The 144,179-nt window shown below is 44.7% G+C and overlaps 3 protein-coding genes across 3 annotated transcripts; 1 reads left to right on the forward strand and 2 right to left on the reverse strand.

Moving 5' to 3' along the window:
- Window positions 1-11,151: 11,151 nt before the first annotated feature.
- Window positions 11,152-36,694, reverse strand: LOC130474873 (tyrosine 3-monooxygenase-like). Its single transcript, XM_056846567.1, has 13 exons — window positions 36,613-36,694; window positions 36,188-36,381; window positions 34,886-35,063; window positions 32,153-32,241; window positions 30,854-30,921; window positions 30,430-30,480; window positions 24,981-25,126; window positions 22,903-23,038; window positions 21,656-21,725; window positions 19,356-19,412; window positions 16,179-16,274; window positions 12,111-12,244; window positions 11,152-11,311 (listed from the first exon to the last, which is right to left on the reverse strand). Exons 1-13 carry the CDS (start codon window positions 36,692-36,694, stop codon window positions 11,152-11,154), a joined length of 1,461 nt encoding a protein of 486 aa, XP_056702545.1.
- Window positions 36,695-45,630: 8,936 nt separating this feature from the next.
- PAH (phenylalanine hydroxylase) lies at window positions 45,631-100,219 on the reverse strand. Its single transcript, XM_056846568.1, has 13 exons — window positions 99,761-100,219; window positions 84,115-84,222; window positions 75,236-75,419; window positions 66,773-66,861; window positions 64,006-64,073; window positions 57,620-57,816; window positions 57,324-57,459; window positions 56,767-56,836; window positions 53,690-53,746; window positions 52,623-52,718; window positions 50,001-50,134; window positions 48,470-48,585; window positions 45,631-45,751 (listed from the first exon to the last, which is right to left on the reverse strand). Exons 1-13 carry the CDS (start codon window positions 100,217-100,219, stop codon window positions 45,711-45,713), a joined length of 1,755 nt encoding a protein of 584 aa, XP_056702546.1. The 3' UTR covers window positions 45,631-45,710.
- Window positions 100,220-111,255: 11,036 nt separating this feature from the next.
- On the forward strand, window positions 111,256-111,957 carry ASCL1 (achaete-scute family bHLH transcription factor 1). The gene has a single exon (XM_056847428.1). The coding sequence runs from the start codon at window positions 111,256-111,258 to the stop codon at window positions 111,955-111,957; it is 702 nt and encodes a 233-aa protein (XP_056703406.1).
- Window positions 111,958-144,179: the final 32,222 nt, after the last annotated feature.

The raw sequence follows: 144,179 nt of genomic DNA on the forward strand, positions 1-144,179 counted from the left end.
CTGATGCATTTAATTTTAAAGGCTGATGATTAATTAGATTTATCCCTCCTATGATTGTAAAAAGCATTTTATTAACCAGATATTCAGACTTTCCAATTTAATCATGTTTCTTTTAAACAAAGGTGTATTTCACAATAGGTTTGGTTTAATGTAAAAGATAACATTGTTTTAAGGATTTTTTAATATTAAAGGGGCACAATTGTACAGGCTGGAAATTCCTATATAGCTTAATAATATCCAAAACCTTTATATTTTCTTCTAACTGAAAAAGCCTCCATGGCTAACACATATTTATTGTTAGTTAATTGAGCAGTTTTACCTTGTTGTAATCGTGACCTCCACTCTTAATACATTAAAACTATATTAATTTCCCCCATTAATGTTAACTGTTATCTAAGTAACCCCAGAACCGTATCATGAAATCCTCAGATTTTTAAATTAAAAAAACACAGAATGAAGGGAGAGGGAAGGAAGGAACCGTGGAAAAATCAGGCTATTTACTGTAGTAGAATCCATAATGTATGAAGTGGCAAAGATAAGTGGGAAAGATATACACGGATACACACACACACACACACACACACACACACACACACACCTATAGGGATGTCTAGAATGTAGGAGGGAAATTAAAACACGATGAAAAAGTTCAACATTATTTGTGTCTCTTGTCCAACCACTCCCCCATAGCCTAAATCAAGCTGATTCATTTTGGTCTCAGATTCTTTCAGCCCACAGAACTCTTCTCAGTATGTAAATAATTTGAGGGAGAGGGTTTTTAAATAGACTTGCCAACCTCCAGATGGAGCCTATAGATGTCCTGGAATTACAAGTGATCTCCAGAGTACAGGGATCAATTCTCCTGGGAAAAATTGATGTTTTCGAGGATGAACTGTAAGGCATCACATACGCCATGAGCTTCCTCCCCTTCCCAAATCATGCCCTCCCCAGGCTCCACCCCCAAATCTCCAGGTAGGGTTGGCAGGTCCCTCTTCGCCACCGGCGGGAGGTTTTTGGGGCAGAGCCTGAGGAGGGAAGGGTTTGGGGAGGGGAAGGACTTCAATGCCATAGAGTCCAATGGCCAAAGTGGCCAGGTGAACTGATCTCTATCGGCTGGAGATCAGTTGTAATAGTGGGAGATCTCCAGCCAGTACCTGGAGGCTGGCAACCCTATCTCCAGGAATTTCCCAAGCCAGAGCTGGCAACCCTAATTGTAAAACAGCCATTCTGACATACAACAATTAGTAGGACTTGGCTCTCCCTTTCATTTCTAGAAAGGCATTGGAAAGAAAAATAAACAAATGTTCCTTCCCCACACCCTTCCATTTCCTTCAGTGATCCACTTTCTACTCATACAGGGGGGGAAACAACACAGAAGAAGGAGAGTAGGACCCTTCTGTTCTGTTCCTGGAGGGAGAGATGAGAAGCTAAATGTTAATGATACACTGCCATCTTGTGGATAGAGTGTGAACACAGTTGTGGAAGACGCCACCCTCATGCTTTTGGACTGCAGCATTCAGACCACCTGCGTAAAGATCTATTTTTTGAGAGCTTAATTAATCAGTGTCAGGTATAGTTGGATTAATTCATGCCATCGTATTCCCTATTACTATGTATGGGTGTGAAAGCTGGACAGTGAAGAAAGCTGATAGGAAGAAAATAGATTCCTTTGAAATGTGGTGTTGGAGGAGAGGGTTACGGATTCCGTGGACTGCCAAAAAGACAAATCAGTGGGTTATTGATCAAATCAAGCCTGAACTGACCCTAGAAGCTAAAATGACTAAATCGTATTTTGGTCACGTCATGAGAAGACAAGAGTCACTGGAAAAGACAGTCACGCTAGGAAAAGTGGAGGGCAGCAGGAAAGGAGGAAGACCCAACAAGAGATGGACTGACTCAATAAAGGAAGCCACAGCCTTCAATTTGCAAGATCGTAGCAAGGCTGTCAAGGATAGGACATTTTGGAGGACTTTCATTCATAGGGTCACCATGAGTCGGAAGTGACTTGACGGCACTTAACACACACACACATAGTTGGATGACAATTAGCTTACTGATGAAATCCAGTTCCAAAGAGCCCGATGCTCTTATTCAGCTGCTTCGTATAGACGTTAATGAACACTCATGAGAAGACAGAGCCCCGAGGGGCACCGTATCATCTCAGGTCCCATACTGGCGACTCAGCTTCTCTGATGGAAACTTTCTATGTCTGATTGGACAGAAAAGGCTGAAACCATTGGTGGTCGGTTCAGGGACTCTCCATAACGTTTTGTGTAAGCTCCTTTCATATTTGGTGATGGACCGCACCACCATCCAAAAAGAGAAATCCAAAAGAATTAACAAAAAGGCGCTACCTCTTTTGTGTATGTGCGGGTGCTGTTGAGTCACAGCTGACTTCTGGTGACCCCGGCGGGGTTTCAAGGCACAAGACATCATGGCCTGCCTCATGGCCCTTGTGTTCCTTGGAGGTCTCCCATCCAAATACTTGCCAGGGTCAACCCTGCTTAGCTTCTGAGATCTGGGCTATCCAGGTCAGGGTGCACTGCCTCTAACCACCTGTCAACAGAGATCATCCACTACAGCAACCAAGGCTTTCTGAGGCCTGAGTCCAAGGCTTGAGCTCTGAGTAGGGTTGCCAACCTCCAGGTACTAGCTGGAGATCACCTGCTATTACAACTGAACTCCAGCCGATAGAGATCAGTTCTCCTGGAGAAAATGGCCGCTTTGGCAATTGGACTCTATGGCATTGAAGTCCCTCCCCTCCCTAAACTCCACCCTCCTCAGGCTCCACCCCAAAAATCTCCACGTATTTCCAACCCGGAGCTGGCAATCCTAGCTCTGAATGAAATGAATCAAAGGCAGTTGGGTCACCCAGGTATACCTGATGGTGTAGCTGGTTTGAAACATTTTGCCACCCCAAGCAGATCTATCTGGCCAAGGGGAGCCATTGCCTCCCTGGCCTGTGTGTAGTTGAGAGGAAAGTGAGCCTCAGAGCCAGCACTGCTGGAGCTTGGCCTTCTTCAGGGGTGGGGATGAACACATGGAACTGCCCTTTTCTCAGGTTACACCAAATGCACGTTTAATCTGTGTACAGTTGATTCACCTATTATATTAGGGATGCTGTGGCACACAAGCAGGATGCTGCTGCAATCGTCTTCCCAGAGGCACCTGGTTGGCCACTGTGCGAACAGACTGCTGAACTGGTTGGGCCTTGGTCTGATCTAGAATAGCTTTTCTTATGTTCTTTATATGTGTGTTGAGTAATTATCATGTTACTTTCAATGCACGTAGAGCTAAGTATGTGGTTTAAATGCCACCTTTATCCAGGTACTGGTTGTTGGTTTCATTTGTACACTGAACACACATTGGCTCTTTCTTACAAACAGATGTATGTACATATGTTCAGAATGTATGTATTTTTACAGTAACATGTAAAAAGGGCTACTGAGCCAGACCCTCATTACGTCCAAGTCAGCATTGTCTTCTCTGGCTGGCAGTGGTTTTTCAAGGTTCTCTGGCTGAGGCCTTTCACATTAGCTTTTACCTGGCCATTATTTAACTGGAGATGCCAGGGACTGAACCTGGGACTTCATGCATATAAACTAGATGCTCTGCTATTGAGCCACATTTCAGAGGTTATAGGCTTTTGCCTCCTGGTTCTGCACTGTCAGAGGAAAGATGAGCCTCCTCCTAAGCAATGTAGGTCAAGGAATTTTTTATTATTCATTTTTTATTTAATTCATTTATACCCCACCTCACTCCCCAATGGGGACCCAAAGCAGCTTACATCATTCTTCTCTTCTCCACTTTATCCTCACAAGTTTATTGGGCTGAGTAGGTTGGGCTGAGAGAGTGTGACTGGCCCAAAGTCACCCAGCACGTTTCCATCATGGCACAAGTGGGAATTTGAACCTGGGTCTCCCAGATCCTACTGTGACACTCTTAACCACTGCACCGCATTGGCACCACAGGTGCCTGTCATCTCCCCAGCTGGTGCTACCTGCAGCTGGGAGTTGACCATCCCAGGATGCAGATGTTAGAGAGGTGATGGGCTGTCACCCTCCCCTCCCCGCCATGGTCCATGGGTACAGGAGGAAGGCAAGCCTGGCACTGCTGGAGCTCAGCTTCTTCCCAGGAGGTGGGTACCGGCAGTAAAGGAGCCAGAGTGGTGTAGTGGTTAGGAGCGGTGGACTCTAGAACTGGGTTTGATTCCCCACTCCTCCACATGACTGGTGGACTCTGATCTGGTGAACCAGGTTGGTTTCCCCACTCCTCCACATGAAGCCAGCAGGGTGACCTTGGGCTAGTTATCTCAGAACTCTCTCAGCCCACCTATCTCACAAGGTGTCTGTTGTGAGGAGAGGAAGGGGACATTGTAAACCAGTTTGATTCTCCTTAAAAAGTAGAGGAAATCGGCATATAAAAACCTCCTCCTCCTCCTCTTTCTTCTTCTTCTTCTCCACCTGTGCTGCTGTGCCCCCCCCCCCCAAATTCTGGCTTCCTATGCAGCTGCTTGGCTTCCTGGTGCAGTGAGTTGACTCAGCCTGGATTTCTCTGCTACCACCTGCTAAAGGAAGATTTGACGCAAACCTATAATTGGCAGTATCTTCCTTTGCCAAAGTTTGCAGAAGGAGGGGAGAATCTGTGGAATTAGTCTTCCAGAAACGCCTGTGCCCTTGGTCATCCGGATGTGTGCTAGGATACAGGCCAACATTTTTACTGTCAGTTCAGATGCCACAAATCATTATATTTGTCGAGCATGCCAGGCAAACAAGCCTTCTACAATGTGATTTGCAGAATTTCAAAACTCTCTATTTATTATATTTGGGTCTTGCCTTTCAGCTAAGGAAGTCAAGGTTGTGAGAGCACTCTAGGCTGGCAAAGTTGTTACAATCAGTACTACAGCAACACATGAAGCTGCCTTATACTGATTCAGACCACTGGGTCTGTCAAGGTTAGGGTTGCCAAATTCCAGGTACTAGCTGGAAATCTCCTGCTATTACAACTGATCTCCAGCCAATAGACATCAGTTCATCTGGAGAAAATGACTGCTTTGGCAATTGGACTCTATGGCATTGAAGTCCTTCCCCTCCCCAAATCTCACTCTCCTCAGGCTCCACCCCAAAAACCTCCCGCCAGTGGCGAAGAGGGACCTGGCAACCCTAGTCAAGGTCACTATTGTCTACTGGTAGAGGCTCTCCAGGGTTTCAGGTTATAAGAACATAAGAACATAAGAAAGGCCCTGCTGGATCAGACCAAGGCCCATCAAGTCCAGCAGTCTGTTCACACAGTGGCCAACCAGGTACCTCTAGGAAGCCACAAACAAGACGACTGCAGCAGCACCATCCTGCCTGTGTTCCACCGCACCCAAAATAATAGGCATGCTCCTCTGATACTAGAGAGAACAGGTATGCAGCATGACTAGTATCCATTCTAACTAATAGCCATGAATACCCCTCTCCTCCATGAATATGTCCACTCCCCTCTTAAAGCCCTCCAAGCTGGCAGCCATCACCACATCCTGGAGCAGGGAGTTCCACAATTTAACTATGCGTTGTGTGAAAAAATACTTCCTTTTATCTGTTTTGAATCTCTCACCCTCCAGCTTTAGCAGATAACCCCATGTTCTAGTATTATGGGAGAGGGAGAAAAACCTCTCCCTGTCTACTCTCTCCAAACCATGCATAATTTTATATATCTCTATCACGTCTCCTTTCAGTCGCCTTCTTTCCAAGATAAACAGCCCTAAGCGTCTTAACCGCTCCCCATAGGACAGTTGCTCTAGTCCCCTAATCATTTTGGTTGCTCTTTTCTGCACCTTCTTAAGCTCTGTAATATCCTTTTTTAGGTGTGGTGACCAGAACTGTACACAGTATTCCACATCACCTCTTAACTGGAGATGCCACAGATTGAATGTGGGACCTTCTGCATGCCAAGCAGATGCTCTGCCACTAAGATTCTGCAGCTCAGGCCATTTATGCATGGCTGTTTCCTCATGGTCACCCCGCCGACTACTTCGGGGCTTTCCCTTGATGATGCATGCATTTGCCAACCGTGAAAGGTCACCTCACTCTCCCCTCGCATTCCCGAGCATTTTACCTGGTTCTTCTGGATTCTGGCTAAACTTGAATCCAGAAAACGCAGGCAAAAATGTGCAGAAACATGAGAGGAGAACAGGATGTCCTCTGATGGCCAGAAAATGCATGCATAATCAAGACAAAGCCCTGAAGTAGTCAGCAGGGTTACCACTACCACAAGGAAACAGCCATGCATAAATGGCCTCAGTTTGCATTTGAAGGGAACCTACCAAGTGCACATTATCTTATTTATTTATCTATTAAAACATTTCTACCAGCATTTTTCCACACAAATCCTGCAAAAGCACCTTGCAGTCACATAAAACATGCTGACACAGGAAATGAAGGACAAACCTGTGGAGAGGGGCCATGGCTTAGTGGTAGAGCATCTGCTTGGCATGCAGAAGGTCTCAGGTTCAATCCCCGGCATCTCTAGTTAAAGGGACTAGGCAAGGAGGTGATGTGAAAGACCTCTGCCTGAGACCCTGGAGAGCTGCTGTCTTTCTGAGTAGACAATACTGACTTTGATGGACCAAGGGTCTGATTCAGTATAAGGCAGCTTCATGTGTGTTCAATATTTAAAACAATGTAAGTACTAGTTCATTTAAAACAAAACAGCATTGTGATTCCTGGCTCACCATGATGGCCCCATTAATCCCAATGGAAGAACCAGAAATGCACAAGCATGTTTTTGAACATGTACATTGGCTCCTTCCAGTGAATTTAATTGGGGAGGGGAAAAACATGTCCAAGTGTTCCAAGCACATGTAGGATTCTGTCTAGGGCAGAGCAAATGTGTACTCCAGGGCAACGTACACAAATGCGAAGGACGATTCCATAGTCACTTCTTCTGTGCAGGAAGTGAGTTCTTTCTCTTTCTCACTGCAGCGCTAATGAGAAAAGGCAATGGTGTGGGGGGCTGCCTGGAAGCCCTCCAGGGAATGCAAGAGAACTTGGCCAAAAAAATGTATCAGATCTTTTCATTTCTTCCAAATACAGGACTAATCTGAGCATTTGCCAAACTCGTTTTCCTCCCGGGTGACATGCACGGCAGTGACCCTGAGCCCTAAACATCCTTCTAGAGAAAACATGTTAACAGTTCTTCCTCTCTGGCACTGTCTTTCTTCCTGATAACAGTTCAACGTGACACAATTGAAAGTGTAAAACAAATCAAACATTCGTTTGCACCTTGAATGGTTAGATAATAGGCCGTTGTTAGCCTTCTGATGGGAAGGAAGTAGACCCAAATTACTACAAGATGGGATGATGCATAACAGTTCAGGGTGAGACAAAACAAAGGAAAGCCAAGCCAAACGAATGTGCTGAAGAGCTGTTTCATTGGCTTATGTTATCTCCTTCCTCTCTGCCTCTTTTCGCAATTGAAGGTTGTGTTGGAACACAATAATTTGCCTGATGAAGAATTTTTAAAGATAACTTAAAAAAAAACCCTGAAACTGGGAAACTCCCACTTTTGTGCTAGGACGGAGATCGTCACATACTAAATTTGCTTTGGCAGGAACTGGGCCATTTTGAAAGACGCCCCTTCCCATATTCTGAATATGTGAACATCTTTGATCCCCAAACTATGCTCTAATGGCGGGGAGGGAGCCCCAGGATGTGTGCTGTCAGTGGCACATTACACAGTTTTACTTGGCACCCTTCCGTTGACGCAACTATGGTGCTGGCAGAACTGCTGAGACCAGCAGTATCGGAGAAGGCAACAGGTATGTTTTATTCCCACCATCCCCGGCATCTGCGTGGCATGCAGAAGGTCCCAGGTTCAATCCCCGGCATCTCCAGTTAAAGGGACTAGCCAAGTAGGTGATGTGAAAGACCCCTGCCTGAGACCCTGGAGAGCAGCTGCCAGTTTGAGTAGACAATACTGACTTTGATGGACCAAGGGTCTGATTCAGTATAAGGCAGCTTCATGTGTTCATGCCGGACCTACAGAAGACAAATCCCTGACATTTTGGCAGTGCCGCTGGGGCTTGGCTTCCTCCAAGCATGCCTCCAAGTACAGCTCTTTATTCCCACCCCATTTTGTTGGTCTGTACACTAACGTCTTCACAAGTATAGGTTTCACCTTTCTCTGCACTGCAGCCAAAAGGTTGCCTGCCTCTGATCTAACTCCTGCCAATCCATAAGCCGGTTCACTTTAAAACTACAACGACTTTTCATAACACTAACAAAAGACAACACCCAAGGCTTAAAAAGGTAAAGGTCCCCTGTGCAAGCACCGGGTCATTCCTGACCCATGGGGTGACGTCACATCCCGACATTTACTAGGCAGACTTAGTTTACGGGGTGGTTTGCCAGTGCCTTCCCCAGTCATCTTCCCTTTACCCCCAGCAAGCTGGGTACTCATTTCACCGATCTCGGAAGGATGGAAGGCTGAGTCAACCTTGAGCCGGCTACCTGAAACCAACTTCCTTTGGGATCAAACTCAGGTCGTGAGCAGAGCTTAGACTGCAGTACTGCAGCTTACCACTCAGTGCCACAGGGCTCCCAAGGCTTAGCATTTCATTTTTCAAATTCCAAGTTGTATTTGGGGGGGGGGAGTATATTTTGGAAATGAAACTTGAAAGGATACGTTTTAACATGTCTTGTTGACAAAGAAAGTATTGTCAACCCAGTCTTGTCTCTAAAACCTCTAAGTCAGGATCATGCCCCAAGTGCCCGGGACATTGTGAGACTGCCTGCACCCCTATGGACCACTATGACCTGTAAGGTAGATCAGGCAATACATTTTAATATCTATCCACCAAGTCAGCACTACAGTAGCTTACTGTCCCTGTAATGGGGGTGATTAGGTGTGCCAGTGTGTCTGCATGAAACAAACCTGTTGCTTGGATTCGTTTCTACTATGAAGGCCAAGCATAGTGCAGATAAGGAGAAGGGTTAAGGCAAGTAATCACCGAAGAAGAATGTGCCTTTGAATCATATCTGACCCATGGTGACCCCCCTCCACGGGGCATTTCAGGTAAGAGAGTAGCAAAGAGGGGTTGTCATTGCTTTCCTCTTCATAGCAATCCCCTATCTTCCTTGGAGGTCTCCCATCTTCGTACTGGCCGTGGCCAACCCAGCTTAGCTTCCAAGCTCTGATGAGCTCAGGCTGAGCCAGGGTTTTCTGGCTGCTGGGAGGTCGCCAATTGAAAGGCAGAACTAAATGAGGCCAGATGTTAGCTATATGTGATTTAAAAAATAATCAGCATCCCCTCTATGTAAGAGAGAGAGAGCAGAGATGAGGCTCACAGTTTTTTACATCTGTCTAAGGGTGTGCAAAAAACAACAATAGTAAAATTCGGATTCGGATCTAATGGACCTGAACTTTTTCAGGAATCCTGGATATCTCCAAACCCCCATATCCGGCATATCCAGGATTCCCCAAAACATTTGGGTCTATTAGACCCAAATCTGAATTTTACCTCTTATCTCTGCCCCCCTCCCCCCCTCACTTACCTGAAATCCAGCAGCCAGGGTGGCCGCCTCCGTGGGCGTCCAGGTTTCACGTGGGACCCCCTTTTTTTTTTTTTTGCAGATTTCATCCCAGTGTCTATATGGTGGACAAAATTACACCTGAAAATAGGTGTCCCATTGAGAACAATGGAAATGATTGTCAAACTGATTAATTAATACCACTTGCTTTAATCCCAAAGTTAAAGAAATCATTTTTTTTAAAGGAGAGAAGAGCTGACAGAAAATCTGGTTGTCTTTTTTTCACACCATCTCCAGGAATACAGAGATGAAAATGTGGTATTTTTTTAAATCAGGCACAAAAGAGGGAAATGATTATCTTAACCACTGCGTAAAGTTAACAATTCTGACATACCTTTGAACCTTGGAATTCACCATATGTACAAAGTCAATTGTGGCTCGGTTTTCAGATGAAATGTATACACTGGCAGACATTCATTTGCAAGAATAGTTGAAGAACCACATTAAATCATTTTGACTATGTTGAGAAGACAAGGAATCTACCCAGCTGTTAGGTGGGTAAATGGGTATGTGCGGCAAGAAGAGAAAGACAGACCTGTCGTTAGCACCCCGGAGACTCGCCCTCTATCAAAAAATCTGTATATTTTGTAGTGTTTAAAATCATCTAGATCTTACTTTTGCTCAGTCCTGTACAGCACAATTGAGTGGGTGAACACAGCCTTGGTGTAGCAGTTGGGGAAAGGAGAGGGAGACAGCAGGAGGGGTAGCAGCCTGAAGCATGGCATACTCTGTACTGTTGACTGGAGTGTGCCATTCTTTCTTACTCAAAGGGCACTTCAGGGAAGCTCGGCAATGTTCCTGCAGCCTTTCCCATGTGCCAACTTCCTCTACCATGCAGGTGTTTCATACTGTTGCCAAAGTCTCCCCCAAAAACAACGGTATCTGATTATGATAACAGCAGAACACAGACCAAATACACAGAGAGACGAAATTTATTATCAAAATCTCTCTATCTGTATCTAACAATCCTTATGCTTGACATAACCGCAAAGGGGCCTAAACTTAATCTAAAATTTCTCTATAAATCTACAATCTAGTTAATCTATTTTATTTGTAATGTACACTAAGAGGTAGAAAGGGAGTCAAATGTCAAAAGGGACACAGAAAAGCCTATTTCAGCATGCAGAGCAAATGGTCAGAGGATTGGAGGAGAATTATATACGCAGCTATGCTCATCTTTCGGTTTAAAAAGACCGATCAGAAAGTACTTTCTGGTCTCTGTGCCTGCTTCAGGATTTTCATAAGTGCAGACAGACATTACTCACAGTCTTTGCTGCCCCTCCCCAATTCCCCCTCCCTTGGCAACACTGGTCAGGGGACACTCAGCTCTTTGTCCCATCACCCTTGGTGCCAGGCTGCCTAGGGAATGTTTCAGTTTCTTAAGAAAGCAGGCCAAGCTTTCTAAGGAATTAGGTTTTGCTTCCCTCCTCTTCACAAGTAGCTTAGCCTGCTTTGACTTTGAATATTAGGAATTATTCTGAATATCTGGAACTAAAACTAAATTTCCTTTGGATTTAATAGTATGTTATACATTATGGACTTGAACTTCACACTTAGCGGTGCTTTATATGTATCTAATTCACGAAAGCTTGTCAAAAGCCTGACAGAGATTTTTCAGTTCATCTTTCAAGTAAGAGAGGATTTCCTTTACTTTTTGTGGCAAATCAAGAACGTCTATGCTGGCAGTGAAGGGATCATAACGAAGAGAGAAAGGTTTCTGGATCTGAAGAGCATATTTTCTATTGAGGGGAAAAAAAAGATATGGTGCAATTTTTTTCAGAGTGTAAGCAATCATTAGGCCTTGAAGAGAAACCACCCCCACCCCCCGCAATGTTATGATAATATTTTAAAACTGCTTTTCCAGAAGCACACTGTTGCATGATAGAGCTGTCCTTACAATTTACCCAGTAACAGCTGACCAAGGGGATTATCCTTCTCAGAGTGGGAGCATCTTAAGGCTCAGAGTCCTTTCTTCCCTCACCATTGGTGCACATATATAGATGCACATCTAGGGCACAACAGAGAGCCAATGTGGTACAGTGGTTATAGTGCCGGACTAGGATCTGGGAATTGCAGGTTCGAATCCCCACTCTGCCATGGAAACTTGCTGGGTGCCTGTGGGCCAGTCACACACTCTCAGCCTGGACCCTGGCAAATACTTAGATGGGAGACCTCCAGGGAATAGCAAGGGTGTGATACAGTGGCAGGCAAACTACCTCAGAACATCTCTTGCGTTGAAAACTCTACAGGGTCGCCATAAGTCAGGTGTGATTTGATGGCAAAAAAACCAGGGCAGAACATCAGGCCATTGTGGGGAATACTGGGTGGGGGGGGTGTCTGTGTCTACCATCCTTATCCCCATCTGGCCATATACAACCTAATCCAACAGTGAAGTTCTACAGGCCATACCACCATTGTTTGATGATACAATTGTCAGTGCAATTCTAAGCAATCAACTTCAATTGACTGAGAAGGCTACAATACTGCTTAGGATCGCACTGTAAATCTCTCTGAATAGGTTTTCACTGTTACACTCACTGTAGCTGAGACTTTGCATCTTCAAAATGTTCTGCTACAAAGTAGACAGGCTGGAACGTCTGGTCCTGGTAAGGCTGGACCGCCATCACTTCTGGATCGAAAGGTTTGTATTCTGGCTTCTTCGATAAAGCATACTAGTAAAGAACAAGAACAGCGACGGTTATGGGCAGAGGGGTCAACGACACCCAGCCATCAACTTGCGTTGAGATTTGTACTACGGTAGCACCCGTGGAGGGAAAGCAGTGAGGGAGCTCCATCCATGCAATCACCAATGACGATTCAGGGGGATCACACAGTAGAAGGAGGAGGAGGAGAAGGAAGAGGAGGAAGAAGGTTGGTTTTTATATGCCGACTTTCTCTACCACTTAAGGAAGAATCAAACTGCTTACAATCACCTTCCCTTCATCTCCCCACAACAGACACCCTGTGAGGTAGGTGGGGCTGAGAGTGTGTGACTAGCCTAAGGTCACCCAGCTGGCTTCATGTGAGGGAGGGGGAAAACAAATCCAGTTCACCAGATTAGCCTCCTCCGCTTATGTGGAGGAAAAGGGAAACAAACCCGGTTCTCCAGATCAGAGTCCACCACTCCAAGTCACTGCTCTTAACCACTACACCACACTGGCTGGGATGTGATGTTGACGGGAGGCTTGGCCCCCTACCAAAGATGGACATTTTCCCCACCTTCAGATGCATGACCTGATAACCAGCATTATTTCAGCTGTTTCCGAGGTCAGGTTCTTTTGGCTTGGCCATATTTTCTCCCCAATGCTGCATATTTCTAACCATGTCATTCCTCCCAAAGATGTTATAACAACTACTGGGGGTGGGTGGGGAGGCTGTCTTGACTCTTTCTGCTTCAGTGGGTGAAAAAGAAAAGAAAAATAAGCGATATAAAATGTAAGTAAATAGAACTCTGGCTTCTTGGTTAGCAGTGTATAGAATGCAAGCTATCCCTTTGAGAATACTTTTGAAATCCAAACCAGATGTATTAGAAATATGTAGCAATATTATGTTTCAAGCCAGTTGAAAGGTTGGAGGATCTCAGGCACAGTTTTCAAGCAGAAGCCTTCACTCTTTGCTGTGGCTAATGTTGCTCAGAAACGGTCAGATGACCTGATTTAGCCCAGCACAGCTCGGAGGAGCCTTGTTTTTCTGCAAACGAAGCTTGCAACCCAGTGGCGTCTGCCAACAGTAAAGTATGGGCCATTACATTTTACTGTACATAGGCTAGACTCCAGCCTGGGTGTTAACATAAAATTCATTTTACATAATGTAGAACAGCTGACATTACAGTAAAATTTACAATGCAACGCTAAGTGCCTTGGGTAAATCCCCATAGCTCAGAAAACACGGGGTTGGCCAACAGGCAAAGTGTCATTACAGATTCAGGCTTGGTCGTGTAGATCTTGTCTCCTATTTTGAAAGACAGTTTCTAGGCCTGATGGTTGTTGAGAAAAAGGACTGAGGTTTGCCCTCAAGAGGCAAATACAAAAACAAATACTGAACAAAATGCTGCACACTCAATATTGATGGCTTAACATATAATTTTAAAGCAGAACTTGCAATTGTAGGTGGCTCAACCCTATAGGGTTGCCAGGTTCCTCTTTGCCACCGGGGGGGGGGGGAGATTTGGGGGGGGGCTGAGGAGGGCGGGGTTTGGGAGGGGAGGGACTTCAATGCCATAGAGTCCAATTGCCAAAGCGGCCATTTTCTCCAGGTGAATTGATCTCTATTGGCTGGAGATCAGTTGTAATAGCAGGAGATCTCCTGCTAGTACCTGGAGGTTAAGCAATCAAAAATCAACACCTCTGCCCAAGCTACAACTTGTATCCCATTTGGGAAAGTGGAAACTGTAAATTTGTCTGTGCAACCTTGTTTCAATGGATATCCTGATGTTGGAATAGATAAGCTAAAAATACACATGGTTGCAATTTTGTCCCTAAAAGGGTGATGCTTAAAAGTCTATGAGAATTTTGAAGCTACAGAAGCTTGTATTGAAATGAATACATTTTGAAATCAATATATAAACAGGACTGAGGAAGAATTGAAACGATCGTATCCCTTTCTACCCTTCTTCACTTGAAGACATCGACCTCTGATTGATTGTTACTGTACCAGGTCTGAGAAATACTTTGTTGTACATATACAATTGGCTTGTTAGCACATTATTATATACCCAGAACTGGGAAATACTTTGTTGTATATATGCAATTGGCTTGGTAGCACATTGTTACATTCAGTATACTTTTGTCATTACATATTGTTATCAGCCTGTTTCAGTACCTGGAGTTTGGCAACCCTACAATCCTGCTCTGAAGGGAGGGAAGGCAGCACGGTACAGCCCAATCTTGTCAGATCTCAGAAGCTAAGCAGGGTCAGTACTTGGTTGGGAGACCAGACCACCCAGGGCAGGCTCGGCAGAGGAAGGCAATGGCAAACCGCCTCAGCTTCTCACTTGCCTTGACAGCCCCTTGCTGGGGTCGCCATAAATCAGTTGCAACTGAGTGGCACTTAGATAAATAAGTCTATGAAATGTGCGGCTAGATATCGTTCAGTATCTACAAACACAATAGTAAATTGGTTCTTGTAGGTTATCCGGGCTGTGTGACCGTGGTCTTGGTATTTTCTTTCCTGACATTTCACCAGCAGCTGTGGCCGGCATCTTCAGAGGAGTAACACTGAAGGACAGTGTCTCTCGAAACGTCAGGAAAGAAAATGCCAAGACCACGGTTACACAGCCAGGATAACCTACAAGAACCGATGAACTCTGACCGTGAAAGCCTTCGACAATACAATAGTAAATATCTGGAATAATCATAAGAACTATAACAGCAACAGAGGAGAAACAAAACAACAGCAATTTCCTTAAAAGCCAGTTAATGGTAGCTTGTAAAAGCCACTTGAAACTGACAGTAGCATAAGACTATTAAAAAATAAATAATTAGCAGCACGATACATTAAAAAAAATCATGATCTAATCACATTTAAAGGGCCAGTGTATTAAGGAAGAGGAAAGTGCAATATTTAAAAAATAAAACATGTTCTTCAAGTAAAAGCCTGGGCAAAGAGGTTTTTAAAAATATTTTGTGTGACACTAGAAGGAGAAGAGGAAGAGTTGATTTTTATATGCTGACTTTCTCTACCTTTTAAGGGAGAATCAAACCAGCTTACAATCACCTTCCCCTCCCCACAACAGACACCCTGTGAGGTAGGTGGGGCTGAGAGAGCTCTAAGAGAGCTGTGGCAAGCCCAAGGTCACCCAGCAGGCTTCATGTGGAGGAGTGGGGAATCAAACCCAGTTCTCCAGATCAGAGTCCGCCACTCCAAACCTCGCTCTTAACCACAACTACATAGGGCACAAGGTGAATGGGTGTGAGTAGGAAATCCCAGAGGGACGGCACCCTGCCCAAGTTGTAGCCAGCCGGCTCACTTTGGAAGGGAGAGGCATTCTGAGCAGGGGGGTTAAAGACCATCTCAGTGAGCAGCCTCATAGGGGAGGGACATGTGAGGGGCACAGGCCAAAAAGGAAACTATAGACTATAAGGTTGGGGTGACACAGCATCCCACAATGGATAGCAGCAGTATAAACCTCAGGATTCAAAGCAAGGCAAGGGATTTCCTTCTCTGTACAAACTGGCTGGGATTAGGAACTGGGGAGATATCATTTCTGATCCAAACAAACATTCAGAGCACGGTGACTGTGACCAGGGTGAACAAATTCAGAATAAGCAATAATCAGTAGTGTTTTCAATATCCTTAACTATTATTTTATTACAGCTTGTGGATGACTTGGTGCCTTCACTCTCAAGCAGAAATTTAGTGGGGAGTTTCATTTGAAACTGCGTGCCTAGGAGGCTCTGTGCTGCCCTCTAGTGAGCACAGTGAGTAAATTTGTCTAATACAAAATGCTTAGGATACCCACGTACCTCTAGGCGATAAAGGCAAAGGTAGTCCCCTGTGCAAGCCCCGGGTCATCACTGACCCATGGGGTGACATCACATCACGACGTTTACCATAACTGTTTCTAAAAAGCCAGACGCCGGAGACTGATGAACGCTCTTCACTTACCACCAGCTCCCCATAAGAGGAAAGGAGACCTGCTCCATAGGCTCTGATGGATCCATTTTGTTTGCAGAGGCCAAATTCAACAGTAAACCAGTAGAGCTGAGAAACATATAAGAACACAAGATGAACCCTGCAGTGTCAGAGCTCATTCAGCATCCTGTTTGTTGTCATGACCAACCAGATGCCACAAAGAAGTTTACAAGTGGGGCAATTAAAACAGCCTTTCTTCCCTACCCTTTCCCCCAGTAGCTGGCATTCGGGGGGGGGGGGGGCTGCTTCTGAACATGGAAGTTTTATTCAGCCATGCCAGTAATTGGCCTATCTTCCCTGAATTTGGCTAAACCTCTAGAAGCCATTTAAAAGCTGGTTCACACATTACAATGGCTTTCTATAGACGTATTCCGGGAGTTCTTAGCTGGGAATTAAATTCCCAGGCCCCCATGAGGCCAATCTGGGTTGGGACTATGGTAAATGAGAAGAAGAGGCATCAGTCCCCCCCCCCACATACACACACACAATTTCCTGACCTGAAACGCCCTCAGGGAGCCATTATTTTCCTGTCTGGGAAATTTACATGTACTGATGACTACATGTAAGTTTTCCCAGTGGGTAGGGTTGCCAACTTCCAGGTACTAGCCGGAGATCTCCTGCTATTATAGGCTTACCAGGTCCCTCTTCTTCTTCGGTGGGAGGTTTTTAGAGTGGAGGTGGGGGGGGGGGGTCACGTGCGCCCGGAAGTGCTTCATCACTTCCGGCTCACATCCGAAAGTGCTGCATTGCAAAGGGCTGGTTTCCACTCAAACTCCCAGTTTGAGTGTAAAACGGCCCCTTGTAATGCATTTGACACCCGGAAGTGCTGCATTGCAACAGGCCTTTGCCACTCAAACTGGGAGTTTGAGTGGAACCCGCCCTTTGCAATGCTGCACTTCTGGATGTGAACCGGAAGTGACGTGTTGCCGGTTGCATGGATTGCCCACCAATCCTCAGCTGGTCGGCCGGCAGAGGAGCACTTTACCAGGGGTTTGCCCGCCACCAGCGGGCACCTGGCAACCCTATGCTATTACAACTGATTTCCAGCCGATAGAGATGGGTTCACCTGGAGAAAATGCCAGTGGGGCAAATTGAGGCTTCCAGGGCCCATCTCAGGTCCAGAAAATGGCATGGTGGCGGTGGGGAGGCCAAAGCCCTTTCTTCTTGAACACCACAGTCCTGATTCAAATTAGGCCCCGCTGTGCCTGAGAACTGTGTTACTAGCAGAGAACTCCAGAAGCACTTCTGACCCAAAGTCCTTGTGACAGTCATATGAAATAATAAATAAATAAAATAAGTATAACATTGGCAGTGCAGAGTTTATGTTTTGACTATAGCTTATGCCTTAATTCAGAACTGAAAAATGGATTGTGATTTTTCTATTAAAAAGTATAAATTCTATGGATATTGAGATGGGACTGGATATAAGTAAAAAAAATATGGGTCAGATTCTACAACCCTTCTAACCAGGAAGTCTTTCTATGGAGGAAAAGAATAGCAAGTGACAGCCATTTGGTTTATCTAAAACCGAAGTAAAGCTCACTTCCCACAAGCCAATGAGACAGCAATGTGATTGGTTTAAGCCAGGGGTGGGGAACCTTTTTCCTGCCAAGGGCCATTTGCATATTTATAACATCATTCGGGGGCCATAGCAGGTTTAGATCTCTCGGCGGGGGGGGGGGGAGATGCTAGGGTTGGCAACCCTAGTAGAGGAAGGGAGGGGGGAGGGATGGCGAAAGGAAGGAAGGAAGGAACTGGGAAAGGAAAGAGAACGAAGGAACTGGGGAAGGAAGGAAGGAAGGAAGGAAGGAAGGAAGGAAGGAAGGAAGGAAGGAAGGAAGGAAGGAAGGAAGGAAGGAAGGAAGGAAGGAAGGGGGAGGGACAGAGAGAAAGATAGAGGAAGGAAGGAAATGGGAAAGGAAAGAGAAGGAAGGAACTGGGGAAGAAAGGATGAAAGGGAGGAAGGATGGAAGGAAGGAAGGAAGAGTGGGGGAGGGAAGAGGAAGAAGCTCGCCGCGTGTGTGCGAGGCGGGAAGCTTCAGCCCTGCTGACGCGCGCACGCTCGGAGGTGGGGGGGAGAAAGCGTTGTGTTGGCGCTCTTCCCTGCTGCCCCCCTCGAAGGCCTCCACCAGTGGCAGAGGCACTGAGGCCAACCCGGGGCATGACAGCGGGGGTGGTGAAACCAGCGGCAATGAGGACGGGCCTCCAGGCTCCAGCAGCAGCTCCTCCTTGCCGCCTTCCTCCTCCTCGTTCCCCTCAGGCAGCTCCCAAAAGTCTAGCTCCAGGCCGCAGCTGGGCTCGGTGCTGCTGCCGCTGGCGGAGGCCTTCGAGGGGGACAGCAGGGAAGAGAGCCAACACAGCACCTTTGTGCCTCACACAGGCCACGCCCGTGGCTGGCTTCTTCCTCTTCCCCCCTCCCTCGCCGCCCAACAGCTGACAGGCGGCGAGAGGAGGTTTAAAGGGTGCTGCAGCGTTCTTGCACGCTGCGGCTTCCGGAACAGTTTCGGGGAGAGCCATGCTGGTCTGCGTTTCAATGGAAGGGCCCTGGAGCTCCCGGGGGCCACTGGAAATGTCCTCGTGGGCTGTTTATGGCCCGGGGGCCTGAGGTTCCCCATCCCTGGTTTAAGCAATCCTTTGGGAAACCTGACTTATCGGCAGAATTGTCTTCTGTGGCAACATCTTCAGGCAATTATTCTGATTGGTAAATATACCTGTTAGTTATAAGATTGCTGAGTTACTCTCTCCCCTTCCCTCTGATCTTCTTCAACATGCCAGGCAACCAAGTGCCTGAATAATGGCCAGAGTTAGGAATATTAATGCTGTTATTCAATTTGCATTAGTGGTGTCCGCTGCAGTAACAAATGGTTCATGTTTTATTTGGGTTTTGATTACCCGAATGCACATCCATTTAAAGTACAAATTCCAAAAACATCGTGGGCCATCCTTGTCGCTTTGGAAAACATTGAGCACTTTGTGGAGGAACACCTCAGATTGCTTTGAAAAACTTGCCTTTGGAGCACTGTCAATGCAATCCTAAGCAGAGTTACCCCCTGCTAAATCCCCTGAAGTCAATGAGCACAGAAGGGGGTAACTCTGCTTAGGTCTGCACTTCTGGTGTAGCTTCCCTGAATTATTGTAAAGTATACTTACTGTTGACAGTTTTTCTATATCTGCATCAGTTGCTCCAAGAGAAGCCAGTCCAATCTCCTAAAGTAGGCAACCAGGTGATACAAGGAGGTTGAGCAGGTATAAGAGGGTCAGATGACCAAAAGAAGAGCCCTACTGGTTCCCGGCTAAGGAACCATCTAATCCAGCATCCTGTTTCCAACACTGACTAGCCAGATGTCTTCAGGATCCCTACAGCTGTACCCTGTTGCTTGATATTCAGAAGTATACCAATCTGAACATGGTGGGTCTATTTAGTTATTGTGGATATTCACCCCCTGAGTATCTTCAGCACATTTGTCTGCATGAACATATAGCCCTGTCACATAAATGAATTCTATGGGTGAGGTCCAGAGTAAACATCTACATGGACTTGTTTACCTTTAATCTTCCCCCCACCCCAGTTTCATTTATTATCTCATGTAAGTTAACAATGTAAAATACAAAACCCTACTTCTTATCTGGATTACTGTTTAGCAAAGGAAAGGAATGTATGGAAGTTAAATATATTCTTTCTAAAAGGAAATACTGTAGGCTTTGCTGGTCCCCACCCATGTGATTGGAACAATTGGCAACATCAGGGCAGATGGGGACCAGATTGGTCCACTCTTAAAGCAGTTCTCATCCTAACACAGAATAATATTTGCCCTGTTTTGGACCTATGTCCCAGCCTACCTGTGGCAGCATCTGAGAATGGAGGGAAGAGGAAGCAACTGTGCATTTATCAGCTGCCACATCTTCATCCATACCACTGGTTCTCAGTGGTGCAACCCACCAGAGTACCAATAGGAATGAACTTAAGTTTCAGAGAAAAGGTTGTTGCAAAAAGGCACCATCATTACAACTAACTCTTCATTGGGTGGCCCTGAGATCTAGTATTATGGGAGAAAAAGCTCTCTATATACCCTTTCTACACCCCAAGCATAATTTTATAAATTTCTATCATGCCTCCCCTCATTCATCTTTTTCTAAACAGAAAAGTCTCAGACATTTTAGCCTTGTCTTATGAGAAAGGTGCCCCAACTTGATCATCTTGGTTGCCCTCTACTATACTTTCCCCAGCTCTTCAATGTTTTTTTTTAGATACCGTAAGCAGAACTGCCCTGACCTGGATAGCCCCAGGCTTGCCAGATTTCAGAAGCTAAGCAGGGTCAGTATTTGGATGGGCAACCTCCAAGGAATACCAGGGTTGTGATGCAGGGGCAGGCAATGGCAAACCACCTTTGGGTGTCTCTTGCCTTGAAAACCCTTTGGGGTCTCCAGAGGTCAGCTGTGACTTGACGATAAGAAATAAAATAAAAATCAGAACGGCACATAATGTTCCAAATGGGTCTGCACCACAGTTCAATATAAGGGTATTACAACATTGACTTTTATTTTCAACCCCTTTCCTAACAATCCCCAGCATGGAGATTGCCTTTATCATGGCTACTGCACACTGAGTTGATATTTTCATTGAGGTTTCCACTAGAACCCCAAGATCTGTTCTAGTCTTGGTCTCAGACAGTTCAGACATGATCAGTATATATTTAAAGTTAGCATTTTTTTTGTTCCCGTATGCATCACCATACATTTACCTGCACTGAACTTCAGTTGCCAAGTTGTTGCCCACTCACTTAGACAGATCCTCCTTATAGGTCTTCACAATCTGCCTCATTTTTTACCATTATGAATCATTTGGTAATATCCACCAACTTGGTCACTACAGTTCATTTCCAATTCCAAATCGTTTACGAACAAATTAAACGGCACTGGTTTTAAATAGTACCAGTAAGGGCATGTTTGTTTGGAAATCCCAGGAATCTGGGAGTATCTTTTGGGTCCCCCAGGGCAGAGGCACATACACATAACACATGAACACATAAAGCTGCCTTCTATTGAATCAGACCCTTGGTCCATCAAAGTCAGTATTGTCTGCTCAGACCGGCAGCGGCTCTCCAGGGTCTCAGGAGGAGGTCTTTCACATCACCTACTTGCCTGGTCCCTTTAACTGAAGATGCCAGGGGATTGAACCTGGGACCTTCTGCATGCCAAGCAGATACTTTAAAGGGAGGGAAGGTGGCATGGAGTAGCCCAATCTTGTCAAATCTCAGAAGCTAAGCAGGGTCAGTACTTGGAAGGGAGACCACCAAGGAAGACTCTGCAAAGGAAGGCAATGGCAAACCACCTCTGCTTCTCACTTGCCTTGAAAGCCCCTTGCTGGGGTTGCCATAAGTCTGCTCAACTTGACAGCACTTTGCACACACACAAATAGTGAAGAGTTAATGCAAGGATAGGGACATTACCTGTGAGAACTGCGCAAATTCCTTGTCAGCTAACATGGGAACATGGCCCAGGAGTTCATGACAGCAATCACTGTGAAAACAAATAATGTTTTAAAACATCATGAAGCGTTTTTTTTTTAATGGCAAATTGTGATTGCCCTATTGTGTTCTGGAGAATGTGGACACATGTTTAAATCCACCAGAGCAACAGAAGACAAAGCAACCATGAGGTCTCACTCCTGGCCCTCTCCAGATCTTGTTGTCATCTCTCCTTTGCCATTTGCTACACCCTGCACATTATAGCTGGTACTAATTACATGCTCATTGTGGCAAGTGGTGGTGGATGACAGGGCCAGAAAAGGAATCAGTTGAGGAAACCCTCCAGTTGCCTTGTTTCCTGCAACTTGACAACCACACCAAACAACAGGAGCTTGTTCATTCGTTCGTTCATTTATTCATTCATTCATCATCCTTTCAAATGTTGGCTAGAGGATTGCAATGAAGAGATGCAGCCCTAACTCAAAAGAAGTGTAGAGCCTACAGGTCAGTTCTCAACATGTTCAAAGTCAGCACTACCTACCTGAGGTAGGAGAGAAATAAAAGCATATCATATACTTGACTCACTCAATGGTCATCCTTGTCTAGGGGTCATAAATCCCCCTAATGCTACCAAACTATTGCTTTCCATCACAATGAAATGTCAACAAAGGCCACTCAAATCAAGTGACTATTTTGTTCAATTAGGAAATTTGGCATTCAAGTGCTATGTTTGGGATTTTTATGTAAGGCTAGCAGGATGTAATAGACTGGAAAACAACAGGTCATAGACATTCTTGTGTGGCCAGAGAAAGGTGTTGTGTGAACCTGTCAAAAATGATTGATAGTGACAGCTAAAACTAAGCAAATGATAAATTTTAGAATACTCTTGAAGACTTCCTAGAGCCTTTTTCTGCTGGCATATAGACCCCACTGGCCACTTGCTGAAAAGCAAAGTCTAGTTGATAGCCCACCTCCTCCCACCTTCCAGTTACCATCAGCAAGGCCTGAGACAGAGAAGGTCGCAGCCAGACACCTTTCAACCATTCCTTGACTCAGACCCTATTGTGACCACCCCCCAAAACCATTTCATTGTATTTCATTTTTTATTACTGTATGTAGTAATTGTGCATTTGTACTGCTGTATGCTTTTCAAGGAGTCAATTTTTGCCTGGAAAAGCAGGCTAAAATACAAGATGTAAATGTTACATTATCACCCCACTACTACTCACGGTTCTGGAGAATGCATTGGGGAAGATGAATGTCTAATGTACTGTGTGCTCTGAAAGACACGAAATGCCAGGCCAGCAAGGAAATCGCGAGCAGAGAGAAGCCCTGCAGCTGGTCTCAACTGAAAGCCTGTTCTTTCTGGAAGAGAAATAAACAGAACTGTACAATCTGGGAACAGAATGGATATGACCCTTGAATGATCTGTAATACTCATCCTGACATTGTTATTCTCTGTGCATGAATGTAAGAAGTATACCCACAGTCAAAAGAGTAATCAATAAGTTGTTTGAGATACATGTTGTGCATAACAGACAATCTGCTGGCTGCCAGAAACTTGGCAATGGCATGCATTCTGCCTTTGGCTGAAGGAAGTTCTCCAGCCTAGGAAGCCTTCATCCAGCTTAGGTGGCTCTTTCATGGAAGGAAGAAGTTGGAGGAAGGCTCCTTTGGCCTGAGGAAGGCTTCAAACTTTGTTCAGTGGAATGGTAGGATACATGCCAATTGGGGATGCGTGAACTCCTTCAACTTCAGTACACAGCCAGATCACCATGCAGGACCTTGCCACTGATTTATTGACGACCATATCGAGATCTTGCCAAAGAGCTCATCAGTGATCCCTGAGTGGTGGCATGCTAGCACGATTGGGTTTCACGCATGCATGCTGTCCCTTACCACTGATGGTGCTGCTGCATAGGCATATTTCTTTGCTCTGCTACCAAATGTAACTGTATCATCAGTGTCTTGGAAAATGAATCGATTTTAAAGTAGACCCTACCTTTCACTGTTGTCATTAATAATTGCTGATTGATTATAGCTTCCAATATTTGTGGTTTGGCAGGGATTTTGCACATTCATAGTATTGCAAAGGACAATTGGAGTGATAGTTTCCTACCATGTTAGTTATTTGGATTCTTATCTCCCCCCACCCCAAACACACATCACATCACTTTTTAAAGCTATCAGTCTGTTCCAATCACCACCAGGTTAAATAGCAAGGAACAAAATTGTATAATACTTATGGTTAAAAAAAACCCAACAACAGCAGCCCTCTAATTCTTAAGTCTGGACATTCCAAGAGTTTTGTGGGGGGGGGGGAGTTGCGGAGGCATTTGTAAAGGAGTAACTTGTAAAAATTGTACTTGTGATTTATAGCTCTCCAATAAAAACAGAACTGCAATAAAGAATTGGAGGTGAGACAGGGCTTGTTGGACAGACTGCTCCACCACTTCTGGAAGCCCAGAGAGAGTTGAAAGAGAAGTCATCACTAATTGCCCTAAAGGAACCTATAGGAACAAATGTCCACAGGCCACTCTTGGCCTCCAAACAGAGCTACAATACAATTGTTTATACTCTGGCTATGATTATTCTCGCTTTCAACTAGAACTCACTTAGGTATACAAACACACCCCTCCTCTCTTTTTCCCCATTTAATTTTTTGGGAAAGCACATTATATTTTTGCACATTTGGGGGAACTTTTCATGTCAAAACCAGTCAATGTATTTCAACAACAACAACAACAGAAAAAGCTGAAGAGTACTTTGTTCCCATTCCTTGCTTCAGTCTTTGGCTACCCAAAGTAATGCTTAGAGACAGCTAGCTACACAATGTTTGCAAGTCCTTTACACACTGGACCATTTCCATTCATTGATGTGATAGGGCTCTTTAGACTTTAGATTCCGGGTGCTTAAAGGAGAATTGTTCCTGCATAAGACCGCCACCTTTCTTTATGGATAGAGACTCTGTCCATTACAGACAAAAGATGAACAAATTCCCAGCATGGAGATGCCATAATGGGAAACACTTCACTTGGCTTTATTTTCCTCCCCATTTGGTAGCTGTAAAAAGCATAAATCCATCTCCACCTTGAGTTTCCTACTTCACCTTTCCTCTACTGGGCCAGAGTCCAGGGCCCCCTAACTAAGGTCTGACTCATTCCAGAGCATATGGAGAATAATTTGTCTGGGAAATAGAATGGAAAGAGCTCAAGCTGGTAGTTCATATGAAAACACCATTGAGTGGCATCTACCAGCCACATGGGACTATGCAGAACGAAAATGCCAAGTTGCCATGCAAGCTTGCCTTTTAAAAATGCAGAGACAGCTTGCAGCTGAGGAATGGAACCTGCTCTGTATCCACAGTATTTTTCAAGCTGATGAAAGCCATCCAGGTATTGCTTACAAGCGTGGGTAGGGTAAAGACTTCTCAGCTTCTCATAGATCTCTCTCCTGAAAGCAAGAACAGTTGTTAGCTGGCAATTGTCCTCCATAGGAACAGCATCTTTTAATTGACCTCTCTGGGAAGAGCATCATTTAAATGACATATCACCCGTATGAGAGCCAGCATGGTGTAGTGGTTATGAGTGATGGACTCTAATCTGGAGAACCAGGTTTAACTCCCACTCCTCCACATGAAGCCTGCTGGGGCTAGTCAGTTCTCTCCAAACTCTCTTAGCCCCACCTACTTCACAAGGTGCCTGTTGTGGGGAGGGGAAGGGAAAACAATTGTAAGCTGCTTTGAAACTTCATAAAGGAAGAGAAAAGTGGGTATAAAAACTAACTGTTCTTCTTCCCTTAATAAGTATTAATTTTTCAATTGGGGGGAGAAGATTTAGTAGGATTTTTTTTTTTTTTTAAGTGCTACAAATCTACCCCCATTGAGTGCAACCATTTTATATGTGGTAAAAGTTTGTGGAGTATGAAAATCTGGAAAAAGGGAAGGGGGGGTTGAATGATTTCTTTGAAATTAAGGAACACGGTGTAATATGAGTTTATGTCCTGACCTGGATGGCCCAGGCTAGCTCAATCTCATCAGATCTCAGAAGCTAAGCAGGGTTGGCCCTGGTGAGTATTTGGATGAGAGACCACCAAGGAATACCACGGTCATGATGTGGAGACCGGCAACGGCAAACCACCTCTGAATGTCTCTCGCCTTGAAAACTGCATTTTGCAATCAAATGGGGATTTGATGGCAAAGAAACCCAAAAAACAAAATGAAATTAATGAAGCTGGAAAGCGGAGTCCATTCTTCAGACCAAGTTACCATGTAGCCATATTTCTTTATGAATATCCTAATAATGAGGATGGGACAATGGCAGGTTTAGGGCCATTTCTCACATTTTGTGGCAACAAATCCATCTTTGGCAAGGGACTAGGGCCAATCCATACTCTCATTGATTAGTGTACTTGTACGGTACACGTATTTATCTCCGCCACAAATGACAATTGGCAACCAAATTGACAACCAATTTGCACCAAAAACAAAATTTGGGGGTTAATTTGGAAGTTCTTTCTGAAGTGCAATAAAGAAGGATTTCTGAAGGAAGCTTACAGCATTCCAGTGAGACTAGGTGAATTCCTTTCTAGAATGTCTTGCGTCCCTGGCCAGGATTGAATTAATTGTCCAAACAACTTTTACTAGAAGGTCAAATAATATTTTATAAGGTACCAATTTTACACTAAAAAATCTTGTAGAACAGCTATAGAACATTAGCTAAGACCACACACGTTATTAAAAGTACACATTAGAAACCATATATAAAAAATAATGAAGATTTTCATCTTGGTGACATCTTTCCCACAATGAAAAAAACAGGGTTGCTTCATATGTTAGGCAGCAATATGTTCCCCCCCCCTTTGTATACTACATAAATAGGGTTGCCAACCTCCAGGTGGTGGCTGGAGATCTCCTGGGATTACAACTAATCTCCAGCGACAGAGATCAGTTCACCTGGAGAAAATGGCCACTTTGGAAGGTGGACTCTATGGCAGTCCCTCCCTTCATCAAGCCCTGCCCTCCTCAGGCTTCACTCCCAAAATCTCCAGGTATTTCGCAACCCAGAGCTGGCAACCCAGTGCATAAAATATGAAAGGGAAATGTTTGTATTTCCATGTACAGTGGAAAGTCGTGACTGACATTTTGTGATTCACCGTGGCAAACATCAGTAAACAACCCATTTTATAAAGCACAGGTCAGCCAAAACCATCCTTCATCCAAGAGCATCTTGAACTGAACTCCAGTTCGAAGAGTGTGAAGCAAGCCAGAATGCTCAGATCCAAGAATAAACCTCCCTAAGATGCAAAGCTCTGGCCATGTACTCTGGAACACTGTGTGGATTCATATGGCTGGGGAATGAATCACACAAACAAAAGGCTGAAGAAAAAAGACATCTGAATCATAAGCAAAAGATTTTCAATCACTAAACAAGCCAAGAAATAGACAGCTTCTTTGCAGAGTGCCCACCTCATACATAACTTCTATGCCACAGAACCAAAAGACTCCAGTGAGTACTTTGGTTGGGTTAACGAATGGGCTTAACAATTACAATTCCACTTGACATGCTTGTAAGTCCTTCGTACGTCTGTTACTAAAGTGAAAAATCTATGGGATGCCATCGTGTACTCAACTCACAATGTAAGTATGCTCAACAATCTAAGTTTCATTCACTGGAAGAGCTTAATCAATAGGGCTGCCAGGTCCCTCCTCTCCACCACCGGGAGGTTTTTGGGTAGAGCCTGAGGAGGGAGGGGTTTGGGGAAGGAAGGACTTCAATGCCATAGAGTCCAATTGCCAAAGCAGCCATTTTCTCCAGGTGAATTGATCTATATCACCTGGAGATCAGTTGTAATAGCAGGAGATCTCCAGCTAGTACCTGGAAATTGGCAACCCTATCTAGAGATCAGTTGTAATAGCAGGAGCTCTCCAGCCACCACCCGGAGGTTGGTAACCCTATTAGTCAAGAGGTGTCAACCATAAGGCCCAGGGGTTGGAGCTGGCCCCTTGAGAGCTCTTCTCAGCCCGTGAGTACGGTTGCCAGGTACTAGCTGGAGATCTCCTGCTATTACAACTGATTTCCAGCTGACAGAGATCAGTTCACCTGGAGAAAATGGCCACTTTGGCAATTGGACTCTGTGTAGGGTTGCCAAGTGCCCAGTGGTGGCAGGCAAACCACCAGCAAATGCCCCTTTGCCCCCCAACCAGCTGACGGTCGGCGGGCAAACATGACGCACATGCCGCTACAGGTCACTTCCTATTTACAACCGGAAATCCCGCCTTGCGAGGGGCCTTATGGCACTCAAACTAAGAGTTTGAGTGGCATAAGGCCTCTTGTGAGGTGGGACTTCCGGTTGTAAACAGGAAGTGACGCGCATACACGTCGGCACGTCCACGCGTTGCCGTGCAATCCCGAGATGTGCCTTAAAAGTCTCCCGCCGGAGGAGAGGTAGGACCTGGCAACCCTAACTCTATGGCATTGAAGTCCCTCCCCTCCCCAAACCCCACCCTCCTCAGGCTCCATCCCAAAAATCTCCCGCCAGGGGCCTGCCAACCCTACCCGTGAGCCGAGGCAGCCACCGCCCCCCAGTCCTGATCTGGGCTGGTGAGCTCACTGTGGGCTTGCCAGCCGAGGCAGCCACCCCCACCCTATCCCCATTCTGGGCTGGCGAGGCATGGCCCAGCATGACCAACTGAGATTTATGTCGTATCTGGCCCTCGTAACAAATACGTTCGACACCCCTAGCTTAGTCCTTTCACAAAATCATTTTTAAAAGTCAGATCCAGACTTCAGAACAGATCCTAAATATCGCAAATCATGAATAGTGTGCCTATACACATTTCAGGAATTATTTGACCTCCGTTTTGCATTTTATAACTATTGTGTTAGAAAGAGTTTTTCGTTCTCTCTCTTTTTAAAAAGGACCCACCTATTTTGCTCTTGGAAAGAAAACAAGTAATCATGCAATGGCAGAGAGCCTTATGGAAAGTAGTTTTGTTTTGGGTTGGTTTTTTTAAAAAACTTCAGCTCTGGGGTTCTAACACATTTGTAAACACTGTTTTATGAAAACTGAGCTCATTCTTGGAAATGCTGACCAAGACAAATGATCTTTTCCTGTTTGAGTATTGTGTTTCTTATTTCTTTTGCTGCCGAAGTGTTGCTAGGAAGGGTGATAGCCAGCATCCCACAATGGCTGTTTTAGATAAATATCGAGGTTTAGCAAGCATGGATGTAGTTTTCAAAGCTGTGGGCTGAGAAACAAAGATGCAGGCTTCCAACAGTGGCTATTGTTGGTGATGTCTAAATCGCATGGGCCTTGGACCTCTTCCACCAAGCAGTCAGGAAAAGGTCAGGAGAACAAGACAGGAGACCCTTGCATGACCAGGGAAGGAGCATCCCCTGCAGTGGCGTTAGGGTTGCCAACCTCCAGGTACTAGCTTGACGGCACTTTACACACACACACACACACACACACACACAAGGACCACCTACTTACACATGAACCTACTCAACCTCCAGTCATCTTCAGGAGCCTTTCTTTGAGTGCCTTCACCATCTGAGGATAGATGAGTGGAAACAGCCCTCTTGGCCTTGGCACCAAAATTATGGAATTCCCTCCCCAGGGCCCTTTGTCTGTCCCACTCAATCATTGTCTTCCATCATTAGATGAAGACTTATCTGTTTCGTTTGGCATTCCCTCCCTGACCCTCTTTGCTATGTGTTTAATTGTTTATGCGTTTAATTGTTGTTTTTAAACGTTTTTATAATATACCTTTTTAATGCTATTAAAGGCTTTTGTATTCGTTCGTTCGTAATATACATTTTTCAAAGCTCGGTGTAAAGGTTTTGGGCTCTGTTGGGTGGAAACGGGGCACAGGATTGTTTTAATAAATAAATAAAGAGGTCCTCCCTTAGAAGCAACAATTTACTCTTCTAGCTAGGAAAGCAGAAATAAAGAAGAAATGCTGTTTGACTGATGATTGAGGATGGGGGGGGGGCTGACCTCCAAGGACGATGGCATGAAGGGAAGCGCTGAAGTGAAGGTATTCAGTTCTGGTCTACGCTTACAACAGAATGAGCCAAAACTACAGGGGATTTGAGTGCTAAAGCGACCATGGTGATGCGGCACTTCCAGGGGTAAACCCAGAAGTGATGTGATCGCGTTGTGCATGTGACCGCCCCCCAAACTCCCTTTGATGGAGAGGGGGGACCTAGCAACCCTACTTTCAAGCCAAAGGTTGGGTGCCTTTAACGTGCTGCTGTCTTGGCCAGAGATATAGGTACTCACAGATACTTGAGTACCTATATAGGTATTCACAGGTATATAGGTACTCACAGGTATAGGTACTCACAGGTATAGGTACTATATAGGTACTCACCTATAAAGGTACACTCAGATACAGATAGGTACTTGGCCAAAGATATAGGTACTCACAGATGAAGAAATGCCCATGCCGGCCCTGTATGATGCCTCTGGAATGGGGGAAGCCCAGTTTTTGCAACCCACACATTTCTCAGGTATAATGACAACAGTCTACAATCCCTGGTTAATGTGTTTTACAAAATGCATGGGTTGGTTTTACACTGATTGGGTTCATTGCACAACCAACCCAGGTGATGCACAGCTATGACGTGCCATTTTCAAAATAGATGTGCCCTTTTTAAAGCATAAGTGCTAGATGAGTACAGGAACATAGCTTTCCTGCTGCTTTCAGGGCTGACGGGCTGACGGGCCATAATGCAAAATCGTACTCTCACCATGTAGCGGTTTCTTGGGCAGTGTACTCAACTCTTGGTAAAGGATCACCCCTGTAAAAGAACAGAGAGCATATTGGATTGAAATATATTTACACGCCGCAGACAACATGCTAAGGAGGGATCTAGGAAGTGTCCTTTGGGCTACTGGTGGCCCGGAGAAAAAACTAGGCAAGCAGAAGGACTGGGTGTGTGAGCTAGCAAGAAACTAAGCTATTCCATTTTTATCCAAACTGAGGTACCAGGCAGGAGCCAGAAGTTTTATAGGGTCAGATAACACCCTAACATGCCATTGTACCATCTAACCCACCAACACATCTAAGCTAATAGTACTGAAGTGCAGAAAAGAACAGGTGAGCAACTCCGTCCTTTGGTAAACTGCCACAGTGATGCCGTTTTAACGCCCTAGTCCACCTGCTGCTCTTACTGTCGAAAGTTAAAGGCCAAGTCAGCAATGAAGGCTCTCCGCTTCCTGTATTCTGGATCAGCAAATCCCTGAAATCAGAAAAAAATATTCAACCCAATATCTGGCCACAAAACTCAATCCAAAGTCTTAGTAAGGCTGTGAAAATGAGATTTGAGTTTTCAAATTCAGCATGTGTATTTTTAAAAATTTAGTTTACATTCTGGGTGTTTTTAGAGTTTGAGGTTGGATTTCATGATGCCTGTCAGAATCTCTGGCACGTGAGTGGGACGAAGGCACAGTGGCTTCTCTCAGAACGTGGCGGAAGTATTCACAAAACTGACTAGTTGAAAGTGATGAAAGCCAGCAGGCATGTGGATTTGTTTCAGTTCCCTATCTGTTGCTGTTACATTATTATTGTAATCAGTTCTTTAATTGATATATACAGGGCCATCAAAGTATGTGAGGGTTTTACAGAATAACATAAGCTAAGAGAACAAGGAAGGGAGGGTCTGCTTTGAGGAGTGTACAATTTACATTTTGTTAGTGGAGGGGGCTGTATCTGGTAGTGTGGTGAGCTGCCATTACTGCCCAGGATGAGGCCCAACTTGGGTTGCCAACCTCCAGGTACTAGCTGGAGTTCTCCTGCTATTACAACTGATCTCCAGATGATAGAGATCAGTCCACCTGGAGAAAATGGCCACTTTGTAAGGCTCTTGACATGAGTTAGGCCAGGTTCTGGCTACGCGTCAAGTCCTTGGTTCTCATGCCTCTGAACGTCTGTGTAGTTTCTCTCATCCTGTTTTCTGCAGCTCCAGTAATGTTTAGTCTGTCTTCCTGGGAACCGCTTATCTCAGGGTTGCCTAGCAATGTTTACCTTTTCTGTCCATAGTGTCTTAAGCATGTAACTTGCCTGTGTTCAGACATTACCAGCCTTACCTACCTGAGGTAGTCAGTTCTTTAATCTGTCTTTTGGCTCCTAATAAAGTCTTACTGCTTCAGATCTACCTGTCTGGATGAGTTTGCTTATGGGATGCTAGGGACAGACGCCTGATCCTGACACCCACTTCAGCCACTCTCCCCAAACTACAATGGCTGAAGGGGTCCAAACAACCCCCATTAAAAGGCACAAGGCCCTCCTACCATACTTAACAGGGGAAACAACAAATAGAGGCTTCATGGGAAAAGTACAGTGAAACAACTGGCCTCAATAGGATCACAACATTAAAAAGGCTTAATTATAGATGATTATTTGCATGGTACTTGATATGAGCTGAATTGCGTTCAGACCGAAACAGTTTGGAAAGTGCCTTCATAACTCACCGGATGCTCATGATCCAAATCCGGGTCATATCTGGCGATCAGATGATGGCAGTTGTCAAGGTCTCGTATCTTTTTCGGAAACCACAAGGCTGTTGGAGAACAGACTGTGAGTACATGGCACATGTTTGTTGAGTGAGGACTGCACAGGAGAAGGAGCTGCTGCTCATTTCGGGTGGCCTGAAATGTCAGACCATACATGCAAAGGCCTTATATGTCAAATACTTTACACTGCTGTTCCTTCAAGCCTAGTCAGTAACTTCTCAGTATATAGGGGATCATCAGCATTCATTCATTCATTCATTCATTCATTCATTCATTCCATGTTCAAGTTATTCACAAAACTGAATCCAGGAGTTATGTTATCAGCACACAATATAACTTAAAGCAATGAGTGAACCACTGACTGTAGAGGCAAACACAAACAGCCAATGCTTACAACCCACAGTTCCATGTGCCCCGCACAGAGATAATTATATTTATGAGTTAGGAGGAAGAAACACATAGAGACAGGGTCCCCAGCACAGCCCTCCTGAAGAGATAAAACATATTGTAAACCAGTAATCCATAAGGCCATCTATAAAAACATGCAGTTCATCTGGGTTTAGCTGGCAATTTATATGCTTGATTATCAGTGTTATTTTCTGGATTGTAGCCACAGGTCTTGCTACAGAGAGTCGTAAGAAGAGCAGAGGCTGCCTGTTCTCTGCTTTGGCTGCTGAGATGTGTGTGAATGATATAGAATCATTGAATAGAATCATAGAGTTGGAAGGGACCACCAGTGTCATCTAGTCCAACCCCCCTGCACAATGCAGGAAATTCACAACTACCTCCCCCCACTCCAGTGACCCCTACTCCATGTCCAGAAGATGTCCAAGATGCCCTCCCTCTCATCATCTGCCTAAGGCCATAGAATCAGCATTGCTGACAGATGGCCATCGATCCTCTGCTTAAAAACCTCCAGGGAAGGAGAGCTCACCACCTCCAGAGGAAGCCTGTTCCACTGAGGAACCACTGCAACTGTTAGAAAATTCTTCCTAATGTCTAGACAGAAACTCTTTGGTATGTGGGTTGTCTGTAGTTACTCAAGAATCACATCGAATGTCAGATGTGTCTTTTTGTGTGTACCTCCCCACATATAGCGAGACAGTTCAGAAGGCATGAGTTCAGAAGCCTCTTTCTGCATGCCAATTGCACTCACTGGATCTGATTGGTTTTAGCACAGTGGTGTCCAGTCTAGAGCACGTGTGCCACAAATGACACAGGCATTGGGAGTTTGCGGCACAAATGGAGGGCCTGCATTGGCCTTCGGAATAGGGCCTTCTCAGCAATGGCACTAAAGCTATAGAACTCACTGTCCAGCCAAGGTCACTCTTCCCCAACTTTGTTGCCCTTCAGATGCCCAGCAAAGGCTCTTTGATTCTACAGAGTATTTGGCATCAGAAGAGTCCTTCAGGCAGCAGCAGGAGGTCCAGTTCTTTAGCCAAGGCAGGTATGTGACTGCATAGGGTGGCACTAGGATGTATCTGAGGGGCTCACTAGGTCGTGGCATTTGGAGGCACAGGAAGGAATGGGTCCAGGTTCAAGTCTAGCTCCTGTGGCAATGCTACAGGGGCTCAGCTTGGATCCAGTCAGCAGCACAGGAGAAAGCAATGAGTGCATCTTGCTTGGGACTGCAAATATCTTGAACTGGCCCCAGGGCAGCTGTTTGCTGCTAACTGGGTTGTGACAGTTGATACCTAAAGCTACAGGTCTTCATCTTCTTTGTACCTTGTTTCTTGGTGAGATCTTAATTTTTTTTTTAAATTTGATTGTGAGATACTTTGGACTTTTTTTGTCTGAAAGCCAGGATTCCAACATTTCATTAAATAATTAATCAGCCCTGCATACCTACCTGCCTCTCTAAGGCTTCGTTGATACCTGTTCCCCAGGTTGGTAGACTAAAAGCAAGCAGGAGGCTGATAAATTGCTGTAGAAGATCCCCTGGCAAAGCAAATTGCACAGGGATCTAGAAGAGCTAAATAAACGCTCACCCTTGCACCTTGTTCTCCTTTGTCTTTTCCAGACTAAAGCTGCAATCCTAAAAGCACTTCCCTGCTGGGAGTAAGCCCCATTGAATAACATGGGGCTTACTTCTGAGTAGACCTGCTTAGGCTTGCACCCTAAAAGCAAGGCCATAGTTAGGCACAGTGTTCACTGGAGCAACTCTCTCATTCTTTGAACTACATTTTTTTTGCATTCTAAAAGGCTACCATTTGTTTGATTTCTCTGAATATTTATTTCCAAGTGCATTTTCTAATTTGCAGTTGATTTTCTCTTTTAGTGTGTAATATGGGATAAAAGTAAAGGTAAAGGTCCCCTGTGCAAGCATTGGGTCATTCCTGACCCATGGGGTGATGTCACATTCCGACATTTCCTAGGCAGACTTTTGTTTATGGGGTGGTTTGCTAGTGCCTTCCCCAGTCATCTTCCCTTTACCCGCAGCAAGCTGGCTGGGTACCGACCTCGACCTCGGAAAGATGGAAGGCTGAGTCAACCTTGAGCCAGCTACCTGAAACCAACTTCCATCAGGATCGAACTCAGGTAGTGAGCAGAGCTTGGACTGCAGTACTGCAGCTTACTACTCTGCGCCACGGGGCTCCTAATATGGGATAATGGGGGTGTAAATCTTCAAGGGTTTTTTAAACAGCAAACTTTCATCCACTGAGGAAAGCAGAACTTCCATGTATTGCACACCTTTTTCTTCTCTGTTGGTTTTCACATTCTCTGCCACTCTTTTTAAGGAATTCACAAGGCTGCTGACTTTAGAGCTCAGAACTTCACATTTCACAAAAAATTCAAGGTCCTCATCAGCCATATTCTCCGATGTTTTGGCTGCTCTGCTCTCAAGGTGATGGATTTCAGCTTCAAACATCTGTAAAATACAAACATATGTATATCTATCTGTCTAGTATTGCTCATACAGCTTTAGCCTGGCTTGAGCAAAAAATAAAGGAATAATAATGTGTATTTAAATCTATATTTAAAACAAAACATTCACACACACACTTTTCCAGCTGTTTTATTCACAGCACTGCACAGTGACAAAAACCAAAGTTAAAAACAATAAAATATCAACGAGACACTCTCACTCAATAATCTGGAATAAGCAGCCTACAAAATTCATAATTCACAACATTGTCAAATCAGAGATTCAACATTCAAACTCCAAAGCCATACGATACTTTTTATTAGGGCCTGCCAACATAACACAAAAGAGTGTACTGTGCTAATAAAAAGTATTGCATGGCTTTTGCTTTTGGGTTTGGCTTTGAGACAACAACCCACAACGTATACCAATATTATAATGCACATTCATAAAAATAAAAAGTGGATGCCAAATATGTTGAACAGATGTTGCACACTGTTAAAAATTAAGCTGATGATACTTCAAGAGAACGTGCTGAAAAGCAGAACCAAATAAAAGACACTTTTGCAAATATGAAGACTATCCCCAAATAAACAAAGTATCATGTTTACTAAGGGGGGGGGGTTATAAGGATCAAAGAAGAAAAAGAGTTAGTTTTTATATGCCGACTTTCTGTACCTTTTAAGGAGAATCAAACCGACTTACAATCTCCTTCCCTTCCTCCCCCCATAACAGACATCTTGTGAGGTGGCTGAGGCTGAGAGAGTTCAGAGAGAATTGTGACTAGCCCAAGGTCACCCAGCTGGCTTTGTGTAAAGGAGCAGGGAATGAAACCTAGAGTCTGCTGCTCTTAACCACTACATCGCACTGGCTGATATCCAGGCGAAGATGATATCCAGGCACCATGGCATCCCACATAGGGAAGAGGGCTCTTCTCATCAAAGTGTTCCCCTTGGCTTGGCCCCGATGTGATCTTTTGAGTTCTGAACTGCAGCAATCGTGTCCCAATAAGGGACCGGGGCCCTCCAGAAGAGCTCCCGGACGCTGAGGGTACCGGGGATGGCAAACCCAGGCTTGCTACCCCGAGATATATGAAAGGCGCTGCCCCTCAGGCGGGCAGCAGGCCGTACCTCGAGCACTTGGGCCGCCCTGGAGGGGCCGCGCTGCCTCCCACCGCGGAGAGCGAAGGTCAGGATCAGCGTGACCCGCCCGCCCTCGCCTTCCCCCGACGGCTTCTGCGGCTGGTCGGACGGCTCCATCCCCGGAGGCTCCCGGTCTTCCAGGGCCCGATCTTCACCCCCGCTGCGGAGGCAGAGGCTTCGCCCTGGGGGAGCGCAAGCGACCGGCGCGGAACCCCAGCTGCGCCCTCCCGGCAAAGCGGATCGCTCTTAGGCTGCAGATTGGGAGACGAACCCGGGGGGGGGGTGTTTCGGCTTTGGGGGCTGCCAACGCTTGGAAGTGGGATGGGGAGCCCCGCGCCCCTCGGTGCGCGGCGGAGAGCGCGGAAAGCCGCACCTGTCCCCTTGTCACTTCCATCCAGCGCGCAAAGCCACACCTGGCCTCTTGTCGGTTTCATCCAGCGCCGCCCCGACGCGCAAAGCCAAGACACGTGGCTCGACTCTGCAGCAGACACCCATCCATTGGTAACCAGACCCTTCTGGAAGTCCCCGTTTTAAAAATCCAGTGGCCCCTTTATGCACGGGAGGTTTTGCCTTGGATTTGCAGCTCTTTCGGTGCGCATTTTCCCCGTCCGAATTCTCAAAAGTCTGCACGGGGGCTTATAGGGCGAAAACGCATGGTCGCTTTATCCTCCTTTAATCCCTGTTTTAGCCAGGATCGAATGCACATTAGGTGAAACGCATGCATTCGATCCTGGCTGAATCCTGGCTGAAACAGGGATTAAAGGAGGATAAAGCGACCATGCGTTTTCGCCCATTGTTGACTTTGGGGGATTTGGGTGGGGAAAATGCGCTTCGAAAGAGTGGCAAATCCAAGGCAAAACCTCCCGTGCGTGAAGGGCCACTTCCGAGGCCGAGGCCCGATTCCGATCAGGACCGGAGGCTCAGGGGTAGAACATTTGCTCGGCATGCAGAAGGTCCCAGGTTCAATCCCCCGCCATCTCTAGTTAAAGGGACCGAGATTTTGTTGAACGTGCATAAATTTATTATAAGCTTTTTACACTTCGTGTATTTTTATACATTCTAGGCAGCTATGTGTCGTGTGTATGTGCTTATGACTTCGTTGTTAATGAGCAATAAACGACTAAGAAGTCCCTAGTTTCTAAAGTTAAAGGGACGAGGCAAGTAGGTGACGTGAAAGACCTCTGCCTGAGACCCTGCAGAGCCGCTGCCGGTCTGAGTAGACAATACTGACTTTGATGGACCGAGGGTCTGGTTCATTAGAAGGCAGCTTCATATGTTCAACATGGGAGGAGGGCTTTAAGCCCCGCTAAAGAGGATCCCGGGGAGTTGCTATATGCCCCGTTGAAAAAAAAACTGGCGGACCTCCGGTCGTTGCGATAAAATATTTTCCAACGTCTGTTGCGCTGGACGCTGGCAGCAGGTGGAAGGTCGGGTCCCATTGTACAGACCCGAAGAAGCGCTCCTCGCAAGGTTGTAGGCTTCCAGGCCAACTCTCCCGTCCCGTCTATCTGTTGGCTTATCCGGTTTAAGGTAACTTAAAGTAATACTTAAGGTAATAACTTCAAAGCGGTTGCGTTAAACCTTCCTTCCACTTCCCGTCGAACGTATGATGGGAGAGACTGGAGGAGAAACCCTAAACAGGTCTACCCCAGAGGTACGTCCCATGTTATTCAATGGGGATTACTCCCAGGAAAGCGCCTTTAGGATTGCAGCCTGGATGTCTCCAAGTGGACAGGACACTTTCTGAAAAGTGGCACAGTGGCTTAAAAATAAAATGTGTTCGGTTTAACTCGATTGGGCTAGATTGGCAATCTTCCCCCCCCCCCACAAAAATGGCTTGGCAACGCTGACTTTCAGTTGAATCAGCAGCTTTCTATTGTTTTGCATTATTTACGGCGTGTCAGGTCTTATACTGCTTTTTGATCGCGTGGTTTTCTAATTATGTAACCTAAGTCCTATTGCAATGTGTACTGGATGTCTTATGCATTGTTTTACATTTTGTAATCCGCCTTGAGTCTCCGCGAGAAAGACAGGCTATAAATAAACGAATAAATAGATATAACCAATGTCTTCTTTACCCTCTCGGCCATTTCTGCCTTGCATCCTGATATTAAACCTGTCCTGGCCAGCGGTGGGTGGGTGGGGGGGTATGAGAGTGGCGTAGTGGGTTCGGTTCCCCGGGCGAAAACGCACTGGAGGTTTTGCCTTGGATTTGCCGCTCTCTAGATGCTCAGTTTCCCCATTTGAATTCTCAAAACTCTGCATGGGGGGCTTATTTTTTGAGTTTTGAGAATTTGGCTGGGGAAAATGTGCCTTTAGAGAGCGGCAAAGCCAAGGCAAAACCTCCCATGCGTTTTCCTACTGAACTCGGGCCAGCCGCGCTCCGGCCTCAGCTCCCTTCTCCTGGTCCCAAATATGCAAATAATAACGGTGACTTTGCAGGGGTGTTGTAAGAACTCTAGCACTTTGACCACTCGGAGTGCTTATTATTGGGGGAAGTAGGCATATCCGCCTAAAATGTTTATCCCTCGACTGTGTCTGGTAATTATTGTTATTTTTTTAACTAAAGCAATTCAACACAAAAAAAAGTCCCTTTGCACGAACTTTGGTGTAAAGATCTTGTTTACGGCTTAAAAAAAATCTAAGCCGTGCATTTGGACGACAAAGTATGGTTTTTGCAAGAAATCCGCTGGACCATTGCCCCAATTAACCCCCCCCCCAAAAAAAAGTATATTTAGCAGTTCTAAACAGCCCGGTCGCAAGATCCCCCTATCTTTCCGTTCGGTTCCATTCCCTTTGGTTATGTACATTAGGGATATTCCTCTGGAAAACACCGACGATGCAATCCTAAGAACACTTTCGTGGAGGTAAGCCCCATTGAATAAAATATGGGTTACTTCTGAATAGACCTCCATAGGATTGATGCCCAGGTGATTTCATTTTCATTTGGGCGCCGGGTCACCTGGGAAAGGGAAGCAGGAGCGCTGCAGTATTTGTCCGCTGGAATCATCGCTGCTTCTTGGGGTTTGCTTTTGTGCTATGTAGAGTCTCCTGATGGGGTGGGGGTGGGGACAAAAAATAAGAGCACAAATGGAGTCCCACTTGTAAAGAAAGGAAGTTTCAAGACTGCCAGGCACAAGAACAAAGTTTAGGTCAAAAATGACTAAAAAGTAGGGAGCAAACGGATTCTAACGTTTCCCCTTCGTTTTCCCTAACGCCGACCGTGATTACAGGCAAGTTGGCAAGTATCTTTCGATTTGTCTCTTGTGATTTGCAACAGGTTGCTGACATTTGCCCATCTGTTCATGTTAGTTTCATAAGTTACATTTAGCAGTAGTCTGCTAAAATACCATATATATATATGGTATATATAAATATAATATATATATTGAACAGTCGTAAATATAAGGAATTTTGACCCAATTTGTTTCTTTACGATAGCACTGTTGGGGACATATTAAGTCTAACAGTACTATCATAAAGATGGACCAACAAAATTCTTATTATTGTATAACCTGGAAATTAATACTAAAACTGGCAGGAGGGATTTAATGTTTACCATGCACTTTTTTTAAGGGCTGGAGAAGTGGGAGGTGATAGATTACATTGTTATTCCTATCATTCACTGGGGGGGGGGGCGCTGTCCACAATAAGTTTCTGCCAATAAAGAACCAAAATCATCCTCTGTCTGGAGAGTCCGACAAGGATTTCGCTCGAGGACGTAAGACTTCGTCCCGTTTCCCTCTCTATCCCGATAGGCGGCTGCTATCCGAAGTGCTGAAATTTCTGCTTCTCCTTGTCACCATTCCAGGCTCCGTACCCGGGTCAAATTGATGTAATCCCGGGTGATGTTTGGACCGGCCCATTACGATTGTTATGGAACTTGTTCAAGCAATGCACCTCAGAAGGAGGGCTACCTCCTAGAGCTTTCCTTGAGGGATGTGTTTCAGAGAGGTAGAAAGTTTGTTTATGAAGCTGTCTCTTAACTGTCAAGTCACAGCTGATTTATGCCGACCCTGTAGGGTTTTCAAGGCTAGAGACGTTCAGAGGTGGCTTGCCATTGCCTGCCTCCGCATCAAGCCCCGGTTGTTCCTTGGAGGTCTCCCATCCAAATATTTGCCAGGGTCGAGGGTGAGAGTGTGTGACTGGCCCAAGGTCACCCAGCAAGCTTCCAGGGAAGGGTGGGGATTCAAACCTGGGTTTCCCAGATCCTAGTCAGACACCTGGCTCAACCACTACACCACGCTGGCTCTCACCAAGCAAGATTAAGGGAGGAGATTTCTACATTTTTTTCTATTTAAAAACACATTCTTTTAGTTTACCTTCCTATGTTTTTGTAAGTGCTGGCACTTTCCATAAGTCACAGGGATGGTGAAACATAAATTAGGATGACATTATTTGGATGTTATGTCACTCAACATGCAACTCAATAGAATTAAGTGGTCGGTAGACAACCAACAGTTTTCTGCAAGCCCCTTTGAGTTTGAATAAAAGAGAAACCAAGGTTTGGGTTTTTAAAAATTCATTGACTGAACACAACATTTGCTCCTCATCACAGGAACCATGAACATTTTGTAGTTTTTATGCATAACTTGGGTTTATCTAGAAAATTAGACAGAGACAGCGAGTGTGAGAGCATACTGTTATTTCCAATAGTCTCTTTCTAAATTATCAGTGCTTTCTTGGTATCCATTACAAAAAAGTGCAATAGAATGGATGAATGTGCAGAAATTCGAAATAGTAGTTATGGAACACAAGTGTCATTTGATGGTTAGGAAATGCCTACAATTCTGTATCGGGTTTTAAAGCTGTGATCAAGTAGGCGGCAATTTCAGAGGAGAAAAGTGTTCCAGCTCCAATTACAGAACACTTAGTGAAACTGACAAGAAGAAATTTACATGCATCTAGCAGGTGGAAAGAACTGAGAAGGATGATAATAAACACAAAGTCTTTTAAGTTCCATATGCATAAAAAGCAACTTTTTTAAAAAGCGCTTGAGCCATACTTCTGGAAACTGAGCTGCCTGCCACATATTGTGAATTGCCCGCAGGTGGTTAATTCCAGGAAAGAGAAGTACAGTAAAAGCAGCCCATCTGCTCCATCCTTCCAACAAGAGTTACTCTGTCGCACAGTGCTCTTTCTATATCACAATCTCAGCTCATACACCCTGCATATATCTCCAAACCAAAACAGAAGGCTATATTATCTGGGCTCTTTGGATGCCCCCACTTTTGTATGTAAACAAAAGCTCAAATTAAGAATGCCTTCCTCCCTTAATTTGTCTCTGGCTCTATTATACTGCCCACCGCAGGCACGAACTAAAACAAGTTAAACACCGTTATGTTCCCATTGATTTAAGTACATGCTCACATCTCTTCCATGGAAATTAATTGGGGGGGATACTTAACTTGGGATGGATTATGCCCTTCCAGAACACCCCAAAATGGAAGCTTGGAAATAATGAAAATCTCACAGAAACATAGAATAGTTGAAATGGATCACTAATCGCCTGCATCTAGAAAATGACTGAATTTAAATCTTGCAGTCTGAGTTGACTAGGAAATGCCCCATCAAATTTAATGGCTCATTTCTGAATGGGTAGGTTTTGGAAGGATCGTCTTAATACACTTCTCTGCAAATCACTAATATTAGGGTCGACTAGCCTGTAATAAATGGTCTACACATGCCCTAGGGCTACAGCATTAGACATCTGCAAATGAATTTTGAGCACAGGTCCTTTTAGTCTCCGTGTGACTCACCTCTATAGTAATAATTATTCCTTTCAAATTCAGTAGGAAAATAGAAAACACATTTTCAAAACAACAAACTATCCTTTCCACTTCAAAAGGCCACCGAACATCTAGGGCTCTGTTTTTAAATCCCAAGAGACCATACAGCAACCTCCATACAGCAAAGTCTTTGTCACACTTTTTCCCCCCTTGGGAGGGGGGACTTTAAAAGCAGATTTCAAAATGTCATGGATTTTAGATGTTGGCACTCAGAGGTTGTGTGGGTCTTACTGCATGGGTGTTTTGTTTTTTCAAATAAACAGGTTCTACTCAGTTGTTAAATCAATGCATTTTATTTACATAACATATTACAGCTTTTACATTTTGTTTTAAAGGAAACACAATTCTGTAAATTAACCTGTATTGTTATGAAACATTTAAGTATAGCTGCATTTAATATTGTTCAAAACCTTTCTGTTTATGTGGGCAAGAGTCTCCATGATTTTAATGGTGCTTGCTTCTAAGTATGCGCGTTTTGAAGCACGGAAGCTAAGGAGATACCCCGCCCAAAAGGCAATAAAGTTTTAAACCCCTATATTAATACAGCATATTATATAACATATCAAATAATCATGCAAAGGGTGCATATGGTTAAGAAACCATAAAATACTGTGGCACCTTAAGGGCATTTATGCATGACTGTTTCCTCATGGTAATCCCACCGACTACTTTGGGGCTTTCCCTTGATTATGCATGCTGTTTCTGACTCTCCTTGCACATTTCTGTGTGTTTTGCCCAGGTTTTTGGGATGCTGGCTAAACACAAATCCAGCAAATGCGGGCAAAGTTTGCAGAAATACATGGGGAGAGTGAGGCGATCTCTGAAAGTTGGAAAATGCATGCATAATCAAGGCAAAGCCAGGGCTACCACGAGGAAACAGCCATGCATAAAAGACCTTAAAGACTAACACAGTTTTACTCCACTATAAGCTTTCATGGACTGTATCCCATTTGGTCAGATGCTATGAGTGAATTCACATGCAGTAATGCAATGACTTCATAGGGAGGAACCCCTCATTTCCATCTAAAGAGGTGAGCTCTACTCTATAAAAAGTTATGCCAGAATATAATGGCGTTAGTCTTTAAGGTGGCACAAACTCTTGTTGACATTTGTTGAAATAGACTAACATGGTCTCTCTGATTAAAAAAAAACCATACAGAAGACCTCTGAACCATGCCACATGTTACAGCATGGCAGTCAGGACTGGGCATCAGTAAGGAATAGTATTGGCATAGGACTATATTATGAAGCTGAAATTTGGACACATGAGCCTTTCATGTTGCATGACCCCCAGAACCATTTCAGTTCCACCCCAAGATTGTTTGGCCTTCAGATGCTTCTGGAAACACATCTGCTTGATATTAGAATAGGCAGGAATTCCCTATGTTCTTTCAAGAGGGAGTAGCCAATTGCCTGAATAATCCAAGAGAACAGGAATCAGCTCCTTTTTAGGAACACCTTTTTGCCATAAGCAAGTTTGTAGGACAGTAACCAAAACACTGGACATTTACCTCACACTGCATCTCCCAGAGGATTCAGTAATAAACCTAGGAAGGGTCATCAACCCATCTCCTGGCTATTGTCCACAGATCTAAGCCAAGATTGCTCACCTCCCTTTGCTAGTTCAATCACGCACAATCACAACTGTCTCCGTAATCCTTTCCAGCACATTTCCTGTGCACTTTCAGATATCCTCTTCTAACACAGGAGAACCAAACTTATCCTATCACAGTCTGGATCCTGGGTTCTGACTGATGGGGTCTTGGATACCAAGGCTTCACCAATCAGAATGCAACCAAAAGTCCACCAAATGGGCATCCACGGTCCTGTTTGGGACCGACCCCACTGTGGGTCCCAGTTGTACCAAACTAGGCCAATAGCAGGGATCCCCCATTATCACCCTGGTAAATTCACATGCATAAGAAAGCCATCCCAAACATGACATCTTTGTAGTTGGTTCCCCTCCAGAACCTTCAACCATTGCCGCAAGCATGAAATCACCAAACATTTCCTCTTCAAACATGCAAAACGTGATTTATTTTCTCCTATTCAGTTTTTCCTTCTGGAATTTAACCCTGCACATCTTTCTATCCATTCCTCTTTTCTTAGTTCCTCACAATTCCCATTCTTGGCCCACTTGCCCTGCTGCCAGCCGGTCACTTCCTATTGCATTACTTCCCTGGCTAGGGATTCCTTCCCTTTTCATCCTGAATTCCTCCCTCGTTTATCGCGCCACACATTTTGGTCCTATTTTAACAACCCCTCACCTATCACTTCTCTCTGGATTGGTTTGGTATGAACTAGAAAAGACACAATTTAGACTAAATATAAATTTAATTGGGTATTTAACTTTAATTAATACAACCATATGCTAGAACTGTGCAAATATAAATTGCCATGGTATTATTGCAATTGCTCTCTTTCTTGAACTCCCAGCTTTCTTTTTTGTATCTTGGATAGGGCAATAAAGTTATTCTATGCTTAAGTATCTGCCTTCCTTCCACTTCTCTGTCCCTGGGAGATTTATTGTGTCCAGATGGGACCCATACAACAACAGACTAAAAGATTGTATTTTAGCAGAAATAAAATTGTTTTTTGTATATATTCCAATATTAAATGAATGTTTACAATCTTTGCGCTGTTTTTTTGTGGGGGTTTTGTCCATAAAAGCTGGAGAGAGTTAAAGTGGCTCAGAGTTAAAATGGATGACATTTCTCCCAGGCCAAAGAAGTTGCCCACCCCTTTCTTTAATTGTGTCTGCAATTGTGTTTCAAGATGTAAATATCACAGCTCGCAGTCATAGGTTTTACTATTTCTTATGATTTTTAAATTTCCATATGACCTCTCCTTTAAAAAAAAGCCTGTGAAAAAGAACAGCAATGATAAATCTACAACATCAGGAAGATACCCCCTTGGTACTCTTTGCATGAATGAAAACATAACCATGAATATTCTTACCCTATAGATTTACTGATCTTTTTTGCTAAAATACAGAGATAAAGTGACTTGGCTGCCTCTCAATAGGATGCTTGATCAAAATAGGGTAGGGGCTGTTGCTCAGAGGTATAGCATCTGCTTGGCAGGCAGAAGGTCCCAGGTTCAATTCCCTGCATCTGCAGTTAAAGGGACTAGGCAAGTAGGTGATGTGAAAGACCTCTTCCTGAGATCCTGGAGAGCCGCTGACAATCTGAGTAGACAATACTGACTTTGATGGACCAAGGGTCTGATTCAGTATAAGGCAGCTTCATGTGTTCATGTGTGTTCATTAATTTTTCCAAGGAACTTGGTAACCCTTGACATCTTAGGTCTCTACTACCAAACCTTCTGGAAATAATTCCTTTAGAAGACTGAGATCCTTGTGTATTACCTGTGGCATATCCTAAGACGCAGAAAATATGCGACTTTGATAACAGGAGTAATGAATTGTCTTATTCATGGCAATGAGTTTCTTAACGCTTGTGTTATAGGTATTCATGTATCAGACTACAAAGCTTTTAAACATTATAAAGGACCTATAGACCTTTACCTTGTCATATATCTTTTTACAATGGATTGCAAAAAGTAATTGCCGTAAAAAGAGAATATGTAATATTGATTACATAATTGTTAATTATTTGTGTCCTGATTTTTCTCCTAAATGTCTGGTATTTGTTTCAATGCATCCCTTTGCCACAAAGTGCTCAGAGCCACCAGAAGTGTTGTTAGAGGTGACAGCATCTTCATTATATCTTCTGGAGAGCATTGCAAAGAAGTCCCATTTCATCTGCAAAGAAATCAAGAAAGTCAGCCTGCTTATGCCCTCCTGCCCTTCCTCTGGGGTGCATCAAGCAACGTGTACAAAGCATCGTTCCAATTTTATCTTCACAAGGCTACATAGGCTGGGGTCAGAGATACCTATTTCTAGAAACAGATAATATGACGGTATTCAAACCCAGGTCTTCCTTGTGGAACTCCAGGACTCCATCCATTACACCACACTGGGCTTCAATTTCATTTTAAAGCCTGTCTCTGATAAACTGAAGGAGGCAAAGAGCACAGTGGCCCTGCCATGTATGTCATCCAAGAAGCCTTAAACTATGAATATTATCCATGGTAGCTCCATATCATGCAAGGAAGAAACCCAATGAGATCAGCTTCTATGACAGCAGCCTCCTTGTCTAGATAAGTTCAGAGGGGAAGAATCAGAAACAGGCAATCTCATTGCAGAGGACAAATCTTCAAGAGGACTGGTCCACACCATAGAGGGCTGTGTTCACAATGGAGCCCTTTGTATCCCTATCTTGCTACAATGAGCAGCTGTGGGCACGCCACTCTAAATGTTGCATTTCTCAGAGGCTGTTAAGGAGGACATGACCAGGACTGCTGTATCCTCTACATGTAAAATGAAAAATAAAACATTCTGTACCCTTTGAAAGATTAAAAAGATTATATTAATAACAGCTGGATTCTGTGGTACACAGAGACTAATGTTGTTATGGGGAGGGCGATTTCTTTTTCCAAAATTCACTTTATTCAATATAGCCAGCCATTGATTCCTCTTATTATTCTATTTTTTTCTTTTTGAAGGTAGGGTTTCTTTTTAATTTCTATTTGTGGAGAAATCAATGCACCCTTTTGTGACTTCAGCCCTTGCATTTGTTTTGTGCTACACATCACAGGAGAACAGAAATGTGTGGGAAGAGATTGCCTGCCTCTGAGCATCTACGCACTGAAATTTGGATTTTTTTCACTTCCTGCCCCTCCTCTCTATCATCAGCATCTATATACTAATAGCAAAGTTTGCCAAATCTAAGGATACATCAATCTGGTGACTGGAGCTGTGACCTGGGGAGGCAGATCATTCAATAAACCTGAAAAACAACCCAGGTTTGCAGAAAAATTTGAAATAAACAAATGCATTGGGGTTTAACCCCCCCAATTTGATAAACAGAGTGCCTGTAGCTTTAAGCAACAGACTCCCTCAGTGGCTGTTGCTAGGCAACCACAGCATTCCTGTCAGTAAAAGGCAGGGGAGGGGCCATTTCCAGGGCTATTTTGGCCTTTGAGGGAGGACTCATTGGGGTCAGGCCTGACTAGGGTTGCCAGGTCCAGGATGGGAAATTCCTGGAGATTTTGTGGTAGAGTCTGAGGAAGGCAGGTTTGGGGAGGGGAGAGGCCTGAGCTGGAGATAATACTATTGAGTCCACCCTCCAAAGCAGCCATTTCCTCTAGGGGGGGGGCAGATCTCTGCATTCTGGAGTTCATTTGTAATTCTGGGAGATATCCAGGTTGCACCTGGAGGTTGGCAACCCTAGGCCTTGCAGCAACCTCTAGCTGATTTGATACCACACAACTTGCATGGCTCAACTAGGCCTGGCTGCTTGCTACTCTTCAATAGCAGCCACACCCATGGTGTAGCAGTTAGAACTACAGAGTAGGGTCTGGGAGACTCAGGTTTGAATCCCCATCTGGCTATAGAAGCTCAAGTCACATACTTTCAGTCTAACCTACCTCACAGAGTTGTTGTGTGGATAAAAAGGAAGAAAGGAGAATAGTGTAAGATGCTTTGGTCCCCACTGTGCAGAAAGGTGGGGTACATATAAAGTAAATAAATAACAAATATAGCTGAAGATAGGAGGCCGATAAAAGATAGGTTGATGAATGGCTGAGAAAGAGAGAATGAGGCAGAGAAAGGGGAGAGGATATGTGGGGTTGACAGGAGGAAGGAAAGAGGAAACAATGCAGGGATGGGGGATACAGGAGAAAGTGAGGTGCCCCTGCAAGTCCTTGAGAATTCCCTACCTTGCAAGTGGGCCTGGCCCAGTGGCCAGCCACGCACAACTGGGCCATAGTTATCCTAGATAGAGGCTGTTGGGTGGGAATGGGAGAAGGAAGCAGGAAAAGGGGAGAGGCTATGGGGGCTTTCAGGAAAGGGAAAGAGGAAATAGTGGAGGATGGGGAAATGAGATGTCTTCTACAAATCCTTGCATGTTCCCACTTATATAATATAATTTTTGTAGATTTGAATAATTTGTTTTCTGATTGTGAATTAAATGGATGGGCAAAGATCTAGGCAGGGCAGTGAAGTCCTATCGATTGACCACTGGAAAATCTATCCATTGACCGCTGCAAGATACAAGTCATCACTTACTGGTGTGAATCAGCCCATTATTTCATGAAAAAATGATTCAGATTGACAATCAACTGAGGAAAATGGTATACTCCACAGAAATGTATAGGTGAGCACCTTGGATTCTGCTGAACAAAGAATATTTCTGTTCTTTGAACTTAGAGAGCATTTCTTATTATTTGTTGTAAGTTTTGTATCCTGCACCATTGATTTCCCATGATGTCAAAAGCCCCAAAGTGCATAGAGAGCAAATGCACAGTCATTTGGCTCCACTAGAATGAATACTGTAATCCAAGAAGCCCTTATGAGCACTGAAGGGCATCTAGATTTGGGCATTTATATGAAGAGGGACTTGCAAATACAGCTACTTACTGCTGATGGAATCGGCTAAATTCTTCAACTGTTTTGCATTGTCCAGGACCTCAATCCTTTGGGTATATGGGTTGTAGCGGACTGAGAATGGACGGGGAATTGTGGAAGCATATTTCCTGAAGGAGAAAACAGAAACTTCAAATTCACCTAAATGATTATGTTTAAGCAACATCATCCTTTAAAGATGGCAGCTTTCACAAACTGTGTAAAATGTAAACAGACAGTTTATGACACACTGATCAGACACACTGATCAGACAGCAAAAACATTTGCAAGATTTTGGATATCTTTGAGACTGGCCTGTTCAGTGGGTCTCACTACCAGGAGTTGTTTTTTGTTTTTTTAAGGATTGCACAAGGTTAATCTGCATGTCATCTTTGCATTAATTTTATTTTTTGGACAGATCCAATCATGCTTGCCTATCTGGCTATCCAAATACTAACCAGGGCTGACCCTGCTTAGCTTCTGAGATCTGAAGAGATCAGGCTAGCCTGGGCCATCCAGGTCAGGGCATTTTAGAGATTATGTATGTATTATTTTAATGTCTGGAGCCTTTCTGTATGTTTAATATCTATATTATTTGACCACTGAAGAAGGGCAATGGGCCGAAATATGTTTGGTCAGATTCAATAATTGCCCTTTGCATTTATGCACATTTGTAAGGCTATCATTTGGACCAGGATATGTGTTTTTAAGGAAAATAAGGAATAATATACGTCAGAAGCTCCAATTACTATATAATAAATTACTATATAAAATTATAAATCTAAACAAATAGATTATATATATATTTGTTTAGATTTATAATTTTAACTTATACATATTCAGTCATGCATTTAAATTATCTTAACCTTTTTTAACTTACCGTATACGTGTTTTTTAATGTATACATTTTAACTTACCATATACATATTCAGTCATGCATTTAAATTATCTTAACCTTTTTTGTTCTTAATTCAATTCATTTTGGGTTATTTCCCTTTTCTTCTTTCATTGTGCACACAATGACACCACAGGTCAAACTCCGGGGTTTCAAGGCCTTTGGGAAAGATCAGATCCTTTCAGACATGTTCAAACCCCAGTTCAAAGTGCCACTGATTATAGCTGGATGCCCAAAATGGACCTGAAAAGCTATATGTTTTACATCAATATGTATATATTTGTATTTCTATCTGGCTGGATTCTTTTCCCAGTACACTCCTGTGGAGACGCCACATTAAAGCGGACAGATTTGTAGAGTAATTATGCTAGAGCTTTAAAAAGGCATCCATATTCCACAATTGTATTTATTTATAAATTCCATCCCAAATCAATGAAGTAAACTTTATTGATTTGGGATGGAAGGTGAAATTGGGGGGGTATTCTTTCCTCAAACATTTTTCAGGTGGTTCCTTGTATTTAATTTTAGCTTGGATAAACTGTAGGAGAATGTTAGGATTCAGCTCTGACCTACATGTTCCTTCCTGCAGGATGGACATCTGAAAGGGCCTCCAGTAACTGAACTAGACCCTAATGAAGAGGAATTTGTTACCTTAACTTTTGCTTTGCATCGTTAAAACTTTCAGCAATGTAGTAAATGGGCTGGAATTCAGTGACGGGATATTTCTGGACCGCAGTCTTCTCCAAGTTGAGAGGCTCGATGAAAGGTTGTTCTGATAAGCAGTACTGAAGGTGAGACAGAGATGTTTTGATCAAAAGATGCATCCATCCAATTCAATGGAGCCCAGCATGATGATGTAGTTGTACATCCAGATACATGTCTACATCAGCTGTGTGTGCCTAAGGCTGTTTCCACACAAAGATCCTCCCCCTGCTAGAATGGAGTGACAAGATAGATACATGGGCTTAGAGCCTAGCTTCCTTTTCCACTTCTGCCCATGGAAAGGGGGCATGTGATTTCCTTTGTTTCCACTGCAGACTCCCACTTCACCTCTCATGCTATTCCAAGGGTTCACTGACTCCCAGGAGGTAAAGTTTAGGGAGGACATGGCAGGCTGCAGAAGGAGGAAGGAGGTTAGGAAATTCCTTGCCATTCATATTGCCAACTCTGGCTCAGAAAATTCCTGGAGACTTGGGGACAGTGCCTGGGGAGGGTGAAATTTGGGAAGGGAGTTCACCAGAGATATGATGCCATACAGTTTGCCCGCTGATGCTGCCATTTCCTCCAGGAGAACTGATCTATGTAGTCTGGAAATCAGATGTAATCCCAGGAGCTTCTCCATTTAGGGTTGCCAACTCTGCTTTGGGAAATTCCTGGCGATATTTTTTTTGGGGGGGGGGTGAACCCTAAGGACAGTGAAATTTGGGGAGGGGTGGGACCTCAGCAGGGAACCATGCCATAGATTCCACCTTCCAAAGCAGCCATCCCCTCCCAGGTGAACTGATCTCTGTCATTGAGAGAACAGTGGTAATCCTGGGAGATCTCCAGGCCCCACCTTGAGATTGGCAACTCTACCCCCACCTGAAGGCTGACAACCCCAGTGCTCATCTAACTTAGAATCCCAGCCACATAAAGCATATCCTTGCCTCATACATCTGTCCAACACACCTGAGAATTATAGGCCATTGTCTTTTCCACGTTATACATATGAACTTTAGGACTCTGACTTTGTCCAAACAGGTAATGAACCCTAGTGTTCATCTAACTTAGGATCCCAGCCACATAAAGCATGTCCTTGCCTCATTCATCTGTCCAATAGACCTGTGAATTATAGGCCATTGTCTTTTCCAAATTATACATATGAACTTTAGGACTCTTGACTTTGTCCAAGCAGCTAATATCAGTCAAGGTGGGGCTGGGATTTGAATCTGGCCAGGATTTTTAATAAAGCTGGCTAAGAGCCCTTCTAAGTATATTTCAAGGCATCACATCATTCGGACCCATGATTCCTCTGACACATAAACAGAGCCTCCTGCATACCCAGATCTTTGCTTGGCTCTATAGCATTCACTCTGCTCTTCATGCTGCTAGTCTATCAAAATATTTTTTCCAGTTGAGAACACAGCCAGCTCATAGTGATTCAGGCATTTGGATTGCATTTGAAGGCACAAAGTACAGAATGGGTGATGACATTGACTCTTTCTTCATCAGGAATCTCCTAGATAACCACACTGTAGCAGGGACCTTGCTCTACAAATTATTTAATGTAATGGTTAATCCTGGTCACATTATGAGAAGACAAGAGTCACTGGAAAAGACAGTCATGCTGGGAAAAGTTGAGGGCAGCAGAAAAAGAGAAACACCCAACAAGAGATGAATTGACTCAATAAAGGAAGCCACAGCCCTCAATTTGCAAGATCTGAGTAAGGCTGTTAACAATAGGATGTTTTTAAGGACACTGATGAATAGGGTCACCATGAGCCGGAAGTGACTTGACGGCACTTAACACACACACACAATGGTTAATCCAATCTGATCTCTGAAACAGAAGGGCAACAGTTTCTTCCATCCCGGATTGGTTATAAACCAACATTGAGTACTTCCACAGTGTTGTTCTTAAGTGATCCCTGCTCATTGCCAGCTTTTAAAAAAGCACACTCCTTTCAAAAACCTGGACTTGGTCATAGGGACCATATCATTCAGTCTTGGCCCATCTACATGGGCTCTCAATCAGTTTTCAGGCATGTGATGGCTTGGGACCACGAACTGCTGACCAACTGCTATGGTCATGGCACTGTAACTCTGGAACTCTTTCTCCAGAGAGACCTGCCTGTCCCCTTCGTTGCTGTCTTGGGCCAGCAGGTGAAGGCCTTTTTGTTTTGTCTGGCATTATCTTCGTGATCCCTCCTTCCTGCCCTGTCTTTAGTTAACGGTTTCATGTATTTTATTTTACTGTATGTATATTTTAACTTGGTTTTAATTTTTTGAATGTGTTATTGTTAGCTGCCTTTGTGGCTCTGATGAGGGTAGGAAGGCAGGGTATACATTTTGTAAATAGCAGCAGCAACAACAACAACTCTATAAGGACAACCAGTATTATTATCTCTGCATAACAGACAGGGGAAAACTGAAAGACAGCGGCTCGTTTAAGGCTTCCAAATGGCTCATGAATGAGCTGACTTCCAGCTCAAAGTTCACATTCTCAACCACCAGTTACCCAGCAATGTGTGATCCGTTGACGAACACAGTTACTATTAAATGTAAGATGCATACCTGTAGTTCACCAAATGATGACAGCAGCCCAGCCCCATAGGCCTTTATGTCATTGCCTTCTTTACACAGTCCAAATTCCACAGTAAACCAGTAAACCTGGTATAAGATAGTGCAAACATTAGCTGTATCTATACATAAGGTCCTGGTGATCTTATGCTGAGCAAGAGAAACAAATGATTGAATTTTACAGGGATGGCCAATCTTCCAGTGTTATTTACGTATTCTGCAGTGCCACCTTAAGAAGAGTTACACCCTTCTATGTCCTTCAAAGTCAGTGGGTTTAGAAAGGTATAAATCTGTTTAGGATTTGGACTGTTAGAGATTCATATGCTGCTCCTCAACCAATGGGCTTTCAGAGTGGAGAACAACATAAAATTAAGTACTGCAAAAAAAATAGTCAATCAATGCAACAACACAGCAGACCAACATATGAAATAAAACTGTAAATCTGTTAATTATAGGAAAGAAAGAAAGAAAGAAAGAAAGAAAGAAAGAAAGAAAGAAAGAAAGAAAGAGAGTGCAATCCTAAATGGAGTTACACTCTTCTAAAGCCATTGTCTTCAATGGACTTAGAAGGGTATAACTGCTTAGGATTGCATGCCAAATAGAAATAATTTGTACTAGCACTTGAATCTGAAATGATCAGGTGCCTGGTGGCCCATGCTATAGACCATGGACTTCTGTCTGGGAGCCCCTCCCCTTTCTTGTGAAGTGGGGGAGCATATAGAGAAAGAGCTACTCAGTTGACCTACAATTGTTTTCGGTAGGCACATGAGCATTCCACTACCTTTAATAGTCTTAGAGACTGAGATATTTTGACAGACACAGCTTTTCTTGCCTCCACAGCAGTGTAACACAACAAGCTATCTCTGCCAAAATTCTCTCATGCACACAAGTATTAAAAATATAGAAGTTCTCCAGCCCTGGAATAACAAAATCACAGAGGTAGAAGGAATCGGCATGTTTATTACTATTCCACAGTAGAATTTCTAGAACATTCTGTATCTCCGCCATCCTGAGTTCCGTGCTGAGCCATATTGAAAATCCCAATACAATTCTAGAGTTACCGTAGCAAGTTTCTCGATGAATTCATCTGGTGCTCCTAGGGAAGCAAGTCCAATTTCCTGTTTAAAATAAATACATAAATAAATAAAGGATATCATTCACTTTTATAAAAAAAAGTTCATCTTTATTTTGACCCTAGAGCTAAAATGAATTTCAGGGGAATATGTCAACTAAATTTTCTTCTCAATTATTGTTTGCTTGGTTTAGCACATATTTACATTTATATTCTTGTATATCACTTTCCCCAACATTTTTAATTATCAATGATATTAAACATGAATTTTAGGGAAGAAAATCGAAAAATACATCATTTAAGATTTGATGTGTTTTAAAAGGTAAATTATATTTCTTTAAATTAAAAGACTCAAATTATACAATTCTGAAATATTACTGAATTTTGTATTCATGAACGTTTGTATCATAGCTCTTTTTGGCACTGACTACAAAGGCTGCAGACAGGACAGTTTAATTTGGTCAAGTTTCTTGTCTGTCCAGGAGCATATTAATCACAAAAGTCAGTTCCACATGAAGCTGCCTTATATTGAATCAGACCATTGATCCATCAAGGTCAGTATTTTCTATTCAGATTGGCTGCAGTTCTCCACGGTCTCAGGTATAAATTTTTCCCATCACCTACTGCCTTGTCCTTTTAACTGGAGATGCTGGGGATTGAACCTTGAACCTTGTGAATGCAAACAGAGCCATAGTTCCTCCACTCCTGATGCTTATGTGAAATTGTATTAAGACACAGGCAGAACATTTCAGTGCCTATGAAGATATACATTATTTATCTCTTCCATGACTTTGTAGCCCCACCACAGTAACATAAGCCCACTTTAATGGCTGCTGTGTCTCCAAGTAGGGTGTTCTGCATTTTGTTCAGGAGCTTTGCTTAGATGACAAGTCCCTCCACCTAAATAAACCATTTTCTCCATTCTTTTCCCCTTCTACCTACTCTCCATGCGAGAAAATTCCATGAATAGATTGGGTAGCAAAATGTGGCCCTTCTTGTGACCCATTCCCAGGTAGTTACAGCTGCCCCAGAAGAGCCCACTTACTAGAAAGTACCACAAGACTGTGGAACAGCCTTCCAGAAGGGGTGAGGCTGGAATCTACTGTTGAGCCCCTCCAGCAAGGCTGAAGTGTTTTACTGTGCTTTGATAGACAATTATATTTGTATAATATCCATTGTTTTTTACCCACCTTGGGCCCTGATTGTGTTGAGAAAAAGAAGGGGCACATACATTCTCAAAATGAATAAAGTTAAATGGTGAGTTCCTTTTCAGGTCCTACCTTGCCTTTGCTTCCTATCTAACATCACAAAACCCACCACTCCACCTGTTCCTACCTCTTTTCTTCCTTTCATCTTTTCTCTGCTTTACATCTTTAGACTGTCCCCCTTTTGTGTTTTCCAGTGCAATCGTAAGCAGAGTTTTACCCTTCTTAACCCGTTGACTTAAGTTGACTCAGAATAGTGTACCTCTGCTTAGAACTGCACTGTTAAACTCTGGTCTTAAAAAAAAAAGATTACTATACACCACCAGGTCCCACTCCTGTTAGGCATATAAACCCTGCATTGCTCTGCTACCCAGTTTTACCATTAGTCATTACCATATGCTGTGGCAGTGAATTCTGAAGGACAGTTGTATGGTGTGTTGCAACTAGGCCCGTGCAAATTTTTTTGGTAAAATTCAAGTTCGGGTTTATTGGGACCAATTTTTCCGGTAAACCCGAAGTAAGCCGAATACCTATACAAGTAAAGGAATATTTTAGCTTTATTTCTGGGTTTACAAAAAAAAAAGGGTCCATTATGGTCTATGGGGATTTTTTCTAAGCTCCTGTGGGGCCATTTTTGGAGTCACCAAATTTGCAGCATAGCTGCAAGGGACTCCCCTTAGACGGACACTGAAGTTTGGTGAATGTTGGGACAGGGGGTCCAATTTTATGGGCCTGCAAATGGGTCACCCCCATCCTCCAGGCATTTGTCAGCTGAATTGTCCATGGGTTTTCAGGATCAGAAGTTCAGCATTGTCGAGGACTGGCAGAAAGAGCCGATTGGTAGACTGGTGCCTCAAAGTCTGGGGGCTCCCAAAGTGTGGGTTATCTGGCGCACATAGCATGATCGCCATGCAAATTAGCTTCCAAACTGAGGGAAATGGCTTAAATGCAATAAAAATAAGCCATGGAAAACGTTTCTTTTGGTGGCAAATGACATCCTGTGAACAGTATTATAGTCATCAAAAAATGCGTTCAAGAGATGGTCACGGTGCGGGGAAACGAAGCCTCTACTCAGGGCCACCTTCAGTTTGAGAGCAGGTTTTCAGGGGGGGTGACATCAAAGCCAGCCAAAGACATTACCAAGGCAGCTCTTGTGATGGAGATTGCTCATCTGCGTGGGTGAGGAGTCTTCTTCAAAAGCCCAATAAGTAGCTGTAGAAGCTGCCGTTCTTTAGTTGGAGGGTATATCCCTCCAGACGGGACTGGGTAAGCCCTGTCTTTTAAAGGACCCTTATGTGGACTACCCTGGTCCAGATTAACCCACTGAATGATGATGGATCGTTTGGTCAGACCAAATTGGCTCTGACCCCTACCTCAAAAGGGCCCCAACTATGGGGCTCTAACAAAACCAGTGAAAGATAGAAAAATGGGAGAAAGCACAGAGCTGTGCATCTGAGCAATGGCAAATAGCCAGAACCCGAGATACCCAGATATCTATTCAGCTTTTTCAGGAATCACCTAATTCCGGGCAGATTACCATGTTTTGGTATGTGGTCGACCTGAAACCCGAATATTGCTGAAATGGCTAATTTTGGGTTTATTTTCGGTTCGGGTATACTGATATGCACAATCTAGTTACAACCAATGTAGAAGTGTCATAAATTCATTTTGTAAGATGTCCTTTGATGCAATGAGAATAAATTACATCTCCAAATTTAGGTTCCCCCCCTTCGGATAACGGTTCTGTTAACAAAAGTTTTCTTCTTTTAACAGTTATCTAGACATCTATATGAACTCTTTGTCTATTTTGTAAGCGATCTTCTGAAATTATTTGTCGCAATCATTTAAAGGCTTTACTTACTTGGGAAAACTGAGCAAAATTGGGATCAGCAAACAGAGGGACATGTCCTAGGAGCTCATGACAAACATCTCTATAAGACAAGGAGTATGAACAAATTCTTTGTGTGTGTGTTTGTGAAAAACATCATTCATTAACAAAAAAGGAAGTGAATACATTCTAAAAAAAGTTAAGATCTAGACTGACGATTGAATATTTACATGTCCCAGCCTCTCCTTCATGAAACTTTGTATATTAAACTGTGTATATTAAATATTTTTTTGGGGGGGAACTAAAACCCAACCCACACTGTACTTCATAAGGGACCTGAGAAAATGAAAGAATTATTTTAAAAAGTATTAACCACTAGATAGTAGCCAACAGGGCTGGCCCTATCATTAGGGCCCACCATGAGAAGCAGATTGTGGGATGCCACAAAGGGGCAGCAAACCACACATTATTTATTATCACATTTCCCACCATGGATTTTCTGCCTTGGGCTCTCTCTGCTGGCCTCTTATAATATTTTGAATATCTGGCAGTAATTTGACTGTTCATCCCTTCTAAGACAAAATACTTACGGTTCTGGGGTGTACATTGGTCTTGATGAATGGCGAATATATTGTGTAGAATGAAATACTCTGAAAGCCAAGCCAGCCAAAAAATCTCGAGATGATAGGAGTCCAGCCACTGGACGTAAGCGAAATCCAGTGCAGCCTTTGCATACAGAAAGAGTCCATGTTACAATCATGTTAAAATAATGTTCTGATTCATGTATAGTTTGTCTATGGATCTTTTTCTACTACTTCAGATACAGAATAAATAATTATGGTGTTTGTCAATAATATCACACATTTGACCTATCTGCATTACTTACTTCTCAAGAAATTTGAGACATCTTCCAACTGGGGAATGTTATTTTCTTGGTAGCCACAGTATTTCTCCAAGAGAGGGAAGACGTGGTTGTGTTCATAGCAAGCATGGGTGGGATAGAGGGTCTTCAGCTCTTTGAAGACTATACTCCACGTTTTCTTCTCTTCCTCTGTGTAAGTCACCCTGGGGATAGGTTGTCCACTAGAAAAGAAAGGGATTGCAAAATATTGAGATATTCTAAAAGCATTTTTCTATGATGAGGCAGCTATTTCTGAATGACCACTTCCTGCAGACCAGAAGGTATTTCTGAGGTCTTCTGAAACATCTCCTGATATAATGAGGTAGAGAATAACCAGGACAGACTCTCTGCTTTGTGGAAGAGGTGTGTTGAGGAAGAAGCAAGTGGGTGTCACGAAGCACATTGGTGGGCACCAAGCTGATTACAGGGCTATCTTGTACATTGTATTCTATGGAACAAAGTAGAGGGGCTACAGTTAACTGACAGCAACAGTTTGTGGCAACAACTCACCATCCCAATCACTCCCCCCCCCTCATATAGGAGACTGGTTGCCATTTGTCCTATGGGGAAAAGTGTTACAAATAATGTTGTCAACCTCCAGGTGCAGCCTGGAGTTCTCCTAGAATTACAACTGATATTCAGAATACAGGGATCAGTTCCCCTGGAGAAAATGGCAGCTTCAGACTTTACGGTATCGATTCTAGGTGAAATCCCTCCACAGATTCCTCCCTCCACAGGCACTGCTCCCAAATCTCCAGGAATTTCCTGGGCCACAGTTGGCATCCCGAAGGGTGAGAGACATTCTACCCCCAGCTCCCACTTCCTGCTGCCATTCTGGTGGCCAGCAGGGGGGAAAAATCTCAGTTGGCACAATAGTGTTACATCACTTCTGATAAAAACCAGGAAGGGACATCAGTTCCCTCTAGGAATCACCAGTTTTACCATTGAATTTCTGTGATTTCTAGGGCAGACTGATGTCACTTCCTAGTTTTCCCCAGAAGTGATGGAATGCCATTGCAGCAACATCCCCCCCATTTCCCCACCCACGCCAATACCTGTCAGTTTCCAGACAGTGGCTGGCAAACCTAATGTCCCGATGAGCAATGGTCCCTCTTTCAAATCACTTTCACTTCTCTGAAACCATCTCCCCCCTGATTTCTTATTCCGCAGGCGGTGGCAGTCTGGCATATTTTGTTCCTTCTTACTCTGGCTTTGCAGTCCTGTAACTTGGTTAAGAGTGAATCTGGCACATGCAACAGCCCCAGAGGATCTGGCCATAGGATAAGGGGTTGGATTAGATAACCCCTTAGATCTCGGTGGGCCCCAAAACTCTGCAGTCCTGCGATTCAGCTACGTTAATGGCTCAGCAGGAACAGCAAATCTGCCTCTATCTAAATACAGTTATAGCACCGTCAGTCTGGCTCGACTTTGGACCAGAAGGGAGTCCTTTAACCTGTTCTGCTTTATTGCCTTGACATTAAAACAGAGGGAGGTCGATTCTTCAGGAAAAATAATAAAAAATGGACAGGCGACTCCCCCTTGGTTTTTTCAAATCAAAGAGTCTTTTCCAGCAATTTAAAAGGGTTTGTGACACTGCTGGGATAATGCAAGGGATTTCCAAAGCTGCAGGTTCTTTGTCGAAATACAAGTGATACCCCACCATCATTCCCCACCCCCTCGTTTTAGCCTCAGCCTCGCGGCAGCCCCCCAATAATAGTGCAATTTTCTCTCTCTCTGCACCAGTCCTCCTTGATCTATGGAGCTTTAAACATGATTTTGAATTAGAGGAGGGGGAGAACCAGGGCTGCTCTGGTTTCTATAGCATTGACCTTTTCTAATTAATCCTTAGGCCACCTTCACGGGCTTGGAGAAAAGAGCAGGGGCTTAAGGCACTGTCAGACACCAATTTGAAGGCAGCTGAGATCAATAGACCAGTGCTCAGGGTGGCAGGTGAGAGGGGAGAGACAGAGGAAAACGGGAACGCAAGGGAGGAAAGACTTTTTTTTTAAGACAGCTGATTTTTAAAAAATGGGTCTCTCAGGGTGCTATCTTAAATTGTCCATCCTTTTCTGAAGAATGATTTTGATAAGTCCACAACTCCTACAGTTTATTTTAATGTGGTTTTCTAAGCGGCTGCCTCTCCAAGGCTTGGGTGGATAACAGTAGAACATAAATGTCTATAGCTATCAATATCAATATCTGTCCATCTATATATATATATATATATATATACACACAGATGAAACTCATCAGTGATAGAGTGGAGAGGACAGATAAGAAGGACACAAACCAAGTGCCCCTTGCCTTCCCTTCATTGGCAATGCACAGAAGGGTTGGAAGAAGTGGGAAATCTCAGTTCACATTGGAGATAGATAAAATCAGCAAGAGAGAATTCCTTTTCACCCACTATATCTATGAAGACTGACCATCTATTGAGGAGGTGACTGGCAATGCACTTGTATGCACATTCCTTGGGAAATATCTGGAGATTTTGCCATTTCCGGGTTGAGAAATACCTGGAGATTTGGGGGTGAAGCATGAAGAGGGCACAGTTTGGAGAGGGGAGGGACTTCAATGCCATAGAGCCCAACTGCCAAAGTGGCCATTTTCTACAGAGGAACAAATCTCTGTCACCTGGAGATCAGTTGTAATAGCGAGAGATCTCCAGCCACCACCTGGAGGTTGGCAACCTTACCTGAAAAGTGTTCAAAGACCCACACACACACACACTTATGCAAATACATGCACATAGACATCTTTCCATGAAACTCAGGGCCTTGAAAAAGCAAGGTTCTTAGTGGCAGAGAGAGCGAGCCCTATACATGCACACTTCTATATACATAGGACCTTTCACTATCAGGTGACAGCGCATACATCGGGGCAGAACTAGCAGCTACTTGGCTGCTTCCCCTGTAAATGTGTTCCATTCCCCTGGATATATTATATGGAAAGCACTAGAGACTCCAGGCTAGCCAGAAGCTCTACATGAAATGAAAATGGTAGTACACTCAGGCCCTGTCAACCATAGCCAAGCTCAGGTGCCAGGCAGGATACTAACTTCCCACCTCTATGTTGTAGCAGGAGGTTCAATACTACTGGATGCTACCTCTGAATGGTGGCTGATGGAAAGGTGGTTAGAGGTCTGTAGGGTGTACATGATCCCAGTGCACCAATATGGAGGCAATTCTCATGGTACACATGCACTGATTATGTTATTAAGGGTCAGCTGCAGTGTGGCTACATCAGGTTCTCTCCATCACAGCCTTCTCCTCAGTTTTATGAACGAAAAGACCTTCCATTTGTCTCCCTTCCTCTGGGTGCAACCCAAGCTAGAGATGAGGCCAAATTCTGCTCCAATCACCTTGCAGGGATCTCTGTCAACTGTGAACCAGCCCTAAAGGGGAGATCAACTTGGCCCCAAAAGCTTGGTTCCAGTTACATCTCCTTGAGCATCATCCATGCTCTAAGCCTTAGATTGGTTCTAAAAGGTAGTCAAATTTGGTAAGCCTTAATGGGAAAGAGTCCCATAGCTGTGAGGTAACCATTGAACGTAGCTGTGAGGTAACCATTGAACGTAGCTGCGAGTAACCATTGAACGGAGCTGTGAGGTAACCATTGAACGTAGCTGTGAAGTAACCATTGAACAAGCGGCACATTCACTTTCAAGGCTATTATTCTCTACTCAGACTGAAACATGAAATGGACTGTAATTATATACCCAAACAGGAGATTTCTTTGTCAGTTCATAGTTCCACTAACTTATCAAGCAGATTTTGATTATCAAACCAAAATGTATAAAAAAATCCATTTGAGATTAAAGTGCTCCTTTCATTCCCCTCCCCCATGCAAACTAATGGCAAAACAACCCACGGGGGGGAAATCACACAATGCCACTGGCCCAAAATGACACATAAGATCATTAGATCAAGACCAGACATGATGAATCATTTCAATACTGTTTACAGATCCTACTTTCATGTAAATTATCCACACACTCCCCCTTCTCCCTCTTGTTTAATGTGAAGCATACAAGGCTCTACTTTATTTGGCGCTTGGGGCTTTGTAGTCCTCTCAGATGCTGCAGCGCAATTAAACAACAAAGCATTGCGGCGCTGTAGAGAGGTCCTCATCTGAATGCAATTTAGTTCTCCTGAGCTGCAATTTTAGGATAAAGGCCTTCTAAGGAAGCTTTAAGCACACCATAGAAAGAAATCCAGCAAGGGGAAACGAGACGCTTTGGGAGAAGAATCTGTGAGAGGGAAAGGGTGCTTTTGCACATGGCCAGGCTAGGCTTGTTTGCACATGGTCTAGAATCCATAGTTCTTCTCCATGCGCTCCCCTCTCCACCAGGTGGGCTTGCCAACCTCCAGGTGGGGCCTGGAGATCTCCCAGAATTATAACTGCTCTCCAGATCACAGGGATCAGTTTCCCTGGAGGAAATGCCTGCATTGGAGGGTGGAACCCCATGCCTTAATAATCCCCACTGAGGTCCCTCCCCTCCCCAAACCTGACTCTCCCCGGGCTCCACCCACCAAATCTCCAAAAAATTCCCAACCCAGAGTTGGACACCCTACCTCCAGGTCCACATCTGACCTCAGCACTTGTCCTCTGTGGCCACACTCCATCACATATATATGGTTCCCAACCTCCAGGTGGTAGCTAGAGATCTCCTGATATTACAACTGCTCTCCAGGCAATGAAGATCAGTTCACCTGGAGAAAATGGCCTTTTTGGGAGGTGAACTCTATGGCATTACACCCCCTTGAAGTCCCCTCCCCTCCCCAAACCCCATCCCCTTCAGACTCCACCCCCTCCTAATCTTCATGTATTGTTCAACCGGGAGCTGGCAACCCTACACATATATGAACCTTTTTACTGGGCCGGAGACAAGGCAGGGTGAGAACTTGTAGGAAATGACAAAAGGCACTCACTCGCTATTTTAATACACTGTTTAAAGTGTTCCCTCTTTTATATCCCCTGACCTGCAAAATGGCTGCAAAGGCATCACCACATGGCTGAGACAGGAAGTTCTGTTCAGGAGAAATATATTCATTGAATGTGTGGAGGGAGACCACAATTGTACCGTCCAGCTGTGCCAGCCTTTGTTCAGCAGAACCTGTGTATAGACAAGCCTAGGTGTCTACAAACTGCCTATGTGCAAGCTTTGTCCTTTGTAGGGTTGCCAGCCTTCGGGTGAGGCCTGGAGATGTCCTGGAATCATAAACTGATCTCCGGACAACAGATCAGTTCCTCTGGAGAAAATGGCTGCTTTGGAGAATGGACTGTATGGGATTATAACCTGCAGAGGTCCTTCCCCTCCCCAAACCCTACCCCCCAAGGGTCACCCCCAACCCTCCAGGAATTTCCCCACCTGGAATTGGCAACCTTGCCTTTGTGTGAGCTGGTATTTTTCCCATGTCCCCGCTTTGTGGCGCATTAGCTGGCCACATCCTGTTAGTCTTGGCGTCTGCTTCAATGGCTTTTGTTTTTGATAGTTCATTGGCTCTTGGTAGGTTGTGATACTGGGAAGTTCTATTGTTATATATGGAATTTATTGTTCTGTTTTATTGTGGATTGGGGGGAGTGAGCTGGCTTTACCCCCATGTTAGGAGAAAAAGTAGCCAAGAATGCTTGAAATAACCAAATAAAATAAATAAATACCTAGACAAATCCAGGCCCAAGATCATGCAAACCAAGCTTATGTATGAAAGGTATCAGCATGTAGAATCTGTACGTGGATTCAGCTGAATGTGTGAAAATCAGAAGTAGGGGATTGTGAGTGTAACCCTTCTGTACTTACATTCAGTAAATGCAATGTACATCTTCTAAACTGGGCCAGGAACCTATCGAATAATGCTAGTTAAACATAAATTTCCTCACTAGGTAGATGAGGTCCATAAGCTCTGTACCCCAGACATATATCTATATCATTGGTCCCCAGTGTGGTGCCTATAGGCACCATGGCCCTCGCTGATGGGTTTCACTGTGCCCATTTGCTTCTTCCCAAATGCATCTCTTCCCCAAAGCAAATATCCAGCCCTCGCTTTCATCCACCTCATTGCAGCAAGAGGTGCGTCAGAAGAACCCAGGAAGCATCCATTTTATGACTACATGGAGCACACATTCAGATATAGCTGCTTCTGTCATAGGAGGATGATTCACTTGCAACCTCCTAACATTCTATGGTTGGGCCCAGTACTCTATGGCAGTCATTTTGTGGGTGTGCCCACCCCCCAAAAGCGTCCACAGGCTCAACAAGATTAGGGATTGCTTGGTCTACATCATCCCAAGAATGCTCCCCCAACAACTTCATGATGTAGAAGATGTGGGTTTTAATTACTTTCCATTCTTCGTTATCTTTGCATACTCACTGTCTGTAGCTGTAGGCTATGTCTGCAAATTCCTTTCTTCTGGCCCGGTAAACAGGATCTTTGAAACCCTGGGGAAAATATTATAAAATATATTGCTTTGATTTGCAGCGAGCTATCCAGAACACAAATAGGGTTGAACAAAAGTAAAATAGGCCTGCTTCTAGAGGTACTCAATATAAAACTGCAAAGGTGCAGCTATAACTTAAAAGGGCATTTGGGCTGCTTTATATACCTCAGAATAACCAGAGATACAGGTGCTCCTAAGGAATAATCACAAGTGGCTTTAAAAGTGGTTCTACCATTCTAAACCCACCCGCCTGCTATTTTCAACAGCCTAAATGTCAGGGGGTTGGGATTTTGAAAATGGTGCAGAGACAACAGGAGTCCCTCCCTCCCCCCATGCCACGGTCCTACTCACGATAGGTCCCCATGGCATCTGTAAACAGTAGGAATTTCATTCTTAAAATTGTGGAGGTGCTCCCGTGGTGGACTCGGGGGCACCATCACATCTAATTGAGTCCTAAGTAAAGAGATCTGAAATGTGTTTGGAGGGAGATTCTACTTTAGCCTCCCTAAGGGTTGCCAGGCACAGCCTAGAAACTGTTGAGAGGGTGGGGAGGCAGGTACATGGGGAGCACCTTAGGGCCATAGAGCTCCCAGCCATTCCTAGAGTGGACTGACATTGCTTCCGGGTTTCCCCTAGGAGTGATATCACGCTATCGCTCAACTGTGATTTTTTTCCTCCCACTGCTGGAGCACCAGTGGGAAACAGGAGCTGGGGGCAGGTACCTGGGAACCCTGCTCTACTCGGTTGTCCTAATTTTCAAAGCAATTTGAGCATGCAAGCTATGATTCTATTCCTTATGGTTAAAAAACACACACCTTACTTCAAAAACAAAGGCCATTTAGACACGGGAGGTTTTGGCTTGGATTTGCCACTCTCTAGATGTACATTTTCCCCATCCGAATTCTCAGAACGCTGCATGGGGGTTTATTGTTGAGTTTTGAGAATTTGGAAGCGGAAAATGTGCATCTAGAGAGCGGCAAATCCAAGCCAAAACCTCCTATGCATAAATGGCCAAAAGATACCTGCAGGCCCTAAAGTTTCAGACTTTTAAAGAAAAAATTGTTTATATCTATCTGGCATAAGTTGCAGGTGCCCAGTTAGAAAAATGAAACAGACCTGATCTGGCCCAGAAGCCAAAGCTTCCACAGCCCTGCCATTCGCAGAAAACAATGAAGAGGGACCAAATCCACACGTTTCTTCGCATCTGTTATAGACTACACCTAATTGCATTTTGGTTTCCCCATCCCCATGAACAGAGGAAAAGGATCATTATCTAATTAGTACGAAGAGTTGGGTGCATCTTTCATTATCCTGCATTGAGGATTTTTCGGAGAGCGGGCCTCACGTTCAAGCCCGGCCGCTGCTTTATCCTTACACAAGCCTAGAGAGGGTGCTTTGATTCCCTCGTCCAGAGCCACTGGGTCTCCTGTGCCCCTTCCTTTCTTCCAGGATGCTGCCAAATAATAGTACAGAAAGCATGGCGCCTCTGAGATTAAACCGAAGCTACCAAAGGGCTAATTACTGCCTCAATTAGTGTAATAGCAGCAATTTCCCCCCTCACCGCATGTCATTCATTTACAAGCTCCCAGCATCAGTTAAATTAATAGCAGTAATTTCTGGCTGACCGGAATCTCCTAAAGTAAAAATAAAATGTTAATTTGGTGTTATTTCTGTCAGTCCTTGTGTACTCGTTGGTAGACGTGATCGTCTGTACAAAAATATTATCTGCCCAATAACTGCATCCATAAAGGTCGATGTCAGACCTTTTATTTATGCTTATTTTTATTTATATCCCACTTTTCTCCCTGATAGGGGACCCAAAGCAGCTTTTTTCAGATTGTTCCCCATCTCCTCCACCCAGTCCTCACATCGGCAACCTTATTAGGGTAGGTCAGGTTGGGAGATTGTGACGTCCCAAGGTCCCCTGGTGGTAGGGTTGCCAAACTCCAGGTACTAGCTGGAGATCTCCTGCTATTACAACTGACTTCCAGCCAATAGAGATCAGTTCTTCTGAAGCAAATGCCTGCTTTGGTAATTGGACTCTATGAAGGCTCTCCCCTCCCCAAACCCCGCCCTCCTCAGACTCTACCCCAAAAACCTCCTGCTGGTGGCAAAGAAGGACCTGGCAACCCTCCCTGGTGGGATTCCATGGCTGAGTGAGGGATTTGAACCTCTTCATTCCAGTTTCTAGTCATACTATGCCACACCAACACTGCACTTCTTTGAGACAGAGATATTTCAGAATGCAAGAGGGGAATTTTATCCTCAGGTTTTAAAAAAACATCCCCATATTATCTCTTATAGCTTCATAGTCACCATCTCAAACATATGGCCCACACCCTCTATGAAATAAGCTTGTCAACTCTGGCCAGGGAAATTCCCAGAGATTTGGGAGTGATGCCTGTGGAGGGGGGAATTTGGGGAAGGGTCTACCCTCTGAAGCTGCCATTTTTTCCAAGGAAAATGGTCTCTGTAGTCTAAAGATCAGTTGTAAGTTCAGGAGACCTCCAGGTCTGCCTGGTGATCGGCATCCCTATCCATTAATCATGGGGACATTTTGAAAATCTTGGGTTACAGTTGTCACCAATTGATAAATTTTCATATTGTTCTCTGTATCAATGAGGACCAGAAATGTAAGATATATATGCGGGGAAGTTCCAAGTAATTAAACATGTTGTTAATCTGTTTTTCCCCCCTTACTGGGTGATCAGCATCCAGCTCTGCTCCATAGCTGAGAATCTGGTTGGCAAATCTGTCCAGATCTTGAATACTTCTTGGGAACCATGGAACTAGAGACCAGAAAAGAAACAGGAATTATCTTCTTACTTCAATTTGCTTTTGACATTTCCTGGTAGGATCAATGACAGATCTGATGTACGTGGCCACATCTAGGAGCATGATATAAAGTTTTACCCCTCACTCAGGCTGCATCCAAATGGCAAGGATTGCATTTGCACTGACAATGGAGCAATGTATGTACTCTCCTAAGTCAGCTGCGTCACCAGAGCACTTTTTTCACCTTTTTTAAAAAGTGGCAATTACCATTGTACTTTAGCATTATACCATTATAATGATAGTTGTGATCTACTAGTTCCTCTGAATTCCCAGCTTTCATTTTTAAAAGTAAAATTCTAGCCCTTTTGTTGCAGAGCTAGAAGGGGAAAGGTGTGCTTCTGCAATGGAAATAGGTGGAGACTTAGGGCACTTTCACACAGCCCAAATGATGCACTTTCAATCCATTTTCAGTGCACCTTAATGATAGTTTGTAAGTGGATTTTGCCAGTTCACACAGTAAAATCCACCTTCAAAGTGCATTGAAAGTAGATTGAAAGTGCATTATTTGAGCTGTGTGAAAGTGCCCTTACTTTTTAAAAAACGAAAGGTGGGAATTCAGAGAAACTAGTCAATGGTACAGATATTTATTTATTTAGAACATTTTTATGTCATCTCTTCAGGGAATCTGCCCAAAGTGACTTAAAATAATAATAAAAAACATTAAAATTTGAGAATGAAAACATAGCATTAAAAACCCAGCTATTGTGCTATAGCAATATAGCAAATACTGGGGTTTTAATGGAAAAAAAATTATCCAGTAGTGCAGAGTGGAGAAGCAATGGCTCAGGGTGAGGAATGAGGAAAGGAAAATTGCACTAATGTGGGCAGGACCTTTAAAAATGCACTCCTTTCCATCCACATGGTATAAGATAGTGGGAAAATCTGAAGTAAAGCAGAGGGAAACTCGAAAAGTCCATGATTAGCAGACAGTGTTGTGTGTTTGCCCCCAAAAGAAAGGAATAAAAAAGAAAAACACTCTAGTTTGGATTCCAGACTGGATCAAAACCTGCACATGGAAGAAAACTGAGCCTTCATGGCAGTTAACAATAATACGTCACATTTAGTAGCATTGCCACAAGTGTTCAAATTACTTCACTGAGAAGTTTATCTGAGAAAGTCTTCATGTGCTGATTATGTGCTTCATACATACTTCTTATGTACTTGTTAACAGTGCAGAGAGCCTTTAACAACCTCACTCATATGGTAGAGGGTTTAAAAGCAATTGTACTTCCAACATGCCCCATTTCCCTTGAAATGTAGTACAGTTTGTCACTAGAGGGCAGCAGCAAACCATTACATGCCTGACCATCTCTCTCTCTCTCTCTTTCTCTGTGGGCGCACACATAGTTTTATGAGTGTATGTGATGGGCAGAGCTCGATTTCCTTCAGACATCACCTCTGAAAGATATGGGTGCATTACTGGGAGTTGCAGATGTGGTCCAAAAGGGAAGGGAAGATGATTGTAAGCCAGTTGGATTCTTCCTTAAGTGGTAGAGAAAGTCGGCATATAAAAACCAACTCTTCTTCTTGGTTGTTGTATTTTTTGTCGTATCCCCAGCTCTGCTGTGCAGAAGTTCCCTGCATGGCCCTTTGAATTCAAACCAGGGGTCACTATCCAGCTGATTGGGGGCATTTGCAGAGTCTGGTGCCTGAGTGTGCTTTCCACATAGCACGCATGGAGTATTTCCCTCCACAGACAACAAATGACCTTACAGTAAATTAGCTGAATGCTCAGTTAGGGAATTCACTATCCCATGATGTAGTAGTGTAAACTAGCTAAGATGGCTATTTAAAAAGAATGGGACAAGCCAAGATGAGCCAAGTGGCCCCTGTAGTCCAAGCAGCATTGCAAGAGCTGTGGCAACAGTGGCAAAGGGTGTTGGGGCTCACCCATCAGCAAATCTACACCCACTGTCATCGTTGCTGCAGCCTCGGGTTGAAGCTGAGGAGGCCCTGGGGCTCAGCCAGCACTACAGGGGCTATGTGGTTCAGTGGGCCTTCGTGACAACAGCCCACCAGGAATTTTCTGAGTTAAGATAAAGGGAGAGTCTGCCCCTATGTAGCAGCTTCCGTGATTTTCAGTGCAGTCCTATGTAGAGTTACTTCAGTCCAAACCTGAAGATTTCAGTAGGCTTACAATGGAGCAACTTTGCATAGGGCTACATTGTAAAGCACTTAACATATATTACTTTGATATAATCCTTTAACAAGGTCTGTAGGCCTGTCTTATTAACCCTGTACTGCAGATAGGAGGGGGGCAGAGGTTTAAAAAGAGCTAGGCCTTTTATGCATGGGTTGGGGTTGGACCTGAATTCATTGCACATTAATGTAGCCCGATTTGGGGAAAACTGTATGCATTGGCTTGAATGATCAGGGACAAAACTGTGTGCTAATCGAGCCATGAATACAGATAAGCAGTCTCCCAAGCTCAAATCAAGTCCCACCCCTTTAAATGCTGCTCTGTAATTGGCTTACTTTGCAGTGCTTACCGTGAGAGAAAATTTCCTTCCCCCCCCCAAACCCAGCTGCCACATAAAAAAGCATTTTAACAACAAAAACACATACAAAAACGGAGCAATCTGAAAGAAGGTGCTGGGGGGGGGGAGAAATCCAAGCCTCGTTTTTAAAAAGTCTTTCATTTGCTCAGAAAGAGCTCTGAGGCAGCAGGAAGTGCTTGAATCCCCGCCTCTTTACACACTGCTTCGTGATTGGCTGTGAGAGAAGCCAATCTTCTGTGTTTCCCCCTAATGGAGTATGCACGCTCTGTGACTCTGGAATGAGCCAGGATCAATGGTTTAATTCAGGCCAGAAGAGGAATGGAAAGAGCCGGGTTTGTTTTGCGTCGAAACAGCGTTGAGCTTCCAAGGAACAAGATAGCGTGCATACTGAAAAGTTTGATCCTGGCTGAAACAGGAAATAAAGGAGATTAAAGCGACCATACATAAATGACTCTACTTGCCTAAGAGCACTTAATGAGTTTGGGACAGTGGCAAGGTTCGAATCAGGGATCTTCTGGATCACAGCTTATTCCCTTAGCCACTATGCTAACACCAGGAGAAAGCCATAGAGGGTGGCCCTCACCAGCAGGGGATGGGGTATAGGGTTGCCAGATCCAGGAGAAGAAACTCTTAGAAACTTGGGGATGAAGTCTGGGGAGGACAGGGAGCCCAGTGGCGTACAATGTCACAGAGTCCACCCTTGAAAAGCATCCCTTTTCTCCAGGGGAACTGATCTCTGAAGTCTGGAGACAACCTGTCATTCCAGGGGGAAATGGCCACTTTAGCAATTGGACTCTATGGCATTGAAGTCCCTCCCCTACCCAAACCCCACCATCCTCAGGCTCTGCCCCAAAAATCTCTGGGTATTTCCCAACCCAAAGCTGGCAACACTAATCCCTACCCTCACCTTCATGCCATAGGCCTCTGGATAGTTGCAGCTAGGGTTGCCAAGTCCCTCTTCAGTGGGAGGGGGCGGAGCCTGAGGAGGGCAGGGTTTGAGGAGGGGAGGGACTTCAATGCCATAGAGTCCAATTGCCAAAACGGCCATTTTCTCCAAGTGAACTGATCTCTGTCAGCTGGAGATCAGTTGCAATAGGAGGAGATCTCCAGCTAGTACCTGGAGGCTGGCAACCCTACTGCTGCAGGAGATGAAGTCATCCACAAAATGGTTGTCATGGGAGGTGGAGCTGTTACCCAAATCGGTCTACACGTGTCAGGGCCGTAATGTGCAAAGGCGTCCCCCTTGCTAGCACAGATAGGGTTGCCAGGTCCCTCTTTGCCACTGGTTGGAGGTTTTTGGGGCGGAGCCTGAGGAGGGCGGGGTTTGAGGAGAGGGACCAATGCCGTAGAGTCCAATTGCCTAAGCGGACATTTTCTCCAGCTGAACTGATCTCTATCGACTGGAGATCTGTTGTAATAGCAGGAGATCTCCAGCTAGTACCTGGAGGTTGGCAACCCTAAGCACAGAGCAAACATGCATTTTGGGTATCTTTTGGGCTGATTGAATGGAGTTTGGCAAGCCTAGTTGCTGCTGGAAACCGATTGTTTTCAGCAGCAACTAGGCTTGCCTGGGCATTGGTCTGATTCAGCTGAGTTGCACAGTTGTTCTGAAGGCGACTTTCAGTTGCACTGTCTTTCCTCTGCCAGACTCCAGTGGCAATGCCTTTAAGGATAGGGTTGCCAGGACCCTCTTCGCCACCAGTTGGAGGTTTTTGGGGTGGAGCCTGAGGAGGGCAGGGTTTGGGGAGGGGAGGGACTTTGATGCCATAGAGTCCAATTGCCAAAGCGGCCATTTTCTCCAGGTGAACTGATCTGTATCGGCTGGAGATCAGTTGTAATAGCAGGAGATCTCCAGCTAACACCTGGAGGCTGGCAACCCTATTTAAGGAACAACCTCAGCAACACACCCAAGCAACCTACTCCCAACAGCATAAAATCTAATTACCCCTTCACTTAAAACCGGGAGCCATTTGGCTCTTCCACGCGCCTCCCTCTGCCCGGGTTAACCAGACTGGCTGTCTCCCCCCCCCTCCTCCCGTTAATGAATGGCCAGAGCAAGCTGTTGCAACACTGACCCACTGTGAAGCTCTGCAGAGCCAATGTGGGCTGATCAGTAATAAATATTGATTTGTCTGTAGGAGGAACAGCAGTATTTTATGGGCCTGCGATGGACACCCAAGTGGTGACCAATTTAACATGGGGTCAGATGCTTAATGGGATGCTAATAAGCTATTTATATGAGGGGGCAACAAAACAGAAGGGCTCCCGGGGTGCTGCCGAACATTCTGCCCATTCTGGGGAGGGGTAAGAGACAGGATTGTTTAGATTGATGGTCATTTCTGGGCACAGGTTTGGGTCTCTTTAAACACAGCCAACTGCTCCGGTCAGCCCCGGGGTCCTAGCAAACAAGGCATCCACAGACCCTCAGCCTCCAGCTTTTCTCCAAAGAGCAATAAATTGTAATTCTTCCCTCTTCCGCTGAGACAGAATCATATTTAATTCTTGTACTCTAGGCTCGGGGTGGGGGGTGTCTAATGCTCTATTTCTTGCTCCAATTGAAAAGCCTCGGGAAAGACGTAGGCTGCATTTTCATGGCAAATCACTGGGACCCTCGTTTTAACAAATAAATAACTCGTGTGCGGCTGGAGATGGAGTTTGCAGTTACAAAATCAGCGGTGCCAAATATATAAGGTTGCCAGCCTCCAGGTACAAGCTGGAGATCTCCTGCTATTATAACTGATCTCCAGCCGATAGAGGTCAGTTCACCTGGAGAAAATGGCCGCTTTGGTAATTGGACTCTATGGCATTGAAGTCCCTCCCGTCCCCAATTCCCGCCCCCCTCAGGCTCCACCCCCAAAACCTCCCGCCAATGGCAAAGAGAGACCTGGCAACTCTATGAATACAGAAGGTGCGGAGCTGCTTTGCAAGGGGCGCTTTCTGGCCTTTTCTTGTCCTGCAGTCGCGAGAGGTTTAAGCAGGAGAGCCAGTGTGGTGTAGCAGTTAAGAGTGTTAGACTAGGATTTGGAAGACCCAGGTTTGAGTTCCCCAGGGAAGCTAGCCAGTTGATCTTGGGCCAGTTACACTCAGCCTAACTTACCTCACATCTAAGGGTCCACCCTTAAATGTTTGTAGCCTTTAAAAACTCTTGGGAAATACGATCACATATGTCTTGGGTATCAACCAGTCTGACCCTGTTCCACAAGCAAATGTTAGCCACTGCATGACCTCCTAGTGGCAATACCCGTCCATTATGAGCCATTTGTGAAGCCTTTCAGGTCTATACAAACGTATTGCCATTTCTCCATCACCTTCCTCTCTCTACACCTTCCCTCCTAGAGCCAACACTCTCAGCCATTTTTAACATATCCAGACATGTGACAGTTTTTACTAAGCCAGTGTTCTTTGGAAAAACGACACATAAAGTTGAATCGACCATGCCTGAAATGAATAGTTTTACTGATGTTGTCCCCTGGAGTGAAGTGCATTTATAGCAATGAGGATTGGAGGCTGGAAAATGGGATGCATTTTTTGCTGCCAAACATGACCTCTTTAACTTTTTGTGATAAACGTGTTCTGACTTGGGACAGCTTCACAACATACAAAAAAGGCTGTATAAAGCAGCCCCTTACCGCCTGATATTAACTGCATTTGCTTGAGAGGAAGTGGCAATGATTTCAATGGGATGTACTTCCAAACCTGGGTAACAGAAGCGACTTCATGGTAGAAAGAAGCAGAGAAGAGGGATTTTTTTTGGCAAAATTCAAAAAGATGAATCCAGGCACCCACACTCAGAAAGCAATTAAACGTTCCACTTTAGGTGATTGTGATTCCCTGCTAAGCCATAACTCTTTGTCTGACATGTCCCTTTTCTGAATGGAAGGGTCTAACTCCACCAAATATTTCCCTTCTCCTCTCATGTCATGTCATGGATAGGACACAAAGGAAAGCATAAGGAGATTATCAGGATTTATTTCAGGAAGATATTAATGTCCTTTCATGTTGCTCCCAGGAAGGAAGGAAGGCCGCAGACCGAAAGCATTTAAAGCCATCTCTAACAGAAATCCTGTTAGAATCACATCTGCTATCTGAAGAGTCGGGTGGGTATTCATAAGAGTGAGATGTGTGTGCATGCGTACGTGGAACCAAACATTAGCATTAAGATAGTTTGTATTAATCCAATGGCACACTGTAAGCGGCCAGCTACCCTCTGATGATGCGCCTAACCTGTGTGGTGTTTAAAATGACTAAAGAATGTATAAATAGTGAATTCTGAAAAACAAACAAATGGCCGGAGAGATATGCCCTGATTAACAGCTTCCTGCGGACCTACATTTTTGGGGCCCTGAAGCTTGAACTATTATGGGGGCCCCTTCGCAACCAGCAACAATAGGGCATCGTACAACAAGGTCCAAAGGGCATTGCTGCCCTTGCGAGGACCTTGAGGCTGAAATGGTGGAGAACAGGGTGGGTGGGGTGGAGTCCTTGAAAATGGGCCATACAGTGATGAAATGAAACTACGGAACTATTGAGGATCCAGCTGCCAAAATGTGTGAATAGATTCTGGCGAGCTCAGTGAGCCCTTACAGCTGAGGGTTTGAGCGCTGCAAGCCCCCAAGAAATTTTTGAAATTTGACCAATGACAGGGACATTTTAAGGCCATGTAAAATGGGTATTAGAGCATATTCTGAAGTCAATATTAAGTACTTCAACCCATTGGCTTATGATTTGATCACTTAAAAAACTCCATCGATTTTGTTGAGAAATTCACTCATTAAAAAAAAAGTGGCTTCAGGGGCCCCCTCCGAGATTAGGGGCTCTGAAGCTTAAGCTTCATTAGTTTCACAGTAGATCCACCTCTGCCTGCAGAGGTTACTGGCCAGCCATTAAACACTTGGACACATGACACTGCCTTATACTGAGTCAGGGCCTTGGTCCATTGAGGTCTATGTTGTTTCTTAGACTGGCAACAGCTCCCCAGGGCCTCAGGCAGAGGTCTTTCACATCACCCCACTATCTGGTCCTTTTAACTGGAGATGGCAGGTATTGAACTTGGGACCTTCTTCATGCCAAGCAGGTGGTCTACCACTGCGCCAAGGTCCCTGAACATCTCATCCTCTCCCAGTCCCCATAGTGATCACTACTAATCCAAACAAATGAGCAAAATCAGAACAGGTGGTTGTACCTCAACAGCAATGGTAGAAGAAGAAGAATTGGTTTTTATATGCCAACTTTCTGTACCACTTAAGGAAGAATCAAACCGGCTTACAACCACCTTCCCTTCCCCTCCCCACAACAAACACCTTGTGAGGTGGGTGGGGCTGAAAGAGCTGTAAGAGAGCTGTGGCTAGATCAAGGTCATCCAGCTGGCTTCATGTGTAGGAGTGGGGAAACCACCTTGGTTCACCAGATTAGCATCCGCAGCTCATGTGGAGGAGTGGGGAATCAAACCCAGTTATCCAGATTAGAGTCCACCGCTCCAAACCACCACTCTTAACCACTACCTCACGCTGGCTCTCTATGATGGAACAAATTTTCTTTAAGGTGCCGCTGCACTCCTGTTTTAATTCTTGGCCACTTTACCCTCACAGCTATCCTTCAAGTAGGCTCACCTGAGAGGCAGTGACTTGCCTAGTGTTTACTGGAGAACTTCACAAGTAAGCAGAGTATGAACTCAGCTCTCTTAGGTTAAAATCCAGTGCTCTAGTTTTTATGTCGCACTCTTACACACCTGAGACAATGTAAAATTTACTTAGTGAAAAAGACTCAATAAGACTGAGGGGTTATAACAAATAATGCACAGCCAACATTAGAATCAGCAATATCTTCTTACCAGCATCCTTCCTCTTTTCTCGTGAAAGCTCGTGAACGTTGGCTCCAATATCATCTCTCAAAGCCTTGACAATGTCCTCCAGAGCAGGGATATTCTTGCTGTCCAGGTTTATGAAGAATTCATATTCATCTTTGTTGAGCCGGGAAGGTCGGGACTCAATGTGGGTCAAGTTTATCCCTTTTTCCTAGAAGAAAGAAACTAATACCATAAATATTTTATAGTGACCTAGAAAGAGGCTAGTTAATGGTCCATGCATAGCATTGAGTGAAAAAAATATTCAGGACAAGAATCTTTGTAAAAATTAATATTTGTATTGTTCATTCAAAACCCTTTGGAGGAGGAGGAGGAAGAAGAAGAAGAAGAGTTGGTTTTTATATGCTGACTTTCTCTACCACTTAAGGGAGACTCAAACCGTCTTACAATTGCCTTCCCTTCCCCTCCCTACAACAGACACCCTGTGAGGTAGCTGGGGCTGAGAGAACTCTAAGAGAGCTGTGACTAGCCCAAGGTCACCCAGCTGGCTTCTGGTGTAGGAGAGGGGAAACAAATCCAGTTCACCAGATTAGCCTCTGCAGCTCATGTGGAAGAGTTGGGAATCAAACCCGGTTCTCCAGATCAGACTCCAACCACTCCAAACCACTGCTCTTAACCACTACACCACGAAGGCTCTCCAGATTTAAAGACTCATATGAAAGAAACAGATATAATGATATTGCTTTGTGGACCTTACAGAAGCTTCTCTATAGACAACAGAACGAAGGCAATGGAGACATGAATATGGCCCCCTTCCTTCTTGCCTGCCAGAGCCCACCAAATCTTGATGGGAATTTTAATGAGGATAATTTATTTGTAAATTATTTGCATTTGCATCTTACTCTTCTTCTAAAGAGCTCAGATCACTATTTTGTATGGATGGGCGACCAGAAATTTACTAATCAAGATCTGACCCAAATCACTCTAATATTTGAAAGGTTCTAAATCTGAACAGAGTGGTTTATGACATTAATGAACTTTCCAATTATTCTCTTCTCTCCCTAAGTAGTTTCAGTTTTATGGGCAGAGAGGAGATGGTGACTCAAGAAAGCAGTGTCTGACAAGGTCATTGGCCAACCAGAAAAGCTGGCTGATATTCCAACCAAACAGGATCATCCCCAAAGGCATTTCTATACACAACATTTCCACTTTCTCATTAGCCGGGGGTGGGTCCAATTCTATTTAAGCATTGATCCTGTTTGCCTGAGCAATTTCCTTTTCTGGGGCTGTGACTGAATTGCTTGGGGGGGGGGAGTTTTTGCTTATAGCTATCACCAGGCAGGGCTGCATGACTGTAAGCAATGGCCATCTGTCAGCAATGCTGATTCTGTGACCTTGGGCAGAAGATGAGAGGGAGGGCATCTTGGCCATCTTCTGGTCACTGGGGGTGTGGGGGGGTGGTTGTGAATTTCCTGCGTTGTGCAGGCGGTTGGACTAGATGACCCTGGTGGTCCCTTCCAACTCTATGATTCTATGACTTGGGAGAATAAAGACAGTTAGATCAGGACACATACAGAGTAGAGAGGTAAACTTGTTGTTGGTCATTGTCTAGAAGGCAGGGGCTGGTGGGGGGAAGGGATACAAGCAAAGGAAAGTCACCCTGTATTCCTTGCCCATTATATGGGAAGGATAAGTACATGAAGGCAGGATGGAGGTGAGGCGCAGGGCACCCTACAAAAGGAAACCCAGCACGCAGGGGGTGCCATTTCTGGGGAAACCCAGCACACAGGGGGTGCCATTTCTGGGGAGCAACTCTCGCCGTCCATCCCTGTTTCATGCCACCCTGTGATTATTTTGCAGAAGCCAATGCAGCTTTGTGCATAAATGACAGCTGTTGTAAACAGTTAAATGGGTTCTAGGCATGCACCCCAAAACACAAATCTCTTTGCCTACAGAAGAAGAGGGAATAACTGCATAAATCTGTGTTGATAACAACTACAGGCACTAGTTCAGTAAAAGAGTTGTAAACAGCCTCTCAGGCAGTAATAATGGCCACATAATGTGAAGATTGCTGCATACTAAATGCTATTAAAATACATTGTTTTGAAATTTAATCTTTGTCAAATTCAAAAGCAAGCCTTTACATACTGCTGACAATCTCTCTCTGTGTGTGTCTCTCTCTCTCACACACACACAGAGAGAGAGAGAGAGGGAGAAATCGAAACTGTCTTGTCAAAAGAGACAATAAGCATCCCTGGATGTTCATTTTACGTTTTCAACATTGGGCACTACAGATGAACCTAACTTGTTTGGCCAGATACCAACCCAATAAGGTGAAAAGGTCAGACATGCATTCAAATCCTGAGGTTCAGGGAAGATGCCCCTCCTCAATGAGTTTGCCTCCATGCCAAGAATGCATTTCGCTGGGCTGTGCCCTAAGGTCAAGTTGTTTTAGTTCCCGAAAGGTCTGCATCATACACACAGACAACGCTTTGTGTTTGCTATTGAATTAGGCGCTCACAAATCACAAGAGGACCCCAGCATTAGGGAAAAGTTAAAATTACTCCAAGCAAGATTGATAATGATGGAGACCAGACACAGCCAGTCATAAGTCTGCTTTAAGCTAAGGCTCCATCAGTCTCATCGCTGGAATTAAGGCTTTTGATTTATACGGCTGATTTGGCCAAGGAGACGGACTTCTAAAGGCCAGCAAGCATTCCCCTGATGTTTCACATCAGTAACAGAGGTAGCCTGGATCATACCTTCAAAAACAACAAAGGGGAATGTTGCAGTCCTTTCAGCCGAAGCCCTAGGATTAGTTTTTGGGGATCTCTGGGCTGGTGTAAAGCCCTGGCAACCTCACTGAATAATGGCAGGGTGAGAAGAAGGTGAGACCCCAAGTGACCCCTTTGTGCAAGAACTCATGGGTTCATTGCAGAGGAAAGTGAGTGATTAGGGGACCCCACAAGGGGACAGATGGCCGATACAGCTGTGGAAAGGGGGACCTTAAAGGAGTATCTGCTAGCATTCAAAAAGCCATAGGGTGAAAGGGGACAGGAAAGCAGGCTTATGTGAGGGGACAAATCAGAAGGACTTAACACATAGATCTGCATTCTATGATGGAAGAAATGTAGTAAGTAATAATAATAATATGCTATAGGAACAAAATGATTGCCATAATCCCTATGGTTCCTACACTGCTCTCATAGAATGGGGGAGTGTGTATGGATAATCTGTTATGTGCTTCAGCCCCACACTAAAGTAAAACATCATTTCTCTGTCCCATTTAGTCTTCATGCCTCTTCTCAGTTTCCCAGAGAACACTGGAAAGCAACCACAAAGGAAGCAGCAACACACCAGTAAAGTTACATAAGAACTGGCCCAATATGTGTGGTTTGCCATACTAGTGACTGACCTACCTCACAAGGGTATTGTGAAGCTGAGTGTTAATCTGAGAAAAGAGCTTTATGTATCATGAGATGAGAATTCCAGTTTATGAACTGGTCATTCAATCAGCCCTTAAGATACCCAAAATGCATGTTTGCTCTGTGCTTAGGGTTGCCAACCTCCAGGTACTAGCTGGAGATCTCCTGCTATTACAACAGATCTCCAGCCGATAGAGATCAGTTCAGCTGGAGAAAATGTCCGCTTAGGCAATTGGACTCTACGGCATTGGTCCCCCTCCTCAAACCCCGCCCTCCTCAGGCTCCGCCCCAAAAACCTCCAGCCAGTGGCAAAGAGGGACCTGGCAACCCTATCTGTGCTAGCAAGGGGGACGCCTTTGCACATTACGGCCCTGACACGTGTAGACCGATTTGGGTAACAGCTCCACCTCCCATGACAACCATTTTGTGGATGACTTCATCTCCTGCAGCAGTAGGGTTGCCAGCCTCCAGGTACTAGCTGGAGATCTCCTGCTATTGCAACTGATCTCCAGCCGATAGAGATCAGTTCATCTGGAGAAAATGGCCGCTTTGGCAATTGAACTCTATGGCATTGAAGTCCCTCCCCTCCCCAAACCCCAAAAACCTCCCGCCGGTGGCGAAGAAGGACCAGGCAACCCTACGCAGCAGTTATTTGCTGATTGCACATTCCACCCTGTGTCATAATTCCAGTGGTGCCTGCAGGCTCAAACAGACTGGGGATGCTGGTCTGAAGAGAAGAGCTATGCAGAAGTTCAAAAAGAGCACTGTGTACAGGGAAACAGGGTCATACCACAGCTTTAGAATCTGTATTCAGCCAAATGTGCACACATAGGGGTCTCTGCAAAAAAGTCTATGCATATAAAACTCAATATGTGGCATCAGGACCCTGATTTTTGCTGTCTTCCCAATTACATAGAAGAGTCTACACGTAGATACTCCAACACATAGAGGGGCTGTCTGGAGACATTCATACTCAACCCACAGAGATCTGGTGAATGGAAACAGTGGGTGCAATCCCACTGTTTTCTATGCATCTACACTGCACATGCTTTTGAATGTTGGCACAGCCCTTTAGCCATGACTAAACCCCTATCACTGCGAAACAGTTACAACTAAGTTGCTGTATGGCTTCCATTTGTTTTCATCTTTGCAGCTGCTTCATCAAAGATTAAGAAGATTTCTGTTCTATGCAGAAATTTAATAACATTCATCCAGTTTCAGAGACTTCTGCATTATAAGAATGTACCCAAGTGCGTTCTCCATTATTATTATTAAACGTTTTAATCAAAAATATCTACAGCACGTTATAAATCATAATTACATTTCAGTACTAATGCTCCACCTAGTGTCTAATGCTAGAAGTGCAACTGACGTAATGTGTGTGTTTGCAAGTGCAGCCAAGTCGCTTCCAACTCATGGTGACCCTGTGAATTAATGTCCTCCAAAACATCCTACCGTTAACAGCCTTGAACTGACTTAATACACCCATTCAACTCACCTGCTGACTTCATTATCCTAACTTGAAAGCCTACATTTATGTATGTGGCAGATACTGAGAGATTCAGAATAACTGGTGGGGTGTCTTAAATCCTTCTCCAGGAAATGAGATGTTCCTCTTAAAGTCTCCCTAAAGCATATCTCTGATATCACAGTCAATTTGTCCTTATATAAAAATTGAGCCCAAACCCTCTTACTTCTTTATTACTGCCATGAGATTGGCTGCCTGCTCAGTTTTAAAGTAGCTTATTGTTTAACTATTTTCATCTCCCGGCTAGCCAACTAGCAAAATAGAAATTTGCATCTTCTGAAATATTTTATGCAACTACATGCCAACGATGAATTGGCATGGGGAAAACAAGAGATGGCAATGCTACTTCCAAGGTGCCACAATGAAGGTCATCCCGTATTACCAAATGTTGGCCTTCATTGAAGATTCTTACAACCCAAATACAACACATTAAGGAGTTCTCTTACTCCAGAACTTCTTTTAACCATAGAAAGGACACCACGTGATACAGCTGTTCCGCTATCCCAAGGTCTGATCTGACACCATATCGTTCAACAATTTTTAAATCAGTCTTTGTTTAGATGAAGAGTTTTTAATGCCGAGATTTTTCTGCATTTCCCCCCAATTGCACCAAGGAATTAAATAGTAGCTTTCTATGTCATCCTATTGCAAAGTCAGACTGACTCACTACCCCGTTCTGAGCCAAAACTGTTCAAGAGTTTAATCATGATAATTTCACAATAAATGAGCCAGCATTATGTAACGGATAGAGTGTTGGTCTAGGATCTAGGAGACCCTGGTTCGAGTCCCCATTCTGCCATGGAAGCTTGCTGGGTGACCTTGGGCCAGATTCACATGCACAGCCCAACCTACCTGACAAGGGTGTTGTGAGCATAAAACAGAAGGGGAAAGAATGATGTAAGCCACTTTGGGGGGGGGGAAGGTGGGGCATAAATGAAGTAAATAAATAAATAAATGTCAGTGCACTGGGGTATAGTCAGAAGAAATTTTTTCCCTGGGAAAACGATACAGAGATACTACTTTGTGCTGAATTTTCATGTCGAGGCAGCATGGTGTATCGGTTAGGGTGATAGACTAGGCTCCATGAGATCCAGATTCAACTACCCACTCTGCCTCCTGGATGACCTTGGGCCAGTCAATCCCCTTTCAAACTGACCTACCTGACAGGGTTGTTGTGAGAATAAAAAAACAGGAGGGCAGAATGATACACAATACCCTGAGCTCCTTTGAAGAAGGATGCAATAAAAATATAGCGAAAAAATACATTTTCAGTATAAAGAAGGATTGTCAATCAATCAATCATTCCTTTATTGGCATAAAAAGGCAAAATACAAAAGGATATGAAAGGAATAGAAATATTAAAAGGTGCCCTTTAAAAATAGTTAGTATTTTTAAATATAACATTGCTGGTTGATAATACCATCTAATTAACTGTTTGGCGGGCTTTTAAAACAAACTTTAAAAACTGTGCCACCATCTCCAATATTTGAGGGGAATGGTTATTCAATAAATAGGCGACATTAAAAGAATCTGGGACATTCTGTCTATCAATCAACAGGGGGTTTAATAGTTAATTGCGAGATTCTGTATAGAAACTGCAATAAAATAAGACATGTGCAACTGTTTCAATACAATTGTTGTCACAGGGGCAAAGCCTGGCAGACAGAGGGATTTTCCAAAATCTGCCTTCAAGTAGCGTAGATAGCAAAACATTAAATCTAGCCAGAGAAATGACTCCACGTTGAGAGGGATCACACAGGTGAGTTAAGTATAGGGAGGGTTAGTAAACACCAAAAGGTACCCCTATATGTAATGGTGAACATGTTTTATTAGCAGCACTATTTAGATCTTGGAATCCTATATCTAACAGTCTGCATTTTATCCTTTGGAAAGCAAGAAGGATTGTCAAATTGGGGCTGTCTAAGTCATAATACAACTGAATTCTCAGCAATGTTCAGTCTGTCCAAATGTTGTCTCTTTTGTTCTTTTCGTCTGATGAAACTTTACACCACTGGGCCTTTTCCATGTAAGAGAAACTGGTTAATTTTTAAGCTGGTCCCATCAGAAACAGATATCCTACAGCAAATGACTACGCCAGTTGCATCAATATACAAACATCACTCCCCTCTGGGAATGATGTTAACTTTTCTGCTGCCAAACTACTTTGCAAAAGTGACTCTTTCAAGATAGCCGGAATAGTTTCCCTTACTGAAGCAAACCTGGGTCATGCCAAGCGTATCCCAAATACCGAAAGAGATAACACTTGTTCTGAAGTTCTGTTTGCTTAACAGAAAGGGTAGGGAGAAGCTGAATCATCTTTGTGGATTCAGAGAGTTCCGCGCACTTCTGTGATGTGCTGTAGAGAGACACCACGTCACGCTAACCATTTTTTATTAACAAGGGAGCTGAATTCCACCCAACACAAAATCTATGCTGGAACCCCCAGTTCTAACTGGGACAGAAAGGTTTCTGAAACTAACCCAGATCTTCCACGTTCCATTGGGCATGAGGCCCACTTTGGAAGCAGAATGTGAGGCCTAACCTGCATCAGAACTTTCTGGAACAGAAACAGGTTCTCCTCATCCCTCCTTTGACCCATGCTAAGCACTTCTGGACTTCCTTGGGAACATGTTATCATGAATAAAAAGAAGCTACAAACCACATTATCGCAGGTTGTTTCAGGAGAGCTGCCATGTTGCTCTGCCGTAGAAGAGCTGGATTCAAGTCCAGTAGCACCTTAGAGACTGAGATTTGGGGGGCAAAAGCTTTTGAGAGTCAAAGCTCCCTTTGTCAGATAGTCCAGGTGCTGCTGGAATCGAATTTGTTATCACAGATATTGCTGGCAGTGGTTCCCATGAAGGCAGAGAGGCACTTTGCTATCACAATGGACACTGGAAACACTACCAGCCATATCTGGTAAATCTGTAGGGTTTTACTGTTAGTCATTTACTAATCAAAATCCAATCCAATCAGTGCCAGTTGTAAATACCAGAAATGTTCTAAACCCACACAAAATTATTTGGTTGGTTATCTGACAGTTATTCTGGAATCTCACTGTCTGCTTTCAAAAATTGTGCCTGGCGTTGTTTGGAAATCTTCTGGTCTGACAGATATTCTGGGACTAGGGTTGCCAGGTCTCTCTTTGCCACTGATGGGAGGTTTTTGGGGCAGATCCAGAGGAGGGAGGGGTTTGGGGAGGGGAGGACTTCAATGCCATACAGTCCAATTGCCAAAGTGGCCATTTTCTCCAGGTGAACTGATCTCTATCGGCTGGAGTTCAGTTTTAATAGCAGGAGATCTCCAGCTATTACCAGGAGGTTGGCAACTCTATCTGGAACTCACTTTCAGCTTCCTGGACAGTGTGAGCCAAGAAGGGTCAAAGCATCAAGGGGAAAGAATGACTCAGCATAAATGCATATGTATGTGACAGGGATGCTGAGTACAGCACCATCGCAACTGGAATTTGCCACTATCTGGTACCGCCTGATGCTATAGTGAGTATGCATGCATTAATCAATTTATGCTTGATATGTATGTCTTATTGTATTTTTCATACACATTTGACTGGTGTCTGGTTTCCACTGCTCCAGTATAATTCATAAGTAGGGTTGCCTGCCTCCAGGTGGGGCCTGGGAACCCCCAGGAATTACAGCTCATCTCCAGACTACCCAGATCAGTTCCCCTGGAAAAAAGTGGATGCTTTGGAGGGTGGACTCTATTGCATTGTACCCCACTGAGGTCCTCCCCAGGCTCCACCCCCAAATCTCCAGGAGTTGCTCAACCTGGAGCTAGCAATCCTCCCTGCCCCACCCTCTCCATCAGTGGCCAGGGAGAACATGGCAATGCTATTCATGTCAATCAACAGCAAAACATAATACATTGGAATTGCATTTTTGACCACTGCCACTGGACTATGAATTCTCTCTCCCTGTAGAACCTGGTAAACCACATACCTCAAAAATGCGTAGAATTTTAGCCAAAGCTCCAACTTCTTCCTTGAGAGAGAAGATCAAGGAGAATGCACTACTCTTGAAAGTGTTTTCTTCAATGTACATAGATTCCTACAAAAACAAAATATGTGTTACGTGAAGTTAGCTGCGTCTTCCCTGCTTGGAAATTAACAATATAGTGTATACCACAAGAGAATGGGCCTTCATCAAAAGGCCAGCAGTACTTCCTACATGGATCATTTCTGTTCTAGGCCTCTTGTCATTCAACAATTGATGCACACCAGGGGGGCTCACCAGAAGACCAAAATCCCGCCAGGATTCTTTCCCTCGTGAATATTCATTTCACAAACTTTACATTTTTGTTAAGGCCAGGTTGTAGTCAGTGGTTCTTGTGGGGGGGAGCAAGCTAATGAAAGCCATTCACTACCAATTGCCTTGTTAATGAAGAAACGAAAGAGTCAAAAGACTAGCGGGAGGTTGCACAATTTTGCCATGGAAATCTTGAATCAATCAACAAAGAACTTGTTTAGAGTACCATGTGACCTTGATCTTCTTTACACCAGTTAATGTTGTCCCCAGAAAAGACAGCAGTCCTTTACTTAGATGCCAGTGTGGTTACAGTCTTGTAATTGAACACATCATTTTGGTTCACACAGACACAAAAACCCCTAAGATGGAAGGCCACTACTAAAGGAGAAAGTCCTTCCGAACCCCCTGGAGCCATTCATGTTAACATTCCTCAATGGGAGCTAATTGTTAGGAGATGGTTTCCCATCTGGTCAAGGAACTCATCAGAGCTTGGAGAAGGTAAACTCTCCAGCTAAGGAAGGGAGAAAGTGTGCTCGAATCAAGAAACAACAGGTCTGATGTTTGGAAATCAACCCAGAGAGAAGCTTTGAGTTGGCTGAAGCAAGAGAGGGCAATTCCAAATGGATTAGTCTGTAGCAGCAGAATAAAACAGTAGTCTGGGAGCAGTTTAAAAAAATGAACAAAATTTATTCCAGCATAAGTTTCTGTCAATAAGAGCTCTCTTCGTCAGATGCATTGGAGTGTACGTCCATCGTACCCGATTCATATACACAACAGAAAGTGTGTATGTGTTGGGGATGTTGTAAAGAGAGGCTGGTTCAAAACAAAATCCAACCCAAAGAGTAATCCGGTCACTCAGCATGGGTGCAAGAAACTTTCAACTGTTGTTAGATACACAAAATGTAAAACCTAGTACACAAGTTACTAGTGTATCACCGAAGTAACTACAGATGTTTATCCGTAAGGGTTGGGATGTGTACAGAGTACTGGGGATCTGCTGAGCTGTGGGAGTGTCTCTTGGCCTTCACCTGTGCTCTACTTATATAGTTGTAAATAAGGGAAATTTTTCAAAAATCCGTAAGTCTCCAGTTCACGCTCTCTCTCTCTCTCTCATCAAAGGAAACCAACCCAGAAGAAGTGCTGTCCCTCAAACTTCTCATTGTCTGGAGAGGTTGAGAGTGGGTAACAATACCATACAATATCTGGCATGTAGATAAGAAAGGAGAAGAAAGGCTTTGATTTATATTATGGCATTCCTTGGTAGATCTTTTTGGAATTTTAAAAAATTTGGGAAGTGGGGTTTCTCTGTCCACAGTTTCCACACCATGCTACTCATAATGTTATCATCTGTGTTCCCTTCTCGAGTCATCTTTTCTCTAAACTGAAGTGCTGTAAAGGCTTCACTAGTACCTTCTGCTGCTTTCTGTCTTGACACATGCACATCCTTTTCGTTCACCTCATCATAATGGTTTCAAAGGTGTCTACCAGCACCACAAGAATGATAGAATGGTCTAAGGACAGTTCCATGCATTACAGCGTGATGCTGTGGCTCAGTGGCAAAGCATCTGCTTTGAAGGCAGGTGGTTCCAGGTACAATCCCAAGAATCTTCAGTTTAAAAGATCAGGTAACAGGTGATATGAAAGACCTCCACCTGACAGCCACTGCCTATCAGAGAAGAAAGTACTGACCTTGATAGACCGCTGGTCTGACACGGTATGGCAGCTTTATGTATTCATTTGCTGCAGGAAATGCAAATATGACACCTGTGTTTTTCTACAACAAGCATATAATGTGGACAGCACATATAACATGGCCAGATTTTCCACTTACACTGCTGTGTGTGAAAACTCCATATTACATGTTAATTTATTTCATTTTCATCCCACCCTTCCTCTAAGGACCTCAGGATGCTGTAAGGGATTCTCCCCTCTCCCCTTTTATCCTCACAACAATCCTGTGATGTAGGTCAAGCTGAGAGAGTGACTGGCCTAAGATCACCCAGGGAGTTTCATAGCTGAGTGGGATGTCACAGAACTATCATGCTGCATGATGATCCATCAGTGTCCATCAAGGTAGCTCAACATGGTTGTTGTGGCTGAAAACACCATGAATGCATGAATCAGACCACTGATCTAGTTGTCATTATTGTCTATTGTAACTGGCAGAGGGTCTTCTTTAGGGTCTCCAAGTACACGTCATCATATCACCTCCTACAGTACCAGACCCTTTTAACTGGAGATGCCTAGAAACCTTTGCAGCAAAACAGATAGTTTGCCATTGAGCTACCGACCCTCACCTACCAGCATAAACACCTGAGATAGCTGCAGCAAGTCTTATATGTTGAGCTGCCCTGACCAGTTCAAGCTACTTACCCAAAAGTCCTATTTTATTGAACATTTAAAATGAAAACAATGATGTTGCCCTGAGCTTTACAACTCTAACTTCAGAAACTCACTAAAAATGTGAAAGAACGAAGAAGGGTTGCCAACTTTTCAACTGGTCTCTGACTGTGCATTTTACTGCAGCTTGTTATATGGTAAATTATTAATTCCAGAATTATGCAGTAAATATTGCAGATTATGGCATTGTTAGAAGCACTGGTTCAAGGCCAGTTGAAAAGTTGGCAGTTCCCAGATTATGATATAGCAATAGTTTCACTGCATCCTGTATTTTAAAAATAAAATAACCAACCACGATGAAAACTTGTTCAAATATGAAAGCACGTGGATTAGTGACGAACAGGCCACATTATGGAAGCCATTTACTCTGAAAAACTTATCTACATATTGTAAACATGTATACTCTGCCCTCCCCACAATAAAATGCTGGATGTGGCGGTGACATACCTGAGATGCATCTCCGTTCATGTCATTAACCTTTATAGCCAGTTCCCCCCGCAAGCCACTCATTATCACGACTTTTCTTTCAGTGATAAAAGCCTGAGAAGCTAATTGCTTTTTGCAGGCTGTTATGTGTACAGTGTACACATATATTTCAAGTTGAGTTTACAGCTGGCTGGTGAGTCCCCTTCCTTTGATCCCTCCCAGCGTCTGGCAGAGTTTAGACACGGGGGCGTTTTCCTTCCACACACACCCCGTACCACCCTTTCTGGCTCGGATGGCCGAAATCTTGTATCCATTTTTAAAAGAAAGCCACAGAACTGGAGCATCCATTCACTTCAACATGTGGATTGTATTGGGAAGGCAGTTTGTTTTTGTGCAATATTATAATTTCATCCCTTTGAGGACTCTGGCCTTTCCCCACCCACATGAGCAAACATTAATGATATTCAGCCTTAGAGGCTTTTATTATATCCATCTGCATTTAGTTTTCTTGCCCGTGCAGGGAAGAATCCAAACATATGAGTCCTAAAAGCAATGTTATGCTTACAAATAAAGACCTGCCACCTCCTAGTAATTGTATGTCATCAGTTGGCTTCTACCTGTAAGTAGATTTATTGTGCATAGTTTCCCTGTGTATATTGTGAAGGCAGCACTAAGCAGGTGTACACATTTTAATCACTCCATCCCTCCCAAACAAATGTCAAAGAGGAAGGGTACAGTACAGAGAGCAACATCATGCATGCCTGACACAAGAATTGTGTGTGTAAAGTGCCGTCAAGTTTCAGCCGGCTTATAGCAACCCCTGGTGAGCTTTTCAAGGCTATGGCTCAGAGGCAGAGCATCTGCTTGGCATGCAGAAGGTTCCAGGTTCAATACCCAGATCTCCAGTTAAAGGGACTAGGCAAGTAGGTGATAGGAAAGACCTCTGCCTGAGACCCTGGAGAGCCGCTGCCGATCTAAGTAGACAATACTGACTGTGATGGACCGAGGTTCTGATTCATATAAGGCAGCTTCATGTGTTCAAGGCAAGTGAGAAACAGAGGCAGTTTGCCATTGCCTTCCTCTGCAGAGGCTTCCTTGGAGGTCTCCCTTCCAAGCATGGACCCTGCTTAGCTGCTGAGATCGGGCGACACCAAGCTGCCTTCCCTCCTGAAACAAGAACTACTTTGAACCAAATAACAAAAGCTGGGAATATTCTCTTGATCAATTTTTTATTTTTAAAGAGCTGGGGGGTGATACTCTGATTTGGACTGGGGCCATGTGGCACAGGGGAGGGAAGGTTTAATCCTTTCCACTATTTTGTTGCCACAACCTGAAGACCTCCTGAAGCTGCTATATGCCTGTTCTGGGGCACAAATCAGGCTGGTGGTTATGTTACCTTCAAGTAGTTTTGGAGCCTGCTTGAAACTGGGGAAACAGTGGTGGGGGCAAGCTAATTCCTGCTTTCCCATACTGTAGCCCTGATCTGAACTGGAGCATGCCACCCCCAACATCCCTCACATACGCAGCTACAATTTACCAATAAAAATAGCTGATAGAATCCATTCACAGATCTCTCAGAATCTCTTACCGTTTGTTCCTAAGGGCACATTGTTTGGTAGACACACCATGCATCTGGTTCTTGCTGTGATTGGCACAGGCACACCAATGCCCGAAGCTTTGGAGTATGGTAATTAGGGGCTAAGATGACCATTAGGCATCACACCCATTTTCCAACTCCACATTTTTATTGACCTTTTTCCAAGTCTGTGGTGTATAAACTTAATGTAGAGAAAATGGAAGCTCTGTTGCTTAATTTAAACTGTTTTGATACTCTCTCATCAAATTGGCTTTCAAATATGCAGTTAAATAATGACTACATAATATATTTAGGAGTTAAAATAGGAAGAGATCATCTGAAATCTGGAAAATTAATTACAAATCAGTAATTACAGACATTAAAGATATGATCCATACTTGGGAATCCCTTAATCTTTCTATTATGATCTCAAAATTAAGCTGTTTGCTTGATAATATCTTTGCAATAATTCCTAAGGCTGTTTTGTGTTAATCTCAGGCTTTGTTATTGACGTTATTCATCTCATGCATTTTTTCACACATCCTTGCATCATTGAAATGCCTGACCCAACCATCTGGGACCCTGGAGGAGAATCAATTTCATCTACCACGTAAATGTGGACAGAAAAAAATTGAAACTCCACCACCACAGCTGCTGAGGAGTTGCAAGGGAAGGACAAGCATGGCTACTTTGGCATTAGCTGTCACCAGAAAATGCTCAGTTGCAGGGAATTTGCCTTTCTCTCTCCCTCCCAGCAAAACCACCATTTCATCTGACTGCAAAGGTGAGGACAACAGCACTTTTGCCCCTGCCCAAAGGACACTGGATAGTTGCACCGTTGCATCACAGCAAGAACACCAGGGAAGAGGAAGAAGAAGAGGAAAAAGAAGAGGAGGAGGAGGAGGAGGAGGAGAGTTGGTTTTTATACCCTGCTTTTCTCTACTGTTAAGAAGTCTGAAAACGGCTTACAATCACCTTCCCTTCCCCTTGTCACCAGTGGCGGATTGGCCATTGTGTTAGCTTGTGGGCCCTGTGGGCCCCTGATAAAGTGCCCCCCTTAAACATTAGATAATATGTTTAAAATAAAAATTAATAAGAATTAAACGCTAGCCTTATAATTGTGGGTGGGCCCCCTTTGTCTCCTGGCAACCAATATTTTTAAACCCAGTCCGCCACTGCTTGCCACAACAGACACCTTGTGAGGTTGGTGGGGCTGAGAGAGTTGTGACTGGCCCAAAATCACCCAGCAGGCTTCGTGTGTAGGAGTGGGGAAGCCAACCCGGTCCATCAGATTAGAATCCATGAAATCCATGAAATGAGGAGGAGTGGGGAATCAAGCCCAGTTATCCAGGGTACAGTCCACAGCTCTTTGTTCCGGCTAGGTGTAAATACCTGTGCATGATTGTTCACTTCATTGTAGTATTGTCAGTCTGAACTCCCACCACTACTTTCACCTAGGGCTGTCAATTCGGTTCGGTCCGAACTGAAAACCAACCGAATTTCCCCTGATTCGGTGATTTTCTGTTCGGACGGATCTGAACTCAAAACTGGCGGGCAACCGGGGGGGCCGAATTCAGCGAGTTCGGGAGTTCGCGAATAAATTCGGCAAATTCGGCCCCCCTTCAGGGGAGCCCGCTGAAAGGCGCGGGCTGCCCTTTAAACTGATCTGAGCCTCCCAGCTGGGAGGCGCAGGTCAGTTTAAAGGGCAGCCCTCCCCCCTTCAGCGGGCTCCGCTGGAGAGGCGCGGTCTGCCCTTTAAACTGACCTGCACCTCCCAGCTGGGAGGCGCAGATGAGTTTAAAGGGCAGCCCGCCCCCCTTCAGCGGGCTCCGCTGGAGAGGCGCGGGCTGCCCTTTAAACTAACCTGTGCCTCCCAGCTGGGAGGCTCAGATCAGTTTAAAGGGCCCCCGCGCGCCTTCAGGGAATCCCTCTGAAGGCGCGCTGGGGCCGAATTTTCCCCCGAACTTCGGATCCCCCCGAATTACCAGGGATCCGAAGTGGGGGAGTTCGGACTTCGGCACGTACCGAACCCACAAGGGTCAAATTCGGCCGAATCCGAACTGTACCGAATTTTTTTTTTTTGACAGCCCTACTTTCACCCTTCCCTTCCAGGTCTGGTGTGCTGATGTGCAAGCCCGTGTCTCACCTCCCTTTTGTGTTCAGTGACAGCCCCAGTGGCATCACATATCGAGTTTTAGTTACTTCGATTCACCTGGGGAGAGACTATATATGCAAATATAGCTAAACTCTCTTTGTAGTGGAAATGCAATACTCATTTGCATATGGGGGGTGTCGTCAAGTCACAGCTGACTGATGGTGACCCCGTAGGGTTTTCAAGGCAAGAGATGTTGGGAGGTGGTTTACCCTTGCCTGCCTCCGCCTCATGACCCTAGTATTCTTTGGAGGTCTCCCATCCAAATACTAGCCAGAGTCAGGGCTGAAAGTGTGTGACTGGCCCAAGGTCACCCAGCAAGCTTCCATGGCGCTAGCGGGGATTTGAACCTGGATTTCCCAGGTCCAATACCTTAACCACTGCACCATGCTGGCTCTCTTGTATATGGAGCGAATAAAATTTCTGTTTGTTAGCACACCATGTGTTACTGGGATGGGTTCTTTCTACTCTCCTCCCTTCAGGAGATTCCTTCTCTGTGTTTGTTTTTAAACTTTCTGATACAGAAAAGTTGCCCTTTAAACCTTATTTAAAATCTTTTAACTGTTTTTAGGTTTAGGCATTTTTTTTTAGAACAGCTAAGACCCTCTAACAGTGACATTTACCCTTTCCAAGCAGACATGTATAACCGCAATCTGTAACATGATCCCAGATTTTAAACAATTGCCTTGTATATTTTAAAGCTTCACTCTTATCTATAGATATTTACTTCCCCTCATCCCGTGGCTGTTAGCCCCAGGGGTGAAAATAACTTAATTTTTTCATACTTTCACTCCTGGGGGCGGGGCTCAGAGTTAGGGTTGCCAGCATCCTGGAGAGAGAAAATGCCTTGCCATTTTTACAGAGGTTTAATGGGGTGTCACTTACCTCCATGCCATGAAAAGCCCTGTCTATTTCCACACATTAAGCCTCTGTACAAGGGCCAAGACAGATTATTTTTCCTCCAGCTAGTTGGCAACCCTGCCCCAAACAGAAGATGGGAGTTTCTGCTCTATTTACTTACACTAACTTTCATCCTTGCTCCACCCCCTGCTGGGATAATGCTTTTTTTGTAGGGCAGATTACTAAACATGAAACAGCATGAACAGGGGGAAGAGCTCAACCGAGCTTGCCTGAAGCACCCCAGCCCTATTCAAACTTCCTCTTCTGCTGTTTTGAAAGAAAATTTAAAACGCTGTTGCAGGAGATCTCATCCCAGATCTCCTCCTTCAGTCTTGTTTAAAGCTTGCTCTGCTTCATGATATTATCATCTAGCCGGCAGATGGCACTCTGTCCACATGAGAGTGCAGACTGTGTGCACTTCTTTATTCTTTTTTGGAGCACCCGCACTAATCACTGTTGGAAAAGGGGGAGGTGTCTGCAAATCAATCAGTGGAAGGCAGGCAGTTTTTCTACAAGGAACTCCATCTTCTTTGCACCTGGATCGAGCACCTGCCCCCTTTCCTTCATTCTAGTTAACTTGAGAGGAGGCGGAGAAGGAGGGGAAGGAGGAGGAGAAGAAGAAGAGTTGGTTTTTATATGCCAACTTTCTCTACCACTTAAGAGAGACTCAAACCGGCTAACAATCACCTTCCCTTCCCCTCCCCACTACAGACACCCTATGAGGTAGGTGGGGCTGAGAGAGCTCTAACAGAGCTGTGACTTGCCCAAGGTCACCCAGTTGGCTTCGTGTGTAGGAGTGGGGAAACAAATCCAGTTCACCAGATTAACCTCCGCCGCTCATGTGGAGGAGTGGGGAATCAAACCCAGTTCTCCAGATCAGAGTCCACCACTCCAAACCACCTCTCTTAACCACTACACCAGGCTGACTCTCATAAGAAGAATAAGGAGAAAGATTGATTGGTAGCAACCCCACCCCCCCAAGTGCTGCCACTTTCCAGGTATTTTGGTCAATACTCAAATGGTTCTGCTTTCACTAGGGCTCTCATCCAAAGAGATGTAATCACCTTAAATGATGCTAAGCTGAAACAAGGGGTTCTTTCATCTTTGGAATACCCAACAGACTCTCCTCTTTTAGGAATTTGCCGAAGAGGGTGTTCACATTGGGGGCTGGCGAAAGACATTGGCAAGGCAGAGAGGTCACTGCATCCTCACCCCCAACCCAGTCACCAAATCGTCAGAAGGGCCATATCTGGTGGAGCTTCTCAAGGCCATCCTGTGGGCCGTAATTAAATTAAGGTGAATGTCAACCGCATTTAGAAACACATCACATCTGGACTGGATTACTTTCAACGAGATGTGCCTATGAAGGGACATCCAGAAAGGTATCATTGGTTGCAATCCTAACGACACTTTACTGGGAGTAAGCCCCACAGAATAATGTGAGACCTCCTTCTAAATTGCTGTGCGTAGGATTGCTCTCTCTTGTGCATAGTTACGTGTTCAGAGGCAGTGCAGTGGTTAGAGTGTCAGGCTAGGAGCTGGGAAGCCCAGGTTTGAATCCCCACTCTGTCATGGTAGCTCCCCAAGTGACCTTGGGTGAGTCACCCTCTCTCATTCTAGCTGACCTCCACAGGTTGTGGAGGAGGGGAGAATGGTGTTGGAAGAAGAAGAGTTGGTTTTTGAATGCCGACTTTTCCTGCCACTTAAGGAAGACAAACCGGCTTACAATCACCTTCCCTTCCCCACAACAGACATCCTGTGAGATAGGTGAGGCTGAGAGAGCTCTAAGAGAGCTGTGACGTGCCCAAGGTCACCCAGCTGTCTTCGTGTGTAGGAGTGGGGAAACCAATCCAGTTCACCAGATTAGCATCCACTGCTCATGTGGAGGAGTGGGGAATCAAACCCGGTACTCCAGATCAGAGTCCACTGCTCCAAGCCACCGTTCTTAACCACTGCACCACGCTGGCTCTCTAGATCCGCACTTGGGAGAAGAACAAGGTATAAATAATTAAATATGCACACCTATAACCCTCAGAGTGAAAATCTTGCAGTGTAGTCTGGGCAGGCAATGGAACCGCTAGCAGAGCACAAGACAGGGTCATTGGCCCCAAGTAAGGCTGACAACAACCTGGAGGGGGGAAAAAGTCCTGCCTCTTTAACAGTTGCTTAAGGACACATTACTTAGCAAGTGATATTATTTGCCCCCATGCCATGAAAAGCTTTCGCTCCCTATTTCTGCACATTAAGCATCTGTTAATAGGACAGAACCATTTTTCCCCTCTAGGTTGTTGGCAACCCTGTCCCACGTATGGGTTCTCCCTCCCATTCAGAGGGGAGGCAATATAAAAGCATCATCTACCATCATTAGGTTGCTACATCAGATTTGCTATGTGGTGCTGTGATGTCATCATGATCCCTGATTGGCTGGGATCATGCAGTGAAGAAAGCCATGCTGATATGGTACCAAAATATATTGGGGCTTAGGACAGGTGCAAAATACAATGTGAACAATCACAGTCACTGGCAGTCTTTAAGCAGAGGCTGGACAAGCACTTGTCAGGGATGCTCAAGGCTGATCCTGCATTAAGCAGGGAGGTTGGGCTAGATGGCCTGTATGGCCCCTTCCAACTCTATGATTCTGCAGTAATGTTTATTTTAAGTAGCTTTTTATAAAGCTCAAAAGCCTGAAAAATGTTTGAGTACAGAAATTTGGCATATCACTTTTAAATAATCTTGCTGGGAGGCGGGGCTGAAGACAGACTCTAAATAGATGTTTAAACGCTTGACAGAAGATGTCTAAAGGCTAAAACAACTATTTTTTTTCTTCTGGGAAAAAGTCAATCAAATTACTAAAACAGAAACTTTGAAAGCATATCCAATGTGTGCATTTGGGACAAAGCAGGCCCAGATACCCTAAAAATCCCAGAAGTGGGTTGGCAAACATAACCCTTGTAACTTACCTGTTCCTGGCTGTACTTATTTGTTTATTTATTGAGTAAAATATTTATATCCTGTCTTCTCGAAGGTCTCAAGGCAACTTGCACACTCAAATTTAAAATATACAAGAACTCCTCTAAATAATTCCTTCCCCCATAAAAATGCCTTTAGACTTTTTTGCTTGTTTGTTTTGCCATCAAGTCACAGCTGACATATGGCAACCCCTTAGGCTTTTCAAGGCAAGAGGCATTCAGAAGTGGTTTGCTATTGCCTGCCTCTGCATCACGTCCCTGGTATTCCTTGGAGGTCTCCCACCCAAATACTTGCCAGAGCCAAGGCTCAGAATATATGGCTTGCCCAAGGCCACCCAGCTGGTTTCCATGGCAAAGTGGGGATTCGAACCAGGATTTCCCAGATCCTAGTCCAACACCTTACACCCCATTAAAAAACATGGCAAATAAAATAGTCTGACAATGGCCCCTGAACACCTTTAAAGAAGGCACCCCCTCTCCCATCCCATATGGCCGGATCTATGATGGAAAAAACCTGGGCTCTAGTTGATGCTGGGCAGGCCATCCGAAGTGCTGGAAAAGGCAGTAGGTGGTTGCCTGAAGATGGCATCTAGAAGAAGAACAGTTGGTTTTTATATGCCGAATTTCTCTACCACTTGAGGAAGAATCAAACTGGCTTACAATCACCTTCCCCATCTCTCCCCACAACAGACACCCTGTGAGGTAGGTGGGGCTGAGAGCGTGTGACTGGCCCGAGGTCACCCAGCTGGCTTCATGTGTAAGAGTGGGGTTCACCAGATTAGCCTCCGCCGCTCATGTGGAGGAGTAGGGAATCAAACCCGGTTCTCCAGATTAGAGTCCACCACTCCAAACTACCACTCTTAACCACTACACCTCGCTCATAACCACTACACCATGCTGGAACAGAGACATATGGGAAGAGACAGTCCTTTATATTCATGGGTCCTGGGCCTTAAAAGACTTTAGAAGTCATAATCAGCACCTTGAATTGGCCTCAGAAACAAACCAGCAGCCACATTCCTTGCATCTCTCTAAAATTTCTAGGAAACTTTGCCCTCAAGAAGCAGCACCATTGTTATTGACTTCAGCACCATTGTTATTGACTATTCACTTCAGCCAGAAATAAAGGAAGAAGAAGAGTTGGTTTTTATACCCTGATTTTCCCTACCTTTAAGGGGTCTCAAACCGGCTTACAATCACCTTCCTCTCTCCACAACAGATGCCTGTGAGGTAGGTGGGGCTGAGAGAGTTCTGAGAGAACTGTGACTGGCCCAAGGTCACCCAGCAGGCTTCATGTGGAGGAGTAGCGAAACCAGATTAGAGTCTGCTGCTCATGTGGTAGAGTGGAGAATCAAACCTGGTTCACCAGATTAGTGGGGAAGCAAACCTGGTTCTCCAGACTAGAGTTCACCACTCTTAACCACTACACCACACTCTGATGTACATAGGCTTAATACCCCTGAAAGAGAATGGGCCTAGTTTCAAGGGAGGAAAGTGTCTCTATGCATTTAACTGCTGGGTGGGAAATTTTAACAGGTGCTTATAATGCAGGAAAATGCCTCCTCATAACTCCTGCTCCTTTTACACAGCCATTAATGGTATCTGGGTTGCTGTCCTCTCTTGTATAAGTTCCCCCTAATTGGAGTTGAGTCTCTGTGAGAAGTGGTACAGTCTGATAAATAACTGTGCACTCTGAAGCAGAGTTACATCCTTCCAAGCCCACCGACTTCAATGGAAGAGTGTAACTCTGCTTAGAATTGCACTGTAAAAGACAGAGCTGTGAAACAGCCAGCCAATTCCTGGTCTGACTTTTCCTCTCCTGTGAACTTCCTTGGTGGTATTCAGAAAACCATTTTACCTCTCAGCCTCAAAGATCACATCACAGTATTGACTGCCACAACTTGTACATTCTCCGAGTCCCCATCAGTGGCTGGCAATGTGGAATGGGGGCTTTTCCAAAGTGATACTAAAACTGTGGAACTCTCTCCCAAGAGAAATTCACCTCACTCCTTCCTTGATGACATTTAGGTGCCTGGTAAAAGTGATTCTCTTTAGGAGAACCTCTGGAACATCCCATTAGATTTATCTGTTGATGCGGTCTTTCCTCACAGTACTAACCTCTGTCCTGCTTGTTGGGTATTTTATTGAAGAGATCTACTGTGAACTAGTTTTTGATGTAGTTCTGTTTGCATTTCTGGAAGTTGTACTACCCTCCTCACTATGGTGAGGTGGCTTGGGCAGAGAACTAACCCTAAGAGTAAGATATGGTTTACTGGCCTAGGGCATCCTTCTCCAGGAAAGGGTGCAGTCAACTAACCAGTTTGGACTGATAAAATGCACTCCTGGCCACTGCCCCAACCTGTACATCCAAGAGCAATGCTGGACAACACCCAACTGTAAGAAAAAGAAGAGTTGGTTTTTATATGCCAACTTTCTCTGCCACTTAAGGAAGACTCAAACCAGCTTACAATCACCTTCCCTTCCCCTCCCCACAACAGACACCCTGTGAGGTTGGCGGAGCTGAGGGAGCTCTAAGAGAGCTGTGACTAGCCCAAGGCCGTTCAGCTGGCTTCATGTGTAGGAGTGGGGAAACCAACCCGGTTCACCAGGTTAGCATCCACTGCTCATGTGGAGGAGCAGGGAATCAAACCCAGTTCTCCAGATTAGAGTCCAGTGCTCTTAACCCCTACACCACGCTGTAAGCCTGAATAGTAAGAGGGAATGCTATCTAATAGTGTGTGTGAAGTGCTGTCAAGTCACAGCCAACTCACAACGATCCTCTAGGGTTTTCAAGGCCAGAGATGAAAAGAAGTGGCTTGCCATTGCCTGCTTCTGCATAGTGACTCTGGACTTCCTTGCTGGCTGCCCATCCAAGTACTAAGCAGGTCCAACCCTGCTTAGCTTCCAATATGTGTTGAGATCAGGCTAGCCTGGGCCATCCCAGTCTGGGTTATCTAATACTGACTGCATATACCTATCCCCTGATCAGATGTATCCCATTCAACAGTTTTTCTGACTTCTCTGGATTAAGCTTCAGGGTTTGTTTGGGTTTTTTTGTTTGTTTTGGTCTCATCCAGTCCCTATAACTACAAAAAATTCATAGCGAGGGTGGTGGTGATGAGCAACAATAGATAAGTGCACAAATCACTACTGATGTTGCAAACCCTCCCTCATACACATCCCTTTATCTACTTCCTGTTGTGATACTAATTCAGCCTGCAAAGAAAGGGCTGGCGGTGTGGGGGGGGGGGAGATGAAATTGACCAGTTTTCTGTGGAGAAGACCTTTATTAGGTTTCAGTACTGGCTGCAAAGCTTCAAACTTGAGGCAGGTGACCTTGACAAAGGGACTTCCTCCATATTATGCCTTTAAATAAGCCAGTTTCTCTCTCTGGGCCAGTCTCCTGTTTGTAAGAACATCTCTTGCAAAGAGCCAGTGTGGTGTAGTGGTTAGGAGAGGTGACCAGGGACCACTCTGAACTCATCATCTGAATCCTAAATCAATGATCTCTCCTTTCCTGGCACTATATTTTGTACATGGCAAATTTGGGAGACTCTAGTCAAATAATTTCAACAAAACCTGCAAAATGTCTGGGTACGTTTTGTATGTCCCATCTTGTAGCTGGTAATAGATCACCACACTTGAGTTTGGGAGGAAATTCCCTAAGCACCATGATCCTATGAGTGATTATCGAGAACTACTGAGTAAGTGTACATAGGATTGCCTACCAATAGTTTGATCTTAGGCAGGTATGCAAACTAATCCCATGCATGTTTATCCAGAATTAATTTCAATGGGATTGATTAAAAATCTGCTGCCTGATGAATCAGGAAAGACTGCAGCCCTAAAAACCAGCTTAAAAATGCTGGACAAATATCTAAGTGGATTTCAGCCACAGTGCAGAGGGTTTGAAATTTAGAGCAGGAGCTTGGTCTATATGACCTTGAAACACCCAAGGTTGCCAACTACCTGGAGGAAAAATTCCCTGCCCCTTTAATAGATGCTTAAAGGTAAAGGTAGTCCCCTGTGCAAGCACTGGGTCATTCTTGACCCATGGGGTGATGTCACATCCTGACGTTTACTAGGCAGACTGTGTTTATGGGTTGGTTTGCCATTGCCTTTGCCAGCCATCTACACTTTACCCCCAGCAATCTGGGTACTAATTTCACCTACCTCGGAAGGATGGAAGGCTGAGTCAACCTTGAACTGGCTACCTGAAACCTTGGGGATCGAACTCAGGTCTTTAGCAGGGCTTGGACTGCAGTACTGCACCTTACCACTTAATGGGATGGTATTCACCTGTATGCCATGAAAAAACTTCCACGTCCCATTTCTAGACACTGTCTTCCATTAAAAGGGCAAGACATGGCTTTCTCCAGTTTGTTGGCAACCCTAGCAAACACCTCTCCTCCTGCCTCAAGAGTCTCCTAGAAAGCAAGGGTGCTTGCGATTTGCAAAACAGTCTGGCGGGGGCCAAGGCACAAGGTCGTCAAATGTTTATTTATTTATTTATTACATTTCTACCCTGCTCTCCCCAATCCGAAGGTCGGGCTCAGAGCGGCTTGCACAGTCCAAAACACAATAAAACAATAACCCATTAAAATAGCCCAATAATGCCCCTCAATGGCGCCCAAACTCCAGAGACAGAAATTTGCAGGTAATAAAAAAACTGCAGGTAATAAAAAAAAAATTTTTTTTGCTTCCAAATAGGGTTGCCAGGTCCCTCTGCGCCACCGGCGGGAGGTTTTGGGGGCGGAGCCTGAGGAGAGCAGAGTTTGGGAAGGGGAGGGACTTCAATGCCTTAGAGTCCAATGGCCATTTTCTCCAGGGGAATTGAGCTCTATCGGCAGGAGATCAGTTGGAATAGCAGGAGATCTCCAGCTGCTACCTGGAGGTTGGCAACCCCTCCTTCCAAACCGTGGCAAGGCCCCCTTCCCGCGGGACCTGGCGGCTGCCGCTGCCGCCGCCGCCGCTGCAAACCCCGGGCTCCCGTTTCCGCCCTTGCAGCGAGGAGCCTGCCGGGCTTGGCGGCTGATGGACGCGGGACACGTGGCCGCACAATGGAGACACACGACCGACCTCAGCCCCAGTCGGCAAACTGCCCCTGACCCTCCATCCCTTGCGCAAGGAAGGTGGCTCTGGGAGGGGAAGGGAGCCCTTTGCAGAGAGCTCCGCGGATAACCCCACATACACGCGCACACGCACACCCTCGCTTTGCTTGGCTTTGCTGTCCAGCACAGGCTGCGTGCAGGAAACCGGGCGCCGGGAATGACAGAGCGCCTCGCCCAAGCTGCGGGAAGCGGCCAGCACGTGCCGGGGCCAGCCCGGGGATGGGACTGGATCGATCGGATATGATTCCCCGATCATTAACGGCATTCCCGTAACTGGTACTTCTTAGACGTGCGGGCGAAAGGGAGGAATTAGAACATGCGTGTTTAAAGGCAGTTAAAAATGATACTTATTATCTACTCCATTTTATATTATAAAAACAATGCTTTCCATATCTGTTCTTCTTCCTTTTTCACTTTTTCTTTATTTCAGTATAGGTAAATGAAATAGCGAACGTCGTAAACAATATTAGGATTAGAATCTTAAAGGAGATTACAAATAAATGACAAGATTGAGGGAGGGGTAGGGGAAGTCTTTATATTTTTTTATCTATATAGGTATGTATTTTCAACAATTGTTGATTAGAATTTATACTCTGATGTTCACTTATATTGATTGTTGAATACTTTGTCTAATCAGTACAGAAAAATAATAAAAAATTATATATATAAAAAAAGATCAATATGATTCGCCGGCTGTTTTTTTCGGTGCCTCCCCTGCCTTGTTCTCTCCTTCGTGGGATGTACATCCCCTCCTTCGTCACATTAGGGTACGTTGCAAAGGAGAGAGGGCGGGGAGATCCTTCTCCGGCGGCCCTATATGCAAACTGTCACTTCGGGTTAGCTTGAGAGCCGGGGACGATCATTAGCATGAGCTGTGGCTAATATGCTTAAACCTCTCTAATTATTTATTATGGCCCTAATGGCGTGGGGGAGGGGCGGAGACGCTCCCAAGGTACCCTTTTTTTAAGGAGGTAAAAATGTCTCCAAAAGGAAATTCCCCTTTAAAAAAAAAAGGAGGGGGGAGGAAATACATTGTCCATAGTGGCTTGGGGGGGGGTGTCAAGGTCGGGGTCACTGGATTCTGAAAAAAAAATCACTGAAATGGGTGGGGGGTGGGGGACCTTTGCAGCTTTGAGGACCATAATAGGAAAATGCTGCTGTAGTTCCTTCGACAGGTACTCCTGTCCCCTTCTTTCTTCTCCCCAACTCTTGGAAATCATTCCTGAAGGGGGGGACTTGCAATCCTAAAGAGAGTTGTACCCTTCTTGAGCCCATTGATTTCAGTGGACCGAAGGATCGCACCACTATTAAAACACTTACTCATTCCGCTCCAGTGCTGCACAGAAACACAAGCTTCTCCCTTTAGAATTACTCTTAAAAAAAAAAATTTTTAGGAATACTTTGCTTAGAAGTAAAACTGCTTGCAAATCTGGGGCAGTGCGCCTGTCAAAATTTTCCACCCTCCTCTCTGTCACTCTCTCTTAATTAACACTGTTTTGGAATTCAGGTTTTCTTTTCTTTTTTCCAGAACTCTTATTCAAAATAAGTTAATTTCTCTGTGGGCTTTGTCCATTCTCTCTCGCCCCTTCCACAAAGTTCTTTCTTTCTTTCTTTCTTACCCCACCCCCGCCCTTCCCGGCCCGCTTCATCTTTCTGCGCGTTGTGCCAACTATTTATTTATCTTTTATTCTTTTCTTTGCATTCATTCTTTCCTTGTGTGTGTATGCGTGTATGCCCGGACGGTCTGATCTCTAGCTTGTTACCACCCACTGCACGCTCTCTCCTGTTGCCGAGGTGTTTCTATACAAACTTCAGCGTCCAGTTGTCATATTAATTATTACGCGGAGTAATGACTGAAATCGTCAAAATAAGGGGGAGAAACGAGAGCGCTCTCCTCCCCACCCACCCCCGACCTCCCCCTTTTCTTGTCCTCCTTCTTTTCTGCCTGCTTAAAGATTCAGCAAAGAAGCTTTTCCAACAAAGCACTAATTGGTCCCAGAAAATACCCTGACAAGGCATGGAAGATAGGTTTCATAAAGCCCCACAATTGTGAAGGGGGGAAAGATCCTTGAATAGACCCCCACGCTTCTTTTCTAAACTCTCTTGCTGAGCAAAAAATAGACTGCGGCTTGAATACCGGCCTGGTCTTGAATGCTATACCCAGCAGAGAGAGAAAGAGACAGAGAAAATGCCCCGTGCTTTGTAAGTTTCTCTCTCCCCCCACCCTCCCAGCCATTCATGTCTTCTGTGCGAAGAATAAGCTGGTTTTGTTTACCATGAAAGACCTTCTACTTTATTTTGGCAGGGAAGAAAGCACATGCGCCTAAGACCTGGGCCAGATCGCCTACTGTAACAAAACAGAGTGTAACAAATCGTACCCCCTCCCCCACAAAAAAAGTTCCAAATGTATTGCTTCTTTTGAAGATCTATATAGATTAACGACTTTCTTTCTGCTTATCCAAAAGCCCAGCGTTTCATCATAACATGAAAAAGGGGGCAGGGAGACCCTTTTAAACACAATAAAAAGCCTAGTACTTTTTTTTTAAGTAGGGAGGGGGAAATCTGTCCTCTGACTGCAATTTACCCCCAGAAAACAACAATAAAATAATGGCAGGGGATTTTACTGAAGAGAAGCGGGAGGGGAAAAGGAATATTTATCATTATGGGGAAATTAAGGACTCTTAACTGCAGGTGCAGAGGCAATGAAAGAAGGGTGTGTGAGAATCACGTTTTTGCATCTATAACTTTCTATACTCTGACCGGTAATTTGAGTAGAAAGCCCTACAATAAAATAATCTCAAAGTAGGAGCCCCTCCAAAAAACTATTATCCTTACACATGAACATAGTCAGGAGCTCCAACATAATGTGGAAGTTTGGACATTGCTCTGTATAACAAGAAAAAAGCTTGTGTCACCCCCTGGTTCAAAGCCTCCATAGGTTTATGGAAAATGAGGAATGGTTTTAGTGGTTTCTCTGTGTTTGCATGCTTACCTGGGGGTAACCCCATTGAACAAACTGTGACTTATTTCTAAGTAAACATGTGTATTGAATAGTTAGAAGGTATACCCAGGGCCAGCATCAAGGGCCAGCCTGGTGGGAGCATCTGCCAAGACCAAATGACCATCACAGGTCACCTACCAAGGTGAGAATCTTGGCCTATCCTGCTCTCCTTAGCTCTGCCACAGAAACATAGCCATATAGGGTGTGCATGTGTGTGTGAATGAAAATGAGGCATTCTTTGGCATGCTTAGTAATGGAAGGGCACACTACAGTAAATCTCATCCAAAAGATAGAACTGGGCCTTATACTCCCAATTCACATGAACATAACAACCCTGGTAGTAGGTGATATGAAAGCCCTGGAAATGGAGACCCTGAAGAGCCACGGCTACTCACAGTAGCCACGGCTACTCACAGTCATCCATAAGGCTTGCAGGCCAGATCCAGCCCCTTGAGAGCTGTTATCCGGCCCGCAAGCCAGCTAAAGCAGCCCCCCCCCCACACACACACACACTCTCTCGATCTGGGCTGGCGAGGCATGGCCCGGCCCAATCAAGTGGCATTTACGTCATATCCCACTCTCATAACAAATGAGTTTGACACCCCTGCAGTAGACAATACTGACCTTGATAGACCGAGGGTCTGATTTAGTATAAGGCAGCCTCATGTGTTCACATGCCCTTCCATCAGAGCAGCTGCATGAGTGGATACAGGCCAGTGAAAAACTAAAAATCTTTTTTTTTTTGGTGGTGGGGGGGGAACGTTTCAATGTAAAAGCAACAGACTCCAGCATATTAAAGTGAAAGTCAGCCATGTTAAACAGCAACTCAGTAGCAAATAAATCTTAACAGGCTACAGACTGAAGAGAACTGTCTTTAGCAACCAGCAAAAAGCCAAAAAGGGTGGTGCCCCTGGAAGGTCGTTTCAAAGGCACGGATCAATGTCAGCCAGCACAGGTTGCACACTGGGCATCCCCCACCTACCACTGACCCACATAGGTGAGCACAGGGCACTCCCAAGCGCCCTTAGCCATTGCCTCACAGTAGCAGCTAGTGGGTACCCAGGCTTTCTGTCAGTCATCATTCTCTGATAGTAGAAGTGTATCCTAGGTTCCACAGATTTTTAGCACACTGCCAATATGTAACTCAACCTCCACTACAACATTGTCTGTTAGATAAAGGGTGTATACCCGAGGGTGTACTCCACCAAATAGAGCTTCCCTAGGGGGCAATTTGTCTGGACTCACCCAGGTCTATTGCTGTTAAAAGACAATAGATGATTTAAACCTCATCCCTAGAGGTCAACCCTTAGCAGGTTTACTCAGAATCATACTGAGGTCTATTCAATGGGGCTTATGCCCAGAAAAGCGTTCTTAGGATAGCGCTGGTAGTCATCAAAGGAAAGCCATTGGCGAGTTCCTTCACTCCCCAGCCACCAACATAAATAGTAGGTTACTGTTCCTTCCACCAGTCAGTATTACTCAGATATTATAAGTGATGGGTAAACTATGTCCTCCATGACTTGGCTTCCACAGTTTTTATATGCCCTCTGGACTGCTAGCCTTGCTGACCCTCAAAGTCTAGGCTGGAACTCTCCTAACCAGTGTGATTGTAAGCTGGTTTGAGTCTCCCTTAAGTGGTAGAGAAAGTCGGCATATAAAAACCAACTCTTCTTCTTCTTCAGAATCAGCAGCTGCCATTGAAGTGCTGGACTTACCCATCACCTGTCCTTCTGCCCAGCCAGCATGTGGAGAAGAGGGCATTCTTACATCTTGATCTAGGCCTTGTCCCCTGGGTCAGATTCCCATCCCCTCCAGGTCTCCATCCTCAGCCTTGCTGCTTCTGACCAAGAGTGGTGTTGGTGGTGACTCCTGTCTGCTGGAGTTTCTTTTCTTCTATAACTTGCAGTGGCTCACCTTTTCCAATGCTCAGTAGGGGACAGGGTGGGAAAGAACTTCTCACTGACCAAATAAGTGTTTAATAAGATCTTGGTCTCTACTAAGGCATGTTCTTCAACAGCTTGGCCAAATCTTTGCTTGTCCAATCCAGTGCAAAGCCAAGTTGGAAACATCCTACTAATCAGAAGCAACAATATTTGACAAGGCAGGCCCTTTTATATCCAAATATTTGAGAAATATTCCTGCCCTGCATCCATCAAAAACGAATAAAGGTTCAATTTTCACAACCACTTATCATGCTTGTTTATAATCTTGGAATTTTTATGACTACCCAGATTAAACAGGTGGTAGATAGATTCATGAAGGAGAAGTCCACAAATGGCTACTAGCCAAGATAACTAAAGGCAGAAACCTCTGAATATAAATGCTAGGAGGCAATATCAAGGGAAGGCCTTGGGGTTGGATCATATGACTCCCTTCTGCTCAGTTGGATCCTTTGACTCTCTTCCCATAAGCCTTCCTTCAAAAGAAAGTGCATCCTCCAATGGTGAATTACTTTTTCTGATGGAGAAAAGACTTTGTTTGTTGAAGGAGGACTTTCTCTGTTGGGGAAAAGCTTGGTGGAAAGCAATCATAAGATCCAACTCTTGACCTTTAAGTTCTGTTTATTAGCTCTACAGGGCAACTGGCTGGCCACTGTGTGAAATAGGATGCCAGGATAGATGGTACTATGTCCTATTCCAGCAAAGCTCTTCTTATGGTTCATATGCTCACTGCTGTTTGTGATAGATATTTATATAGACACCAAGATGCTTTGGATTTATTTCCTGGACATTCAGCCTATGTTGAGTCTGACACTGTTGATTCTTAAAGGATGTTAAGTTCAAGTTTAATATGCAATACTTTGGGGAGAATGTGGGTTAGAAGTATTTAAATAAAAATAAAATACATCTGTTTCCAAAAATATTGTACTCACATATTGATCTGTAAACATATCAGGTATATGGCTGAAACTGTATTTTATGGTTAAACCCTACTCTTGATGGTGTTAAAGGAGCTTGAAGTACATCCTAAATGATATCTGAATTCTGATGGAGACAAACCAACGAATCCACAATCAAGAGTAGTCGAGAAACTGCAGAAGTGTTCACATGCAGGGGGAGCATTTACCAAGTAAAATGTTTTAATTCCCTTAAAATGAGAAAGATGTGAAACAAAAAACAACAGGTAAGTGGTAATATAAATACGGTCATTGTGAGATAAAAGCTAATGAAGTGCCAAAATAATACTGCTGTTTAACTAACTTAAGTTGGGAATCTGCAAGGTTTAGTACACCCAAAATTAAAAAGACACTTCAGCCCTATTGGAGCCACCCTTTCCAAGTGAAATCAATGAGCTAAAAAAAAGTTCAACTTTTGCTAGATGATATCCGGTAACATGATACTATGGCACAACACTACATTGTGTGGATTTCTTAAACAAGGCAGGTAAGTAACACATTGCAAATGTATTTCCAAGTAACTTTCTAAAGAAGGTGAAGCATATTTAGTGTTCCATTTCAATCTGAATTCAATATCTAACAATGTGTTTTAATTTTCAATGAAATCAATGGGACTTCAAAAAACCTCGCTGGATGTCTCTTTCCCCATTGGGTTTCACCATTTACTTCAGTGGAAGGGGGCAGTTTCATCTGTACATTGCTTGGCATGAGCATAGACCATCCTCTTATGGTCATGTTTTCTAATTGGAAATGGATGAAAATTTGACCTGGAATCAAATACACCACACATGGACTAGGCTCACAGAGGCTCTGTGAAACCCTTTTTACCTGTCCGGTTTTCATTTATTGTTTGTTCCTCATCTCACTTAGCTAAAACTTTTGAGCTTCCCAAATACGAAGAATAAAGACATTAGTGATCTTTTTGACAAATGTGTTGGTACAGGCAAGTATTATTTCTCTGACCTATTTCATATGCTTCCCCCACCCCCACCATCTACATCTAGTTAGTAGGCTGGTTTCTTATTTGCAGACACCTGATCCAGCCATTCTGATCCAGCTTCAGTAAGCTCAAGGCTAGATTATTGTACCACACTATGTGATTATATGGGGCTGCCCTTCAAGACAATTGTGAAGCTGCAGCTGGGGCAAAATTCAGCGGGCCCATCCATTAGAATGTGTGTTCCAAATCACAGCTATGCTTGCCTTGAATGCACAAGAAGCTGCCTTATACTGAATCAAACCATCAAGTGGTTTTAAAAAATTAAGAAGAAGAGTTGGTTTTTATACCCCGCTTTTCTCTACCTTTAAGGAGTCTCAGAGTGGCTTACAATCACCTTCCCTCCCCACTCCACAACAGGCACCTTGTGAGGTAGGTAAGGCTGAGAGAGTTCAGAAAGAACTGTGACTGGCCCAAGGTCACCCAGCAGGCTTCATGTGGAGGAGTGGGGAATCAAACCTGGTTCTCCAGATTAGAGTCCGCTGCTCTTAACCACTACACCACAAACAAATACATAAATAGTATTGTCTACTCAGCCCCTGACCTGGATGGCCCAGGCTAGCTTGATCTCATCAGATCTCAGAAGTTAAGCAAAGTCGGCCCTGGTTAGTACTTGGATGGAAGACCACCAAGGAAGTCCAGGGTTGCTAAGCAGAGGAAGGCAACGGCAAACCACCTCTGTTAGTCTCTGCCTTGAAAACCCTACTGGGCTGCCATAAGTCAGCTGTGACTTGACAGCGCTTTACACACACATACACGCATTGTCTACTCAGACTGGCAACAGCTCTTCTGTGTCTCAGGTAGGGGTCTTTCACCACCCATCTAGCCTCAGGTGGTAGGGGCACCCAAAGCAGGACCTCCAAAGATGACCTGACTAGACAAGTAGGTGCATATGGGAGTAGGCGGTCCTTCAGGTATGCTGGCCCCAAGCCATATAGGGCTTTAAAGGTCAAAATCAGCACCTTGAATTGATCCTGGAAGCAAACTGGGAGCCAGAGTAGATGGAGCAAGATTGGAGTGATATGGTCCCTCCAGTCAACATTCTGAGCACAGCATTCTGTACTATATAGTAGCAATGCCAACCAACTTCCTGGCAAGCACAGGGGTTTTGTGTGAACTAGGGATTTGCTCCAGGGACCAACACCCTGGTGCTTTTGCTCCTGAACACATGAAGCTGCCTTATACTGAATCAGACCCTTGGTCCATCGAAGTCAGTATTGTCTACTCAGACTGGCAGCAGCTCTCCAGGGTCTCAGGCAGAGGTCTTTCACATCCCTCGGAACAATGGGGAAAGTCAGGGCGAAAACGCACGGTCACTTTATCCTCCTTTAATCCCTGTTTCAGCCAGGATTCAGCCAGGATCTAACGCATGCGTTTCGCCTAATGTGCGTTCAATCCTGGCTAAAACAGGGATTAGAGGATAAAGCGACCATGCGTTTTCGCCCTCAGTGTTGTTCCATTCCTTGGTGAAGCAAAACATTGCAGTATGTGAATAGGGGTATGCATGCCAAAAAAAAAGTTTGGTGGGACCCAGAGTCAAAAGCTGCACACTTCTCAAAAACTGATACAATCTATTGTCACATTGGGCTCTCTCTGTGCCTTGGTTACTATTCCACTCACACTGAAGTACCTACTCAGATGCTATCATATATACAGGTATTTTGTATGGACGTTCTGTGGGGCAAAGACTGGACGTTTCTGCAAAACAGAACCAAGGGAAGATAGAAAATAATCTTTTACAGAAATCCAACCAATGTCATCCTTGTCCCAAATGCTGAAAGTGGGTGCTTGTGAGTACTCCAATAAAAGTTTTTTTTAATTAAAGAGTTTTACAACCATTTTCTACACCTGCCTGATGTAAGGGTCACATCATTACAGTCACAGTCATGCCTCCCTAAACTTAACCCAGAAGACGGCTTCCCAAAACACCATTTATGGAGGAGTATGTTGCATGTGACATTACCTGTGGAAACCACCGCTTGCTTGTTGCCAGAACCATCACAGCAATATTTACACCAACATGATGTAGTGGTTAAGAGTGGTGGTTTGGAGAGGCGGACTCTGATCAAGAGAAGCGGGTTTGATTCCCCACTCCTACACACAAAGCCAGCTGGGTGACCTTGAGCTAGTCACAGTTCTATTAAGAGCTCTCTCAGCCCCACCTATCTCACAGGGTGTCTGTTGTGGGGAGGGGAAGGGAAGGTGATTATAAGCTGGTTTGATTCTGCCTAAGTGGTAGAGAAAGTCAGCATATAAAAACCAACTCTTCTTGTTCATATATATATCCCACCCAAAGCAGCCTACATTGTTTTCCTTCTCTCTATTTTATCCTCACAACAATCCTGAGAATGTGTGACTGGCTAGAAGTTGCCCAGCTAGCTTCCATGACAGCTGGTATTTGAACCTGGGTCTCCCAGATCCTAGTCAGCCACTCTGACCACTACATCACACTGACTCTATCCTTGGTAGACCTTATCACCCTCAAGCACACAAACAAACAAACAAAAACCTTAGCATGTGATCATGAGTAACAGTGCATTCCTAAGGAGAGTTACTCCAGTCTAAGCCCATTCATTTCAATGGGCTTAGACTGGAGTAACTCTCTTTAGGAATGCACTGTCTGCCTATGAAAGGGAAGGGGGGCACTGTTATTCAGTCATTGATTTGAGAGCCAGTGTGTTGTAGCGACTAGATTCTCAGAGTAGGATCTGGGAGACTCCAGGTTCAAATCCCCAGTTGGCCATGGAAGCTTTCTGGGAGACGTTGGGCTGGTCACACACATTCACAGCCTCTCTCACAGGGTTGTTGCAAGGATAAATGGCGGAGAGGAGTAAGCCGCCTAGAGTCCCATTGGAGAGAAAGATGCAATATAAATGAAGTAAATAAATAAATCTGTATTGGCTTGATGCGCTAGCCCTGTCTACTCAGAAACGAGTCCTATTTAGTTCAATAAGATGTCATTCCAAGTATGTATAGGTATGCACTTTACAAGAGAAAATGGTAAACCCGAACGGTACCCAGTTTTTAAGATGGGATGGCACGGTGGAAAGAAAAATAGGGTAGCAAAGAACAAGGTTGAATGGGAGTGGGGGAGGTTGGGGAAAGGATGCTGTTACAAATGCCATCATCCGGCAGCAACTCCTTTGGCCTCTACCCATCATCTTTACTCATTGTCATCCACCGACCCCAATTCAATACCCAAGGCAAGGCCACTCGCTGCACAGGCCGACAACCCTTACAGCATTCTCTGACGAGAGGTTAAGGAAGCCTTTTTTATTGGGATGCTCGAGGGGGACGGGGGAGCCCTCGTCTCGAGCCAACGTGGCTTTTACAGTCTAATTCCGAAGCCGGGAAAGGGTTTTTTTACAAATTACAAACCCAGCCCACGGGAAGGGTGGCCGCTTTACAGACGCTGCAGGGGCTGCAAAAGCCTCCCCCGGTTTTGAATTGGGGAGCCGGGGCTCCTTCTCCAAGCCACCGCGCCACTTCACTCCGCCCGCGACCTGCCTCGGAGCGTCTGGCAAACGCGGCCGGCTCTTCTCTCTCCGCAGCCCAGCCGGTTCTGGTCCCGCCCTCGCCCATCACGGTCCGCTTTGGGAGAAGGGGCCGGAGGCTCCGGCCACGCAAACGCCCGAGCCGCGGGGGCCGGGGACGCCCTCCCCCCCCCGCTCCCAAGCTCAGCCAATCGGCGGCGTTTGCGCCGTCTGGTTTCTCCCCCCCCCCTCCGTCGCCCCCACGCGGCGGCCCAGCCCAATTGTGTATTCAGCGGCCGGGCCAACGGCACGCGCCCGGCGCACGCACTTGCAACAACAACCCTGGCAAGGGGAGGGCGGCGCAGGGGCGGAGTTGGGCCCAGCGCGTGTGCGCGGGGGTTTCCTCCCGTCTCGGGGGGGTGTGGGGGGGGTGTGCGCGCGTGCGTGCGCGTCGCGCTCCCCCATCCATCCATCCATCCATCTCCCCCCCCCCCCCGCCACAACCCCGCGCGTTGAAAAGGCAGCGGCGCTCCCCGGCTGGCGGCCACTCACTGCCAAGCCGGGGAGCGCGGAAGGCGCAAGGGGCAGAGCGGGCGAGAGGGGACCCAGCAGCAGCAGCAGCAGGAGGCGGCGCGGGAGGGGGGGGGGTTCCGTGACTAGGAGGGGGGGGCGCCGGTAGCGCTCCGGCCGCCCCTTAGAAGAGAGGCAAATCTCCGGACCCTGTTTTTCCCCTTTGGCACAAGGGGCTCCGCGAAGCGGGCTGCGCACACGCGAGCGCCACGAGCCTCCGTCGGCTCCAAAGGAAAGGGAGGAGGAGGAGGGAGGGGGGGAAGCCGCCTCGGCCAGCCGCCTCCCTCCCCCCCCCGCCTCCCCTCCAGCCGGCAGAGCCCCGAGCCCCGCCGCCCTCGCCTTGCCTCCCTCGCGCGGCCGCCCAATGGCCAGCGGCAGCCCGGCCGAGATGGACAGCGGCGCCAGCCAGCCCCCGCCGCCCCCGCCGTTCCTGCAGCCCGCCTGCTTCTTCGCCGCCGCCGCCGCCGCCGTGGCCGCCGCGCAGCAGCAGCAGCAGCAGCGGCTGAGCCCGGCGGGGGCGGCGAGCGGCCAGGCCTCCCCCGGCGCCGCCCAAGCGCCCGCCGCGCCTGCGCCGAAGCCCCCCTTGCAGCCGCCGCATCCGCAGGGGGCGTCCAAGCGGCCGCGCTCGTCGTCGCCGGAGCTGATGCGCTGCAAGCGGCGCCTGACCTTCAGCGGCTTCGGCTACAGCCTCCCGCAGCAGCAGCCGGCGGCGGTGGCGCGGCGCAACGAGCGCGAGCGCAACCGCGTCAAGCTGGTCAACCTGGGCTTCGCCACGCTGCGCGAGCACGTGCCCAACGGCGCGGCCAACAAGAAGATGAGCAAGGTGGAGACGCTGCGCTCGGCCGTCGAGTACATCCGCGCCCTGCAGCAGCTGCTCGACGAGCACGACGCCGTCAGCGCCGCCTTCCGCGCCGGCGTCCTCTCGCCCGCCGCCTCGCCCGCCTACCCGCACGGCCTCAACTCCCTGGCCGCCTCGCCCGTCTCCTCCTACTCCTCGGACGACGCCTCCGGCGACCCCCTCAGCCCCGAGGAGCAGGAGCTGCTCGACTTCACCAGCTGGTTCTGAGAGGCCCGACTGCACGCCCTCGCGGACCCCCGCAGGTGGGCTCGGCCTCGCTCCTCCGGGCGCGCGCGCGGGGGGGGGGTCGGTCGTGAGCCGGGAGGGGAGGGAAGGGACCCCGAAAGGAAGAAGGGAGGGGGCGGTGGTCTGGGGACGAGGATGCCCTCAAGGCGCGCCGCCGCTCCGGGAGAGTGACATGCACCGAACCGACAAAGGTCCCCGCCCCAAGGAGCTTACAGCAGGGCCATCTTCACGCATGGGCCCAATGGGCACTGGCCCGGGGGCCCCCACTAGGGTCCCTATGCCAATCTGGGTCTGTTAAGTGATTTGCCAGAAATAAATAGTAGTCTGGACTAGACTAAACTTTTTATTCCTGCGAGTGGTTGTCGTAGGGGCCCCAGCACGCTGGTTTGCCCAGGGGCCCATAATGCTGTTAAGACGGCCCTGGCTTACAGTCTCAAGGTTCTGCCTGGGGTTTGCCGCTCTCTAGATGCCCATTGTCCCCGTCCGAAGGCTCAAAACTCGACATGAGGGCTTCTTTTTGAGTTTTAAGAATTTGGATGGGGATCGTGTGCATCTAGAGCGCAGCAAATCCATTCAGAGCCGCCCATGCATAAATGGCCTAACATTCAACACTGAGGGGGGTGGGGGATGGCGGAAGGAACGGTCAAGGAATGTCATTAAGATGCTGTTTCAGGAAGGGAGCATGTTGCATTCACATCAATGAGAGGGGGGGCATATTGCATTCACATCAATGAGGGGTGAGATCCAGCCACCACTGAAATCAGTGGTGCATCTCCCCCTGGATTGGAATGGCTGTGGACTGAAAGCTTGGGTACCAATTCACAGAGCACCTACTCTGGAATTGCCCCATGGAAATCGGACTCAGCATTCCAAAGCAGGCTTGCCCTGATATCTGAGTAATGGAGGAGGGGAGGCGTGTTCTGGAGTAATTTCACAGCACCATCCTAAGCAGAGTTACACCCTTCTACACCCATCTATTTTAGTGGACTTAGAAAGGTGTAACTCTGCTTAGGATCACGCTGTCCTTTGATGTGGGCATGCAAACCACCAGACGCTCCAGAAGTAGACCAGAGTTTGGTCAACTATTGGGACCATCGGCAAGGCTGCACTGGCCTAATTGGTTTGTACGTTACAACCTTATTCATGGTTAGGCTGCAACGGAGAATGTGCTTGATCTACAGTAGGCCTGGGAAATTCTATAGGCTTTAACAAGGGTCTCGGAAGATTGATCCAGAGCTGGTGTTTTGTGGATTGAGGCCTTGCAAATTTTATTTTATTACAAATATGTCTATCCCACTTCTCCTACACTTATCTTGCAACAAGTTTTTTAAAGCAGTACATGAAGCAAAACACTAAACGGTTGGTCCTCCCAGTTGGTCCGGTTCCATTGATTTTTTTTTAATCTATTAGGACTTGCTTCTAGCGGTATTCTGATAGCATACTGCATAAGCACACTGTCTGGCTGATCTTATGAACGTTCATTCAAAAGTGGGTTTATTTGTAGTCTAGGAGGTATGCACAGAAGTGAAAATTTTAATTGGTAGTAAGTTCCACTGAAATCATTGGAAGTTTTACTTCCAAGTAGCCTAGATATTTCACACAACTCCAAATAATTCAGTTTAGCTGGATTATGAAGCTGGAGGTGGTTTGACTCACTGGACACTGAAGGGAGCCTGCAAGCCAAAACTCCAACAGTTGTCCCTGTCTGAATGCTAGCCAGACATTTACTGCTGTCCCTGGAAGCTGTCCTTTTCCTCTTGGATTAAGCATTGATGCTGACCTCTCTCTCCCTTTCTCTCTCCCTCTCCTTATGTTTTTACAGGACTGCTCGCAAAACTGTTGCGTCTTACTACTTCCCCCCCCTTCCTGATACAGAAAGGAAAAGTCACACAATGAAAGCACAGAAGGAGGTTGGACTGTCTCTCCACAAAAACTGAAGCACTCCCTGATTCTGCCTTTGCACTCCAGGCCATTCCAAGAGACCCAAGACTGCAATCCTATGCACTCTCACTGAGAGTAAGACTCAGTGAACACAGTGGGATTTACTTCCAAGTAAACATACATAGGAGCAGGCGGTACAGTGGGCTTAAAACCTACAGGGAGTCCGTGATGTGAGGGAACAGCTACATGCTTGTTCTCAAACCCCATAAGCAAAACAGCACTGCCTATTCCATATAAATCTTCTGCATAGTAATGAGCTTCCCTTCTTGTTGAAATACAGTATTCCCCCCACCCTTTATTTTTTGAAAGACTGGCTTATTCATTTCTCTGTGAACAGAAATTGCAGTGTGACCTTGTTTACTCAGAATTAAGCCCCACTGAGTTCAGTGGGATTTACTCTGAGGTAAGTGACTTTAGGATTGCAGCCATGCAGCCCATTTCTAATGATGCTTACCAAATTCTTGGAACTTACTCTCAAGTAAGTATCATAGGATTGTGGCTTTGGTTGCCTAATGCTTGTGAAGATTTTGAAAATCAAAACTATGCTATATTCAAAGAACCCTTTAATATGTCTCCCCTTTGTCTGACTTCCCCCCCCACCATCCCCCATCATAAAATGCTTCCAATTTTTCCTGTGAACTTTTTATTATATAAAAAATCTATTTGTATAATTCCTAACCAATTTGGGGATATATTAAGCTATTTTTGTATATAAGAGAGAGAAATTTATAGACTTTTTTGTACAAATGGTTTAAAATGTGTATATCTTGATACCTTTTAAAAATATGTAATGCTTATTACCTCTTCATATCTAGATGCGTAGTCAACGTAACCTTACAATTGCCATGTTTTTGTTATGTGGTTTTGTAAAGGACTTGGAAAATGCCTCCAGATGTACTTTAGCACCAACGTGTCTTACTTTTTTATAGGAACTTTGCTAATGTATTAATAACGTTATTAAACAATGTTCAAAGTGAACAAAGTTTATGCAGCTATTGTCCAAACGCAAAATGGTAGCTATTTATTTTACAAGCTGCTGCCTTTTGAAGAAGAAGAAACTTTTGCCACTGCCTTTTCACGCTGTTTTATTACAAACTTACATAAGATATCCTGTATAATTGTGTTTTATACAAACTAGTTTGGTAATAAAACTTTTGTTTAATTTTAAACAAGGTCTTCCTGGTTCTGCATATTACTCATTTCTGTCATTGATTAATCATCCATAAGAAGAGCCAAATGGGGGAGGGGGGACCATTGCTAGGCATATTTTTATCAGTAGGATTTATAGACGCTACCCTGCAATAGTACATTTCTGCCTTTCCGTTTTGCAAACCTGTGTTAAAGGAGGCCCAAATGCTGGAGGCATTCATTGTCTTTCCTGTTAACTGCTACACATTTAAAGAATTTTCCCCAAAGAAGGAATCTTAACAGAGAGGGCGCTCTTTCCCCCCATCTCCAGCCTATCCACTTTCTGATAACACAAGAGTGTGCACAGGAGAAAAGGGAGGGATCTCGTGGCCATAGGAGGCACATAGTTCATGTGACTGAACTGCTTAATTGTCTGACATATACTCTTAATGTTTATCAACCAATACACAAGATCTTGTTAGATAAGGGAGGGAAAAAATGAAATCAGCTAAGTAATGAAGCAGAAATGTAGGCCTGAGATTCAAGCCACGGATCCTTTAAGCTTGTTTTCTCTCTCTCTCTCTCTCTCCTGCAACAGCGTGATCTGCGTGTAAAAGTACCCAATTACCAAGATTCAAAAAGAAATTGGGCCTTTTTTTTGGCTAACCTTGTTGTCAGTTAGCAAAGACGTGACCAGAATCCGCCTCGGGTTCATCCCCCCTCCTCTCTCCCCCCTTCCTCGCTTAGCTCCTCCCGCGCCGCTTGCAAATTCAGTTTGCGTGCACCAAACCAAGCGGAAAGCAAAGCGCAAAATGAATCTTAACAAAAAGAGAGAGGGGAGGTAGCCAACGCATCTTACGTGTCTTAAAATGTAGCCTGCTTTAAAAAAAAAAAAAAAGCAATCCCATTTATATTTGCACGCTATTAATTAATACAGAACATCTCCATGCATTTACTATGGTGGAATTTTATTTAATTTGTCAGAATGCCATTATCATTCATTCAAACTATTCATTCAACCCCCCCAAAAAAAGTAATATGCTGTAAGATTGGAAAGCAAAGCAAAAAAGAAATCACTAGACCTCCCATTACTGCAGTACAAAACTTCATTGTTTTAACCGGTCTTGAAAGTGTTGTTTGATTATGAAAATTATAACGGTTATCATCTCCTTTCGCGCCCTCAACCCCCTTTCTCCAAAGGCGACTGTGTTTTTGTTTGTTTACCCACTTTTGCAAGGGTGTAGAGATAAGGTATGCAAAGAAAGTTTAGCCAGTAATTTATGGCTGGAATATAACATTAGGATAATCTTTCATATTATAAAATGAATTTCCCCTTCCTTGTGTATACAGGTGTTCTCCCCACCACCACCACCCTTCTGCATAGTAAACATCCAGGCTCCTGAAAGGAGGGGAAAAGTTGCGGGTGACTGTTGCTTGAAACAGAAAAATTCTCTTCCCCCCCCCCCCCAGCAATTTCACTGAAGATAGTAAAGGGCAAAGCAGGATTGAGGTAAATCTCATTACATCTGCTCTAATCGCTTAGCAACACGAAACCTTTTCTTGTGCTAGGAGGCAAGCTATTCAGGGGCTCTGCCAAGCCGAATTCACCATTCGTAAACTCCATAAATCAGGAGAATCTATTTTATCGCGCTATAAGTTTTGAAACTTCTCAACCAGTGCTATGAAGAAAAAAGAAACAAACGAGGCAGAAATGCGGGTGGAGAATGTTTGACGGTTTAACAGGGGAGCCATGCTTTAAAAACAAAAAAATAAAAATAAAAAGGTGGGCAAATACATCTCAACCATGTTGGTTTTTTTTTTTTTTTATCCCGTTTCTAAAGAATGACTGTGCTAACAAAGCTGGAGCAATTCAATAAATGCTCTTTGAAATCCAGGAACAAAACACGCTCCTGGGCAAAGCCCAGAAACTGCAGCATTTCAGGCAAGACATTGGAGGAGGTATAACTGGGGTTTGCAGGATCTGAGTGGACTATATTAAAGTAGGCAAAAGGAACCACCGCGCGCACAGCTAAAGCCCTGAGCGTTTCTTTTGGAGAACTTCGAAAGCTAGAGACAGAGAGAGCAAGCCAAACAACATGAGCTTGTTGTGTCTGAGTCGTCCAGAGCAGTTTTGTTGTGTGGGTCTGACAAAAGGAAACAGAAGTTATATGGGGAGGGAGAGGGGAGAGTTGTGTACACACCACTTCAGACAAGATCAGCTGATCAGAACGGTTTTGGGTCTCAAAGAATGGATCTCAGTCCCTTTCTTCTTTTGGTTATAAATCCTGAAGCAATAACAGGAGCTAAATTAACCCAGTGCTATAGGTTAGAGTGGGGTATGAAGTGCAGGCAGGCCATCATCAAAGAAGTTGACATTCTAATTCACATTTTTGGCTTTTCTCCCCACCCCCCCGGGAGCACAGGGTGTGGGGGGGGGGCATCTAGTCCTGCACCTGTTGTGCCTGGACAACCATCACATACCAATTTTCAGAATGCATAAAGTGGTTCTACTACTTCGCCACCCCCTTTTAGGACATTGTCACTTGCGCGTTAGTAAACAATGTATTAAAAGTGCAGCCACTTACCTGTTCCATTTGCTTTCTGTAAAGCACCTGGGCTATAAAATAACCCCACGGAAATCAATGTTTTCCATCTTAGCGGGCCTCCCTATCCCCTACCTTTACCTACCCACCTTTTCCATTTTTACCTATTTTCTATTCCCCACTCCTTCCCTTGCCTAGGGTTCCCTAACTGTTCCTTCTCTTCCCTTTTTTCTCCCCCCTCTTTGACTGGTTCCCATTAGTGCCATAAGGTTTTAAGGGCACCATTGGTATTTTATCAGAAATTGAGGGTTTTAATGATAAACGACATGTAACATGATTTTAATATTGTTGGAACTGGCTGTTAGCCGCCCTGAGCCTGACTTAGTCAGGAAGGGCAAAATAGAAATTATTGAGGGGGGGGGGGATAAATAAAGTTTAGAGTGCTTTTACAGAACTTAAGAGGGCAGTGGTAGGATAAAATATCCCATGGGTTTCTTTCAGAAAACGCTGATCCAGAGAAGCAGTGTGAAGTCTTCTGGAGAGATGACCCCCCCCTCTTTTCATAGAAAGATGACTGGATAAGGCTCCACAGAAAGGATGTGAGTTATTAAATATGCAAAAGAGAGGGGGAATCTAAACAAAAGAAACATTCTCACCTCCTGTGAAAGTGCGCATCTAGAGCCTTGGCCTCTGAAACAGGCACTGACTTCTGTCACCAGAAACATTTTTAAATGGGACATTGGACAACCCAGAGGTTCATTGGAATTTGGCTCGAGGTAGTGAATTCAGCTCAAAGACATTTGTGCAAGACCCCACCCTCTAGACACAAACACGCACACATAAATCGATCATAGGGATTTAATAAATATTTTGAACTTTTTTGTTTAGAATAGGAACAGTTATTTATTTATTTACTTATGCTATTTATAGCCTGCCTTTCTCACAGGGACTCAAAAGTGGATTACACATAGTGAGTCAGTACAATCAACAAAATGGGACATTCAATAACCAACGTGGTAGGATTTTAGAAGTCTGGAATCACCAGAAAGAACTGTTTCTCCTGAAGAGGAGAAGACTGAGAGGGATATGATAACCCTCTTCAAGTACTTGAAGGGCTGTCATATAGAGGAGGGTGCCCAGTTGTTTTCTGTTGCCCCAGAAGGTCGGACCAGAACCAATGGGTTGAAATTAAATCAAAAGAGTTTCCATCTAGACATTAGGAAGACTTTTCTAACAGTTAGAGCGGTTCCTCGGTGGAACAGGCTTCCTTGGGAGGTGGTAAGCTCTCCTTCCCTAGAGGTTTTTAAGCAGAGGCTAGATGGCCATCTGTCAGCAGTGATGATTCTGTGACCTTAAGCAGATCATGAGAGGGAGGGCATCTTGGCCCAGTGGCGGACCTGCATTTTTGGGGCCCTGAAGCTTGAACTGTTATGGGGCCCCCTTCACAACCAGCAACAACAGGGCAACATCCAACAAGGTCCAAAGGGCTTTGCTGCCCTTGCAAGGACCTCGAGGCCCAAATGGTGGAGAACAGGGTGGTGGGGTGGAGTCCTTGAAAATGGGCCGTACAGTGATGAAATAAAACTATAGAACTATTAAGCCATGCACCAGAGAAGGATTTGAGGATCCAGCTGCCAAAATGTAGTCTATGAATAGATTCTGGTGAGCTCAGAGAGCCCTTACAGCTGGGGGTTAGGGCGCTGCAACCCCCCAAAAAACATTTGAAATTTTACCAATTACAGACATTTTGAGGCCATATGAAATTCTAAGGTTAATATTAAGTACTTCAACCCATTGGCTTATGATTCTATTACTAAAAAACTCCATCAATTTTATTGAGAAATTCACTCATTAAAAAAAAAGTTGTTTCAGGGGCCCCCTCCAGGATTAGAGGCCCTGAAGCTTAAGCTTCATTTGTTTCACAGTAGATCTGCCTCTGTCTTGGCCATCTTCTGGGCATGGAGTAGGAGGTCACTGGGGATGTAGGGGGGAAATAGTTGTGAATTTCCTGCATTGTGCAGGGGGTTGGACTAGATGACCCTGGTGGTCCCTTCCAATTCTGTTTCTATGAAGCATAAGTATTCATATGACACATTAAACAGTACAGAAATTACATAAATAGGATCCCACTTACAATAAGCCAGACACAGCAGTATAGACCACAGACCGTAATAATTTATCCAAGCAAGTTTGTAAAACCATTTTCTACAGTGCAACCCTATTTGCCCAAAAAAAGCCCTCTTGAATAGTCCAGTTTTGCATAGTTTGTGCAAAGCCAGGAAGAGCGGGAGCTCTCTGACCTCCTGGGGCAGGACACTCCGTAAGATGGAGCCACAACAGAGGAAGCAGTAGGGGCAGTTGTGGATTTTGCCCATTCGCAGGGTGGCACCCACAGAAGTCCCTGCTGACTTGAGCAAAGTTCTCCTGGCAGGGCATAGGGTTGCTGCTGCTTCTAAGATCACAGGTCAATGATGCTGGAAGAGGGGGTTAAGGGATAATGTGAGGAAGCCATTTATTTGGGCAACATCTTAATTCTAAGTGATGCAGACTTCTGAAGTGAACAAAAACTCAGCATATATCTTCCAGATGGGAAGGAAGGAAGGAAGGAAGGAAGGAGTTGGTTTTTATATGCCAACTTTCTCTGCCACTTAAGGGAGACTCAAACCAGTTTACAATCACCTTCCCCTCCCCACAACAGACACCCTGTGAGATGGGTGGTGTGAGAGAGTGTGACTAACCCAAGGTCACCCATCTGGCTTCGTGTGTAGGAGTGGGGAAACCAACCCAGTTCACCAGATTAGCCTCCACCGCTCATGTGGAGGAGTAGGGAATCAAACCCGGTTCTCCAGATCAGAATCCACTGCTCCAAACCACTACACCATGCTGCTTCTCTGGATCAGCGTTTTCTGAAAGAAACTCATGGGATAATTTATCCTACCACTCCCCTCCTAAATTCTGTAAAAGCACTCTAAATTTTATTTATCCCTCCCCCCATTTCTATTCCACCCTTCCTGACTAAGTCAGGCTCAGGCGGCTAAGAGTTCATTAAAAGCGAGGGCTCGGGTTCTAGAACTTCCTATTATGAGGAAATGACTTATTTCCCGCACATTTCTTTGTCGACTCACCTGGAAGTGCCAGGAAAGCCTGCCTACCTCTCTGAATTACCGAAATGAGATTATCAGAAGGATATTCTTAATGAGATTTTATTGCTTTAGGTAAATATTGTAAGCAGCACTGAACACCTTTTCAGGCAGAGCAAAACATGAGACTTATTTCTGACTACACGGACCAGCCAGGGTTGCCAACCTCCAGGTACTAGCTGGAGATCTCCCGCTATTACAACTGATCTCCAGCCAATAGAGACCAGTTCCCCTTGAGAAAATGGCCACTTTGGCAATTGGACTCTATGGCACTGGGGTCCCTCCCCAAACCCCGCCCTCCTCAGACTCCACCCCAAAAACCTCCCACCGGTGGCTAAGAGGGACCTGTCAACCCTAAGCCGGGACTCTCAGGGTGCTTTCACACATGCTAAATCCACTTTCCTTTCCTTTTATCCCTTAGAAGCTCCTTGATCAATTGATCTTGAGCAGTATATATCTAGTGTTGGAAGGATATAAGGATTGAAACAAATCTTGCCACTGACAATGTAGCCTTGGGGTCCCTATCGCTTTGTAAAAAAGGCATTATGTCAGTCACAGAGACATTGGATTTGTATATTAAAAGGGGGGAAATATAGTGCAATCGAAGTTCCTCGTAAAAGCGGCATTCCAAAAGGGCATGGGCTAATGAGTCAATAGAGCCAGAAGAGCAAGGGCAGATCCTGTCTGAGTATGGTATATTCAGAATTCTGCCCTGCATTACCATAGAAGGGTTAGCATTCAATCTAGCCAAGCAAAACGCTCTACAGAGACGAGGAGTTGTCAGATAATATGTATAGGCAGGCAGACCACGTGGAGGGGGTATCCCGAAGAACTGGGATGAACAGATGCGACGAGCACGAAAAGTAGTGCTGTTATAATCGAGCTCTTTAATGCGCTTTTTAATTTTGGTACGAATCCACTTTCAGCGCACTTTGCGGCCGAGTTTTACTGTGTGAAACGGCAAAATCCACTTGCAAACGCTCGTTAAAGTGCACTGAAAGCGGAACGGAAGCGCCTTATCCAGCACGTGCGAAAGCACCTTCATATTCATAACCCGGCTTTGCACCCTGCTCCTCCCCTCTAATGCAGGTGGATGTCTCAGTCCGGCCATTCCTTTTGTACGGGCGCAGTCCCCACGGTGCAAGCGGACCGCGTGGGGAGGAGGGGCAGGGTTTGCACCGCTGCGCCCGGGGAGGCGGAGGAGCGCGTGTCGAGCGCAGTGATTTATGCACGCTTGATTCCCGTCTCCGTCCTCCCCCAGCGCTGATTGGTGGCAGGCATGCGCCACCTGTCAGAGGCTGTAGGGGAAGGGGGGGCGCGCAATCAGATGCCCAGGCTGGGGTGGGTACTAGGCCGTGGGCAGCTCCACTGGGCTTTTCAAAGTACTGCCCAGTGGAGTCTGTTCTGCCCTTTGGTTCCTTTGATTTCTTCGGTGCAGTGGGATGGGGGGGGCAGGAGGGGAGAGTCCCTGCCCGAAGGGAAACAAAGGCAAGTTTGTAGGGTTGCCAGCCTCCAGGTGGCGAAACCGAAGTTCACGCAGAAAACAAATATTCCAACCAATTTCAATACAATTCCAATATTACCATCATAATGCAAAAGTCATATCCAAGCACAGGTCATACATTACAAAGTCACATGTATTGTTCACAAGTAGGTGCATACAAACAGGTAAGTATATAATCCTGGTTTAAATATAGGTAAGTAAACACATCGCCATATATATAATGATTCTAACAATATATTTTTTCTTTCCTTCTTTAGCAACAATATATTCATCAGAAGTCAGACAGGTGAGGAAGAAGGCCGTTCTGTTCATATCCTTTTGGGAACCTCTGAAATGGACTGAATATACCAGCCTGGTTAGGCAGAAGGATCAGTCTTCTACCCATGGGGAGTTTAAACTTGTGCTTACAAGATAAAAAAGAAATACATACCAAGTGAAAAGATTAAGGTTGAGGAACTGATGAAGAACGAAACGGCCGTCTTCTTCACCTGTCTGACTTCTGATGAATATATTGTTGCTAAAGAAGAAGGAAAAAAAATATTGTTAGAATCATTATATACATGGTGATGTGTTTACTTACCTATATTTAAACCAGGATTATATACTTACCTGTTTGTATGCACCTACTTGTGAACAATACATGTGACTTTGTAATTTATGACCTGTGCTTGGATATGACTTTTGCATTATTCTTCACCTGTCTGACTTCTGATGAATATGTAGAAGAACTACATTTGAGTCCAGTAGCACCTTAAAGATCAACAAGATATTCAGGGTATAAACTTTCGAGAGTCGAAGGTCCCTTCATCAGATAAACAGGAGAGTTAAACAGATTTAACCCTCATGATGAAATCAAAGAGACATTTAAAAGCACTTAACTTTGGCTGGATCATGCCTTTAGTTTTTGAGGTACCCACTTTTGCTTCAAAAAGAAAATTAAAGCCATGTTTTTTGAAGCATTCAAGAAATCCACAAGAGGCCAATTAAACCAGCCTCTGCCCATTGACAGAAAGCACATCCCATATAAAATGGGCTGATGCAAGTTTTAAATGTGTGAGGAGAAATTGGCTAAAATGATACCCCCACCCCACCCCAGTATCCTCCATTATATTTTGACTGTGGGATTAATAGTAATCCTATGCAGGCAGTTCCTAAACAAAGGTGTGCCCCCATCACTCATATGGGTCCAAATATTAATTTTCCTCCTGTTCAACTGGACATCCTGGTTATCTCTTTCACAGAGTAGAATGGTTTGGTTCCATTGTTCTCCTGCCAGCTTTACGTTTGTGGAGAAAAGGAACCCGGCTACTCTTCTGATCCAACTCAAAGGTTGGTTAAAAGAGAAGGAAAAAACCAGTTAGAAAAAAATCTTAATGAATAATGCTGTTCCCCTTCGCTTGGTGGAAGAGATGAGGAGGCTCCTATTTCAATGCCGGCGCATTTTCTGTTATGCTGCTCCTTGTCTAAGTCAGAATTTCACAGAAAAGGCTGAGAAGAAAAGCAGCGGCAATTAGGGTTCGCCTGTCAGAAAACATTAACGCCTTCCTCTCCCAGCCTGTCAAGCATGCGGGAAATGAAAAACTGCCATAGCAAATCACACCTCCGTCCCTGTGGAAACCCTGGAAGGCAAGGAGGAGGGGGAGAGCGGAGTGTGTAGGTGAAGGGATGGAGCAATAGGTGGCACACATGTATCTTGCCTGTTGGGGAGGGGCTGTGGCACAGTGGTAGAGCACCTGCTTTGTACGCAGAAGGTTGCAGGTTCAATCCCCAGCATCTCCTGCCAAAAGGATCTCAAGTAGCAGCTCTTGGGAAAGATCTTCCCAACCTGAGACATTGGAGAACTGCTACCGGGGCAGACTGGCCATTTAACTTACTGTGAAATTTCCTGGAGGAGGGGGATGCCCTGCAGGGCTGCTGGCAGCAAAAACTCAGCTAACTGTGCCAGCAGTGTAGGGGCCATGCTGCTCAAACCTGGCTGGTTGCATAAACAGTGAACATCAGTGCCCTTATTTCTTCCTCTTACACGTTCCAGCTGCCCCTGGAACATTCTGAGTGCCCGGTCTGTCCCTGGCTACTGCTGGTCAGTGTAAGATATACTAACCTAGATGAACTGATGGTTTTACTTAGCAGAAGGCAACTGCTATCTATTTGACAATAACTGGTACAATCCATATTGAAGTCACTGGGTTAGATCTAATCAGCTTTTCTGCTAGTGAAAAAGGAAGAAGTCCCTTTTGGGAGCCAGCGTGGTGTAGTAGTTAAGAGTGGTGGTTTGAAGCGGTGGAGTCTGATCTGGGGAGCTGGGTTTGATTCCCCACTCCTCCACATGAGCGGCAGAGGCTAATCTGGTGAACTGGATTTGTTTCCCCACTCCTACACACAAAGCCAGCTGGGTGACCTTGGATTAGTCACAGCTCTCTCAGAACTCTCTCAGCCCCACCTACTTCACAGGGTGTCTGTTGTGGAGAGGGGAAGGGAAGCTGATTGTAAGCCGGCTTGAATCTTCCTTAAGTGGTAGAGAAAGTCTTCATATAAAAACCAGCTCCTCTTCTTTGACCATCCAAAAAGGCTATTCTGGGGATCATGGGATCTGCATCGAAGGTGTATGATGGGAGCTGTAGAAAGGAGAAAAATTGGATGAGATTGAATGAAAAAGCTGGTATCACCTTTAAATGGGGCTTTTTAGTCTTTTTGAAAATGCATGATATGTTGAAATCTTAACCAAACAATTTTGTTTCCAAAGCATATGACTATTTTCAGAAGAAAACTGTACTGATTTTTGTGTGTGCTTAGAATTGATTTTTAAAATATCTCCAGCTCCTATATTTATTGCTTTCTCTTCTCCTCCTTATGGGCATTCTGAGTCGTCATACTGAGTTGTCTATATTACCTTTAAAATGAAAAGGAAAAGCATGAAATAATGTAATTGAAAGTGGAGGGCATTCTGTCAGAATGGGGTAGATTAAAACTCTGCCAGTTGGTCTAAGTTGGCATGATCTTTGTGCATTGCTAAATTAAATGGTGATGGCATTTCAAAATAAAAGCGTGGTTACTTGTACGTTTACAGGAGAACTTAAAAATACTGAGGGCATTAACAAAGCTAGTGACCAAGCCTTGGTGTAGTGGTTAGAGTGTCAAATTAGGATTTGAAAGATTCATATTCCATCCCCCACTCTGCCATGAATCTTGGGCCATTCACTCTCTAAGGCTAACCTACTTTACAAGGTTGTTGCTGTGATGATTAAATGGAGGACGGGAGAACAATGGATGCTGCCTTGAGCTCCTTGGACATTTGGTAGGATAAAAATGTGTGTGTGTGTGTATGTGTGTGTGTGTGTGTGTTAAGTGCCATCAAGTCGCTTCTGACTTATGGCGACCCTATGAATCAATGTCCTCCAAAACGTCTTATCCTTAACATTCTTGCACAGATCTTGCAAATTGAGGGCTGTGGCTTCCTTTACAGACTTGTTGGGTCTTCCTCTTTTCCTGCTGCCCTCACCTTTTCCTAGCATGATTGCCTTTTCCAGTGACTCTTGTCTTCTCATAATGTGACCAAAGTACAATAGCCTCAGTTTAGTCATTTTAGCTTCTAGGGTCAGTTCAGGCTTGATTTGATCTATAACCCACTGATTTTTGATTTTTTTTTTGGCAGCCCACGGTATCCATAACACTTCTCCAACACCACATTTCAAAGGAATCTACTTTCTTCCTCTCAGCTAAATGATAAAATAATAAATAAATGCAGCTTGCTTTATCTTTATTGATGTGGCCACAATAAATGCGGCTTGCTTTATCTAGATGACAATATTCCACATATGTTTAAACCATTCCCAACATTCTGTCACATGCTCAGGTTGTGTTTATGCAGCTAACGCAGGTTTGGGTCAGCAGAGAGCAGGCTTAGGCATTCACCCCAGAGCACTCCTTTACTTCCTCCCATGCATGAAGATGGTTATGATTCATTTCTTTGCTGAAATGCTATATTTGGAGGTGGTAAAGGCCAAAATCTATCCTCTATCCATTAATACTAAGTGGTCTGTCCCTCACAGAAAAGCATCCTACAAGGGATGCAGGGACGGTAGTGCAGAGCCCCAGGATTTTTACAATAAATGCGTTCTCACTGTACTTTGCTGTAGTAGCAGGCCGCTAACTAGTTTTCTGTACTTTCTCATTTAATGTAATAATGTAATAATGTTCTGCATTTGCAGAACTGGCCAGTGGATGTCATTGTCACAATAAAACCAGTAAAGATAGTAGCAAGACGGGGCAAGCTAAAGAATCTGTTGAAGGATGGGAGAAAGGATATTGGTGAGGAGGGCCTGGTTGTATACTTGGCCAACTGTGTTGAGGGTGGTGTGGACAGGTTGCACCCAACTTGGGAGGCCACTCTACATACTCAGTGTTAAGAGAGTTGGAGAAGTATGTGCAGTTCTTGTTGTCAAGTATATTTAGTCATGGCAGAGATATTTTCTGTTGTCTTGGAGGTAGGAATCTGGGCATAGAGTGCTCAAAGATGGTCCAGAGGAACAAGGCCTCAACACTCAAGAGAGCAGCCCCTAAGAGGCCTGTGATAGAATTGTCTCAGATAACACAGAATTAGATTGCAGGCCACAGTACAGAAGAACAAGAGTTGGTTTTTATATGCCGACTTTCTCTACCACTTAAGGGAGAATAAACCGGCTTACAATTCCCTTCCCCACAACAGACACCCTGTGAGGTAGGTGGGGCTGAGAGAGCTCTAAGAGGATCGTGACTAGCCCAAGGTCTCCCAGCTGGCTTCATGTGTAGGAATGGAGAGACCAACCAGGTTCACCAGATTAGAGTCCGCCGCTCATGTGGAGGACTGGGGAATCAAACCTGGTTCTCTAGATTAGAGTCCACTGCTCCTAACAATTACATCACGCTGGCTCTCATGCTTCCTCATATGGCATGTTAGCAGGATGAGCAAAGAGCAGGAAGGACCAAAGCACAGCAAATGGGGTGGGGGCTTGTCCTGTTCCCAGGCCTGCCTGATACAGTTCAGACCCATCAAGCATGTTTAGCAGAGTCAGGGCCTGGCAAGCAGAGCATAGTTCAGCACAGGAGCTGTCCAGTAGTACTAGAAGCCAGGCCAAAGTCATCACTGTCAAACAGGGGCTAGCAAGGGAGCTGTCCAGAGAATGGGTCTCTGCATGTTGCACTAGCAACTCCTAAGCATAAGAACATTCTTATAATTAGCAAAATTGCACCATCTTCCAAGTGTGTTAGCAGGGTCTCGATTCTGACAGTGTCTCACACCCTCCTGCCAAGTATCATAGGAGATGCCACAGGCACCTGCATCTTCTAGTACAGGCCTCTGCTCAAGCTCTTGAGTCCCTGGGGGTGAGTGGGGAGAGGGGTTTGGAGGCCAGGTCCAGTTGAGGTTCACCTGATTCACCCACTCTTCTGGTTCCCTGGGTTGGGCTTCCTCCTGGGTGATGGTCAGCTCTGGGGGCTTCCTTTGGAGTGCCTGGAACCTCCAGGTTTTCTGTGTGTGGTGTGTTCTGGTCTGATGTGTAAGGGAACCTCTTCTGAGAAGGGGATCTTGTTCCCTTTGTAACTGGGTAGGGCAGGACCCGATATGGATGGAGGTGGAAAGACTGTCCCATGATGCTACTTTTTTAGTCTCCAAAAGGGAGAAAAATGAGAGTGCTGACAGTAGGATGGAGAGTAGAGTAGAACTCATCTGTTGCAAGGTTACTCTAATATGAGGCACAAAGACTGAAAGAGATTCAAAATACTGTAAGGTGCCATCAGAGTACATTCAGTCAGGCTTCCCAGAGGACAGGTGTGATGGACAGGTCCATTTCTGCCTCTCTCTGAGAACAACCAATGAGAGCTGACAGAATATTGGGAAAAGAGCTGGCAGAGCTGTGAAGTCAGTTGCAGAGAGAGCTAGAGTTGTGTAGAAAGGAGATGACAACGTGGCCAACGAGTGAGAAAACAGTAACCCGAAGCTGACTGAAAGGAAGCCAACTTGCAACAAATAGTTTCGGAATCATGAACTGAGTTAAGGATCAAAAGTTCAAGTGTTAAGAAATGTTATATCTATTTATCTGCATCACTCCAATGTTGTTTTAAGCCTTCAATGAAAGTTAACTCTTGTCTAGTTAACCCTGCTGACTGAATGTGTACTGTTTCAGGGAAAGAAACAGGCACACACATTAACCCGTCAGCCATTGGACTCTGTATATACATATACATATGAATAAATGGTGGAGGTGTGAGATTGAAGCAATGTTTGGATCCCAACCCCAATAGCTCTGTGAAGTGTCTGAGTGATGGGTGGACTGGGCTGTCCTGCTTGGTAGTGCCTCTGGGAAGAAGAGAGGCTCAGGGTCCTCTGTATATTAAAAAGAAACAACAAGGGCGGCAAACTGGGACTGCCTGACCTATCTGTTTCCCTGAATCTATATGACAGAGGTTGTGATAGGTAGTCGTGTCTGTGAAGCGGGGACACAACAGGGAAATGGGCGAGTGTGCTTGGGACATTTTTTGGGTTTCCAGTGGGAGGGAGCCCGATTAGTTGGGGATCTGGGACTATGGGAAAGCCTGAGGACTCTTGGGTTATGGCAGCAGTGAACAGCATTGTTGGGGCGTAACACTGTCACCAACTAGTACCTCTGGTGGAAGCTCACTAGTGGATCCACACTGTATGCCATGTGTGTCACATGGGTAGGGTCATATGAAGGGAGAGAACTGGAAGAATTATGACTACCTTTTCAATCACAGTCATCACAGGCTACCTTCCCCTGTAAAGGTAAAGGTATTCCCCAGTGCAAGCACCAGGTCATTACTGACCCATGGGGTGACATCACGTCACAACATTTACTAGGCAGACTGTGTTTATGGGGTGGTTTGCCATTGCCTTCCCCAGTTGTCTACTTTACCCTCAGCAAGCTGGGTACTCATTTTACTGACCTCGGAAGGATGGAAGGCTGAGTCAACCTTGAGCTGGCTACCTGAATCTGACTTCCGTCAGGATTGAACTCAGGTTGTGAGCAAAGCTTTGACTGCAGTACTGCAGTTTACCACTCCATGCCACTTCCTTCCCCTGTACAGGTAAAGAATTTCTTTAAATACATCAGAAACAAAAGCTGGCCAGGTAGGCAATGTTATCCATGGATGACAGCAACATGAAAGGACTGCTAAATGAAGTCAGGGCTATTTCAGAGAAAGCAAACCTATTATTGATGTCATCCCTCATCACAGAAGATGAGCAGTTAGTTACATCAGAAATGCTGTTTTTCAGATGAATGTTCTAGGGCTAACTGACAAGAAGTCACCCGGTCCAAATGGAGATACACTTGTGGGTTCAGAACTAAATAATGTGACATTGCTGATTTCATGACAAAATATGCAACTTGTTGCTAAAATGGACATCCTTATCAAAAGAATGGAAAATAGTAAACGTAACAATTATTTTTTTAAAGGAATCCTGGAAAAAATGCCGAAATTACAGGTCAAATAACCATTAATTTGATAATAAATGATCTCGAGCTGGGAGTGAGAGTGAAGGGTTAAGCTTGTGTATGATACCAAATTATTCAGGGTAATAAAAAGTGGAGTGTCCAAAAGGATCTCTCCAAACTAGGTGAATAAGCAACAATGTTGTAAATTGTGTTCACTGTAAGGGGGAGTAAAATGATGCAGACAGGAGTAAAAAATCCTAAAGTGACTGGCTAGGAAAGCAAATTTATAGTTCAATGAAAATTTCAACTCACTGTGTCGAGATTCAGTGCAAAGGAATGGATTTGGGGTGGGGGGAGTGGACAATACCATAAGACACTATAGTGCTGCAGCGTGGCCATAATTTATTTACTTACTTCATTTATACCCTGCCTTTCTCCCCAATGGGGACCCAAAGCAGTTATGTAATTCACCATTCTTCCATTTTATCCACTGAACAACCTTGTGACGTAAGTTAGAACATTAAAATCCTAGAAACATAGAGTTGGAAGGGACCTCCAGGGCCATCTAGTCCAACTAGCCTGCACAATGCAGGAAATTTACAACTACCACAACCCCAGTGACCCCTGCTCCATGCCCAGAAGATGGCAAAAAATAAAAACCCCTCCAGAATCCCTGACCAATCTGGCCTGGAGGAAAATTGCTTCCTGAACCCAAAGTGGCAACAGGCATTACTCTCAGCATGGAAGAAAGGGCCACAAGAGCCAAGCACTGATGAAACCATTCCTGCCCTCCCTCTCATGATCTGCCTAACTTCACAAACTACCTTGTTTGGAATACTAACTTCCAAACTTAATATACTAAATATACTAGTAAGTACACTAGTATACAAATATTAAGTAAGAAAACTAAGTTCACAAACTACCTTGTTTGGAATACTCTGTCCAATTCTGACTGCTGTTGTCTCACCAAGGGTATTGTACTGCTGGAAATGCTGCAGGAAAGGCCAAACCCCAAATGATTAAAGGGTTGGGCAACCTTCCCTATGAGGAAAAGTTAAGGAGATTAGGGTTCTTTAGTTTAGAGAAAAGGTGACTATGGGAGGACATGATAGAGATTTATAACATTATGCATGGGGTGGAGAAAGTGGATACAGAGTACCTTTTTCCCTCCCCTCAAAGACTGAAACTTGTGGGCACCCACTGAAGTTCACGAGAATCAGGAAAGAGAAAAGGAAGGAATTTTGCATTCAATGGGTAACCACCTTGTGGAATTCACTGCCCGAGGATGTAGGATACCATCTTGGTACACCAGTGCTGTGCATCAAGGGCTTAGTGACATGCCCATGTATTACGATGTAGCTCTAGCATGTCTGTCCGTCTGTCTGTCTGTTTAGCTAGCTAGCTATCCTCTGCCTGCAGCGAGCCCATTGTGCGCTGGATTTACTTTTCTTTCTTAGCAACTTTGCAGATCCCAACAAAGACTCATTCATGCATTTTGTATGCCTGCTTCCTTTTTTATTCTTGACAACAGGCGGAATCTGCTGCAGGCAACCACACCCGTACGTATATTCTGAGAAATATAAACAGAAAGAGCATTTGCATGATCAAGTCTGTTTTTTTTTTTTCATTTTTAAAAAAACTGCACAAAAGATCTTCAAAATGAAAATATTTTTTTCACTAACAGGAGGCTTCTGCTTTCTTTCCAACCCAACATCTCTTGTGCGTGTGTGCATGTGAGTATGTGTGTGTGTGGTGTGTGGGTTTTGGGTGGCCTGTGGAAATTGATTTACGAGTCAACCACTTTCCTCTTTTCTTGCTATCTCTCGCTTGAGTGGTTTGTAGGCCTCGGCCCTTTCTTTCACTCAAGGAGAATAAGGTTGTCTATGGAAGAGGTCAGCATTTCAAATTGGTGGAGTTCAACGCCACAAATGACATAGAACTGACAAGAAAAGACAGGCAGTTTGTGGAGGGGGGAGGCGGTCATAAGAGCGCATAGGCCCTGGCGAGGGGCTTCTGCTTTGTGATGGGACTTGGCACCCAAATGAATTAAATAACAGGCTTAAAGACTATTGAGGGAAGGGTTGAATGCAAATCAAAGATAAGTAGAAGTTTTCTTTCCTAAAAGAGGGGTGATCCCCCCCTCCCCTTAGCTTTTTCATATCTGTGCAGGCAGAGTCTGCATGTTAAACATGATTTAGCAGGCATTATTCAGGGGAGCCTTTTCATCAGGTTTCTGCAGAGATTGCCTATCTTCGCCTGTGATTAATGATCTGCTGTGCAATTTGGAGGCTATAATGACTCGACAATCCACACACAAACTATATAGTCACATTCCTTTTGCAGATTTGCCAAGCTGTTACCAAGGGGCCCACAACCCAGACGGATTGTTGGAGAGATAGCTAAGCATTTCAGCAAATGCCATTCTGCCCTTATCTTGCTGAGGAGTGTGTTGGGCAGCAAGCTCATTTACAAAATTCAAAGCCCAGATTTCAGTGGTTTCTTTCTTTTGCTTAAAAAAAACACACACACAAAAAACCTCAACAAAATCGGGACTTGAAATAATTGTTTAAAAGGCTGGTAAGAAAAGACCCCGGTGTATGGCCTCTCAGTGATTATGCCGACAAAATACTGTCTTTGTTTCCAAATTTCAAATCTGATTAATTGAGGCCTAATGCTATTAATGCCATTTGAAAGAGAAAAGTTAATCTTTCAAAACCCATGGCATCAACAGAATCGGAAAATCTCAGCAGATTTCAAAATGCATGAGCTTTATTGTAATTTCACTTTTAATTCTTGAGTAGGTTGTAACAATTTCATTTTAAAAAGTTCATTTAATTTATCCACAACCAGCTTTAAAAACGTTTCTATGAAAAACAAAATAAAAATCCAGCAATTTTAAGGAAGGAGTATACAATATAATCACATCTTTGTTACCATCAGATGAAATGCTTTGAGATGTGAAGATCTTGTTCAGGAAAAAGCAACTTGGTTTACCAAAGAAGGAAAGAGAGATGAACAAGGAGTTGAAGTTTCCTTCGTTCCTTTCTTCCTTCTTCCTTCCACTATGCCAGCATGGGACAGTGGTTAAGAGCTGCGGACTCTAATCTGGAGAACTGTGTTTGATTCCCCGCTCCTCTGTGTGAAGCCTGCTGAGGGACCTTGGGCTAGTCACAGCTCTCTCAGAACTCTCTCAGCCCCACCTACCTCACAAGGTGTCTGTTGTGGGAAGAGGAAGGGAAGGAGATCGTGAGCCACTTTGGGACTCCTTAAAGGTAGAGAAAAGTGGTGTATAAAACCAACTCTCCTTCTTTGGTTCTTGTAGGTTATCCGGGCTGTGTGACCATGGTCTTGGTATCCTTCTTCTTCCTTCTTTCCTTCCTTCTTTCTGTATTTTAAACATTTCTACCCCAGAAGACTTCAGACTGATACTAATATTAAAAACATCTCTCTACTTTCTAAAGTGTACAAGTATAAAATGCTAAAAATATAAAATGAGAATACCTCTAAAACACCCATCTCATTTTAGCCTGGTCGACATTTGTCCAAACAAAAATCAAACTCGTACATTAGACAGATTTGAGTGCAGTTATATATGGTGTTTTGAGGCTTGTTTTGAGCGTTAGAGGTTAATATAATTTAAGTGTAGAAGTTGTGTGACTTGTGTGTGCAGAACATGAATTATTGGCTCCCCTTGCTTTCTCCTTTGTTTATTGTCCCTGACTGGCACTTCCTGCTTCAGGGTTGAGGTTAGGGTTGCCAGGCCCCTCTTTGCCACCGGCAGGAGGTTTTTGGGACGGAGCCTGAGGAGGACAGGGTTTGGGGAGGAGAGGGGCTTCAATGCCATAGAGTCCAATTGCCAAAGCGGCCATGTTCTCCAGGTGAACTAATCTCTATCGGCTGGAGATCAGTTGTAATAGCAAAAGATCTCCAGCTAGTACCTGTAGGTTGGCAACCCTAATTGAGGTGGAGTAAAGGAAGTGGTTTCAGGCAGGGAAGCATTCAGGCAGTGATGCTGTGGCAGAAGAGAGCAAGGAAGAGCTTGCCAGACACTGAAAACCACTTTAAAGGCCTAGCGAGCTACCCTACCAGAGACCTGGAATTATTTATCCCCACCCTGGACAGAGGAATGGAAGTTTCAATAACTGGATGGCAAAAAAACCCAACCAAAATAGTTCCTGCACACAGCTAGAATGAGCTTTTTTATATACGGCTGCTGGAGACCTCCCAAACCATGCTTTTTTCCTGGAGTGCTTTCAGCATTCACAGCTACTCTTGGTTTGATCCATGTCCCCTGGGGATATTCCAAGCAGCCTGTCATTCACTCCCTCTCCAAGAGCATCCATGCCTAAGCCCACACCCTGGTTTGAGAGGAGACGTTTTGATGTTCTGGTTGCCAGGGGTGCCAGTATGTGGGCCACAGAGGTGGAGCATCAGGATAGGTCCCTTTTTCAAAGGGAGAGAAAGGAGGCAATTGCGCTTCACATCAAAATGGACAAACAGAGCTATGTTTCCATGCATGAAATGATCTAATCCTTTTCCCTGTAAGGCAGTTACACTAGTCAGTGAAAACCTAACCCCAGGCCCAACCACAATTTCAAGATTTTGGGTTTGCTTTTTGCTCCATTTATGGGATCATGGAATTCAGTGTACAGCTCTGCTCATTGTCCTGACTGACAGGCAAATTTAATCATATGTATAGTCTGTTCCTACACGTCCGTTGCTTGACTGACAATTGTGGTGGAGGGTGGGGCTAAGATACCAACACCCCAGGCAATAGTAGCAAGAAATACATACTAGCTCAGTGCAAGCTTCTGATAGGCAGTGCTCTCAACTTTTTGGGGACAGAATCCTACTAATCTGAGGTCCAAATCCAGTGAAAAATGGGATGATCGTATCTACAGAAGGAGTGCTGTGAATCCAGTAATATTTGCAAGTGACTCTTGGGGCGAGGAATAAAATGTTAACAGTGCTGTAAAAATGACAAATGTGATTTATTTTAAAAAGAGGAAGAGTTGGTTTTTATATGCTGACTTTCTCTACCACTTAAGGAAGAATCAAACTGGCTTACAATCACCTTCCCCTCCCCTCCCCACAACAGACACCCTGTGGGGCTGAGAGAATGTAACTTGCCCAAGGTCACCCAGCTGGCTTCATGTGGAGGAGTGGTGAAACAAATCCAGTTCACCAGATTAGCCTCCTCTGCTCATGTGGAAGAGTGGGGAATCAAACCTGGTTCTCCAGATCGGAGTCTACCTCTCCAAACCACCACTCTTAACCACTATATATTTTTTTTCCACTGAGATCAGTGGGCTGCAGGGAGGGGTACAAACAAGAAGTGTCTGTGAAGCAGATAAATCCAGCGGCTATTATCTCAGGGTCAGCCCTATCCAAGAGTGTGCCCTGGATAGAGGCAACTCTGCATCCCTTCTTTCCTTCCCCCATACTCTATGCTTTCTCCTTCTTGCCCATCTATCATCATCATGACTGGCCCAAAGTCACCCAGTGAACTTCATGGCAAGGTGGCAGTTTCATCCTGGGTCTCCTTAGTTGTAGCTCAAACATTCTAACCACAATGGAGTGGATCCAGCCATTCCCCAAGTAGATGTCCTTCAACTTAAGTGGCTGTTTCTCCATTGGAAGAGTCACTACATTCGTTTGGAGTCTACACAGTTCAGTATTTCACTGAAATGAGAACAGTTAATTCTTTTAGTTTCAATGAAGAAGAAGAAGAGTTGGTTTTTATATGCTGACTTTCTCTACCACTTAAGGAAGAATCAAGCTGGCTTACAATCACCTTCCCTCCCCCTCCCCACAACAGTCACCCTGTGAGATAGGTGGGGCTGAGACAGTGTGACTAGCCCACAGTCACCCAGCTGGCTTCATGTGTAGGAGTGGGGAAACAAATCCAGCTCACCAGATTAGCCTCTGCTGCTCCTGTGGAGGAGTGGGGAATCAAACCCGGAATCAAATCTCTGGATCAGAGTCCACTGCTCCAAACAACCACTACACCATGCGACACCACTTCCTCACCCTGTTTCAAATTCTATCCCTTTCCTTCCTCCAGGATGTTCCTAGGGGCACACACAGTTTCCCACTCCTCTATTTTAGCCTTACTATAAACTTGTACATTGGATTAGGCTGGGAGAAAGTGACCAGCCCAAGGTCCCTTGGCTTGATGGTCGTAGGGACTTGAGCCCAGGTTTTCTCAGTCATAGTCCCGTCACTAGCCACGCCCCATCAAAAGATCCCCCAGATTCTATACTTGCATGCTGTGATTTCAGAGTCACCGAGTATCTATGGCCCTGATATCTGGACTATCTCTCTTGAGAATTAGCTCTCACAGTTTTGCAAGCAGGTTGAAGTGGGTACTGAATTTGGAAAGGTCAACACGTTCATAACTGGAGTGTGGAATCTATGATAAAAATATACAAATATGCAATATGAAAAGTGCATATTCCAGGTTGTGGGGAAATCAACAAAAATGGATTACTCCCTCAAACAATCTGGAATGTTAGTTTGTAACTGTTGGAAATTGGGGTTTGCAAACCATGTATTTTCTGTAAAAGTGCATTTTTTTATAACTTCGTATTGTCTATGAGCTGTGTAGACACATCTGTTAATGAATGGAAATGGAATGGTGTTTGCAATTTGGCGTTGAAAGGGTTCGACATTTGTGTTTTTACTTAAGCATCTGCATATTCTGTGATTCCCTACCTTAAGCCCAGGACTTTATTTGCTATATACTAGGGATGTAATTTTGTCAAGTGTGAACAGGCAACATCACACGGTTTCCAACAGGGCAACTTATTAGCAGCATTAAAATCCCCTGTCATTATTGATGGATTTCATTGCCTGGTATGTTGAGTTCCTGTGGCAGCTTCCAGAGCTGCAGAGGCAGCAGCAATTCTTGCTGTGGTTTTTTTTGTTTGTTTGTTTGTTGGAGGGTGGAGGGAAATCAAAAGAGGAAGACATCTGCCTCCGTTCTAATATTTTGATGTATTTAAAAGATTGGCAGGGTGCACTTTCAGGCACCACGCGCATCCCTCATTCATCCTGCTTGCTCTTTGCCGTATTATAAATTGTCACCACAGGGAGCATACCTGCTTCCCTCCTCCAGAAGCTACGCACTGAACCCCACTCAATACGGAGAATCCAAGACTCCAAAAAGTATACCCAAATCCAAGTTAGGGAACTTGGAACAACGAAGCAACATCTTGTCTTCTAGAAAACTCTTGAGGAATGTAATAAACTTTTAAAGGAGGATAACCCGCCCCCCCAGCTTATCATCCCAGGCTCCTGGCCATCATTATTAAGTTATAGGCTAGAGATGGAGGGTAGAGGGGGAGAGAAGAGACGTGGACAAAGCTTTAATGGCAATTGTTTGGGCTGCTGTGCCTAGGTAAATGACAATTTTTTTTAAAAAAAAGAAAGCACTCCTAACACACATATTTCAACTCCAGCAAAGGACCCAGAGGCTATTCCTCTCCCTTGTGTGTCCGTTTGAAACGTATTCTCCTGCGTTGACAAGCACGTGTTTTGGAAACCATTGAAAAGTTTGGGTCATAAATAGAGGAGGCCGTTTGGCTTAAATGTTGCTAGGGAATACCTGGCAACAAGCAACAATGGTTCTTTTAGAGGGCCCAGGGCAAACAGTGACCGTGGTAATGGGGTGGGCTTAAGGGAGGCTGCTTGCCCAAAGCCCCTCCACTCACACTGAGGCTTCAGCATTGGGCTGTGTTCCGGAAATTCCACACACAAAGCCCCCCATTCAGCAGGAGGTGGGACAATGCGTGTGCTTTTTGGAGAGGGGGGGAAGGAGGAGGCCTGGAGGAGGGTGGGTGCTTTTTTTGCCAAAAAAAATCAAACCTTTTTTTTTTTTGCAAAGAACTAAGGGAGGCCCAGAAAGTGCTAAGTTTGTAAAAGAGGCTGAAAAGGTTCAGAAAAGGAGCATAAAGGAACCAGGGAATGCCCTGTGAATTTTGAACAGCGAGTAGAAAAGGGGCCCTAAAAAGCAATTAGTGATGCTGCTCGTAGATGAAGAGGGAGCTTGGAGAGAGTCGGGAGGCATTAAGGGGAGAGGGAAATTACACTCATTTAGTAAAGTACTAAAGGGAGCGGAGGAGAGATTGACATCTCCTGGAATTTGAATAGTGAAAGTAGACACACAAATAGCAATGCACAGCCTCGAAGAACAGGAGGCCATACTGAAGCAAAGGATGCGTGCTGATCGGGGACCTGGGACTCGCTGCCAAATCCTCGCTTGTTCCTGAAAAGCAAGTCTGGAGGAAAAGAAGGCTGCGTTGGCCGTAACAGTTCAGCATTGCTCTCTTTGGCTGGTCACAAATGGCTGCAATCTGAAGCTAGCTTGGTAGGAAGTTCCGTTAAAGTGGAGGGGACCCATTTCCAAGCCATCAGGGATTTCCAAATAATCTCCTAGATGTTAAAAAAAGGCTTCTCAGTTCAAGGTCAGGGTCAGCAATCAGACCAAGGCCCATCAAGTCCAGCAGTCTGTTCACACAATGGCCAACCAGGGGCCTCTAGGAAGCCCCCAAACAAGACGACTGCAGCAGCACCATCCTGCCTGTGTTCCAAAGCACCTGATATAATAGGCATGCTCCTCTGATCCTGGAGAGAACTGGTGTGCATCATGGCTAGTATGCATTTTAACTAGTAGCCATGAATACCCCTCTCCTCCATGAACATGTCCACTCCCCTCTTAAAGCCTTCCAAGTTGACAGCCATCATCACATCCTGGGGCAGGGGGTTCCACAATATAACTATGTGTGCACAGTTGCCACAACATAGAAGTGCTATGGTGAAGCACTTGTGTTCACCAGATGTTAAAGCACACATGCTTTTGCATATGGGAAAAGCTGCCAGATCAGGGGTTGGGGTGTAAGTAGCGGATGGTCTGAAAAGGTTTATCCCAAAGTCTGGGCTTCAGTGCGACCAAGGTTCCATTAGAAGATGGGAATTGCTTTGCTGGGTCAAACCACTGATTCCAGCACTCTTCTCAGCAACTGCCCCTGAGAAGTTTACAAGGTGGACATGAAAGTCTTGGTCAGCACTGTGACTTTCTCCCAACATTAAGAATTCAGAGATAATGGTTTAGTTCTTATTTAAATTCTATTCACGGAAGCACAACTTTTCTGCCTCCCCCCTGCCCAAGAAGCAAAAAATGCTCCCAAAAATGCTGATCTGGCACAGGAAAAGAGGAATGCACATGTGGATAATTTTGACCAGATCCACCCCACAGAGGCCTCTGCTTTAGATTTCCTCATTAATTGCAATTGCTAAACTTTTCCTTCATGAACTTGTGAAATCCTTTAAAAAAGGGAATCACCAATAGCTTCAATAGATTGAATCCAGCAGTCACAATGACTGAAGCTTATCCATTTTTCTTGTTGGTAAGTGTCCTAACAGGTGGCATGTCAGATCTCCAAAGTTAAGCAGGATCAGTACCACTAAGTACTGGGGACCACTAAGTAACGGGGGACCACCAAGGAAGGCTCTGCAGAGGAAGGCAATGGCAAACCACCTCTGAGTCTCACTTGCCTTGAAAGCCCTTTGCTGGGATTGCCATAAGTCATTTGTGTCTTGATGGCACTTAAATACATGTATCCTAATACAAAGGAGATGCTCAGTTTCTCTGGGCAATTCTTGAACAATATATTGATTGGCTTAGGCCAAATGATTAATTGCTGTACGTGTGGCAGATTCTTTATTAATGTTGCCCCAAATCTCTCCCATCAGTTAAAAACACCTTCTTGGGTGTTTATGTGCTGTATGAAGGCCAGGAGCAGAAAACTCATAAAGTTTGGAATTGCCTCTACCATGAAACCCATCAATGTTGGAACTTCAAGACCTTTTCATTGAACTGACTTGGGTGGAGGGAGATAGATTTAATGAGAGGATTTTTGAAGTGCTTGTAATCATGTGGCTGTTTTTGTTAGATCTCAATAGGATCTTTTATATTTGCTGTCAAGCCTTACGGTAGGGAGGATGATCCCATTTAAATAAATGAATAAAGCAAAAGGTCATACCCCCAAAACCCTCCAACCCCACTTGTTCAAAAGAAGCTCATAGGCCATTTTTTTAAATTATTTCCATAGATACCTAAAGTGGATTCAGTTGGCTGTATCTAGTCCTATAAACACCAGAAGGAGTAGGTCCCTGAATAGTGCCATATGCTTTTGGTGCAAATAATGGCTAGGCGTATGCACATGTTTGGACTCCATTGAACATGTTGGATGTGTTTTTTTCACATGTTTGGGAATGCACACTCCAAACCAGAGTGATCCATTAATGAAAGTGATTGGACTAGATTAGATTAGATTAGATTAGATTAGATTAGATTAGACCCAAGGCCAGTTTTTGCATGGCAGCCTTTTTCCTTTTTTACTGTACTGGAACCTAGTTGTGTAAGAGCTGCTTCACTTCTGATACCGACACATTTGCTCTTTGGTATAGGAAGGAAAACCTCAGAAATACTGCCATGTATAGACATTAGGGAGGCTAAGAACTTTGCACCAAACATGATTGGCACAGCTGCAATCACTCATGAGCTGAGCCTCCGGTCTCCTCACCACCTCACCATCCAGCTCAAGCAACCTGCTGAACAGCTTTGCAGTTGCACAGTAGCTGTGGTGGCGGCAGCTCATTTCCTTTTGCCTTGCAGACTTTTTTGTACCTACACAGTAAATGAAATCAGTTCTCCTCCGGGGTCGTGGGTGGTTGAATCAGGTCATTAAATGACACTTTGGAGGGGGGGACCATCACTCCCATAAAGCTGTGCAAAAACATGCTTGTGCAAAATAATGTGGATAAAACACACAATAATCAAATAGTAAGACTTCTAAAAAATCCTGTATAAATAACTGCCTGAGTGGTTTGCTGACTCTTCATCTAAACATTCAGCTGCAGAGCAATACACAGCAATGACAGGCCTGTTGGAAGGGGGTTGACTCCTGTCTGGCTGTTGGAAGAAATACGCATGAAAGGCTGCCAGCTACACTATACTGTACTGTTTTAATATGTGGAAAATAGCCTACTGAAAGGCTCAAGTTGCTCATGAACAGCCTAACTGCTCAATGAAAAACCGGTTCCCTGTGAGCCAAAATGGTAAGTACTCAAGGATCCCTAATGGAGCTCCCAGAAGTGTCCTTTTTGCTGGGTATTCACTGGGAAGTCAAGCTGGTTGTGGGTTCATATTGCAAAGCATCTCGTGGCATGACCTTCACAGATCAGTGTACTGACTTAGTTTAACCCATGATTGAGTGTACTGACGTATGCAGATCATTTTTTATTTTGCTGAGGTATGGCTTAGAAGGAAGCCATCAAGTGTGAAATGTCCATAAGAGGCAATACAGGGTCCAGTATCTATAAAGGTAAAGAGGATGAAAGGGGGGTAAAGTAAACTCTGAGTTATTACTCGGATGTATACCTAATGGAAACAATCTGTATGTATTCAGTGGAGTTACAGATTTCTAAACAAACCAACAAACAATGACCAGGACTTTGATTTGTTTACTTCGGATGATCAGAACTGAAAAATACAGCTTTTCACTTTTTAAAGCATTTCCATTCAATTGCAAATTTCTAGTTAACAAACTTCTATTTTATGTTTTATTACTATATGCTTACAATATATTGAATTTACATTTTGGTATAAACATACAAGCTAATTGAAATGGGTCTGAAATAATTCCATAATGTTGTTTTATTTCCATTTGATTCCTCCCTCCCCACTCCTTCTTTTCAACACTGTTCTTACCATTTTAATAAATCTGTCAACCTTTTTCCAAAAGTGTTTGGACTGAAGGAGTCTCTAAATATTTAAAACATGACATTTTCAGTACCATAGACAGCACACTGGATTCCAGAGTCACTGAAAGGGAAAAGAAAAACAAAACTTCAGACACTATGGAGAGTAAAATATTGTCGAAGGCTTTCACAGTCAGAGTTCACTGGTTCTTGTGGGTTATCCGGTTCTTGTGGGTTAAAATAAATGCATTATCTCAATCAATCAGGCTCACATCTCAAACAGACCACAGGATGCTAACTGGGAATCCGAATGCCAGCTAGATGGTGCCACAGAAAGAGTTGGTAGCAGGGGCATCCCTCTGCAGTCACCCATAAAATACAGCGTTAGGTGGCGAACTCAAGGCTTGATGGTCTTTTCATTAAATCCAAGACCTAAGGGGCATTAGAGGTCTGTGAATGAACCTGTTTGCACTGGAGTACCTGGCTAGAGGCTGCAATTATCACAACATTGCATTTTATTACATTACAAGTACAGTGAGATTTTGATTACACAAAATGTAGTAGCTTACATTTAATGTGCCATTAAATATTGAGGCGATTGTTCACCATTCCAGCGATTCCTTGCCTGCCACTTTGGGGGGTGTAGCATCCATCCCCTTCTGGCCTTGCTCTAACAAGGTCAATCAAACCTTCTTAGTGAGAAGCCCACATAAAAATAAATATTTTGGCTATGCGTTTAAAGGTTCAATAAGACGGGTGGCAGGAAAACCTTACACAGGAGGGCATTCTACAGAGATGCCACCAGTGAAAATGCCCTGTCTCTGGTTGCCACCTGCCTCATCTCTACAGGTAAGGGCACAGAGAGCAGGGCTTGGGGTGCACATCTTGTGGGCTGGGTGTTCCCTTTTGGCCTATGGCCTTCTTCTTCTTCACAGTTGACTTATGGCAACCCCACAGGATTTTCAAGGCAAGAGATGTTCAGAGGTGGTTTGCTATTGCCTGCCTATGCGTCATGACTCTGGTATTCCTTGGAGGTCTCTCATCCAAATACTAGCCAGGGTCAGGACTGAGGGTCTGTGACTGACCCAAGGTCACCCAGCAAGCTTCCATGGCATAAGTGGGGATTTGAACCTGGGTTTCCAAAGTCCTAGTCCGACACCTTAAGCACTACACCATGGTGGATCTCTTATAGCAATGCTTAATTTCTACAAGAGAGATGCTGGGGCTCATGTCCATTTTGGAAGCCATGTCTTTTAACCAGAAAGTTAGCGGTTATTCTGAGAGATGTGTATGTACAGAGAGTCTTTATGGTGCATGTCCACATACATGTCCTTGCATGTCATTTACATGTAGTTGCACATGTAATATTACATTATCTATATGGACTTGAAAGTATCAGCATGAGCAGAACAAGTCTTTTTAGGGCTGGGCAGAATTGGAAGGGTCATTGACTCAAGGAAGGGCAAGGAGGCACCCTCCCAGGAGAGTCACTATGCAAATATGGAATATCAATACATAGCAGGAATTCTATTCTGAGGAGATATATGTATATATATATATATTTGGTATTACAACACTGCCATTTGTTTGAGAAGGAAGACATTTCATTCAAGCCATTCATTTCGGTCACTTAACCATTTATAGAGCAATTCTAAGCAAGCTACTCAGTTCTATAAAACAGGGCCTACTTGTTCTTAAGACTCTAAACTTTCCAAATTTATATATTCCAGCCAAAACAGGCTTGTGGCACCTTTAAGACTAACAGATTTACTAAGGCAGAAGTTTTCAAGGGCCAGACCCCATTTCTCCAGATGCATGAAGTATTGCCCTTACTTGGCAGAACTGGTGTATGTTTTTTGTTGGTTTGAACTACTATTAAGATGTGATTTTATTATGTCGGTTCAGAGAACTGGGTTGGGATCTCCACTCCTGCCATGGAAGCTTGCTGGGTGACCGTGGGCCAGTCACACTCTCTCAGCCTCCACCAACCTCACAGGGTTGTTGTGAGGATAAAATGGAGGAGAGGAGAATAATGTAAGCTGCTCTGGGTCCCCATTGGGAAGAAAGGCAGGGTATTAAACAAACAGACAAATAAATAAATACTTCACAGAGAGACCCCTAATCTCAAGTTGACGGGAAAAACAGACAGCTACTTGTGGAAGAGGAAATCCTGGGAGCAGGGGGAAATAGTTGTGTGGCTTTAATTTTCCTGTCTTCTAGTGCTTTCAATTCTGCCTGCTTTTCCAAATTTCAAGATAATCAGAAGTAATTCCCCCTTCATCATTTGATGTTCTATTTCCTCTCAAGTTATAGATGCCCTTATAAAGCCTCCCCCTTCCACCATTCTGATAAGTGTTAAGAAAACCTTTCATTTTCGAAATACTCGGCAGGTGATTGAAAACCACCCCCTTTGAATGTGCAGTGTAAGGTAATGCCATCTCTTTACTAAGCCCATTTGAAGGGGGAAATAAGCTACACATAGGCATCCAACAACTCAACCTTGTAATAAGGATAAAAAAAAAATGCTTACAACACCTGTATGGAAATTGATCTCTAATCTTTCTTATTCCCTTACGGGAGCGTGTGGAGTTCAACCGGCCCTTCGTGAAGGGTGGTGGCAACTCTTATTTTATATTTCATTTAACCGCTCGGCTCAAGTGTTTGTTTTCGAAAGAACGGTGGCAGTGCCAGGGCACTGAACTCTCTCTCTCTCTCTCTTTTTTTTATCTGCATGCTCGATAGCACAAGGCAGGTG

Source organism: Euleptes europaea, chromosome 3 (genome assembly GCF_029931775.1).
Source record: "Euleptes europaea isolate rEulEur1 chromosome 3, rEulEur1.hap1, whole genome shotgun sequence".
Lineage (NCBI taxonomy): Eukaryota > Metazoa > Chordata > Lepidosauria > Squamata > Sphaerodactylidae > Euleptes > Euleptes europaea.

Excerpts from the sequence above, each read along its gene's own strand:
- PAH (XM_056846568.1), bottom strand. The coding sequence starts at position 100,219 with ATGCCGTTAATGATCGGGGAATCATATCCGATCGATCCAGTCCCATCC. Across the intron at positions 75,420-84,114 it reads AAATTCTACGCATTTTTGAG|GAAAAAGGGATAAACTTGAC; the intron begins GTATGTGGTTTA and ends TCTTTCTTCTAG. Across the intron at positions 56,837-57,323 it reads CCAATGTACACCCCAGAACC|AGATGTTTGTCATGAGCTCC; the intron begins GTAAGTATTTTG and ends CTTGTCTTATAG.
- LOC130474873 (XM_056846567.1), bottom strand. The coding sequence starts at position 36,694 with ATGGGTGTCTGCTGCAGAGTCGAGCCACGTGTCTTGGCTTTGCGCGTC. Across the intron at positions 21,726-22,902 it reads CCAATGCATTCTCCAGAACC|TGATTGCTGTCATGAACTCC; the intron begins GTGAGTAGTAGT and ends TTGTTTTCACAG. Across the intron at positions 16,275-19,355 it reads ATATAGAAAAACTGTCAACA|CTCTACTGGTTTACTGTTGA; the intron begins GTAAGTATACTT and ends TATGTTTCTCAG.
- ASCL1 (XM_056847428.1), top strand. The coding sequence starts at position 111,256 with ATGGCCAGCGGCAGCCCGGCCGAGATGGACAGCGGCGCCAGCCAGCCC.